Below are 122,729 nucleotides of genomic sequence, written 5' to 3' on the forward strand. Positions count from 1 at the left end.
AAGTTAAGTTTAAGTTTGTTTAAGTAAAATAAGTTAAAAGACAATGATAAGAAAGTGTAGACATTATAACTAGCTAAATTATAAGGAAAAATGTATTAAATTGGATTTAATACACCGAATAAAGTTAGTGATAAAATAAGCAAACTAATAAAATGAATAAATAATGATATCTGTAAAGGGAAAAACACAGTGATATTTGAAGTACTGTACTAGAATAAGACATTAAGTCATCTGTAGTATTCAGAAATAATGTCTGTACTATATAGAGTAGGCTTTGATAGGAGAAATTAAGTGATGTGACAAATGAATTATTAATTGGAAAGGGGATTAGCTCTACCTCGGAAAAATAGTAAATAAAAGGTGTATAATACATGGGAGTATTTAGGAAAAATAAATAAATAGTGGCATGAAAACAAAAGGACTGTTTCTCCATAGCATAGAGAGATGAGGGATTTTTTTTTAAAGCCAGGGAGTCACTGAAAGAAGCGCACATTAGTTCTACCGAATTCGGATTGAATATGAAAAAACTGGATAATGGGGGACGTCATTACCTGGTAACATTCTATCATCAGAAAATACATTACGATAAAAGACAAATGTGGTTCCACTCGTCCTCGCAGACGTGCGGGTGATTAGCAGAACTATTGACAATATCTAAGAACCAATAAGAAAATAGCTCCCTGTTTTGGATATGGTTATAGCGGGTATGGGGAAAATTAGTGTAAGGTGACACTAGAACTTAGTGAAATAGCAGGAAATGCCGCTATACAAGAATTTGTATCCTTGTCAAAATAACAAACAACTAATTGGTTTGAGGTTAGTAGGTATGGAATTTTCACTTGGCGGTGTATAGTCTCTGATTGATCAATGAGTGGTTCATAGAGATTACAGTTTATATGTGATGAAAAAAGTATTAGATCATGTTTTTACCTAACTTCTAGTAGAGTACCGATGGAATTTTAATTGTTAGACATTCTATACAGCCATTCTCTGGAACGGTTAAGACGCTTATAGAATAAAATCTATGTATAAGTAATACTATTGTTTTGCTGATTAAAAGGTAACATTGTGAATATTAACGATACTTACACTTTCTTTTCCAGAAAGAATAAGAAAAAAAAAGGGTTTTAATCTTCTCTGGTCAAAATGTCATTGGAGACTGCATTACTGTGGAAAGCAGTTAGTTAAAGTCAGCCGCTTTAAAAATAAAAATATCTGGATAAGGCTAAAAATGGAGTTCTGGATAAGTGAGTCCAGTCCCTTTGTGTTATTGGCCTATGGTTCACTAGTAAGTACACCATATACTGGGAATGAATATGCATTAGTAGATTTATTGAAAGGGTATTTCCCAATTCAGTTTCAAATTGGGTATGCAGAAGGATGGAAATGTTTTTTGAAAAATGTATTTAAGTTGTTTCTAAAGAAAGGGGAGTGGAAACATTTGAATGGTGTCAAAATGCCCTGAATCCTAAGAATTTCCTGTGAAAGACTGATCACCTTCACTAGAAATTGTTGGAACAGGTGGGATTTAATTATAAAATAATTAAGAAACACCAGACTCTATTCAAAGTGTATAATTACTTAGAAAAAATATCAGTTCCCTGGGGTTATGGTCTTTGAGTAAATACACAAATGTGCTTTGTTCATTCTGCATATAAAAAGTGATGAAAGTTACTCCAAAGTGTTTATTGGAGTGTGGGTCTCTGTGAGGGTTATGTTGATAGATACATCATCTGTAATTCATCTGAGAGATCACCAGTAGAATAAGGGAGTTATCATGGAAGGTGACGTCACATTGCTTTAAGGCATGGGAGAGAATATCACCACAAGTGGGTGTGGAGCTCAAACCCACCCTAACCGACTGAATAGTGAGGGACAACTGTGTCTGATGACCTGTGAACTGTATCTAAAAATAGACATGCTGAAATTATATTTGTTGGGAGAATAATGACTTAGAGGAATTGGGGTACTGACCTTTTATTACCAGGCCACTCATGAGAGAAAAACTGAGACAAAAGGGATATTGGGAAAATAGATAATACTGGTAATAAAAGTGTTTAGTATAAATGTTAATTATTAAAGGGATGATGTGTATTGAATAGATAAGGTCAAATTTGAGTTAAAGTAAACACTAAGGACTGTTATCCTGAATATTGGGTTGGAAAATGTATTTAAAAAAGAACTGTTTAGTTATTTAGATATAGAACTGTTTAAATTTAATAGGCCTAGGGAAGCTCTGGAAACTAATCCTGAGACAAGGAGGTTGACAAAACTTACAGAATATTAGATTAAAGGTTTTTGTTTCTTTTGTTTTATAATGTCATTGGAATTGTAATGATAAAAATGTAATAATATAATTGAATAAAAAGGTAGTCTGTTGTGCGATGATACCCAATGATGAAGAAGAAAGAGACCAACAATAACATTGGCATAGAATGAAACGGATGGACGTTTTCCCCAGGTTTAATTACATTACAAATAGTGGTAATATTGCAAATGTGCAATTATTATTAAAAAAAATATTATTATTTTTTTTTTTTTCACGTTTGGTCAATTTATTTTTGTTTTGAGGAACATAAGGTTGTGTATATGTTCCTGAGGAGGGACTGATACTGATATAAATGATATATAAATTGATTTAAGAATGTTTTAAGTATGTATCAAACAATGGCCGTTATGGGTTAGAGAAACTATGTATAAAAATAGAGATAATTCACAGAAAAGGAAAGACAGCTGGCTGTGTAAAATATAGGGACAATTCTAAAGTAAATAGAACAATTCACATACCTAAAGATATGGTAAAAAGAATAAGTGGTGGCATTTTGAACACTAGAGCAAAAGTTTAAGAAACTTATGACTTAGTTTTGTTAGGATTGGATATTATGCATAACACATAACATTGTCAATACTGTTATGCTTTGTCTGTTGTTTTCCAAGTCTTATGTTTAGGAAACAAGAAGGAGAGGGGTTCGCCAGCTTCAGCTGGAATGTCAGTTTGTTGTGTGATGAGTGATGGAAGTAAGAGGATGTATGGTGCAATCATAGAACAGAGGCCATAAGTCTCTAAGTATGAATGCCTCACAGAAAGAAGGCAGAAACCTGAACCAGGACGAGAGGTTCCGCGTCTGATGATCCAAGGGGACCAGAAGGACCTCTCCCAGTGACACCAGGAGATCTAGTCCATGTTCGAGTGTTTCGGAGGAAGTGGGATCAACCGAGGAGAGAAGGACCCTATGAGGTGGCCAAAGCAACAAGAACGGCCGTCCAAGTGAAAGGAAGCCAGACGTGGTACCATCTGAACCACTGCACCTGAGTCCCAACAGAGAGAAGGACACAACCATATAGAGATGAGGACACAGAGGATGCTGATTCACCAGGGAGGAGCCAAGAAAACAGCAAATCAAGTGAAAGCCAAAATGTGAGATAGTGGAGATAGTTTCTTTGGACAATCTTGCAAACAATATGGCCACAACTATGAAAAGGTAAGCTTGTTCTTACATAGTTGAAATGTTTGTATGGATTGCTTCAGAGATCCTGTCTCAGCGAGAGGGGCGCCATGTAAGTCTCTCTTTCAAATTTCCTAAAAAGAAACCAGTAAATACTAAAGAACTTTTGAATTCAATGAATTTGCATGTATGTGTGATTTGGGGAATTGTATTAAATATAAATGTATGCGCATGTATAGAGACTGAGTGAATAGGCGCTGTAAACTTTTGCTTGTGTTGGGTGTTTAGCGGAGCATGCGCTCGTTCTGATCAGACCGTTCGAAGGTGTAGCTTAAATGATGTGGTTGTTTGCGCCATCTGGCTGAGATGGCTGGCTATAATGTGGGACAGCCCATACGGTCAAAACAGATAATGTAGGTAGAAAATCCTGTGATACCTCTTCAATAAAATTAGTAGAAGGAATGCTTGGACAGGTTACTTATGAATAACGGCTCTAAAAATAATAGAGAACTGCATGAATAAGTAGTTAGGAAGCCACGATACCGCCCTTTAAAAAAGGAACATTTTTGAAGGGGTCTGCTTGGGTGGGATATTCACGGCAGGAGAATCTGTGGGTGAATATTTAGTAAATAAATATTTCATGGCTACCGCCCCAGAACGGGGGACTGAACGGATGAATATTTAGAAGGCAGGAAGAACGTTGGCCCGATTGTGCGGCGTTCAACTGCAAGCGAAATCCTACGAATAAGAAACGCTCCGTCTAGCTAAACGGGGGTTTGTAATTCAGTAGGTCACGCCACGATATTGCTCTAATATAAAATAGAGATCAGTACGGGGTGGGTGAATATGATATGAAGACAGGCTGATCCGATTAGACAGTAGTCTCGTCATATTGTAGAAATCCTAGCAGTCTAGGCTTATGTAGGAGGAAGTGAATTAAGTCAATAAAGAAAGACTGTAGGTCGTTTTTAGGTAAAAACGAAGGGTATGCGTGAATAAATTAATGAGCAGATTAGGAAAATAGTGTGTGTGTGTGTGTGTCTGTGACCAACTGCTGGTAGGAAGAGGAATGCGCAAGCCTCTCTGACAGTTAACTGAGTGTAATTTGAGAAGGAGAGTGCATTTAACTCTCACAGGGAAGAGGAGCAAAATCGAAAAAGATTGGGCAAAATAAGTTATAAATAACGATACAAATTGACGTGATAATGTGTTAAAAGACCATTGTAAAAATACAATAGGTGTTAAAGAGGTATTAAACTGAGGCCCGAATAGTATATAAACGTAAAGAAAGTTTAAAATAAACTGAAATTATACTATGAGGTTAAAATAAATCTAGGCTGTTTAGAATGACAAAAATACACAAGAAACACCATAACATAAGTCTAGAACTCATATTGAAGATATCACGAAGCAGTGTAAATTGTAGGAAAACAGCAAGAGATCAGTTACTCTGTACCCACAGAGACTGCAGTCTAAAAATAGCCTGAAGGACAGAGAGGGGTGTAAAAAATACTGAGGCTTGTTTAAGTTAAGTTTAAGTTTGTTTAAGTAAAATAAGTTAAAAGACAATGATAAGAAAGTGTAGACATTATAACTAGCTAAATTATAAGGAAAAATGTATTAAATTTGATTTAATACACCGAATAAAGTTAGTGATAAAATAAGCAAACTAATAAAATGAATAAATAATGATATCTGTAAAGGGAAAAACACAGTGATATTTGAAGTACTGTACTAGAATAAGACATTAAGTCATCTGTAGTATTCAGAAATAATGTCTGTACTATATAGAGTAGGCTTTGATAGGATAAATTAAGTGATGTGACAAATGAATTATTAATTGGAAAGGGGATTAGCTCTACCTCGGAAAAATAGTAAATAAAAGGTGTATAATACATGGGAGTATTTAGGAAAAATAAATAAATAGTGGCATGAAAACAAAAGGACTGTTTCTCCATAGCATAGAGAGATGAGGGATTTTTTTTTAAAGCCAGGGAGTCACTGAAAGAAGCGCACATTAGTTCTACCGAATTCGGATTGAATATGAAAAAACTGGATAATGGGGGACGTCATTACCTGGTAACATTCTATCATCAGAAAATACATTACGATAAAAGACAAATGTGGTTCCACTCGTCCTCGCAGACGTGCGGGTGATTAGCAGAACTATTGACAATATCTAAGAACCAATAAGAAAATAGCTCCCTGTTTTGGATATGGTTATAGCGGGTATGGGGAAAATTAGTGTAAGGTGACACTAGAACTTAGTGAAATAGCAGGAAATGCCGCTATACAAGAATTTGTATCCTTGTCAAAATAACAAACAACTAATTGGTTTGAGGTTAGTAGGTATGGAATTTTCACTTGGCGGTGTATAGTCTCTGATTGATCAATGAGTGGTTCATAGAGATTACAGTTTATATGTGATGAAAAAAGTATTAGATCATGTTTTTACCTAACTTCTAGTAGAGTACCGATGGAATTTTAATTGTTAGACATTCTATACAGCCATTCTCTGGAACGGTTAAGACGCTTATAGAATAAAATCTATGTATAAGTAATACTATTGTTTTGCTGATTAAAAGGTAACATTGTGAATATTAACGATACTTACACTTTCTTTTCCAGAAAGAATAAGAAAAAAAAAGGGTTTTAATCTTCTCTGGTCAAAATGTCATTGGAGACTGCATTACTGTGGAAAGCAGTTAGTTAAAGTCAGCCGCTTTAAAAATAAAAATATCTGGATAAGGCTAAAAATGGAGTTCTGGATAAGTGAGTCCAGTCCCTTTGTGTTATTGGCCTATGGTTCACTAGTAAGTACACCATATACTGGGAATGAATATGCATTAGTAGATTTATTGAAAGGGTATTTCCCAATTCAGTTTCAAATTGGGTATGCAGAAGGATGGAAATGTTTTTTGAAAAATGTATTTAAGTTGTTTCTAAAGAAAGGGGAGTGGAAACATTTGAATGGTGTCAAAATGCCCTGAATCCTAAGAATTTCCTGTGAAAGACTGATCACCTTCACTAGAAATTGTTGGAACAGGTGGGATTTAATTATAAAATAATTAAGAAACACCAGACTCTATTCAAAGTGTATAATTACTTAGAAAAAATATCAGTTCCCTGGGGTTATGGTCTTTGAGTAAATACACAAATGTGCTTTGTTCATTCTGCATATAAAAAGTGATGAAAGTTACTCCAAAGGGTTTATTGGAGTGTGGGTCTCTGTGAGGGTTATGTTGATAGATACATCATCTGTAATTTATCTGAGAGATCACCAGTAGAATAAGGGAGTTATCATGGAAGGTGACGTCACATTGCTTTAAGGCATGGGAGAGAATATCACCACAAGTGGGTGTGGAGCTCAAACCCACCCTAACCGACTGAATAGTGAGGGACAACTGTGTCTGATGACCTGTGAACTGTATCTAAAAATAGACATGCTGAAATTATATTTGTTGGGAGAATAATGACTTAGAGGAATTGGGGTACTGACCTTTTATTACCAGGCCACTCATGAGAGAAAAACTGAGACAAAAGGGCTATTGGGAAAATAGATAATACTGGTAATAAAAGTGTTTAGTATAAATGTTAATTATTAAAGGGATGATGTGTATTGAATAGATAAGGTCAAATTTGAGTTAAAGTAAACACTAAGGACTGTTATCCTGAATATTGGGTTGGAAAATGTATTTAAAAAAGAACTGTTTAGTTATTTAGATATAGAACTGTTTAAATTTAATAGGCCTAGGGAAGCTCTGGAAACTAATCCTGAGACAAGGAGGTTGACAAAACTTACAGAATATTAGATTAAAGGTTTTTGTTTCTTTTGTTTTATAATGTCATTGGAATTGTAATGATAAAAATGTAATAATATAATTGAATAAAAAGGTAGTCTGTTGTGCGATGATACCCAATGATGAAGAAGAAAGAGACCAACAATAACATTGGCATAGAATGAAACGGATGGACGTTTTCCCCAGGTTTAATTACATTACAAATAGTGGTAATATTGCAAATGTGCAATTATTATTAAAAAAAATATTATTATTATTATTTTTTTCTCGTTTGGTCAATTTATTTTTGTTTTGAGGAACATAAGGTTGTGTATATGTTCCTGAGGAGGGACTGATACTGATATAAATGATATATAAATTGATTTAAGAATGTTTTAAGTATGTATCAAACAATGGCTGTTATGGGTTAGAGAAACTATGTATAAAAATAGAGATAATTCACAGAAAAGGAAAGACAGCTGGCTGTGTAAAATATAGGGACAATTCTAAAGTAAATAGAACAATTCACATACCTAAAGATATGGTAAAAAGAATAAGTGGTGGCATTTTGAACACTAGAGCAAAAGTTTAAGAAACTTATGACTTAGTTTTGTTAGGATTGGATATTAATCCAACTGGAAGACACTTGACTGATTACATGTTATTTTACAGCAGTTGCTGTAGGGACCATCATTTGACTATCATTATGAATATTTCTGTGGCAGGAGGCCAGGTATTGAGGCAGAATGTTTACATAGGGCTGTTATTAAAAATTAAGATTTAGTGATCTTGCTATAAGAAGAAGGTCTGTTGTCAGGAAATAACCCATGTGTTAGTGTGTATGTCCTCAGGAAAAAACAGCCAGAAATGGAAGGGCTTGGGCTGTATTCTGGAGACTGAGTGTACATCAAGATACACCAGGCTGGTGGTATACTTCTTACAACACTGCAGTGGTAAAGATCTTCATGTCTCTCTTTGGTGGGTGCATAAGTCTCACGAGAAGTGAGGTCCAGCTGAATAATGGGTGAGCTTGAAAACACCATGACAGAGGACGTGGAACAGAGAGAGAGAGAGAGACTAGATTCCACTATAGACATACTGGGTTGAGTTTGGGGGCTACTTGTTTCATTTTTTAATGCATCATGTGAAAAAGAATAGATGATAGGATATTATACTCTAAACAAACATGTAAAAGGAATTGATGTGAAAGCATATACAGTGTTGAATTACGTCAAGAAGAGATAATGTTGATTAAGGTTATGCACATGATTATCAGTTGAAATGGAGCAGATGGGAAACTAAGTAAAAAATGACATGATTTGGGAACACCTCTCAGAACCTGGGGCCAAAAGGGGAAGACTGGGTGGAAGCATGAGGAAGCTTTTTAGGGCTTTTATTTTTGTGGAGTCCAGCAGAAAAGTATCCTGGAGGCATAGAGTCAGGTGAAGAGAGAGTGGGAATTGTCATGGTCTCAGATTTCAGTTTTCATGAATATATTTATGCATAACACATAACATTGTCAATACTGTTATGCTTTGTCTGTTGTTTTCCAAGTCTTATGTTTAGGAAACAAGAAGGAGAGGGGTTCGCCAGCTTCAGCTGGAATGTCAGTTTGTTGTGTGATGAGTGATGGAAGTAAGAGGATGTATGGTGCAATCATAGAACAGAGGCCATAAGTCTCTAAGTATGAATGCCTCACAGAAAGAAGGCAGAAACCTGAACCAGGACGAGAGGTTCCGCGTCTGATGATCCAAGGGGACCAGAAGGACCTCTCCCAGTGACACCAGGAGATCTAGTCCATGTTCGAGTGTTTCGGAGGAAGTGGGATCAACCGAGGAGAGAAGGACCCTATGAGGTGGCCAAAGCAACAAGAACGGCCGTCCAAGTGAAAGGAAGCCAGACGTGGTACCATCTGAACCACTGCACCTGAGTCCCAACAGAGAGAAGGACACAACCATATAGAGATGAGGACACAGAAGATGCTGATTCACCAGGGAGGAGCCAAGAAAACAGCAAATCAAGTGAAAGCCAAAATGTGACAGGTGCACCGACTAATGCACCCAGAAGAGGAGGAGAGGCCTCACAAGGAACAGAATGAGAACATCTCTTCCCTAAAATTGAAACCCTTCCAGATGGAAGCTAAGTCCAGCCTGAGGAGGGAGCCTCAGGTGAAGAAAGAGGAGGAAAAGTCCCGCAAGCTGAAGAAAATGGGGATTTCCCCACAATTGACTTTTCAACTCTTGAATGGTCTCCTTTACAGACAATTGAAGTTAGAACAACAAAAGAATAATGACATTGACATAACAGAAGTAACAGTGAATGCTAGTATAGAAACAACAGACTCACGCACAATCAAGACGTATGGTGGAAGCAGGAAGAGAAGAAAGGAATCAGCCGAACAATCCAAAAAGACTGACACGGTTAGAATCTCTGTTCCACCTCAAAACAGAAGCAGGAGAACTGAAGTCTATCTCAATCATAAGGATCAAACCCTTACCGGAGATGGCACTCTGTGGATGGACACATCACCAAACAAAGGGACAAGTCGTTTGGGATCCGAAAGGATGTGACCTGACATTAATCAAAGAAAAAGACGAGAGGGTGCTCATCATGAATCAGATTGAACCAGTTGAAGGTGAAGAATTAATAGTTGAAATAACAAGAACAACAGTGACCGAAGGGAGTAGCACCACGGTCATTAAGATTGATCCTACCCCTGCACCTGAACAGGAAGAACCTGTGACAACAACAAGGGTGGCGGCTGCTGTGACGACCACAGTAGCTACCACTAAGATGACATCGACCTCCCTTACCAAGCAGACCACCGTACCCACAAAGCAACCTGAGACATCAGAGTCAGGAGAATTTTTTACTGACATTTGGAACTTTCTGATAAACTCTAATGATCTACCTCAAGATAAGAACATTGTAAAAGCGACAGAATTAGATATATCAGAATCAGAACCACTCAAGGACACCACACGAGAAGAAGTAGTGAAGAAGGAGTGATACGAATGGGCTAAGTATATGGCAAACAAACACAAAATGGACAATTGTATTTTGTGTAGAAAATCAACTTTGTCTGATCGTTTAATAGTCTCTGAACCAGCATCATTTAAAAACTGTGTAAGTTGGAAAAATGACCATTGTACCAATAGAAAGTATTCTATTCCCTTGTGTGACATAGAATGTAGGATTGCTCTGGGTAAGCACTAGGGGTAAAACTATGTTGAATGAGACCATGCTGGGAGACAATGATTGTGCTGCCTATAATATTAGAACTGAATCAAATGGACCTCAATTAGACAGAAGTACTGTGGTTAAAGGAAAATATGAATGTTTTTACAGACACCACACCGAAGGAATGGATGTAGGAAACACCACTGTAGAATGTGATACTATTTGGGTGCTAGAGACTACGGGAGTTCGTAGAACTAATGATAAAGGGTTGATAATGAATAGAGAAGGGTTGTGTGGTAAAATAACTCAGGTTGCGCCATCTCTTACTATGTTGAAAAATCAAGACAGAGGTATTGCTGATTGTTCTTTCCACACATCCAGAAACTAACTGTTGAATGTATTGTCTGATGGATGGATTGGTCTTTGTGCCTTAGTTAGAGCAATTAAATAGGTTACTATTATTAAATCACCCCATGATGACTATGTTAAACCTAGAGTTAAAAGGGCTTATGAGAAGGATCCTGAGGTATACCTTAATGCAATTGGACTGCTTAGAGGTGTACCTAGGGATTACAAGGCCAGAGATGAGGTTAAATCAGGATTTGAATCTATATTCTTGTGGATAACACCAAATAAGAACTTAGAGTGGATTAATTATATATACTACAACCAACAGAGATTCATTAACTATACTGACTCGGATCTAACGGCATTGGGGGAACAGGTACAGGCTACCAGTAAAATGACTTGGCAAAATAGACAGGCTCTCAATTGGCTCTTAGCGGAGAAGGGTGGAGTTTGTGTCATGTTTGGGGATGACTGTTGCACCTTTATTCCCAATATTGTTATGGCCAAACTCAAAGGATTACGAGCAGAAGTAAAGGCTAATGCTGGTTTAGACTCTCATGTATGCGATTGGTTGGACCTAGCGTTAGGAAAGTGGGGAGCCATGTTTGCTAGGATGGCCATCATGTTGGGAGGAGGGTTATTGGCTCTGGGTATTGCATTTTGTTGTGTTATACCCCTGGTAAAGTCAATTGTGGTTCAGACAACAGTTAAACAGATGTCTGTAAGGAGAGATGACCCTCCTGTGGTGATTGATCCTGTACCGGGTAGCCCAGGCAAGTATACTAATAAGTATGGAAAGCCTTGTAATGCGGTTGGAGGACCTCTTGACTGCCCCTTTGGTAACCCTAACTGTCTCTATGAAGTGATTGGGGGAGGGTGGTCATGCGTGTCACGATTTTCATAAGGATGGTTTCCATGTATATGTTCAATTACCCAGTTCAGATGAATGTTTACTTATACATGTCCACAAAAAGTGTCATTTGCGTCACAATTGCAAGTGGTGTACAAAAATTCATGAGGATGGTCATAACCATCACCCAGAACCTTTTTTCTGTGCCAAGTGTTAAAGAGGAGATTGTCTTATTTGTAAGGACGAGGACTGTGCTCCTAGATAATGGGGTTTTAGCATTTTTATTTTGCCTTTTGCCTTTGTGTTCTTTGTATGTTTCTTTGAATTTTTAGATATATATATTGATGAATATATATGTTTTCTTTTAATGAAAGATAGTTATGCCTTCTAAAAAACTAGGTTAATTTCAAAAACATGTTAGGTAACAGAGGGTATTCCGGTTACAAGTGTCTATGGACCATGTCCTTGATCTTCTAAACAAAGGTTGGTATCATTGATATCACTTTATTAGAGAGGTGTCTGCGAGGGAGGATCATGTTGAAATGCTTAAATTTAGAATGATGTTATGTCAATTTTCTTTTGTAACTGCATGTAGGTCTCTGATTTTCTCATATTCATTTATTATTATACTCATTGTATTATTTTTAATTTTTTTAATTTTTAATTTTCACATAACTGAGATAACCTCAGGCAAGGCTAAGTACCTACACGCTCATGCTTCATCAAATATGTAATATTTTATCTTTCTAATTTTTATACCAAATTAGATCTTTTACTCTTATGAAAACTAGAGATGTTTGGTCTAGTTAGGTTTTCATTAATGTTTCTAATTGGATATTTTACTCCTATTTTAGTATTAATCATTTGGAGATGTTTGGTCCAGTTGGTTTATATGTTTTACTCTGTTTTTGTATTTTCTTGTCCATCATAGATATTCTCATTTACTATCCCAAAGTCATATTTGTATAAATTATGTGGCTAATTAGCCCCAGAGGAGGGATTTGTAGGAGTAAATGTGATGTATAGGACAGCACATAGATGTATAAGATAGCTGAACATTAAGAATAGACTACAGGAAGACAGGGAGACACATAGGCGCCTAAGACAATTGGACACACTAAGGATAGGGGAGAACAGAACAAAGAGTAGATTGACACAGTAATGAAAGGGAGAGACACATGGTCTGCTGACCTGACACACTAATGATAAAAAGACCCATAGTCAGCTCCTTCTAAAAAGAAGGCTTATAGGATAGAATCTGCTGATTCCAATAAAGGCAGAACAAAGAGTACATTGACACATTAATGAAAGGAAGAGACACAGAATCTGCTGACACACTAAGATAGAGGGTCCGGCCACCATTATAAACTAATTGAAAGCAGATATGGGCGTTATTGGGCGTGAACAAGTAGGAAGCTTGAACTAAAAGATAATGGTGGTGAATGACTTAAGAAAAGAAACTTCATTTGCATAAGGGATGGACATAATACTATGTGTGTATAAATAGAAGAGCTAGGGCTCTGGGAAAGTGTGTGTTCCGCGGGCCATTCCGGCTTTTGATATACTTTGTATTAAAAGCCTAATTGATTTCACAAGTTCTTGTCAGCGTTATATTTGAACCGATTGTCTACGACACTACACATATCGTCTTCGAATATAGAATAGTCTGGGGTAGGGGGGGGCAGGGGCCTTCAACCTTTTCTCGGCCAGGGACCCCCACCCAGGCAAACGGACAACCCAGGGACCCCCATCATATGTGAACAAAAAACATTTTGTGTCTTGTCTTATCATCAGGTGAATGTAAGCATTTCACTGTAAGGTCTACTACGCCTGTTGTATTCGGCGCATTTGACAAATTTAATTTTATTTGATAATGGGAAGAAGAAGTAGCTTAATCAACATTTTAAAATATATAGATTCAGTTGATGGTTTTTCATTATTTTGACATCCCCACATTATAATTGGAAGAGGAAGTGTAAACTCTAACATAGCCTATTAGCTAGAAAAATTACTCCAAACACATTTTCACTAATAGCATCTTTTAGCTGGTTAAACAAAGGTTTGCCACATGTATGTAATTCAAAATGTGTTTATTCTGTTGTTGCTAGCGATATCCATAAAAACATTGAAATAAAAAAAACGTTTTTATTTTTGCCGGACCCCAGGATGAATACCCCTGGTCTAAAGAATCAAGCCTTAAATATTATAATAAATCATATTAACATGTAAGGATGAGTTCTGTTGCTATGACTTTGCAATGGCTGTGGAAAAACTGGCTAAAATAATATACATCAATGCTCAGATATTGCATGAATATTGCCTTCCACTCACACCTTAAAGGCCTAGTGCAGTCAAAACTGTGATTTTTGTCTTTTATATATATTTCCACACTATGAGGTTGGAATAATATTGTGAAACTGTGAAAACTATGATAATGTCCTTCTAGTGTAAGAGCTCTTTTAAAAGACCGCCTGAAATGTCAGCTTGTTTTGGTGGGATGGAGTTTTGGTCTGACTGGTGACATCACCAGGTGGTAAATTAATTAATAAACCAATCAAATCATCATAGAACCAATTTTAATTAAGACCAAAATTGTCATACGTGAACAGAATAACAAACAAAAAGACATGGTATATTTTTTAGATGACAACCTTTATAATGAAAGGTAGCAGCTAAGTATGATCATTTTCTTTCTTCAATGTCTCTTCCTCATTATGAAAGTAGAATGTACAGTATATTATCATTACTTGTTTTTCTACTAGCAGAGCAGGAGAAGAGTAAAAGGGTGCAATGTCCACACCTATAGAAGAGAACTTCAGTAGCGGCCTCCAGGAGACATGATAGGGGGCCTCATGCCCATGGTTGGCGGGGAGAGTGGGCTAAGTTGTTCCAAAGTTTTAGTTGAGCCACCCCTTTTTTCTGGGAAACCATGTGGAAAATTAGTCATGTGACCATATATTTAGGAAGAGGTCATCATTTCACGGTGTCTGTGAAGGAAGAAACCACATGGAAAAAGTGGTAAGCAAGTTAGGTGCCATTTGGCCAGGGGCAAGTTGAGCCAATGCCTCAACATAACCCATACAAATGATGAAACATGTTGTTAGTAATATGAATAATATTTTTGTAATTTGTTATACATATGAACTCAAGATGCAAGTGCATTTTTCAAAGGTGGTGGTAATGTTTCATACAGTACAGAAATTTGTAGATGTTTAACATCTTACCCCAAGGCGGCTCAATGCTCAATTTATCCTTACCTCGGATAACTTGTGCAAAGAGACCACTTTTTTTTGGACAAGCTATGTTTTCTAAACTGTAATGTTTACATGAATTCTGATTATGTCCAGGGATACTCAACATCCTGAAATATACAGTACCAGTCAAAAGTTTGGACACTCCTACTCATTGAAAGGTTTTTCTTTATTTTTACTATTTTCTATATTGTAAAATAATAGTGAAGACATCAAAACTATGAAATAACACATATGGAATCATGTAGTAACCAAAAAAGTGTTAAACAAATCAAAATATATTTTATATTTGAGATTCTGCAAAGTAGCCACCCTTTACCTTGATGACAGCTTTGCACACTCTTGGGATTCTCTCAACCAGCTTCATGAGGAATGCTTTTCCAACAGTCTTGAAGGAGTTCCCACATATGCTGAGCACTTGTTGGCTGGTTTTCCTTCACTCCGCAGTCCAACTCATCCCAAACCATCTCAATTGGGTTGAGGTCAGGTAATTGGGGAGGCCAGGTCATCTGATGCAGCAAACCATCACTCTCCTTCTTGGTCAAATAGCCCTTACACAGCCTGGAGGTGTGTTTGGGTCATTGTCCTGTTGAAAAACAAATTATAGTCTCACTAAGCGCAAACCAGATGGATGGCGTATCGCTGCACAATGATGGTTGTGCTGGTTAAGTGTGCCTTGAATTCTAAATAAATCACAGACAGTGTCACCAGCAAAGCACCATCACACCTCCTCTTCCATGCTTCATGGTGGGAACCACACATGCGGAGATCATCCATTCACCTACTCTGCGTCTCACAAAGACATGGTGGTTGGAACCAAAAGTCTGAAATTTGGACTCATCAGATCAAAGGACAGATTTCTACCGGTCTAATGTCTATTACCTGTGTTTCTTGGTCCAAGCAAGTCTCTTCTTATTATTGATGTCCTTTAGTAGAGGTTTCTTTGCAGAAATTTGACCATGAAGGCCTGATTCACGCAGCCTCCTCTGACAGTTGATGTTGAGATGTGTCTGTTATTTGAACTCTGTGAAGCATTTATTTGGGCTGCAATCTGAGGTACAGCTAACTCTAATGAACTTATCCTATCCTATATCCTTATCCTATCTAATGAACTTATCCTTATCCTTATCCAATGTTATCATAATGGTAAAACATATATTTAAAGTCATCAAGCTGCCATATTAGTTGATTTAGAATGGGAATATGTGCCCAATCACATTTAAATCAAATCAAATCAAAGTTTATTTGTCACGTGCGCTGAATACAACAGGTGTAGTAGACCTTACAGTGAAATGCTTACTTACAGGCTCTAACCAATAGTGCAAAAAAGGTATTAGGTGAACAATAGGTAGGTAAAGAAATAAAACAACAGTAAAAAGACAGGCTATATACAGTAGCGAGGCTATAAAAGTAGTGAGGCTACATACAGACACCGGTTAGTCAGGCTGATTGAGGTAGTATGTACATGTAGATATGATTAAAGTGACTATGCATATATGATGAACAGAGAGTAGCAGTAGCGTAAAATAGGGGTTGGTTACGTTGAGGGATAGGTTGTTATTCTGGCACCACCTGGCCAGGTCTCTGACTTCCTCCCTATAGGCTGTCTCGTCGTTGTCAGTGATCAGGCCTACCACTGTTGTGTCGTCTGCAAACTTAATGAACAGGGAGTACAGGAGGGGACTGAGCACGCACCCCTGGGGAGCTCCAGTGTTGAGGATCAACGTGGCAGATGTGTTGCTACCTACCCTCACCACCTGGGGGCGGCCCGCCAGGAAGTCCAGGATCCAGTTGCAGAGGGAGGTGTTTGGACATTTATAGAAAAAATTATTTCATTTTTTCCAAAATTCCATGTCCAAAGCCACCATATTTCTAGATTGACCCATGTACAATATGTACAACATTCCTTGGATAAAATGAATGCCTGATGGGAAATCTCAATCGAAAATTGTTATTAGTCAATTAGTCAACCCTATGCTCAGGGTTTGGGGTGCCTCTTCCCTCTGTAGATCTTTCTCTTTCAGTTGTTGAATGAAATGAACTAAGTCTTCACCAGGTATGTGGGGTGTACTGGGCCCTATTCTGTGGTGTGATGCTTTCTCCTCATAGATTACTTTGTTGGTTTTCTCACTGAACTTTGGAATAGTAACACTGTACAGTTGGTCTTTCACCACTCTTGCCTTTGGGACAACGTTAAATTCAATGATCCAGTTTCCTCCACTGCTCCCCTTGTCAATTACCTCAAACTTATGATTCCTTATGCATTTCCTGGCATCAGAATGGTGGTTTAAATCCTTGAAGCAGTTTTCAATGTAGTCCAATGCATCCACAAAGTCACTTTGGTTTTCAACTGGTATTCCGATAATTTCGTCATGCTTGTAGATGCCTTTAATCTTATCCATGACCCCAAAGTGTATTGTGCCATTGGTTCGCATGTTCATGCACCCACAAGCAAATCTGATTACCTCACTTGTGACTTTGACTCTAAGCTTCAGTGGTTCTAATTTGTGGGCAATTTCCAGTGACTTGTATTCATGGCATGGAACAATCATGTTTTCAATTCCAGTCTCTGGTGGAAGCACTCTGTGCTCTCTTGACATATCGGAAGTCTTTGTCATGTTCATCAAATGCACGGAAGTTACTTAGAGAAGAAGATGCACCATCTGTTGATTGTTCATTTTCACTTGTTTCACTGATCCTCTCAACTTTGTGTTCTGACTCTTGTGTGGATGCAGCACTGGATTCAACATTTCTGGTATCTCTCTGTGTGCTACTGCCTGCTTTTAGTTTCTGTGGTCTTGGCTTCAATAGAGCATTACGATTAGATAGCAGAAGTTCAATTTGGCCACCTTTCATTTAAATTCTGTCACGCAGATATTCTCTTTGCAGCTTCATTAGTGCAGGTCCTGTTACCTCCTCTTCGTACAGTTCAGAATGTACTTATCTTTTACTCCAATGGATTTTAACCAGGAGCTCACATGGGATTCTGTCCATTTGCCACATGGCAATTTGTTTCCCCTCTGTAAAAAAATAATACTCCCCATGTAAGACTTCATGACATATCAATATTTGCACCAAGGTTGGTATTCTGCCCTTGAGTTGCGTTCCCATGCAAAACTAGACAGATAGCTAACAACTAAGTTTTCAATAAAACTCCCAAGGCGTGACTTTTCTTGAATGAATATGTTGAAAACGTTTATGTTGTAAAACTGCAAAATACAGAAAAGAATATACTTTAGTATTCAATTCACACCGACATACTGTAGCTGTACATTATACATTTGAAGTAGCATGAATACAAAGCACGTGCTAAGGTACCATGCATCTGGCATGATGCCAAACCATATAGCTAATTGTTACTCATATGGTAATTGGCTAACACCTTTCATTACTCTAATAATGTACAACCATCTATGTAGAATAACAAAGCATATTACACTAGAAACAGTAACAAAACGACAGTATTGTATATTTTACAATTCGTTTGCATGACGCACGAACAAAGTAATACAGCTAACGGCATACATGACAGGCATTGCAATTTGTGTGAGTAAATGCAACCAACCAACATTGATATGTGAGCAACTCTATCAATAACAAGATTATCATCGTTAGCTAAATGCTTGAATCGAACTTACAAACAAATATTTTCCAAGGCTGAAGCGTGACAAGATATAACTACTGTAAAGGGTTGCGTCAATCAAATCTGGTATCAGGATAAAATGAGAGTCACCGAATATATTTTAAGTATTTTTATTTAACACAAGCGATAAATGGCCAGTACACCCCACATACCTGGTGAAGACTTAGTTCATTTCATTCAACAACTGAAAGAGAAAGATCTACAGAGGGAAGAGGCAGAGTCTTCTACCAGTCAAACCGCTGCAGACACTAGAGACGATCTTGGGAGAAAATGGTAAATTCTCTTGACCTGTGGAAAAAAGGACATGGATTACACCTTGTCATTCATCATTGTGACAAATAAGTTTCAAGAAGAACATCTGGAGACTATCAACTTCTTGGTGCACATGAAAATCGTCTGTGTTTTTGACTTTGATCCGGACTCCAAAACATCTGGACTTTGTGGACAATATCGTGAGCACCATGCTGCTAACCTCCATTTTTTGCATGACTTTGCTATTGATCCTGGTCTAAGCACCACTGACTTCAAGAAGAGCTTACAGCTATTTGATAGGACAAGCTGGATATTCTGCAATGTGCGGAATGATTACCTTGGTGGAGAAGATCCTTGTGATGAAAAAACCTGGATCAGAACAAAGAAAAAATTACTGAAAAGGACTGTCTCTGTCATCTGCAATGAAATCCTTCCTAAAGGTTCATTTGTGGTGCTTTTCTTGCTCATGTCTCAGGTCGACCAGCCACTTGTTGATACATTTCATGAATTCTATGCAGAAATGAATGGCCATGAGGAGAAGAGAACTACAGCAAGTGGTCAAGTCTCGCTCAAGCATCTTGTGATTTGGAATCACTGGAACAAATCAGTATTGTTGGCATGCCAATGAGTCATGTAGATGCTACAATTCAAAGCATTCAGCTTTCCAATAAATAACTGACTCGACGCTTACCTGTGTTCTACAAAGGTGTTTGCTTCCTGAAGCCAATAGTTGAAGACACAATGCTTTCTCTGGACATAGTCAGTGCTGACCAGTGTGAAGAAACAAACTTGAATGTAATGGGCAATGACCAAGTTAGTAACATTGAGAAATATTTCTATCAAGGAAGGAAAATCAGCTGGATGCACTTGTGGCTTGCAGAAAAAGTGAAGTTTGAAGAGGTCATTCAAAGAGATGCATACAAAGAAACAACCAAGGTTTTAGAGGGTGTTTTACATGGTGATACAACAAAAAGGTAAATTCAGTGTCAACATATGTCACCAACCTGGCAGTGGTGGAAGCACAGTCGCACATCAGATCCTCTGGAACTATAGAACCAAACTCCGGTGTGCAGTGGATAAGTAATCATACCTAATTCAAACTGTTTGTCAGCATTTAGTACGCCTGCGAGAATATGAAGAGAAAGACAAAAACAGTTGTCTCCCGGTGCTCTTGCTGCTGGATGACTGTAATGCAGAGTATGTAGATGAGCTCAGACGAGAATTAGGTCATGCAATTGCAACCATGAAGATCACTGCTTCGGCCTTATGTTTCATCCTTCTTATCTGCAAAAGATGCCACAACCCAGAAAAGATGACCAGAAATTCCCAGACAGTATCAGTGACAAACAATCTGTCTAAACAGGAGAAGATTCTATTCAAAAAGAAACGCCAAGAACTGATGTCTGAACCTATTGAGTCCATTCGAGCTTTTGTACTCATGAGTGAGAGATTTCAGAAGAGTTACATTGAGGGCTTTGTGAAGAACCTACTGGAGGATATTGACCACTCATCTCTCACCACTCGCCTTATCCGATTTGTCGCCTTGCTGAACTGTCATGTTCAGAATTCCTACATATCTGTGTCACACTGTGAGGCCTCCCTGGGCTTTGGCATCCAAATAGATCGGTTCCGTTACCATACATTTGTGAATTCTCTAAGTGAACAAGCCAGACTTGTTTTCATACAACTGAGAGAAAGTACAACACACATCTCATCCATTAAAATGCACCCTGTCGTAGCAAGGGAAATTCTGGAACAGCTGTCTGCCATTCAGCCTCAAAGCTCCATCGCAAAGGATCTTCTCCTTGACAAGGTTCTGGTGGATTATAGGTTCGGCAGGAATGAATTTCTGAAGTTCCTCCGAGATCTGCTCATCAGACACAACAAAATATGCAGAGGAGATCCTGATGACAGTTCGTTCTCTCCTTTGATTGAGCATGTCTGTAGAGAGAAGCCGGATGGCCTTCAAAAAGCAACTGAACTTTTAGAAGCAGCATATACCTGCTTTGGAAAGTTTGCATGTTTTGCCCAGCAGCTGGCATGACTGCTATATACGAACAAAAGTTTAATTGAGGCCCAGCGTTGGGCAGAGGAAGCAAAAGCGCGCTGTCTACATGATACTTTCATCCTTGACACGGAGGGGCAGGTATACAAAAAGTGGTTTTTATGAACAACATGATGCTCTGGGGAAAGCAGAGAAACCACCTGAAGAGGTATGTGAAATCATTGGTACAGCTCTGAAAGGAATTGCTGCCTTTCATACCTCGGAAAAAGCTCCCAAATCATAGATAGTCAGTCTGAACAGCTCCTACTTTGGGGAAGTAGATGTTGGATGTCGGCTCCTTCAGCTCATATCCTCAGTGAATGTTTTTTCTACAAAAGATGGAAAATCTGAGCTTATGAGATACTTACTGACTGACTATATACCAGAAGCAGTTAGTAAACCCTGGAAGAAGTTTCATGGCCAGTTAAAAGGAATGCAAAAGAGTATTGAAAATTCTCGAGTGCATTTCTGAAGACCTTTCGCACTGACATAAGTGAGGAAGAAGAGGAACTTGACACACGAGAACCTGAATAGGTAAACAATCCAAGGAATTGGCTTACAAGGAAAAGCGCTGTGTACGCTGGCTTTTTCTGTAATGTTGTTTCGCATGTAGACAGTCCAATGCCTGACTGCGCTGAAGATGTAATGGTCACTCCGTTCAAAAAACAAAAGAAAATGTATGAGTTAGGAGGTGGGAATGTCACAACCATTCTCTCCCTGCTCTCGGATCACAAGACTGGGAGATGTGGCAAGAAGCTAGAGGAAATAATTGGCATGTATCCAGATAACCCCAAAATGAAAGAACTTGACCAGACAGACCTGGTCAACTACTTTTTCTCTCAGATAGCTCTTGCTTGTGCTATACCAGGTTCTCCAAAGCTGGTTGCGCTTACGAAACTTCAAGATCTCAGCATGAGATTTTACAGGGAAGGCAGCAAGTCAGCAAGTGCCTTCTTTTTGCTTTCAACCTTATTCTGTCCAGAGGACAATGAACCTAGCTCTGCAAAAAAAAAAAAAGTCTTCATGTCAGCCATTGAGGACCTTCAAAGACAACGTCGGCTAAAAATGAAACCAAAAAAGAGCAGAACAGTGACTCACTTCTTTCTTGGAAAGGCAAGGGGTCTGAACAGGATTGTTCATAGCAGTGCTATTGAAAAGCACATTAAGGGAAATCTCAAGGAGAGAAGGCTCAAGTGGCTCGGTGGGGAGGTGTGGAAAACCCCAGAGGTTGTCCAAAATGCTGAACCGTGTTGAAGGAAGGACAGAAAACAAGTATCTCTTTGTTCAAGGGAAGCATTATCAGAGTCCCCCCCTTGTATTCTGCCTCGTCACCAAATGCAATTTGAGAACTTGACAAGAAATACAAGGAGCAAAATGTAAATACAATGGGAACCCTGGAACACAAACAGGGGATAGATGGGCCTGTTAGAATAAGCTGCATTATGTAAATAGTGAATAAAGTTGTATGTATAATGATGATTCCGTAAATAAATACCTTTTTAATGTCTTCTTGGCCATATACATATATAAATGATGTCTTAAGAGCCAGTATTCAATGCATAATACCCATATGTATTGTAATTGAGGTTAGTCAAATAAAAACAATATAATTTGTTAAAAGCCTGTCCAGGTGAAGTATTTTTGTTACCAGTGCAAAGGACTTGTTGATCCTAAAACCTACTAATTTAGTCAAAAGCAGTATGTTTGGTTCGCACACCTAATATAATTCTTAATAAACTAAAAGTAAAAGATATTTTATGTAAAAGACACTGCAGATTGACAAAATGGACGCACCATCTTTGATAAAATCGGATTTGTCCCAACAAAATCTCCATTTGTCATAAAGTACTATACAGTAGGCTTTGTTTGGCTTAACAAATAACAAATATTGTGGCTAATAATGAGTGCCAATAACTTAAAAACAACAGTGAAAACAAAGGCTCAGGGGTAATTAAATCAATAATCCACTGTACAGTACTGCAGCATCTTCTTGTTGCTATTTGACTAACACAACCACAAAAGTATACTTAAGAAAATATCATGCTAGCTAACATTTGTAAGGCTGCGTTTACACAGGCCTGTGTAGCCAAACTAGGTATGGAATTTAAATGATGTATAATTACCGTAAAACTTCAATGAATAGCCTGGGCATTTATTTGTTTCAATCACTGACCACAACCAAAGCTTAGTAGAGAATGGCTTCTATTTGAACTAGGCATCTATTTTCTTCCTAACCTTTTTCCTCCCCCAACCTTGCAGTCTCGCCCTCTTCTGATCCACCTCAGACAAACGTTGAAGTTCGACCCTTTGACTTCGCCATTCTCTCGCTCGATTTGTATCAATTCCAAAATGCCTGGCTGTTGCCTCGCCCACATGTTTTGATCTGTGAATTTGATATCCTGTTTTCTTTTTGGTGGCGCTATGTTTAGCAACAATGACAGAATAAAGAAACAATTATAATAATATTCACATGACCGTGGGAATATCAGAGCTGTGTACATGGTAACCTTGAAACAATTCATTTAGACCTAGTGTTTATTTGAAACAGGTTTTTATTTTCTGAAATGTGTGCCGATGCCCGGATTTGAGACTCTGTGTTTAATTGAAGTTTTACGGTAAGTGAAAGTCAGAAATTGTTACACATGTGAAACAGCTGGCTTCTTCTTACCAGAAGCAACTGGTTCTACTGCACAACCATATTAAAATCCCCAAGGCCTTAGATTGATATTGTAGTGGCTAAATTGTCCACTATAATTGTCGCAATACAATTTCCATTCTAATCGTTTAGCCACAATGAAGAGTGGTGAAATGTTAGTATTGACACATACAAATCCAATCTCCAGAGTTTGATTCAAGTTGAAAAAGAATAATACATTTATTTGTCGCTCTTCTGGATACAAAAATGTATACAATTTTACCAAAAATGATTCTGATTATTAAATTAAAGAAACAAACAGCATGGTAAATATGGTCTGGTATGGTCAAAAGACTGTGCTGCCATTCCAGTCACTCCCAGTAGGCCTTGGAGCATGTCTGCCTTTCAACTGTATTCTCCATTGGCCTTTAGAGGGGGAACACACACTTGACAGGGAATTAATGGCAAACACACATACAACAGAAATGCATCATGAATTGGAAACATGCAAATATACAATATGACCTATTTGGCTCCTACAGATATAATAAAGATTAAAACATAAATAGAGTAATATTTGTAAGCAAGAGTGGGTAGATATCCGCTGCACTGGACTGAAAAGTAAAGTTTCGTCAGCTTTAGCTTGAAATAAATAATGACAATTGTCAGGCCATACACAGGTTATATCAATAGCACCACACTGACCAGACTTCAGCTAGTACTTATCATGGATGTGTTTACCAGTCATTTTTCATTCATTGTATTAAGCCTGTGCTTACCCATTGGATGTGAACAGACACTGAAGTCTTTCACTCCCTGCTAATGCTGTCTTTCACTCCCTGCTAATGCTGCAGAGGGAGTAGTGGCTCCTTTGATGTCTCCTTGATAACAGCTTCGTCATGAAGCTAATCAAACCATGTTATAAACTTTAGCTGAAAAACAACAATATCCCCTAGTGTAAAATGGAGGGGAGAAATGTTCAGGGAAGAGTCTGCACTCAGGGAGGAGCTATGGCGCTTGAAGCTATAGTGAATTTCTGCAGTCTTGTACAGGTGCGTCTTAACCTGACAGCCCTTAACTGGTGGCATTCCTGGCATCATCCGGGGCGTCCCTGGTCCTGGAGGCATCATCAGGGGCGTCCCTGGTCCTGGAGGCATCATCAGGGGCGTCCCTGGTCCTGGAGGCATCATCAGGGGCGTCCCTGGTCCTGGAGGCATCATCAGGGGCGTCCCTGGTCCTGGAGGCATCATCAGGGGCGTCCCTGGTCCTGGAGGCATCATCAGGGGCGACTCTGGTCCTGGAGGCATCATCAGGGGCGTCCCTGGTCCTGGAGGCATCATCAGGGGCGTCCCTGGTCCTGGAGGCATCATCAGGGGCATCCCTGGTCCTGGAGGCATCATCAGGGGCATCCCTGGTCCTGGAGGCATCATCAGGGGCATCCCTGGTCCTGGAGGCATCATCAGGGGCATCCCTGGTCCTAGAGGCATCATCAGGGGCATCCCTGGTCCTAGAGGCATCATCCCACCTATGGGCGTCATACTAAAGACCAAATGGAGAGAAAACACATAATCACAAGAGTTCATAGTAAAATGACTATTACATGACTGTTTATTAGACCTAAAGAACATCCAAATAAACTTACCAGGTGCTGTATTGAGCAAACAAATGTAGTCAAACAATCAGCAATTATCAGTCATTGTCTCTGTATAAGCTTTATAAATACTTAAGTAATTCATCTAGATAAATCCTAGTAATAACCCCAGTGTCAGCTCTGGAGGCATCCCCAGTGCTGTGGGAAAAGGGGGCATCCCTGGCTGGGTCATGGGGGGAATGTAGCCTGCAGCCTGGGGCTGGGCAGCTGGCGTCAGGAAGGACGATCCGGGCTCCTTGTCCTCCTCATACTCATCAGAGTTATCCTGGTTGTTCAGCTTCATCTTCTGACTCTCTGTCAACTAACAAACAACTAACTAAAAGGCACAATCAACCCCTTAGACTGGTCAAGAAAAATATCATGATCGTTGACAGAAAATGTGGTGCATAAGGTAGAAGAATTAATCATTCGGGTTCATGTTAATGGTTAGTTAATAGTCCCTCGCAACTGTATGCAAGTGTCATGACGTGGCCCTTTCTGGGTGTAGATCATGGCTTCCCCCTCTCTCACTCTCTCCTACACCCAGGTTCTGTTATCTCAGATCGTAAATTCCTGGCGGATACTCTCTTCCCGTTTTCATGCAGAGAGAGAGACCACAGAGTGAACAAAGGATTTCACGTGGCCGAACTCCTAAATCCCCAAAATGGGAAAATTAAACTAACTATATGTCCACTTGTGAAAATGTGGGAAGGGTCCATGGACACTTAAGGGACAGTTATGTTGAGTGTGTTTCATTTGGTGACCTCACAAAGGACAGCAAACACACATAACTATATCTCTGAATGTGTACATTTCTCAATTATGGTGTTTGCATCTAATTATTGTATAAAATGAATGAGTAAAGATGAAACTATTTGTGAAATGATGTGATGTTAACCTTTAATTTTGAGAGAATTGTATTCCCTGTAAAGTTTAACTAGTCAGTGGCACAGACATGATCAGGTGTCATGGAACTGCCTTTTCTATTGTTACGAATAAAACCCTCTCCTGAGGAAATCCTTTTCAGACCACGCATACTTCGGTGTAAGCTGAGGTGGCACAGGTTTGAGTACCAAAACTAGAAAACTATACCACGTGGAGCATTGGCTACACGGCTGGAAATGGTTAAACTCAGACTATCGATCCCTACAGAATAAGAGCAAATCTTAGATACTAATTACTAGTCTGCAGCTAGAAATTATGTAAACCTGGGTTGCGAATACCAACAACCGCCGAAACATCTACTCTAAGAACAATGGACGCCTGACGTATCCATTACAACAGACACTATCAGGAGCCGCTGATAGAGCAACCACCATGAGTAACCAGAGACTCTGATGAACTGACTCTTCCGCAGACGGACCGACGATTCCAACAGAGAAGACAACAACTACATAATGGCGTAAATATATTGATTGCAGTTATTCCCGAATGAGCGAGCATTCATGTGCAAAGGATTAGCATTTCAATTAATATAATTATCCAATGTGTGTAGTGATCCATTTTGTCTTTCCCGCTCTTTCTCAGTCCACACCCCCTTCCCTTTGTCCACCAAGCCATCATATCAGTTTAGCCCACTAGGGGATCTTCCCTAGCATTGTTAGTAACCAATATCTACTGTTTGTTTGTTTATGCATTTCTGTGATTATTTAGTTAGTAAATAAATGATTAAGCCAATTGGTGTATGAATGACTTATAGTAAAGGCTGAGTTCGTGCAGATAACCAACAATTTACGACGCCAGATGAGACTGACGTGAGGTAAAGAATAATTCATTAATAGAAGACTAATTGATCAGATATTAAAATATCTGAAGCGTTATATTCAGAAAATTATAACTTAATCATCTGAAGATTTTCCGTGGTGCCCCAACTTCCTACTTAATTAAATGTACATGATTTGTTTAATCACGTAATAATAATTACAGATCATTTATTTGATAAAATAACAGTCTTCACCTTTAATGATGCCAAAGACACAACAAGCATTCCAGCTGCTGTCATCATACCTGCTTGCGGATGAGAATGATCGTGTCACAATTATTAAAAACCATTAATCATACCTTGTGTTTTCTGTTTAAGCACTCTTCTTTATGTCTCCTTCCAGGTATTGCATTTGGGATCCCATCAATGGTTTCTTTGTCTATGTAAAACGCTGGATGTACGCAGCACTGTGGGATACTGCATTTAATGAGCATTGGATATACTGAATATAATACAGTGTATTCGCTACTTCCTGTCACGGCCGTCTGAAGAAGAGGGAGTGGACCAAAGCGCAGCGTGGTAAGTGTTCATGCTTTCTTTATTAAAACTGAACACTGAGACAAAATAACCAAAAATAGAACAACACGAAACAGTTCTGTCTGGTGCAGACACAAAACAGAAAACAACTACCCACAAAAACCATGTGGGGAAAAAGCTACCTAAGTATGGTTCTCAATCAGAGACAACGATAGACAGCTGCCTCTGATTGAGAACCACAAAGAAATACAAAACATAGAAAATGAACATAGAATGCCCACCCAAATCACACCCTGACCAAACCAAAATAGAGACATAAAAAGCTCTCTACGGTCAGGGCGTGACACTTCCAGTTAGGTTGTAACGAAAGCATGCCTACAATTACAAAAGTGAAAACACTGCATATCTTTCTGAAAGCAAAATCAGACACTTCAACAAACTAGTGCTGTGACCCCATTTCCTTACCTGCATACAGTGGATGGTCAATCCCGGCCCCGTGTACAGTTTATTGTGACATGTGACTTTTTAAGTATTTGACCTTCTGGTGCTGAATGACAATTTTTTGTATCGTCTAAATCTCTGCAGCAGGTACCTGGTCGTCACTAGCTTCCACATCCACAAAGTCAAAATTATGGTTAAACCCTGCCCATTTGTAAAATGTATATTATTTTATTTGTATTTAACGACAGACTCAATGGCCTTGGTTTCTCAAACAGAGGGCCTGTTGTCCGGACCTCTGGCAGTATCTATAGGGGTGCCACAGGGTTCAATTCTCGGGCCAACTCTTTTCTCTGATGATGTTGCTCTTGCTGCTGGTGATTCTCTGATCCACCTTTATGCAGACAACACCATTCTGTATACATCTGGCCCTTCTTTGGATACTGTGTTAACAAACCTCCAAACGAGCTTCAATGCCATACAACACTCCTTCCGTGGCTTCCAACTGCTTTTAAATGCTAGTAAAACTAAATGCATGCTCTTCAACCGATCGCTGCCCACACCTGCCCGTCTGTCTAGTATCACTACTCTGGACGGTTCTGACTTAGAATATGTGGACAACTACAAATACCTAGGTGTCTGGTTAGACTGTAAACTCTCCTTCCAGACTCACATTAAGCATCTCCAATCCAAAATGAAATCTAGAATCGGCTTCCTATTTCGCAACTAAGCCTCCTTCACTCATGCTGCCAAACATACCCTCGTAAAACTGACTATCCTACCGATCCTTGACTTTGGCGATGTCATTTACAAAATAGCCTCCAACACTCTACTCAGCAAACGGGATGTAGTCTATCACAGTGCCATCCGTTGTGTCACCAAAGCCCCACATACTACCCACTACTGCGACCTGTATGCTCTCGTTGGCTGGCCCTCGCTACATATTCGTCGCCAAACCCACTGGCTCCAGGTCATCTATAAGTCTTTGCTAGGTAAAGCCCCGCCTTTTCTCAGCTCACTGGTCACCATAGCAGCACCCACCCGTAGCACGCACTCCAGCAGGTATATTTCACTAGTCATCCCCAAAGCCAACACTTGCTTTGGCCGCCTTTCATTCCAGTTCTCTGCTGCCAATGACTGGAACGAATTGCAAAAATCACTAAAGCTGGAGACTTATATCTCCCTCTCTAACTTTAAGCATCAGCTGTCAGAGCAGCTTACCCATCACTGTACCTGTACACAGCCAATCTGTAAATAGCACACCCAACTTCCTAATTCCCATATTGTTATTTATCTTCTTGCTTTTTTGCACCCCAGTATCTCCAATTGCACATCATCATCTGCACATCTATCACTCCAGTGTTAATGCTAAATTGTAATTATTTCACCTCTTTGGCCTATTTATTGCTTCCCTAATCTTACTACATTTGCACACACCGTACATATTTTTTCTATTGTATTATTGACTGTACGTTTGTTTATGTGTAACTCTGTGTTGTTGTTTTAGTCGCACTGCTTTGCTTTATCTTGGCCATGTCGCAGTTGTAAATGAGAACTTGTTCTCAATTGGCATACCTGGTTAAAAGGAAGGTGAATTTCTTTTTTTTAACTAGGCAAGTCAGTTAAGAACAAATTCTTATTTACAATTACGGCCTACCCCTAACCCGGATGATGCTGGGCCAATTGTGCGCCACCCTATGGGACTCCCAATCACAGCCGGTTGTGATACACCCTGGAATCAAACCAGGGTCTGTAGGGACGCCTCTAGCACTGAGATGCAGTGCCTTAGACCACTGCGCCACTCTGGAGTATTTTACACCTAACCCCAACTTTAATCCTAACCTTAACCACACAGATAACCTTATGTCTAACATTAAATTAAGACCAAAAAGCATGTTTTGCTTACATACATTTTTACTATATAGCCAATTTTGACTTTGTGGCCGTGGAATCTAGATATAAAACAGTCCATTGGTCATCGGATAGTAAACCGTCAAAAGACAGGTAAACAGTGACCACTAGGGGCTGTTCAGGCTAATGAACATCAATATCCCAAAAGTTATTATGCCATTGTTTGTATATTCAGAAACATTAACTTAATTTTACCCTTTGATACATGGCTATAAGTGTGCAACGACCTCTGATAATGTGGGCATAATTTAGCTATTTTAATAACTGATGTGATCATTTTATTTCATGGACCAAATCATGTCATAGCAAGTTTTACACGGACCTTAAACAACGACGGATTCATGGAATTACACTCCGCATGCGTGAGTCAGATCGTGGATCTTTAGAAATAATGATAGACTCGTCTCTTCAGTAAAGGAAGTTGTTAGTCTATTCACATGCGTAGTATTGTTATTATTTCTTATCCAGTTCAACCTGCATCCTAAATAACTGAACGTCATTTCTCGGTATCTGTCATTTGTTGATAGATGCGAAGGAATCATGTTTACCTCGCAAACTTCCATGCAAACGTCCTCCTTCCAAGATTCAATTGACGTGGAAGAAAAGGATACGGATTATGATAACGAAGAGATGGGATATAATCAGAAAATACAGTTGAACTGTTACTATACCATTTATCTCTACCAAGGCACCAGGTAATCTTCTCCATCTGAATGTTCTGTTTGAGTCTATCTAACTTTACATCAAGCAATTTGTTTTGACAGTACACAATGACCTAAACTAGGGCATTATCTGGTATGCAAATATATGCAGATGACGTGTAATGTTTACTTGCCTTAGCTACTAGGCTATAGAGAATCTATGGACCTCGGTCCCTCACCCTTCTCCATAGGGATGAATGGAAATGCATTGCCAATCACACCAATGTCTGACTTTGTTGATATTATTAGACTCATTGGAGGTTGCAGGTTTTCACAATGTACAGTATTCATGCTCTGACAATCTGTATACATACACTGTAATTAGTGGAGGCTGGTGGGAGGAACTATAGGAGGATGGGCTCATTGTAATGGCTGGAATGGAACACATGAAACATGAAACATATGGAAACAACATGTTGGACCCTGTTCCATTTATTCCATTCCAGCCATTACAATGAGCCCATCCTCCTATAGCTCAACCCACCAGCCTCCGCTGACTGTGATAACGTCATCAAGCTAGTCCAGCTGCATATTGAGGCCAATTTCTCTGTCACTGTGTAACCACTTTCTCCCAAATTCACTTGTTCTCTGTGGGCATCAACTGTGGATCATGCTGCTGACTTACTGTACTGTCAGTTCAGACTTGCTGTTCTGTTCTCCACTAACTAACCACCAAGTCATGAGTATAGTAACTACCTACAGTACCTGTCTAGATCTGAGGCAACTGCAGAGGGCAACGTGGCATGGAGCCAGAGAAGAACAGATTCCACAGCCAGTACCAGTCAGGAAGACTTTAGGTAACCAAGGTCTCCCCGTGACCCGTCCGTTTCTCTAGTGCTTTTATTTCTGTGGCTTTCAGTGTTGTCCTTCTCTGTCGTATCCATGGGCCTGCTGCTGGAAACCTATCAACCTGGAATCAACACTGTTTCTTTCCTGTCATGATGTCATCAGTGTGCTTCCGGCTATCTGGGATATGGAGTCACAAAGCCTAGTACCTATCTACCTCCTTCTGTACACACTGTTCACCCTACTTCTTTTGGGATGTCGTCTTTCTGTGACGTCAAGTTGTTTCAGCCTCAGATTCTATAATGAGGATGATATAGTTCTGTGATATGATATTGTTATGTTATTAAAACGTGATATTTCAGTGTCACATCATGCATCTTACATAGTGACCATAAGGAAAGAGAAGTGGGAAGGAAGGATTTAAATGGGCTCTGTGACTCACATGGAAACTGGAAGATTCTGTTTCACTATATCTGTATCCAGCCTTCATGTTGTGTTGATGTGGCTTTTGTTCATCGGCTTCCTTCTTCATCTCCTCTTTGGCTGTCCACTTTCTCATCAGATCTGATTGGTCGCCTGTCACTCTGTTTCCATGGTAACTGACTCTTGCCCCACCAACAGCCTCACCCTAGTGGACAGCAGCCTGCCGGTAGAGGCGGAGCCTGAGCTACGATGCTACATCTCCCGGAGGCTGAGCAAAGGAGCCCTGCTGGGGGGCATGGGAAACATTGCCGCCGTGGAGCTCAGGTGACCTTAACTAACTTAAACTAAGGGCCTCATTCCAAACCAACCCATCTCTCCTTTCCTTAAGAACTTCTTGAACCTAATTTCAAACCAATCCAGCTTTAATATCCTTAGGAACCTGTTGAGCCCATCTCACAGATCTGATTGGATTGCTTAGGTATAGTATCAGCAATATAGTAACTATATACAGGCCTGTGTATATAGGCCTGTGTGTCTCTGGCTCTATCTAGCTAAGCAAGGTCTTGATTTGGAATCAGACCTAAGTATTCTCTCCTTATGTATACATCTGAAGCAATGTGGCATCAATTAGCCTGCACACTTCTAAAGTAGTGTAAACCCAGTGTTTTACATTCATAATAAATATGTGTTTGTTGTCCCATCCCAGTGTCCCAGAGGCGGCGGTGGGCTGTTACTGCTGTCTCCTGGAGCAGGAGAGATCCCCAGAGCAGCCCGACGCAGACGGCAATGGCTATGTAATCTGCCTCATGGGGGGCTCTGAGAAAGGCCTCAACCTATATCCTTCGCAGGCTAATGCAGCTCTTTCTGAATCATAATAATGTAGAGTCAGTCTAGACTTGTATTGTGTAGATGGGTACTGAAACTCATAAACCATTCATCATTAAACCATAAACCATTTCCTTAATCGACTGTACGTTTAGACTTGAACTGGACAAGTACGTGCAAGGCCTGCAGAGCAGTCTACAGACTCCTGAGGTAAGCAGGAAGTGGAATCACCAAAATAATATAATTGTACTGGATTCTATCATCTCTTGGACATGGCTACTTTGTAATAAACACATTTCTATCTGAAGGGGACTCATCTAGGTTGTGTTCAAGAGGGAAACGGGGAGGTACTACCTGACGTTGTCAAATAACACAGATTTTTCTTCTCCATTGTGAAATGTTTTGCTATCAGTGTGACCTACTTAACACCATCCTAGATAGATAAATATAAAATGACTACACAGATAGGTAGTCCCATGCCCCTGTGTAGGGTTATAACAGTGTTATCTCTCTCTCTGTCCTCCGTGTGTGTGTGTGTGTGTGTGTGTGTGTGTGTGTGTGTGTGTGTGTGTGTGTGTATGTATATATATATATATATATATATATATATATATATATATATATATATAGCTGGTGAACCTAGAGACTGAGATCAGGCCCTACCTGAGTATGTGGTACGAGGAGTCGGTAATGCACATCCACAGAGTGGTACAGATGGTCCAGGGGAGCATCAGCTTCCTGCTACATGCTGTGAGTCACCTTTGACCCATCATTTTGACTGTTACCATAGTGATTAATTCCCCCTGTACCAGTGATTTCCCCTCATTCTTTCAATACATTTACTTCCCCTCCATGCTTCACTATGTCATTTTTTTGCTTGTCCATATACACACTCACTTTACTTACTTGGGCTGTGTCCACTAGCTAAAGCTATAATTGAGTCTTTACTGACTAGTAGCCATCTTGCTTGACAAAACAAATGGGAAGTGGAAACATAAAAATGCAAAATGAGATATTCTCAGCATATTGTATTGTCACAAAACATCTTCACATTTGTTGGCGTCAGTCACGCAATTGCATAGTTCAAAACGCATCATTTTCTTTGATGGCCATCAATGTTGCCACTGTATAGCTTAAAGCAGAAACAAAGTTCCAAGAATAGTTTTGACTGGTTGTCATTGTCGGATAATGCTTTAAAAAAATCTGTAACGCTGATCAGGCCCATGTCATTGTAGAATAAAGTTTTGTTTAATATACAGTGCTGATCAGGCTCATGTCATTGTAGAATAAAGTTTTGTTTAAAATGCAGCACTGATCAGGCTCATGTCATTGTAGAATAAAGTTTTGTTTAATATACAGTGCTGATCAGACCCATGTCATTGTAGAATAAAGTTTTGTTTAATATACAGTGCTGATCAGGCTCATGTCATTGTAGAATAAAGTTTTGTTTAATATACAGTGCTGATCAGGCTCATGTCATTGTAGAATAAAGTTTTGTTTAAAATGCAGCACTGATCAGGCTCATGTCATTGTAGAATAAAGTTTTGTTTAATATACAGTGCTGATCAGGCTCATGTCATTGTAGAATAAAGTTTTGTTTAATATACAGTGCTGATCAGGCTCATGTCATTGTAGAATAAAGTTTTGTTTAAAATGCAGCACTGATCAGGCTCATGTCATTGTAGAATAAAGTTTTGTTTAATATACAGTGCTGATCAGGCTCATGTCATTGTAGAATAAAGTTTTGTTTAAAATGCAGCACTGATCAGGCTCATGTCATTGTAGAATAAAGTTTTGTTTAATATACAGTGCTGATCAGGCTCATGTCATTGTAGAATAAAGTTTTGTTTAAAATGCAGCACTGATCAGGCTCATGTCATTGTAGAATAAAGTTTTGTTTAAAATGCAGCACTGATCAGGCCCATGTCATTGTTTTGAAGGCTCTGAGTCACATACACGTGGAGGTCACCAATGCAGATGACAGGACCAAGGCTGATGTTGCTAGGTGAGTTACTTTAAAGGTCCAGTCCAGTCCAAATTGGGGTTTCGGTCAAATTCTGTTTAATAAATGAGTATCACTTCTGAAAATAATCTGAAAACACGTAGTCTTTATTCCTGTGGTTAAACTACATATAAGAATATACAGTATGTGCTGTGAATATGAATGAATATGGTTCATGTGTGTGTAGGTTCATTAAGGCAGCAGGTCTGCAGGGCCTGGTCCAGGAAGACACTACCACAGCCTCTCTGTATAAGGCCTCAGAGGCTCTTACTGACCTGGTCATAGACTGCTCCACCAGCCCTCCTACACTCTCCAACACAGGTATGTGTGACTGCTCTAACCTGTGGACATATACACACACACGGGTCTGTGTGACTGCTCTAACCTGTGGACATATACACACACACAGGTCTGTGTGACTGCTCTAACCTGTGGATATATACACACACACAGGTCTGTGTGACTGCTCTAACTTGTGGACATATACACACACACAGGTCTGTGTGACTGCTCTAACCTATGGACATATACACACACACAGGTCTGTGTGACTGCTCTAACCTGTGGATATATACACACACACAGGTCTGTGTGACTGCTCTAACTTGTGGATATATACACACACACAGGTCTGTGTGACTGCTCTAACCTGTGGACATATACACACACACAGGTCTGTGTGACTGCTCTAACCTGTGGATATATACACACACACAGGTCTGTGTGACTGCTCTAACTTGTGGATATATACACACACACAGGTCTGTGTGACTGCTCTAACCTGTGGACATATACACACACACAGGTCTGTGTGACTGCTCTAACCTGTGGATATATACACACACACAGGTCTGTGTGACTGCTCTAACTTGTGGATATATACACACACACAGGTCTGTGTGACTGCTCTAACCTGTGGACATATATACACACACAGGTCTGTGTGACTGCTCTAACCTGTGGACATATATACACACACACAGGTCTGTGTGACTGCTCTAACCTGTGGACATATATACACACACAGGTCTGTGTGACTGCTCTAACCTGTGGATATATACACACACACAGGTCTGTGTGACTGCTCTAACCTGTGGACATATACACACACACAGGTCTGTGTGACTGCTCTAACCTGTGGACATATATACACACACAGATCTGTGTGACTGCTCTAACCTGTGGACATATATACACACAGAGGTCTGTGTGACTGCTCTAACCTGTGGACATATATACACACAGAGGTCTGTGTGACTGCTCTAACCTGTGGACATATATACACACACACAGGTCTGTGTGACTGCTCTAACCTGTGGACATATACACACACACAGGTCTGTGTGACTGCTCTAACCTGTGGATATACACACACAGACACAGGTCTGTGTGACTGCTCTAACCTATGGATATACACACACACAGGTCTGTGTGACTGCTCTAACCTGTGGACATATACACACACACAGGTCTGTGTGACTGCTCTAACCTGTGGACATATACACAGGTCTGTGACTGCTCTAACCTGTGGACATATACACACACACAGGTCTGTGTGACTGCTCTAACCTGTGGACATATACACACACACAGGTCTGTGTGACTGCTCTAACCTGTGGACATATACACACACACAGGTCTGTGTGACTGCTCTAACCTGTGGACATATACACACACAGAGGTCTGTGTGACTGCTCTAACCTGTGGACATATATACACACACACAGGTCTGTGTGACTGCTCTAACCTGTGGACATATACACACACACACAGGTCTGTGTGACTGCTCTAACCTGTGGACATATACACACACACACAGGTCTGTGTGACTGCTCTAACCTGTGGACATATATACACACACACAGGTCTGTGTGACTGCTCTAACCTGTGGACATATACACACACACAGGTCTGTGTGACTGCTCTAACCTGTGGACATATACACACACACACAGGTCTGTGTGACTGCTCTAACCTGTGGACATATATACACACACAGGTCTGTGTGACTGCTCTAACCTGTGGACATATATACACACAGAGGTCTGTGTGACTGCTCTAACCTGTGGACATATACACACACACAGGTCTATTGGAACGACTCTAACAAACAGACACTCTCCCACAGTCACAAATACAGATCTGTGTTACAGCTGTAGCCACACCACTCTACAAAACAGGTCTCTGTACAGTGCATTCAGAAAGTATTCAGACCCCTTGACTTTTTCCACATTTTGTTACCTTATTCAAAAATGTATTAAATCGTTTTTTTCTCTCTCATCAACCTACACACAATACCTCATAATGACAAAGCAAAAACTTTTTTTAGAAATTTCTACAAATCTATAAAGCTGAAATATTACATTTACATAAGTATTCAGAACCTTTACTCAGTACTTTGTTGAAGCACCTTTGGCAGCGATTACAGCCTTGAGTCTTCTTGGGTATGACGCTACAAGCTTGGCACACCTATATTTGGGGAGTTTCTCCCATTCTTCTCTGCAGATCCTCTCAAGCTCTGTCAGGTTGGATGGGGTGCGTCGCTGCACAGCTATTTTTAGGTCTCTCCAGAGAATTTCAATCTGGTTCAAGTCCGGTCTCTGGCTGGGCCACTCAAGGACATTCAGAGACTTGTCCTGAAGCCACTCCTGCGTTGTCTTGGCTGTGTGCTTAGGGTCGTTGTCCTGTTGGAAGGTGAACCTTCGTCCCAGTCTGAGGTCCTGAGCGCTCTGGAGCAGGTTTTCATCAAGGATCTCTCTGTACTTTGCTCCGTTCATCTTTGCCTCGATGCTGACTAGTCTCCCAGTCCCTGCCACTGAAAAACATCCCCACAGCATGATGCTGCCACCACCATGCTTCCCCGTACGGATGGTGCCAGGTTTCCTCCAGACGTGATGCTTGGCATTCAGGCCAAAGAGTTCAATCTTGGTTTCATCAGACCAGAGAATCTAGTTTCTCATGGTCTGAGTCTTTAGGTGCCTTTTGGCAAACTCCAAGCGGGCTGTCATGTGCCTTTTACTGAGGAGTGGCTTTTCCGTCTGGCCACTCTACCGTAAAGGCCTGATTGGTGGAGTGCTGCAGAGATGGTTGTCCTTCCGGAAGGTTCTCCCATTTCCACAGAGGAACTCTAGAGATCTGTCATCAGGTTCTTGGTCACCTACCTGACCAAGGCTCTTCTCCCGCTCAGTTTGGCCGGGTGGCCAGCTATAGGAAGAGTCTTGGTGGTTCCAAACTTCCTCCATTTAAGAATGATGGAGGCCACTGTATTCTTGGAGACCTTCAATGCTGCAGACATTTTTTGGTACCCTTCCCTAGATCTGTCCCTCGACACAATCCAGTCTCTGAGCTCTACAGACAATTCCTTCGACCTCATGGCTTGGTTTTTGCTCTGACATGCACTGTCAACTGTGGGACCTTATATAGACAGGTGTGTGCCTTTCCAAATCATGTCCAATCAATTGAATTTACCGCAGGTGGACTCTAATCAAGATGTAGTAACATCTCAAGGATGATCAATGGAAACAGCGATGCACCTGAGCTCAATTTCGAGTCTCATAGCAAAGGATCTGAATACTTATGTAAATAAGGTATTTCTGTTTTTTATTTTTAATACATTTGCAAAAATGTACAAAAACCTGTTTTCACTTCGTCATTATGGGATATTGTGTGTAGATTGCTGAGGTAAAATAATTTTTGAATCCATTTTAGAATAAGGCTGTAACGTGGCAAAAAGTCAAGGGGTCTGAAAACTTTCCGAAGGCACTGTACATGTACACACAGACATAGAATCACCAATACATTTTCCATGAATGATCGTCACAGACTACACACTGGCTAATCACTCCGTCATCCCTCTCACACCTTTTTCCACAGTCAGTAACCGTTTCTGTGACGACTGGATCCAGGCATTCCTGAACGCAGCAGAGCGCTGTAACCCTTTCCTCCTCAGACAGATCCTGGAGAACTTCAAACTCAAGGTGGGCAAACGCACAGCACACAGACAAGTGGATCACTTTAAAACATTATATAAATACTTTATGTCCAGGCCATGTTTAAAATGGCTTACTGTTTTGTCATCCATGCTCTTTCTCTCTCCCCCCTCTCTCCTCCTCCGCCCCCTCTCTCCCCAGGCCATCCAGGACATGAACAGTCTGAAGCGGTTCATCCGCCAGGCTGAGTCGAGTCACTACGCTCTGTTCCGCTGCTGCCAGTTCCTGCAGGGCTGTGGGAATGGGGACGTGCTGCTCCAGAACGCCCACGCCGAGCACCGGGGCCTCCCTGAGGCCTGCAGCATCATCCGCGTGCTGGACGAGTTCCTCAGCGAACAGCAGGCCCAGGGATGAGGGACACTGACACACCGCAGCCACCAGGGCGACGATAGTTAAACTCCAATTGACAGTGACACCTCGAGGGCGGCGATAGTTCAACAATAACCCACCCAGTCTCAACACCATGGCCTGTATTTATAAATTATCCTATATAAGTCAGAACTCCTATTCTGAGATGTGGATTTGTGAATACAGGCCCAGACCTGTGTGAAATAGGTGTGCGCTTGATTTGAGTTGGCCACTTTTGGGTCCATTTCTTTTGTTAAATTGTTGTACCAGACTAACTCAATCAAGCACAGCACAAGGATGTTGAAGTATTTGACCCAGGTCTCCTCACACTGGAACTCTTCCATGCTAGATGTCAGTGTGTATCTGTTTTTGGCACTTTTCCTTTAGCGTTGGTGTTTTACAGGCGTCACTGTCTTCCATTTGCGGTGTGATTGAATAGCATTTACTCAGAAGAAACAGACCAAGTATGTTGTATCTGGATCAGAATTAACTCTAAAAACAAAAATATCCAAAGTCATGTTAACACTTGTTTTCTTTGCTGGTATTAAAACACACAGTACTATAAACGAATGGAAACACTATCAGTATGTTATAACCCATATTATAAATCTCAACATCGGAATCATTTGTTTCGCTTGTCTTACATCATGTCCAAATGTTGTATTTCTTTTAAATGATTAGTTTGCTTGCCTTTTGTCTGCATGCTATCTACATACTACAGTACAATCCTGCTTTTCTGCATAGTGGAACAATGCACAAATCACTTTAATCAGCTTTTGTTACTTACTCGATTTCACCAGTAAAAAAATAGCTACACTGATATTCCCATGTAGCTCAGTTGGTAGTGCACGACACTTGCAACGCCAGGGTCGTGGGTTCGATTCCCACGGGGGACCAGTACGTAAATGTATGCACTCTACTGTAAGTCACTCTGGATAAGAGCTTCTGCTAAATTCATGCACTGCTTGTTTTTGTATTTCTGTTGCTGACTGCAGTCTTCGTCTTATCTAAAGATACTCCTTAATGTGGTTAATCCTTACATTCCTTAGTAGGGAATATTAGTGTTGTAGTGGCCAACGTGTTGTATATCTACTTCACAGTAGATATGCTGTTGAGGGGAGGACGGCTCATCATAATAATAGCCAGAACGGAGTGAATGGAATAGCATCAAATGGAAACCATGTGTTTGATGTATTTGATACCATTCCACCCTTTCCTCTCCAGCCATTACCATGAGCCAGTCCTCCCAAATTAAGGTGCCACCAACCTCCTGTGATCTACTGTCACTGTATGTTAAGTTACAAAAATGACCTTCACTACTCTTCACCAGCCCTATTGTAATGGTAGTATGTTCAAGGCTAAATAACCCACATGGTTTATTGTGCCTGTATGACAGCAACTACGTAGGTTCTATTTTCCTATCAATGTGTCTACGTCTCTAAAAGTATATCATGGTGAAAATGAAGCAATATTGTCTGTGAAGGTGTGTCCTTTAAACTGTGAACCAAGTGACATGTTAGTCTGTGAGCTATTGTAGTGGACAATGGTGACTGATCATACAACCTTTTAACTGTGCATTTAAATATCCTGTACAATTTAATGTCTATTAATGTGGTGTCTATCATGTTGATCTGTGGTTTGACTTGTATAAATAGTCATGTGAATCCTCTGTGTGGACTGAATCATGAATATGTGATCTGATTTCTGACCATATGAAACAATAGGGTCCCAGTTTACCTATGTAATTATGGCCCTGCCTACACCTAACGATTTTTTCTTTTTTTTAAATCATATGAGCAAAAAATATTCCACTTTATATAGCCAGACAAAATTAAACGAGCCTATTTATATAATGAATATGAATTTGGACGGGCAGAAATGATTAAATATTAAAGCATTAGACCTCACTAAATAAAGGCTTCAATCGTACAACAACTATACTCAAATCCGAACTGGTTCTCTAGTACAGTGGTTCCCAAACTTTTTATAGTCCCGTACCTCTTCACACATTCAACCTCCAGCTGCGTACCCCCTCTAGCACCAGGGTCAGCAGACTTTTTTGCCATCATTGTAAGCCTGCCACACACACACACTATACAATACATTTATTCGTGGGAAGTGACAAGTAACTCTTATAGGACCAGGGAACAAATAATAATCAAGAATTTTGCTCTTTATTTAGCCATCTTACATATAAAACCTTATTTGTTCATCGAAAATTGTGAATAACTCACCACAGGTTAATGAGAAGGGTGTGCTTAAAAGGATGCACATAACTCTGCAATGTTGGGTTGTATTGGAGAGAGTCACAGTCTTAAATCATTTTCCACACACAGTCTGTGCCTGTATTTAGTTTTCATGCTAGTGAGGGTCGAGAATCCACTCACACAGGTACGTGGTTGAAAAGGTCATCAGTGTCTTAACAGCATGATTTGCCAAGGCAGGATACTCTGAGCGCAGCCCAGTCCAGAAATCTGGCAGTGGCTTCTGATTAAATTACATTTTCCCAGAACCGCTTATTGCAATTTTGATGAGGCTCTCTTGTTCAGATATCGGTGAGTGGACTGGAGGCCGGGCAATGAATAGGATAACGAATCCAGTTGTTTGTGTCATCCGTTTCGGGAAAGTACCTGCGTAATTGCGCACCCAACTCACTCAGGTGCTTCGCTATATCACATTTGACATTGTCCGTAAGCTTGTTCATTTGCACACAAAAAAATCATACAATGATGGAAAGACCTGTGTGTTGTCCTTGTTAATGAAGACAGAGAAGAGCTCCAGCTTCTTAATTATAGCCTCACACATTGATTATAGTTGTGGAGAGTCCCTGTAATCCTAGATTCAGATCATTCAGGCGTGAAAAAAACATCACATCATGCGGTCAGACAAGTGAAAATGGTCAGTAAAGAAAACTTTAAGCTCGTCTCTCAATTCAAAAATACGTGTCAATACTTTGCCCATTGATATCCAGCAGACTTCTTTCTGTATGTTGTAAAAGCGTTACATGGTCTCTGCCCATATCATTGCATAGTGCAGAAAATACACGAGAGTTCAGGGGCCTTGCTTTAACAAAGTTAACCAGTTTCATTGTAGTGTCCAAGACGTCTTTCAAGCTGTCAGGCATTCCCTTGGCAGCAAGAGCCTCTCGGTGGATGCTGCAGTGTACCCAAGTGGCATCGGGAGCACCTGCTTGCACATGCGTTACCACTCCACTATGTCTCCCTGTCATGGCTTTTGCACCATCAGTACAGATACCAACACATCTTGACCACCAAAGTCCATTTGATGTCACAAAGCTGTCCAATAGTTTAAACATATCCTCTCCTGTTGTCATGGTTTCCAGTGGTTTGCAGAAGAGGATGTCTTCCTTAATTGACCCCCCATAAACGTAACAGACATATACCAGGAGCTGTGCCAGGCCTGCCACGTCTGTTGACTCATCCAGCTGTAATGCATATAATTCACTGGCTTGTATGCAAAGCAGTAATTGTTTCAAAACATCTCCTGCCATGTCACTGATGCGTCATGAAACAGTGTTGTTTGATGAAGACATTGTATGTATAGTTCTTCCACCCAGCATTGTCCCATTAAGTCCTCCACAATAGTATGGGGCTTGCCTGTCCTAGCCACTCGGTAGCTCACCATATAAGACACTTCTAGCCCCTTCTTATTAATGGTATCTGTTGTTTTTATACATGTCTTACTACTCGAAAGTCGTCTAAATTCTCAGACAAAAAACTCCTGTGGCTTATTTTTCAAATTGGCATGTTTTGTTTCTAAATGTCTGTGCAAGGGTGAAGGTTTCCTCGAGTTGTGAGATAGTACTTTTGCACATATAACACACTGTGGCTGAGGAAAGGCACTACTCCCAATATAAGTGAACCCCAAAACAATGTAGTTCTCATCATATTTGCGCCTCTTCGATGATCCAACGTCCCTGTCTGTTGTTCAGTGCTTTCCCGGGTAAGGGGGCAGTAGCTCTTCGGCTGCATCAGATTCTCAATTGTCAGTGTCCATGCTAGCTGGGCTAACAACAAATGTAGAATTACTGATGCTAGCATTGGATGTGCTCGTGGAAGCAGAACAACTTGTGTCGTCGACAGGTGCAGGTGTAGTACTGCTGGTAGTAACTGGTGGTATGTGTCTCCATGGACGCGGGCCTTACTAAATGGACTGTTTGGAAATGTGAATAATTTATTTTTATTTTTATTGTAATTATAATAAACAAAATGTTTTACAAAATTATGTGAATCACATTTTTATTTGGCGTACCCCCAACGGCATTGCGCATAGTACCCCAGTCTGAGAATACCTGCTCTAGTAGATTAGTAAGAGTGAATCACCCCGTGTTCAAGAATGGCCTTTTTACCTTCATTCAGATTACCACCTCTCACTTTCGGTTATTTGAAAATGAAATCATCTCCAAAATATCACTATTTTTAAAACAAGCAGTAGAAAGCTGGTTGCAATTTCAGTTTAATCCACCAGAAAAGACCGAACAAATATTAGAAAAAATATTATGGTTGAAATCAAATATACTAATTGATTTTTTTTTAAAAGACAGTATAATCTTTGTAAATTATATCAGAAATAGGACTGGTGGAGTTATTTCATACATGCAGTTAACAAAAATATATGGAATTGTCTGCTCTACCCAAAATTACAACCAACTGATTGCAGCATTACCACAAAAATGGAGGAGGCAAGTGGAAAGGGGAGAAGGTAAGGAACTTGTCTGTCGGCCTTGCATTAAATAACAACATTTTTCTAAAGAAAATTGTGATAAATAACAAAGTATACCAGTTTCATTTAAGGACCAAAAAACGACGCCGGAGTTTTTCCATTTAAAATATTATATAACATTCTTGCAACCAATAGAATGTTATATATATGGGGCTACAACCATCCCAGCTCTGTAGATTTTGCTGCAAAGAGACAGAATAATTGGATCATTTGTTTTGGTACTGTCCATATGTAGCTTGTTTTTGGTCGCAGGTTCAGAAATGGCAGAAAAATTGCCAAATTTACTTGGAGCCAACTCTGCAAATAGCTCTGCTGGGTGATTTGAAAAGTCATAGTCAATCGATCAATAATATAATAATAATCTTAGCAAAGGTGTTTTTCTTTCATTTACAATCTGTAGAAACTATGAGAATAGAAAGGTTCAGAACTTTTGTGAAACATCACAGCACAGTTGAAAAATATATGGCAGCCAGAAATGTATTGTATTACTACATTATTGATTGTATGTTTGTTTATTCCATGCGTAACTCTGTGTTGTTGTATGTGTCGAACTGCTTTGCTTTATCTTGGCCAGGTCACAGTTGTAAATGAGAACTTGTTCTCAACTAGCCTACCTGGTTAAATAAAGGTGAAATAAAAAAATCTAAATTGGATGGTCTTCAGAGATAGATGGGAGGGGTTGAGGGTAGCTGAAGGCTGGGACTAAAAACAAACAGAAGATAACTAATGTAAAATATATTTTCCATTAAATGTATGTAGTATGTATAACCTGGAAGTGGAAGCCTAAGTATTGTTGTGTTAGGGGAAAATAATAAAGAAGCAAAATATATTTAAAATATATATATATTTAAAATAATATATACTGTATATATTTACAAAAAAAATACATGGGGGATTGGAAATGATGCAGACAATTACATTGATAGAAGCCACAATGTATTAAAGCTGATCTACCTCCTAAAAAAGAAGGATAGGGTCTGCCTGAATACTATAGTACCTCTCTCCTCACATTATATACTAAGTGGAACACTTTGACAGTATAAAGTTGGTTATTTAATATGGTATTTCCTTGACAGTAGATTGTATTAAAAGAGAAGTCAATAGAATAGAATATCATGACAAATGAGATTTTTTTCATAAAATGTAAACATATTTAAATCTCGAACAGAATGCGTCAAGCTTTATAGAACAATTTGAATGAGGAAAACTCATTCAGTCTATATTATCCAGAGTCTATACTATATACCAGTCCTAAGAGCCATGATGAGCCAGCCCATAGGGCTCCACAGAGCCAGTAGAAGCACCTGTTATCCAGCCCACCGTCCCTCCATCCAGACTGGCCATCATGTCATCCAGGAGGCCTCTGTCCTCCACCAGTATCTCACCTCCAGGGTAAGGCTCTGCTATGAAAGTGAGAGATAAAGATGCGTGTGTTTTTGTTAATACTGATGATGAGTCTGGTTAGGATTTGCATGGGGTAGATAGGGGGGAAATAGTGTCTACTTTGCTTCTGGTTCTACACATTCCTTTAAATAAAAGTATACCATTCTCAGGATATGTTAGGGCTCTATTCAATCCGTATCGCGGAAGTTCAGCCTTACAGCGTGATTTACATTTAAAGGCAATGTTTCTTTCTTAGCGGAGACTGCATTCACGGTAAACTCTGCATATGTTGGCTCAACTAAGGCACTGCATCTCAGTGCAAGAGGCATCACTGAAGTCCCTGGTTTGAATCCAGGCTGCATCACATCTGGCCGTGATTGGGAGTCCCATAGGGCGGTGCACAATTGGCCAAGCGTCATCCGGGTTTGGCCGGGGTAGGCCGTCATTGTAAATAAGAATTTGTTCTTAACTGACTTGCCTAGTTAAATAAAGGATAAATAAAAATGACCTTTACCTTTACATCGTGCTATTCAAGGATATAGATTGAAAGGGCCCTTACATTTGTGTGTCTATAAAATTAGCAGCAAACAGAAATGTATGAAAAGGGAATTAGAACTAGAACACTGCTGTCACACTCACCAAGTGTGTGTTCAGACATTCTCCTCATTAGGGAACTGGGGACGTCATAGATGCTCTCTGTCATCTCGCTATAATCTGAGATAGAACATGAAAATAAACCCAAATACACTTTAATTTGTGGGTAAACAAATTAAAAATATTGAATTAATTTCAAATCCAATACATTGAAAAATAATCATTTTCATAATCTCACCTTGGCGGTCACTTGCCCTCTTATTGGACAGTGGGAAGTCATAGAGGTCCTCTCCATCAGTCAAGTCTTCATCTGATTGGTTGATGTGATACTCAGCTACAGAGGAAATAGCAGGTAGGTTTTTGGTCATTTATCAAACACAGACCATTAACATAAGTCATTATCATGTAATATGATATCTACTGGTATTTTGTATCATATACAGTGGTCTCCATAATGGAAGAATTTAGGACATTTATGATTGATAATTTATTGATTTATGACATATAATGACACACTGATGTGACCATGAGGGTAGTACTCACAGTTCCGGGGGGCTGGTAGAAAGTCATACTGATCCTCTTCCTCCTTACACTCTTCCTCCTCTTCTTCATCTCTCTCCTCCTCACATCTCCTTCTAAATCTATGGACACTGTCCTCATCCTCCTCTCCATCTGAAATTACAGTGAAAAGATGTTGCCATATTTCAGAGCTGAAGATACAGCTTGGCTCCCCACCTCACCACCAAAGCATTAAATGCCACAACGTGCCAATTTCCTCTTTCCACTAGACAACCAAACCGTTGTTCCCCTCCAACTGCTTGGCACAGCAAATGTGAATGAAAAAACAAACATATTTCCACACTTAAGTTTTGCTGAGTTTACAGAGGATTTAGCACCCCATTGATGCTCTACTTACAATGTGAGATGGTGTTCTGGCATATGGCTTCCTCACTACTGAGCTCGTCAGTGAGGGAGAGAGAGAGGGTAGCCCTGTGCCCCAGATTTTGGTCAGGGGTGAGGGGGCCAGAGAGGCAGTGGGTACTCCTGTCCCCCTGGTCTAGGTCTTGGTCAGGGGTGGAGGGGTTGAGGGGTGCAGAGAGGGGTCGATGAACCCCCAGTGGTTCCGCCATGCTGTCACATTCTGAGCTGTTATAGGTGCTGAAGCAACCTCTGACCTTCAGGTCATCAGACCTCAAATCCTGCTGTCTGGAGACAAAACAGATGGACAGGCAACACTCAAATGGACAGAAATAAAACTAATGTTTCCCACTATATTTTATTAAACCAAAATTTTGGCAGATAATGCCTTCCAAGGCACTCAAATGCTCACCAGGAATACATAAAGCATTATCTTAGACAGCTGTTGCTTAGGCTCTGTCTGCCACTGGAGGCTGCTGAGGGGAGGACGGCTCATAATAATGGCTGGAACGGCGCTCATGGAATGGCATCAAACACATAGAAACCATGTGTTTGATACCATTCCACTCTGGCCATTACCACGAGCCCGTCCTCCACAATGAAGGTGGTACCAACCTCCTGTGCTGTCTGCATAGCCAATCCTCCCATATCTATATAGTAGTTTCAGGCTTCAAATACACCTGCACAGATTTCATCTATTCTAGCACTGTGATTGTTACAAACAGTTATTTTTTAAGGTTTAACTTACGATGCTCATAGGTTATTTAGCCTAATTTGAATAAACTTTTTGGAAGTCGTTCTAGATATGAGCTCCTGATAACTTACTACAGTGTAATGTAATGACAAACAGTGCAGTAGTGTTTCAATAATCCTGAGCTTTCTGTTACCGTATGCTGCCTGGGTCTGTGCCCCCTGGGCCTGAGAGATGCATGGCCCTCCACAGCTGGCCAATCCACTCCCTCCTCAGATCACCTGTCTCTGCAGCCTTACAGACACATGGTCAGGGGGTAGCAGTGATGAATTTAGGACATTGTTACAGTCTGAGTTAAAAAGATCATCCTAAATTGTTAGAGGAAGTGTTAAATTACTTTAAGCAATCCAAGTACTGTAGAACACAGCTGGGTAGCAGTTAGCCTTGTGGTTAAGAACGTTGGGTTAATAACCAAAAGGTCTCTGGTTCTATTCCCCAAGCCGACTAGGTGCAAAACCTAGGTGCGAAGCACCTAACCCTAATTGCTCTGGATAAGAGTGTCTGCTAAATGACAAAAATGTAAACAGCTGATAAAAGATTTTAATACAGTTGAATTGATCTTTCTGAACAATAGACAGCTTCTTCACCTGCTACTTTCATTTGGGGAATTCCCATTAGTCAGTATGAAGTGACAGTAACAGACCACATCCTGAAACCACATGTTAAACCTACACAGGCATCGGCGCCCACACGGTTCTGTAGTGACACTAGTAACAGACCACATCCTGAAACAACAGGGCAGCCTGCACAGCCCACACCACACGGTTCTGTACACCTGAAGTGGGAGTAGAGCTGTCTGTGTGACTCACCAGTACTTTCCTCTTCCCATTCTTCATGGTGATTTCAAACACGTAGTGCTTCCGCTTCTCCCTCTGGATCTCACGCACAGACTGGACCTGACCCAACAACAACACTTCTATTTCAGACAAAGTGCTATACATACTTGTAAATAGTATACTATTAAGCAGCTGTAACTAGGGCATATGGAATAGTGGGTAATGCTCATTGAACACAAGGAAAAGTATAATAAAGTCCAGGGCAATTGTTCCAGTCTGTCTGGCTAGAAGGAGCATGAAGGCTTTCCGACCAAATGAAATAAAAGCAGTTTGACTTACAGTGTAGATGTAGTACAGGCCTCTTAGGTGTGACTGTGGGGGACAGAGAAGATCATAAGACTATTACTACTTTGAACAGTGTAAATAACATTCAACTTCCCCTGAAAACATTGAAGGACTTCTCACAGCTGAGCAATACTCACAGCACTCCCATGTTTCTTAGTGTAGAAGAATAATGTTGTGTTTTGGAGCCTGAACCAATAGGTTGACCACTTCATTTTCTAAAAGAGAACAAAGACTCAGTGTCCCTCCAGATAGTGAAGACCTGATTCTGGATACAAACCATGACTGACTGGCAATAACAAAGTAAAACACAGTAGTATGGAATATATTGGCATAAATAGAAAGCAGTTTACAAAAATATTGGAAAAGCGGACACTTGTAAGAATTCAACAAATCAAATCAAATAAAATGTTATTGGTCACATACACATGGTTAGCAGATGTTAATTTGAGTGTAGCGAAATGCTTGTGCTTCTAGTTCCGACAGTGCAGTAATATCTAACAAGTAATCTAACAATTCCCCAACAACTACCAAGTAAACTGAGTCCAGTAATTGAGCTGTTAATGTGACAAGTTTTTCTACATATTTGAGAGCTTTGTCTTACCATTGTATCTTTCCTTTTCTTCAAGAAGCCCTCGAAAAGCAGCTGTTGCCTGTCCGTTGACATCGTTTCAGAAGTTAACACTTATACTAAATCCTGTTATTAGTTCTTGTTCAGTATCACTAGTCGACGGGTGACTTCCCCCTTTCACTGAGAACTGGGATATCACTGGCTCCATCACCTGCCCACTTCTCCATTCTGACCCACAAAATGCTTGTTTGTCCCTTGTTTGCAGTCACTCGGTATAGAAACGTATGGGATATTAAGGTCCAGTTGACGTTGCCTATGTGTGTTGAACTATACGCGCCTGCCTAGCCATTATATGTACCCACATTTTAGGTGTTTGTCCACTGAGAATTTTGAGCTCAATGAAGAGTACATTATTCTTCAAAGGATTCAATGTTAGTAAAAGCAGGCTACACTTTAAGTGACATGTTGTACAATGAAAATGTAAGTATGGTGGATTTGAAGAAATCAGATGACTTCAACATTACACACTGTTCTGACACACTGCTAAAAGACAGGGAATAGTTTGAGGGGGGATGATGTGTATGTTATATGAATGGATCAAATCATATTAATATTACACACTGTTCTGACACACTGCTAAAAGACAGGGAACAGTTTGGGGGGATGATGTGTATGTTATATGAATGGATCTAATCATATTGCAGACACCTGTTTCAGATCACACAGTTCTTTATTGTAAATGTTGGAAAAGTCAATGATGAGAATAAACAGTTCCGTCCATGGTTCAAGCAGGGAGTCAGAGGTGCACTGCATGGCTGTTAATAACATAGTGTAATCTGTAGGCATAATAGTTGAACATAAAAATAGAATCATAATATGAAAGGAAAAAAGCTATTTTAATAACAGGAAGAAGAAGAAAAAAGTTGAGGAAAAAGCAGATAGTCATGATAATGTTGTAGTCTTGTCTTTCAGAGTAAGTGAATGATGGATGTCATTATTAACAGCTTTGATAATACTAGATATACAAAAACACATGGAAAATGAATGCATTATCCTCTTGAAGTGTGTCTGTTTTGTGCAATGCTGAACAAACCATTCCAAACAGATAAACCAAAGAAAACAGGTTAATAAATTAATAGCAATTGAAACGCGTGCACGAAACCCATGACCTTTTCAACGTTAAAAATGGCTTTGACTTTGCAGCTATTCCTGTAGGCTCACTTTATTCACTGGCAAGCTTTGTTCACGCCGTAATCTGGTTGGGTATTTCTCTAAGTACCCGAGCAAATATATATATGTTTATATATACACACACATCTATAAACAAATATTTTCAGTCCCTTTTGTAGTGAGTTGTATGCGGCTGCCTTCTTTGCTTTCTCGGGCTCTGGGGGTCAAACCAGCTAGCTATAATACTGACCTGAGAAAAAAGGCCGGGTTCTACACAGATTTAAAAACAACCAGCAACTACTACTGTCTGACCTGGAGAAGAAAAAACCCCAAGACTAGACCAGATCAGACGATACCAGAATGCCTGCAGTAGATTGATTAGATGGTGTTCAATATACACAATGTGAGTTTGTGGTGACATTTCCCCCCCAAAGAAAACCCCCAAGAAAAACAAAACACAGTTTGCAAAAGATGACTCGCTTTTTTCTCTGTTTCAAATATATAAAATCAATCTCTGGTTTGTTCCCTCTCCGGTAGGGTGGATGTGGTTTCTCTGGTTTGTTCCCTCTCCGGTAGGGTGGATGTGGTTTCTCTGGTTTGTTCCCTCTCCGGTAGGGTGGATGTGGTTTCTCTGGTTTGTTCCCTCTCCGGTAGGGTGGATGTGGTTTCTCTGGTTTGTTCCCTCTCCGGTAGGGTGGATGTGGTTTCTCTGGTTTGTTCCCTCTCCGGTAGGGTGGATGTGGTTTCTCTGGTTTGTTCCCTCTCCGGTAGGGTGGATGTGGGATCAGGGCTGGTTCAGATGGGCTGGAAGTTCTGTTTCATTCAGTAGTTGTCTCTTTTTGGGGGAAGGGGGGCAGAGGATTGTGGGATGTTGGAGGTCATGTTTTCTTTCAGGGAGGGGGTGAGGGGTCAAAGGGGAGAGACTAGGCGGTGGGGGGCGGGTCAAGGGTCATCTCATGCATCCTGTGTCTATCTTGATCATCGTTGTTTGAGGATAGCTCTGTACATAGCGAAGCCCAGGACTGCAAACACGGTTGCCCCCACGCTTGCCCTTAGCCAAAACGTAGAGCTCTTCAGGTCTGCCTGAGCCATGTGCCTGAGAAGAGGGGGGAGGGGAGAAAGAAAGAGAGTGGGGGGATAAAGAAATGAATAAAACAATACAGCCTCGTTTCCAAATCACATGAGGACATGTTGACAAATGACAAACCAAAGTCATGTTCTCTGAGCTTCTTTAACAAATCTCTACAAAAACAGAGGTACAGTCAAACTGTACGATAGTACCAATGTTGTAGTACCAATAAAACCTCTTTACATGATATACTGTCTTCTGAAAATGAGTTAGTCTGTGATAGCCTGGTTAAACCAGACTGAACGCTGCGCTCACCATTGTTTCACGTCCCTAGAATGGGGAGTTCAGTGTTCAGGCTAGTTTAACCAGGTCCGTGATGGGAGCAGTACCACATACACTAACATGTGAGTGGCTGTTACTGGAACATTAGATTTGTTTGGTCAATCTGACAATAACTACTATATATTGGGTGAAAGCCAAAAGGCCAGGAAAGTAAAGGTGGGGCTATGGACAGAAAGCATGAGGGATGGGGAGGAGGTTCTGCTAGGGAAACAGAAACGAGAGAAAAGCCCTACGCCCGGGTCACATTCAATAGGTACACGAGGTGGAAATGAACAAGCATTTTGACTGTACTGATTGAATATAGTGCCTCAGTTTCTAGGTCCACTGAGCACAAGCCTGGCTATAACATACAGTACTAACAGTATGAAACAACAACATGGAGGGAAGACAGGAGGCTGAGAGGGGAGGGAAAGGAGAGGGGAGGGGGAGAAGGAGAGCAGGAGGAGAGGGGAGAAGGAGAGCAGGAGGAGAAGGAGAGAAGGAGAGCAGTTGGAGAAGGAGAGGGGAGAAGGAGAGGGGAGAAGGAGAGAAGGAGAGCAGGAGGAGAGGGGAGAAGGAGAGGGGAGAAGAAGGAGAGAAGGAGAGCAGGAGGAGAGGGGAGAAGGAGGAGAGGGGAGAAGGAGAGCAGGAGGAGAGGGGAGAAGGAGAGCAGGAGGAGAGGGGAGAAGGAGAGCAGGAGGAGAGGGGAGAAGGAGAGCAGGAGGAGAGGGGAGAAGAAGAGCAGGAGGAGAGGGGAGAAGAAGAGCAGGAGGAGAGGGGAGAAGGAGAGGCTCTAGAAGTGAGAGGAATTTCTGAAGTGCAGAGGTTAGCAGAAAGCTCTAACTTATAAATTGCCAAACAGACAATCTCGTGTTCACACTCACATTCTCTCTCTCTCTCTCTCTCTCTCACACACACATTCTCTCACACACACACACACACATTCTCTCTCACACACACACACATTCTCTCTCACACACACACACACACACATTCATTCTCTCTCTCACACACATATTCTCTCTCACACACATATTCATTCTCTCTCACACACACATTCATTCTCTCTCACACACATTCATTCTCTCTCACACACATATTCTCTCTCACACACATATTCTCTCTCACACACACATATTCTCTCACACACACATATTCTCTCTCTCACACACCTATTCTCTCTCTCACACACCTATTCTCTCTCTCACACACCTATTCTCTCTCTCACACACCTATTCTCTCTCTCACACACCTATTCTCTCTCTCACACACCTATTCTCTCTCTCACACACACACACACACTCTCTCACACACACACTCTCTCTCTCACACACTCTCTCTCTCACACACACTCTCTCTCACACACACTCTCTCTCACATACACACACACACACACACACTCTCTCTCTCACACACACACAGCTCAACAACCCATTAATCTTCACAGTGATATCTGACAGACTCCCACAGCAGCAGAAACCATAACCCATTCAAGCAGGTTTAGCAGGAAGAGTCCATTACGGTAGATAGACAACTACCATCCTGCTTAACCATGACATGTACCTCAGAGGAAGAGCAATACCTTCCTCCCACCAGCATACTGCCCAACAAAGCTTCTTCAGCAAGCAGCCATACACAAACCAGACCAACCAGCTATTTGTAGGACTAAGACATCGACCGGTACCTTCAAAAGTAATGATAGATGCCCATTAAAAAGGTAGTTAGTGAGTTCCATCAGGTACACTGGAAAACAGATCAAAGGCTGTTGTTTATTAAAGGTTGAGGCCAAAGTACGTGGATGTGTAGCCCGATGTCTGTAGCCTTCATTATAATCTCTTCATATAATAACGGAGGCTACAGCAATCTCCTCCCCCAACAGTGCTTGCCGTTGCCACATCAACATCCACCATACCTGCATCTACCCAGCCAGTGACAAACAGCTGTCCCTTAGCCCCCAGTTTGTCAGATGCTGTGTTTTACCTGGCCTGGGGCCCATAGGACTAGACAGATGACTCCATGCTGTGTTTTACCTGGCCTGGGGCCCATAGGACTAGACAGATGACTCCATGCTGTGTTTTACCTGGCCTGGGTCCCATAGGACTGGACAGAAGACTCCATGCTATGTTTTACCTGGCCTGGGGCCCATAGGACTAGACAGAAGACTCCATGCTGTGTTTTACCTGGCCTGGGTCAAATAGGACTGGACAGAAGCCTCCATGCTATGTTTTACCTGGCCTGGGGCCCATAGGACTGGACAGAAGACTCCATGCTGTGTTTTACCTGACCTGGGGCCCATAGGACTGGACAGAAGACTCCATGCTGTGTTTTACCTGGCCTGGGGCCCATAGGACTGGACAGAAGACTCCATGCTGTGTTTTACCTGACCTGGGGCCCATAGGACTGGACAGAAGACTCCATGCTGTGTTTTACCTGGCCTGGGGCCCATAGGACTGGACAGAAGACTCCATGCTGTGTTTTACCTGACCTGGGGCCCATAGGACTGGACAGAAGACTCCATGCTGTGTTTTACCTGGCCTGGGGCCCATAGGACTGGACAGAAGACTCCATGCTGTGTTTTACCTGACCTGGGGCCCATAGGACTAGACAGAAGACTCCATGCTGTGTTTTACCTGGCCTGGGGCTCATAGGACTGGACAGAAGACTCCATGAAGATAGACTCCTCTACATTATTGACGGCGTGAACCTGCTGGATCAGACTGCACTCCTCGTCAGCCAACAGATATGCGCCCACATCATGTAACCTTGTACACACACACACACACACGTGCACACAGTAGGGCAGTTCAACGCCAACCCCACACACACCGGGACATGACACCACAGCAGAACGCACCCCACACCTTGCAGCCTCTTGGTCACACACACCACACCTCGCAGCTAAAACATCTTGTCCAATGCGATGGCTGAGTTGGCAACATGTCAGCCAAATAAAAGAAAGGCTTCAATCTTAAGACTGATGGAGATACAGGGTTAGAAAATACTTTATATTCAGGTTGCTCTCCGAATTTGTTGAAATAGGCTACTTTGAGTCATTACATTATATATTTATTTTATATATGGGGTAAATCAAAAACAGCGAAGATTCAAACCAATTAGGTGTTAAATACTACAGTATCTCAGCTAGACAATGTGGGTGTGACCGCCTTCAATAACTTCTGTATTAGTGGCATGCCATTTCTGGTGTGTTAATTCTCCCAAGGTTAAACAGGCATTGACAAAGGAGTTACCATGTAACACAATAGTGTTATAACAGGCATGCCTGGGACCCCAGAAGCCATTGTAAACTTAGTAGGAACCATTGTAACCCTCCCAAACCATACCAATACATACAGTAACCTACACTGTCACACAACACACCCTCTATTGTACAAGCATATACAAGCACAATGAAATGTCAACCCTGCAATGGTGAGCCACCACGAGCCATCCAAACCCTGCACATCATAAACCACACACACACACACACACTCAAACCACAAGCACTAGCCTAGTTCCCATACTTCCCAATGCTCAAAACAGACTGCTGATTTGAGTGGAGCCTATGCATAGCCATCCATAGGGGGGCGGTGGCGAGCTGAAGACCAAGGCAAGCCTATTGGAAGATGAGACAGACAGCGTCTAGACCAGGCCTGGGCAACTCCAGTCCCCGGGGTCTGATTGGTGGCACACTTTGACCTCAGTCCCAGCTAACACACCTGACTCCAATAATCACATAAACATGATCTTCAGTTTTGAATGCTATTAGTTTAAATCAGCTGTGTTTGCTAGGGATGGGGGAAAGTGTGACACCAGTCAGGCCCCCTAGGACTGGAATTGCCCAGGCCTGGTCGAGACAGACAGACAGCGTCGAGACAGACAGACAGCGTCGAGACAGACAGACAGACAGAGACAGACAGACAGCGTGGAGACAGACGGTGCATGCAACTAACAAGAAGTAAACACATGCAACAGGAACAAAAAGAGGGGCAGCCAGAAACATGTGTATGAACACCTATAGGATGAAAACAAGAAAACACCACAACGGAAACACAATGAAATGGGATCCATACAGTGCAAAATCACTTTGTAACCAATGGAAGAAAAACATTTGTCATACAAATTAAAATGTATTTTTAGTAAAAAATAAAGTTTAAACCACAAGAGAAGCAGGATTGTAGATAAGATAGTCTAATAAAGTGTGTAGATGAATGGTGAATTAGGTTGTGATAACACTCGGGCTGCAGTATGAGCCACGTTTGAGAGTGAACTTAGGGCCTAACATAGGACCTTATATAGGCTAACTGTATCTTGTGGGTGTAAACTTACAATGTGAGAATCACTCCACAACCAATCAAACCTCCAAACTGAAATCATCATAGAAATCAAACCGTGCACATCTCTGGCGGTGGAAACAGTTCAATGTCAAAGAAAACTAAAAAAGATAGACATTTAGAAAATGCAATTTGAAACAAATATCAACATCTACTTCGTGAAGAGGAGAATAACCAGCCAGTCAACCCAAGCTGACTTCTATGAGGCTTTCAGTTTCACCAACAGCTTCAGTGGGGCGAAATGTAACCAAAACAGAAAGATCTGCAAGGTGACGTTTCTCCCTCACTCACTATGCAAATTAGTCTTTAGTACAGATTTACAGTTTGCATATCCACTTAACATGATAGAAACACCATTCTTAAGCGAAAGGGCCATGTTGGCTTCAACATCCACTTGTACGCTCAACTCTCGAAAGATGAACGACTTGCCAAGCAACTTCGACACTTTTTATATCTTAAAAATCCATGCATTAGTTACTTGATGATAGACTGCACCGTGTTGGTATAGGAGGGTAATCTACCCACAACCCATCACCAACTAGACACGTTAACAGACTGCACACATGCATCTTCAGGTCAGACTGGCTCAAACGGAAAGCAACACAACCACACGGTGGGGTCGACCACACCACACGGTTACCTCCCTGGCTAGCACCACAGGTGTTAGATGATGGTGCAGTGTGGCAGATAATTGGGTAAAGCGCTGTGTCACGGTGGTGAGAGCAGAGTGGGAGTGCTGTGTGAGGCTGTAGCAGAGATGAGGAAGACACCATCACAATCACATTACAACTAGGCCACCTTACAGCAGACCTCTAGTATTACGTTACCTTACAGCAGACCTCTAGTATTACGTTACCTTACAGCAGACCTCTAGTATTACGTTACCTTACAGCAGACCTCTAGTATTACGTTACCTTACAGCAGACCTCTAGTATTATGTTACCTTACAGCAGACCTCTAGTATTACGTTACCTTACAGCAGACCTCTAGTATTATGTTACCTTAGCCCAGGGGTTCCCAAACCTTTTCACTCGGGGCCCCTTCCAACATCATGTCTATTTCTATGGGCACAAGCACTGTTCATGACACAAACTGTTCACACCTCTCTTGTTGGTGGAGAGAATTTTGCAAGTTTAAAGCTTATTTCCTGCAATTCCAAAAAATGTGTCAGTGTTCAAAGAACATTGTGCCGTTTTAAAGCACATTTTCTTGCAATTCTATACATTTTGCCATGTCTAATGTGTATTTTTGTGATATTTGAGTGGCATTTTTTTTTTTAAACAATATCTATGGGCAAAAAACCCCTCAATAAAAACACATCTGACATGGGCTAGTTGATCTGGATATTTCTGACAAGTTATAAATAGCTCTAAGTTATGCAATGACTAACATGACAAGAGGAACTGACGACGCACTACCCAATATTTAAAATGTACCTTGTGCATTCTACTATTACAACTTTGAAGAGTGAGTTTAAAGCCGGACTGAGTTCCTTTATTTTTGGATCACTACCTTAGCCTACAGTGTTTCCCCAGTATTTATTTAGCAGCGGCGTACCGCCACTAAACTGTTGCCGCGGTGCACCACCACTGCTAAGCTGTTCCCGCCACACAAAAACAAATATATTTATATATATACATATTTACATACACACACACACACAGTTGAAGTCGGAAGTTTACATACACTTAGGTTGGAGTCATTAAAACTCGTTTTTCATCCACTCCACAGATTCCTATAGTTTGAGCAAGTCGGTTAGGACACAAGTAATTTCCCCAACAATTGTTTACAGACCGATTATTTCACTGTATCACAATTCCAGTGGGTCAGAAGTTTACATGCACTAAGTTGACTGTGCCTTTAAACAGCTTGGAAAATTCCAGAAAATGATGTCATGGCTTTAGAAGCTTCTGATAGGCTAATTGACATAATTTGAGTCAATTGGAGGTGTACCTGTGGATGTATTTCAAGGCCTACCTTCAAACTCAGTGCCTCTTTGCTTGACATCATGGGAAAATCAAAAGAAATCAGCCAAGACCTCAGAAAAAAATTGTAGACCTCCACAAGTCTGGTTCATCCTTGGGAGCAATTTCCAAAAGCCTGAAGGTACCACGTTCATCTGTACAAACAATAGTACGCCAGTATAAACACCATGGGACCACGTAGCCGTCATACCGCTCAGGAAGGAAACGCGTTCTGTCTCCTAGAGATGAACATACTTTGGTGCGAAAAACGCAAATCAATCCAAGAACAGCAAAGGACCTTGTGAAGACGCTGGAGGAAACAGGTACAAAAGTATCTATATCCACAGTAAAACAAGTCCTATATCGACATAACCTGAAAGGCTGCTCAGCAAGGAAGAAGCCACTGCTCCAAAACCGCCATAAAAAGCCAGACTACGGTTTGCAACTGCACATGGGGACAAAGATCGTACTTTTTGGAGAAATGTCCTCTGGTCTGATGAAACAAAAATAGAACTGTTTGGCTATAATGACCATCGTTATGTTTGGAGGAAAAAGGGGGAGGCTTGCTAGCCGAAGAACACCATCCCAACCGTGAAGCACGAGGGTGGCAGCATCATGTTGTGGAGATGCTTTGCTGCAGGAGGGACTGGTGCCCTTCGCAAAATAGATGGCATCATGAGGCAGGAAAATGATGTGGATATATTGAAGCAACATCTCAAGACATCAGTCTGGAAGTTAAAGCTTGGTCGCAAATGGGTCTTCCAAATGACCCCAAGCATACTTCCAAAGTTGTGGCAAAATGGTTTAAGGACAACAAAGTCAAGGTATTGGAGTGGCCATCACAAAGCCCTGACCTCAATCCCATAGAAAATTTGTGGGCAGAACTGAAAAAGCGTGTGCGAGCAAGGAGGCCTACAAACCTGACTCAGTTACACCAGCTCGGTGAAGAGGAATGGGCAAAATTCACCCAACCTATTGTGGGAAGCTTGTGGAAGGCAATGCTAATGCTTGTGGAAGGCAAAGGTAACGCTACCAAATACTAATTGAGTGTATGTAAACTTCTGACCTACTGGGAATGTGATGAAAGAAATAAAAGCTGAAATAAATCACTCTACTAATATTCTGACATTTCAAATAAAGTGGTGATCCTAACTAACCTAAGACAGGGAATTTTTACTAGGATTAAATGTCAGGAATTGTGAAAAACGAAATGTATTAAACTCAGTGCACCCCCTTCCACGACCTTTGACACCAGTGAAAAAAATAAACAAATCGAGGGGAAACACTGGCTGCATTGGACTGAGCTCACTTGTTGTAAGAGAGATAGGGACAGAGAGATAGGGACAGAGAGATAGGGACAGAAGCAGCTTGGACAATCCACTTGATTGAGTTAAAAGCAAATAAGGAGAGCAAATAAATGGAGTCTTGAAACCTTCTTGTCAACTCTATAGCCGATATGAGTACTTGGAATACAGTCTTATAAACCCACCCATACAATCATATGAAATTCAATGGAGATGTACAAATCAGGCCCAGAGATCGAAATAAGATCTCAGAATTTCAACTTTTTTCCAGTTTTCCGTTGTGGATATGCAGTGTAAACCTGACTATGAGGAAGCATTGAGGGAGAAGAGGAGAAAAACCTTCACCCAGGTTAGAAAGCTAGGGTCCCCCCTCCCGCCTCATAGGGGCATCGGAGAGAGAGAGAGAGGGGACAGGCTGTTAAACACTACAGTATTTACAGTATGGACCTGTTCAGAACAACACTGTAGAATTTGGCCTTTATATTTGTCAGTAGCTGGGACCGGAGGATGTTCTGACAGATGCAGAAGGTGCACCTGTTGCAGGTACACATGCAGCGGAGCTTGGCGTGGCTGAGGAGACACAATCACAACACACGCACGCACATACAAACACACAAAAGACCAAGTCAGATCCACATTCGTACACATTTCCATGGAAACATCACCGTGGGATGGCAGAACCCTGAAAGACAGACCCTGTTCTAGCACCAGATGGGGGGGGGGGGGGGCTTGGACTTTGGCTGACTGAGTTATGATACAATAACTCCATCATTAACAAAGGCAAAGAAGATTGGTTATTACTTTACTAAGTACAGTAATACAGAGAAAGTGGTAAGAACTAAGTACTGAGCATTATGAAAGTTACATATCTTGAGGAACATTCTTCACATACATGGCATTTTTAAGTATGTCTAATTTTGGCCTCTTCCTCAACATCAAAACAAAAGGAGACAAATGTCCTCTGTAATAACATACAGGAGGAGACAAATGTCCTCTGTAATAACATACAGGAGGAGACAAATGTCCTCTGTAATAACATACAGGAGGAGACAAATGTCCTCTGTAATAACATACAGGAGGAGACAAATGTCCTCTGTAATAACATACAGGAGGAGACAAATGTCCTCTGTAATAACATACAGGAGGAGACAAATGTCCTCTGTAATAATATACAGGAGACAAATGTCCTCTTTAATAACATACACCTTTCATTAAGTGGTAATACCACAATCATCCTTAGGTAAAAGAGTGGAAAAGCCACAGAGAATGAAGGAAATAGTGGCAAAGTGATGAGAAAATTCAGGGTAATTCAATAAAAACAGCTAACCCGTCTCAGAATCTCCAGATTGACCATTAAAAATACATGGAACTAAACCATTAAAATCTTCCCTGTTGGCCTGGGTTATATAGCATGAGTCACTCTGACCTACAATCTGCAGCCGGAGCCGGTACTGAAACAGTCCATACCAAATACCCAATGACTGCAGAATAATAGTAGTGCCCTATCTACATAAAGAACTCTGTTCACTATCAAGAGATGTCTGAAACAGGTGAAGTACTGTAGTGTATAGAGCAGAACCTGCTGATTATTTCTGTCAAAAGATTTCCATCCTAGAGTCCTGTCATTTGAAGAGCTAGGGCCTGGATTCTTAGCTATAGGCCTCTATGCCTTGGGAAAGCCAATGCTTTTAACATGAGATAACTGGAGTTCTTCCTCGTAAAGCTGAGATTTAAGGCTCAATTAAATAGACATTAATCTAAACCAATGGCTAATCTCTTAAATGAAGTACAAGACTAACTCTACCTCTCAGAGAATGAATGGCTAAGACTGTCAACTAGTCAATAACACACATTCAGTACAGCTGACTGGGGAGACTTCCTTCAAGGCCAAAGGATTTTCAGTGGATGACCTTCGTTTTGGGACTTCAAATGGCCTAGTCATTATCTTACAGTTCAACTTACCGTACCACAACACATTGACAGTGGCCAACGGTAAGGAAGTGAAATAAAACAGCACCTAAAATATCTCCCCCTGTCAGGAAGAAGCAGCTTAATGTAGGACTAGAGAGACATGGAGGACAATGGGGGGCTGGGGTCACCCCTGCCCATATACAGGGGATCAATAGAAAGCCAGGGGTGTCTGGAGACATCATACAGGACTTAACGAGGTCACAGAGGGCTGCCTGGAGGAAAAGACAACGGGGTGACGGAAGTCAGAGGATGGGATTAGGACCACTATGGTCTTTGAGGGGACTATACTCACGGGTACATGGCCATGGTGGTGAGTTTGGTGTAGAGGTCTTTGTTGGGGGCGTCCACTGTGTTGCAGGTCCAGGGTTGGGGCGGGTGCAGCTTGTTCTTGCGGCAGAAGTCCAGCGGGGTCAGGCTGTAGTGCTGGCGCGCCTCGTGCAGGTCCGACTTGGAGGCGATCATCATGCACGGCGTCTTGCTGTCCATGAAGTATTGCTGTCATAGGTCAAAAGGTTCACGTTCAGAGGTTAGTTATAAGAACAAGACGAGATAAGGATTGTTGAGATCATAACATTTTGGTAAACAGTTGCAGAAGGTGAAAAGCTGAAAGCTGAGAAGTCCCTCTATTCCAGTGTAGTGACTCAAGGACCAGGGCCCATATTCACAAAGCGGCTCAAGCGGAGTGCTGATCTAGGATCAGTTTTGCCTTTTAGATCATAACGAATAGGATTATATGGACAGGGGGAGACCTGATCTAAGATCAGTCATCCTACTATAGACATGTGGCCCAGGACTAAACTAAGGACTGATGGATTTGATACAGTTTGTCAGTTACAGTGAGGGAAAAAAGTATTTGATCCCCTGCTGATTTTGTACGTTTGCCCACTGACAAAGAAATGATCAGTCTATAATTTTAATGGAAGGTTTATTTGAACAGTGAGAGACAGAATATCAACAAAAAAATCCAGAAAAACGCATGTCAAAAATGTTATGAATTGATTTGCATTTTAATGAGGGAAATAAGTATTTGACCCCTCTGCAAAACATGACTTAGTACTTGGTGGCAAAACCCTTGTTGGCAATCACAGAGGTCAGACGTTTCTTGTAGGTGGCCACCAGCTTTGCACACATCTCAGGAGGGATTTTGTTCCACTCCTCTTTGCAGATCTTCTTCAAGTCATTAAGGTTTCGAGGCTGACGTTTGGCAACTCGAACCTTCAGCTCCCTCCACAGATTTTCTATGGGATTAAGGTCTGGAGACTGGCTAGGCCACTCCTGGACCTTAATGTGCTTCTTCTTGAGCCACTCCTTTGTTGCCTTGGCCGTGTGTTTTGGGTCATTGTCATGCTGGAATACCCATCCACGACCCATTTTCAATACCCTGGCTGAGGGAAGGAGGTTTTCACCCAAGATTTGACGGTACATGGCCCCGTCCATCGTCCCTTTGATGCGGTGAAGTTGTCCTGTCCCCTTAGCAGAAAAACACCCCCAAAGCATAATGTTTCCACCTCCATGTTTGACAGTGGGGATGGTTTCTTGGGGTCATAGGCAGCATTCCTCCTCCTCCAAACATGGCAAGTTGAGTTGATGCCAAAGAACTCCATTTTGGTCTCATCTGACCACAACACGTTCACCCAGTTGTCCTCTGAATCATTCAGATGTTCATTGGCAAACTTCAGACGGGCATGTATATGTGCTTTCTTGAGCAGGGGGACCTTGCGGGCGCTGCAGGATTTCAGTCCTTCACGGCGTAGTGTGTTACCAATTGTTTTCTTGGTGACTATGGTCCCAGCTGCCTTGAGATCATTGACAAGATCCTCCTGTGTAGTTCTGGGCTGATTCCTCACCGTTCTCATGATCATTGCAACTCCACGAGGTGAGATCTTGCATGGAGCCCCAGGCTGAGGGAGATTGACAGTTCTTTTGTGTTTCTTCCATTTGCGAATAATCGCAGAAACTGTTGTCACCTTCTCACCAAGCTGCTTGGCGATGGTCTTGTAGCCCATTCCAGCCTTGTGTAGGTCTACAATCCTGTCCCTGACATCCTTGGAGAGCTCTTTGGTCTTGGCCATGGTGGAGAGTTTGGAATCTGATTGATTGATTGCTTCTGTGGACAGGTATCTTTTATACAGGTAAGAAACTGAGATTAGGAGCACTCCCTTTAAGAGTGTGCTCCTAATCTCAGTTCGTTACCTGTATGAAAGACACCTGGGAGCCAGAAATCTTTCTGATTGAGAAGGGGTCAAATACTTATTTCCCTCATTAAAATGCAAATCAATTTATAACATTTTTGACATGCGTTTTTCTGGATTTTTTTGTTGTTATTCTGTCTCTCACTGTTCAAATAAACCTACCATTAAAATTATAGACTGATCATTTCTTTGTCAGTGGGCAAACGTACAAAATCAGCAGGGGATCAAATACTTTTTTCCTTCACTGTAGGTACAGTACACACCTTGTAGACCTTGGCACAGTACTCAAAGGAGCGCGGGTTGTTGACATCATACACCAGACAGACCACGTCACACGCCAGGTCCTCCTCTGAGAGGAAGTCAAAGTCTGGCATCACCTCATGAAGCTACAGGGAGGCAAAAGAGGAGAGAAGAGAAGAGTGAAGCGGGGAGAAGAGGAGAGAGGGGTGAAGAGGGGAGAGGGAAGAAGGGGGAAATAGCTAAGACCGTTCAATGTCAAAGTTTCAGCAGAAAGGCCTCTCTCAGGACCAGTCTTGTTCTATAGTATGGAACTCGACAGGTGATTAACATTCATTGAGTAGCACTGAACATATTAGTTTCCAAAACATATGAGGGGAAAACACTCATAATTTACTGCTAGACAGCTGGACACACATAAAACACAGTATTATAGATTATACAACTGGGCAGAAAGCATGACACGGGGAGAGAGATGCACAGCCTCACCAGTAAGTACTTCTCCTGGCCGTAGACATACGTGGTGTTGATGGAGTAAAACGATTTATGGTCTTCTTTGATCTTCCGCTGTTTCTGTTAAGTAACGCAGAAACACACATTCACCACTCCAAACTGATACAACAGTACCTTTTATTCCTCACTGCTAAATAGTTAAGTTTGTATAATAATAATACTACTAATAATAATAATAATAATAGATAGTTTGCTATGTCTTAAGAGTTAGTAACACAGTAACAGACCCGTGTCACCCTGGCTACTTAAGAGTATCTATGAAACAGAACTGTGTGCTTAGCAGGTAGCAGTGTGCCTTCGATGGAAAAGCCAGGATCATGTTCATTAGGCACCAAAATGAGGAAAAAAACTGAATGAAACAGGGAGGGACTACCTGAATTTGTCCAATAAGAAAAAAAACATATTTGTTGCATTGCAAAACATTTTGCTGGGGTGTGCCATAACGAATACACCCCAGTTGATCGGTAGCTCCAGGGACTCACCAGCAGGTTGCGACCCAGGAAGGCCTGCAGGAAGCTGGTCTTGCCACTCCCCCTGGCTCCCAGAATGTTGCAGCGGAACACGCTGCGCTGCGTCTGCTTCTTCTGCAGGTCGATGCGCTTGTTACGGGTCACTGAGGGAGGAGAGACGGGTCAGGAACAAGGACACGAGATATACAGATGCATGTGCGCACACACACACACACACACAACTCTAGTGACTGTAGATTCAGAGTAACTCACCACTAATTAGGTTTCAAATGTGCAAACAGAGAGACCACAATAATTAACACCAATACATGACAAGCATATAAACCTAGTCACGCACGCTCACATTACCTGTGATGGCTGCTGCCTGGGACTCCTGCTCACAGATGATTGAGTAGCCAAGGTAGCCCAGGTACTCCAAGCAGCGCTGCACATCCAGGTACGTCGTTAACCTGGCCAATCAGACAATTGAAAGCCTGTTAGTGTGTGTGTGTCTGTGGGGGGCTTTGGTACACATCTACAGTAGCATATGAAAGTGAAGAAATTTGAGTTTCAGCAAAGCGCTGTATAACTGCATTACCAAATCATTCAAGTTAGACAGAGGTAACAGGTAGTGGAGTCCAGGTATACTGGCCTAACTCACGTCCACTGTGACAGGTAACCCTGGTAGGTGATCCAGCCCTGGTCGTTGGTACACACTGTGTTGTTGACGTCGGGACCCCAGGGCATGTAGGGAAACACTTTGAACAGGTCCTTTACTTCCTCTGGAGACAAGGCACAGTCTCTGTCCTGAAAAACACACACACACACACACACACACACACACACACACACACACACACACACACACACACACACACACGAGTTAGGACCACTGTTCTAAAAATATGCTAGCTTTGTGTAGAGTTGCAACATTCCGGTAACTTTCCCAAAAGCCGGTTGGAGGATTCCCTTCCTGCTTATTCCCTCCTGATTCCGGGAAACTACCAACTGGGACTTTGGGAAAACCTGTGAATGTTTGTCTGTGAGGCAGAAGGTAAGACAACAGTAGGAGGAGTTATGTCATCCTAGACTTACTTTGTCGTGCTTGTCAAAGACACTCTGGAGGAAGAGGTACGCGTTGTGGTTGAGCTCGGTGGTGCAGTCAGCAGGTATTTTTAGCCTGGCACGGACAAGAGAACATTCCGGATTAATCTCATTAAAAGTGCTATGGCTAAACTGGCATTGTTCAAAAGGCTCACCCTGGGAAAGACCTAGTGCTACTTGCAAGTCATAAGTAGTGTAAGATGCACCCACAGACAGCTTGATGGATCAGTAGGTTTCATCAACGTTAACATCTTTGACACCGTGTAAAGAAAGTGAGAGCCTGCAGAGCAGATGTCCTTTATCTGCTATTGACTGAAACTGAATTGGGCTCAGAGAGTCATTGTTATGCTCGTCCAGCCTTACATAAAACAGGTGTATATTTCCCTCTTTCTGCCCAGAGGTAAGAGTTGCCCATACGTACGGCAGGGTTGTGTTCTGTAGGCGCGAAATGGAAGAAAGCGCTCAAACACAGAGTGAAAGTTATTACTATCTACACCTGTCCAGAACAGGTCGTTTTTGTTTTCCGCTGTAAAGCGTTTTACTACGATGTGCCCTAATGTACACGACGCTGGTCCAGGGGGGTTCAAGTGTCCACTCACAGGGGGAACAGGTATTCCTGGTGAAGCTCCAAGTCGTCGTCGTACCCGAACCTCCGCAGCACCGTCCAGGTGGTCTCGTGACGCCCCCTCTGGATAAAAAGCGTGTGCAGGAACAAGAACCCTAGTGGCCAATCAGGACGAAGAATGGACACACGTCAGAGATACACCCAGACACAACGTTAGAGATGGACACAGTACACTGGTAAAGGGTTATTAAATATGTTATTCATGCATGACCTTTAGTGAAGGTTACAGAAGAGAGTACAAGGGAGAGTGGGCAGAGAATAGAGAGATTTAATGAGAGATGGAAAGAGAGATTGAATGAGGGAGATGGAGAGAGATTGAATGAGAGTGATGGAGAAAGAATAGGAGAGAGATGGAGAGAGAATAGGAGAGATTGAATGAGAGAGATGAATAGAGAGATTGAATGAGAAATATGGATAGAGAATAGATAGATATTGAATGAGAGAGAATAGAGCAAGTGAATGAAAGAAGGGAAGGCCTACAGTGTGGTTAGTCTCACCTTTGAGCGTGAGTCCGTTGTCCTTGACTCCGTCCGTCATGTTCTTCCTCACCACGTTCTTGACATCCTCTAAGGCCTGGGGCGCCAGGGGCATGTTGAAACACGTCCTCTACCAGACACACAACACACCATGTGTCACCCACACAGAACTACTATACCCACACAGAACTACTATACCCACACAGAACTACTATACCCACACAGAACTACTATACCCACACAGAACTACTATACCCACACAGAACTACTATACCCACACAGAACTACTATACCCACACAGAACTCGAGTGAAGAATGAAAGCCTACACACGGCACAATGCTGCATCCAAGTGCTTCAACAATAAATCACTCAACACACATCCCCTAAACACAACTGAACATACGCCTGGTGAGACCAAAATGGGCAAGAACCAGTCTATTCCAACATATCTGACACAGCTACTAATGTAACGTGGCTTGGGATATTTGAAATCATAAGCAGATATGTATAAAGCTTTGCACAATTTACTAGGACAGAAGATGCTCTGAAAGGGTTTCTAAATCAACCACCTATCTGCAGGCTACCAGTGAACCCACTAACAACATATCCCTCCCTGTCTCTTCCACTCAAGTTCAAATAAACTGCCATTGGAAAACAAAGTAAATCAGGTTATTTCACTTCAGCCAGATCAAGCACACAAGCCTGCAGCTACAGCCAAGAAAGGTTTTCCCACAAGGTTTATTTTCCCACAGTGAGGCTCCAACCTGGAAGAAGTTGAGTTCTTTGTCGTTGAGGATGCCATCGTTGTCCAGGTCCGACACTTTGAAGATGCGAGTTAGAGACTTGATACAAGACGGCTTCATCTGAAAAAACACAAAGTATACATTTGAAATATGTAAAATATGATATTTTTGGAGAGCTAAAAAGTAGATGTTGCCTGTGTACCCATGGTAGCGCTAGGAAACTTTTTGATTGCGTAACCTGACCAGGAAAAGTATTTCCTGATCAGACTACATAGTTAGGGTAGCTAGGGACCTAGAGTTTTCCCTCTGCCCTCCTCACCTCCTTCTCCTCTGGGCAGTACAGGGGTCCTGTAGGGTGGAGCACGGCCTTCTGGGCATAGTAGAACAGCTCTGAGATGTTCTTCAGGTTTTTGGCAGAGCACTGAGAAACACAAAGATACAGTAACCTCAAAACCAGCTAGAACAATACACTGACAAACACATAGATACAGTAACCTCAAAACCAGCTAGAACAATACACTGACAAACACAAAGATACAGTAACCTCAAAACCAGCTAGAACAATACACTGACAAACACAAAGATACAGTAACCTCAAAACCAGCTAGAACAATACACTGACAAACACAGATACAGTAACCTCAAAACCAGCTAGAACAATACACTGACAAACACAAAGATACAGTAACCTCAAAACCAGCTAGAACAATACACTGACAAACACAAAGATACAGTAACCTCAAAACCAGCTAGAACAATACACTGACAAACACAAAGATACAGTAACCTCAAAACCAGCTAGAACAATACACTGACAAACACAAAGATACAGTAACCTCAAAACCAGGTGGAACAATACACAGAGAAAAAGACCCCTGCTGTGGTAGGCGTCACTGCAGTCCCTGGTTCGAATCCAGGCTGCATCACATCCGGCCGTGATTGGGATTCCCACTTGTGGACAATTGGCCCAGCGTCATCCGGGTTTGGCCGGGGTCGGCCGTCATTGTAAATATTAATTTGTTCTGAACTGACTTGCCTAGTTAAATAAAGGTTACATTTACAAAGCTAAAACCAATTGTGTTACAGAGCATTATGGGTACTGTAGGACATCAGTGTTGAAATGTTGAAATAAAGGGTTAAGCCGGCATTTCATTGTACGGTGTAAACCATGTGTATGACAAACCTGACTAACCTGACTTCTTTAACTACTTGGTTATACACATCAAATGGTTCTCAATCAGCTTGAGTTGTTGCATTTACGTGCATTGCAGATTTATGGTGCTTCAGTGAAAAAACACTCAAGCTGCAAGACCAACCTCTTAGTGGTCTAAATGAGGTCATGGAAAGCAGAACGTCATCTCTCAATGTGAAACTAGGGTCCAGAAACAGCCAGGCTATAAACACTAGTGGCGTTGCCATGACAAGGGGCTAATTCCACACAGGGGGGAAGAGAGTGTACAGATGTTAAATATGTAGAGACGGAACAGTGTTGCATCACGTACAAGTACCCATGAACCTTGTGCAGTACAACTGCATAACGGATCCTGACCAGGTTGTCACTTTAACACATCTGACTGTGTGTGTGTGTGTGTGTGTTCCAACACGTCGTCCCCTCCACCTCTACTACTTTTATCCTGTAACTAATCTAGCCAGAGAGGACATGTGACTGGGCTGTCACATGAGACCAATGGAAGAGTAATGTAGCCAACCACTTTCCTCCATGATAGAAGTGCGTCTCAGCACACAGTGCACACACTCAGTAGAACGACACAGAGGGGTCATGTTCATTAGACACAAAATAAAATAAAAAAACGGACTGAAAAAGGCTAATTTACTATGTGGACTTGGCTAATAAACGCTTATTTTTATTTTACGTTGCAAAATGTTTTATGTTGTGTGCCATAATGAATACTGCCAGGGTCTCTGCAGCAGAAAGACAGACTAATATACCAGCCATCAGATAACATTCTAACTGGAATCAGGAGTTAGCTGAAACATTAGGAGTCTCCCAGCCCAGGGCCAGCAGACAACCTACATCACAAGGTCAATGCATCAATTAGATGTTTTACGCCGTTTTCAGCTGTTTGGATTTCAGAACCGGGATAGAATATGAAACCATTGTTGATCAAAGTTCTACAGGCCTGAATTCAATTAATCAGATGATCAGAGAGCCTTTAAATACATTTCTAGTGCTTTTATACCATTTTGATTGAGCCTCAACTCAAGTGTAACACAACTTTCATTAGCCTAGCTATATGGTCATTCTCAATGTACTCTTGCTAGGCACTCGTCAGTTTAGCCCCAAAATGGCAGCGATAAACAGAGTCACCAGTCAGTGTTCTCTTACCTCCACGCAGGTCTCAATGTCAGAGTACTGGTTCATGATGGGCAGGATGGTCTCCATACTGCTGTGTTCTACCAGGTCTGACTTATTCCCCACCAGGATCAGTGGTACCCTGCAACAACATCTTATATAATATATGCCATAAAAAAAAAATCTGTATGGGTTGCCCCAGCGGGAATCGAACCGACAACCCTTGGCATTGTAAGCTCAAATCTCTACCAACTGAACCACACAGGACCACATCATAACAACATCATTATGACATCTTTACAACCTCATTATAATAACATTACAACTTCAGACCAGTATCTTATTTTGGCTGAGAAAAACAGCCATTCATTCAAAAGGAAGGTGAATGTCATTGTCATTACCATTGGAGGAGGCACAGTTAGGGCTCTGAGAAAATAATCATGAGAATTCATTGTCTGAGAAAGTCTCAAAAAGGAATATTTTGTCCTCAGGGGTTCTAGACTCCAATAGATTGTCAGTGTCACCTAACAGAACAAACCTTCAAGCTACAGTATGTTATACTAAACTCTAACAGTAATCCAGGCATCCTTGACACCGGATCCTATTAAATAAATCCAGGCTCAATTCAAGACAACGTTATCTGGCTGTCTGCCGGAACACACAAAGCAGAATAAAATATAAGGTCCTTTAAAACCTACTGTATGTAAAATATAGTGTTCTATATGGAAAATAAACATGTGATTCTAGGTGACAACATGAGGCTAAAAACATTAGGACTGTTTTCCTCAGGAAATATAGTCCACTTCATGTTCTGTTTCCTTGCCACGATACCTCAGGGTATCACGATACTGGTATTGTGACAACCCTAAAATCAATGTTGTCTGGCTGTCTGCCGCCATACAAACTGACTTTCAACATACTGTATAATGGTACATTAAATCAACAACAGGAGACAGAGGGGGCTGCAATTCAACTTACAGCTAAGAGGTGACAACAATGTCCATGACCTTCTGCTTCCCATATGGAAAACTGATCCATCGTATCAGTCTTTTTTTATTTGACCCCTTTTTCCTCGCCAATTTTATCTTGTCTCATCGCTGCAACTCCCATACGGACTCGGAAGAGGCGAAGGTCGAGAGCCGTGCGTTCTCCAAAACACAACCCAACCAAGCCGCACTGCTTCTTGACACAACGCCCACTTAACCCGGAAGCCAGTCACACCAATCGTGTCAGCGTGCACTGCGCCCAGCCCGCCACAGGAGTCGCTAGAGCGGACATCCCTGCCGGCCAAATCCTCCCCTAACCCGGACGACGCTGGGCAGATTGTGCCCCGCCCCATGGGTCTCCCGGTCGCGGCTGGCTGCGACAGAGCCTGGACTCGAACCAGGATCTCTAGTGGCACAGCGATGCAGTGCCTTAGACCACTGCACCGCTCGGCAAGCCGTATCACACGGTCTTTCATTATATAGCCATTATTCATTCAGTAACCTTTCCTCCATTATCACATTGATATGGAGTAGGTTACACAAACAGGTACAAGGTAGTGTACTTTCCCTTGTCTATGACATAACTGGTCCATATAGCAGGCTGGTCTTATAATGAATGACATGTAATTGAAATGACTTGACACCTGTTTCAATCTACTAAGTGAAATGTGGCAAAGCTGTCAAACACTACACCACCACTTCAGGTGTTGGAGCAGTCTTTTCCACATCCACTGGGGATTTAGTAGCAGACTGTATACCCCCACTGTCCCTGAACAAGGGGAGGCACACACACATGCAGACACCACATGCACACTGCACACACACCTGCTATCCTTGTCCGTCCTGTCGTTTATGAGGGGAATCCAATGGCTTGTCACCTAGGAGAGAGAAAACACATATCAAACCCTGTTACAGCTGCAAGGCCAAGACTCAGGCCTGCCCTGCGCACTCTTTAATTCAATATGGCCGACATGGTGAACAGAGTTAACAACGGGCAGGCAGTGGGCTGTTACTAAATCAAGACATCTGAATGTCAGTTATTCGTCAGAGAGAATGCTTGGTTTATAAACTGACCTTCTCAATGGACTTCTTGTTGTTGACTGAGTAAACTATGCAAATAACATTTGCCTGTAAAAAAGAGAGACAATGTTATTCTACCTTGGTGGGGATAGATGTTTACTTTATGGGGATAATACAGGGTTAAAATGGTATTCTACCAACCTTCGATATTTCTTGATACAACTGCTCGTCTGACTGTTCTGCTTCTACAGACACAAGACAACATCAAAAGACAGTATGATATTGTCTTGTCAATCTGACACGTCTCCTACTCCACTGTCGTAAGTACGGTCAGTAGAACACAGTTTCCAGTCATAACATGCATAGACTGAATCCCTGGTCTGAAAAATAACAGTCTGTCTGTAGGGGCAGTCTAGTAACACTGAACAGTGTTCAATATTAAACATTCAGTGTTGATTGATGTTCAGGCTGTATGGTCTGTGGTGTTACCTGAGTAGTCCACTATGTGTGTGGGGACTCTCTCTGGCGTTACGTCTGCTGGGATGGTGATCTCCTCCGCTCGAAGGGGAACGTCGTCAGGGAACTCCTCGCTGACCAATGACATGATCAGAGACGTCTTCCCCACTTTGGCTGTGGAGACGAGAAGACAAGTGTGTGAGTCAGACAGAAGCATCAGTGTGTGATTGCAATCAGGATAGCCTGATTCCAGATCGGTTTGTGCTGTCTTGCCAACTCCTATGGTCATGTGACAGTGACAATGACCATAAGAGTTGGCGAGACGGCACAAACAGATCTGGAACCAGGCTACAATGAGGAGATACTCCCTGTGATGGAGATCATCTCACACAGGGAGACATCATTAATTGAGCTTTAGTGTCACCGCTCAACATTGTACCATACAATGTGCAGGTTTCAAGTTAATGTCACGTGCACAAGTACAGTGCCATGCCGTTCTTGCCAGTTCTAACCCCAACAATGCAGTAATCAATATCAACGTAGAACTAAAAATAACAAGGTAGAGCACAAACATGAGTTATAGAAATAAGAACAAGATGAAGTAAGTATGCTATATACATGGTCCGTTCCAATAGCATATTTACAATGTGCAGAGATACTGATAGAGGTATATATGTATAGGGGTAATGTGACTAAGCATCAGGAGATATGATAAAAAGAGTAGCATATATGATGAATGTCTGTGAGTGCATAGAGTCAGTATAAATGTGTGTGTATGCTGTGTGTGTGAGAAAATGAAGCTTTTGTGTGTGTGTGTGTGTGTGTGTGTTTAGAGTCCTGTGAGAGCGCATAGACAAAGTCAACGCCGATAGTCCATGAGGCCATTTTGTTAGCTATTTAGCAGTCTTATGGCTTAGGGAAAAAAGCCCTTCAGGAGCCTGTTGGTGTCAGACTTGATGCACAGGTACCGCTTGCCTTGCGAAAGTAGAGAGAACAGTCTATGGCTTGGGTGGTTGGAGTCTTCAACGATTTTCCGGGCCTTCCTTTGACACAGCCTGATATAAAGGTCCTGAATGACAGTGATGTACTGGCCTGTCCACACCACCCTCTGTAGCGCCATGCGATCGAGGGCGGTACTGTTGCCATACCAAGCAGTGATGCAGCCAGTCAAGATGCTCTCGATGGTGCAGCTGTAGAACTTTGAGGCTTTGAAGGCCAATGTCAAACCTTCCCAGCCTCCTGAGGGGGAAGAAGTCGCGCCTTCTTCATGACAGTGCACGTGTGTGTCAGCCATTTTAAGTTCTGAGTGATTTGCACACTGAAGAACTTGCCGCTTGCGACCAGCTCCACTGCAGCCCCAGGGATGTGGATGGGGGAGTGCTCGCCCCCTCCCCCGTTTCCTGTAGTCCAAGATCAGCTCCTTGGTCTTACTGACGTTGAGGGAGAGGTTGTTGCTCCGGAACCACACTGTCATGTCACTGACATCCTCCCTGTAGGCTGTCTTATCGTCGCTGGTGATCAGGTCTACCACCGTTGTGCCGTCAGCAAACTTGATGGTGTTGGAGTCATGCGCGGAGTACAGGACGGAACTAAGCGCACACACCCCTGTGGGGACCCCGTGTTGAGGATCAGCGTGGCAGAGGTGATGTTGCCTACCCTCATCACCTAGGAGTGGCCCGTCAGGAAGTCCAGGATCCAGTTGCAGAGGGAAGTGTTCAGTCCCAGGGTCCTAAGCTTGGTGACGAGTTTGGAGGGGACAATGGTGTTGAACGCTGAGCTGTTGTCAATGAACAGCATTCTCACATAGGTATTCCTCTTATCTAGGTGGGTGAGGGCAGTGTAGAATGCAATTGAGATTGTGTCGGCTACAGATCTGCATACATTACAGACTGTTAGACTGATGTGTTAAGTGACTGAAGTGTGAAGATAAGAGCAGCTGGCAAGAATGAACAGGTACTAGTTAAGTGTTGGAGTGTCTTATTAAATTCCATGACTTGATTGAATCCTGGCTGTGCACTTGATTGATAGTGCACAGCCAGGGGACAGAGGGCTGCAGATACTAACAGAGAGTTGCAGTTCTGATACGTTTTAACATGCATCCTTTTTTCCTACCATAACCATTGATCTAACACCAATTGAGGGGTTTTATCAAGCCGGGTTCAATTTGCCTGCAATAGCTTTCACCCATATTATGTTGAGTCAGATCAGTGAATGGGCTCCTGCTTCAAGGGCGGTAGGACAATTCATCGGGTTCAAGAACAGGGGCAGCCTCTGCAGGTGTGTGGAAAGGACTTGTATCCATGGACACTTGAGCTGTGTTTACAGTCTGGCTGCCCAATTCTGGTCCTTTTACACTACTACTTGGTCTTTTGACCAATCAGATCAGCTCCTTTTCCAGTAATTGGGAAAAAGATCAGTAGTGGGCTGTCTGTGTAAATGCATCCTTGGTTGCTGAGTGATATCACCAACGTTAGCATACACACGTATGGTTTTGGCTGCCCTCTCAAGGGACCTGTCAGCAACGCCAAAGAGAATGTGTCTATGAGAATGTGTCAATGTAGGTCAGCCAGCCAGTTGCATCTGATAAATAGATGTGAGTGAAGAACACAGGGCAGAAAGGACAACCAGCGTGTTGTCACAAGTTCCTTTAAAGGTCTCAATTCTATCACATCCTACCCACGTTACTACAAAATGTGATCATTGACAATAGTCGCTCTCAAAACAAATGTAAATGGCATACCTTAAAAATTGATGCATTGTGGATATGGGAGAAGATGAATGTAAATGAAATAGGGCCCGAATTTGCAAAGCGCACTAGATGTGGCTATGGGAGAAGTGTATTGTGGAGGCCAAAAGCTGCAAAGTGGCCAAATAAAATACACAGAACTGAGCAGAACCTGATTTCTACTGGTTCCATTGAATAAAATGTCAAGCTGACACAGTGTGCACGAGGACAGATCCATAGTGCAAAGCGCATGCAGGGTTGAGTGAGTGTTCTATTGATACGATCCTAACCTACATTACTAGCTAAATACTGTGGCTAGAAGTTACACCAAACATAGTTTAAATAACTATAGCTACTGTGTGCGTATTACTAAGTGAACAAACCAACAGTCTTTATTAACTAACCAATCACATTTGACTGCGGCATTTGCTAGTTAGCTAGGTATTTTGTTGGCTAAACGTCTTCACAATGTCACATTGAATCAGTTCGATGCGATGGTATTCTTCGTTGTGCGGTCATTCAAAACACAACCTAGTTGTACATTCGTATATACAGTGTATTTTGATTAATTGAATGTATTCGCGGAGTTAAGCTAGCTAGCTAATTACTGTGTAGGCATCAAGCGCCAGCTATATTTAATGAATCAGCCACTTACGTTCCCCAACGAGTAATATCCTCACGTCCTTCCTCATATTTGCAACTGTTTTTTTATTCACAAATCAATAAAGTCTTTGTTCTTTCATAAATATCTATTATTTGATGGCGCCTATAGCAGTTTATCTAATGCCAGGCCTGCGCAGTTTAGACTGCGCTGTCAAACTGTGTTCGGCGCCTCTTTCTTTGTAGGACAAAACGGACGGAGGAATTTCTCCGTTAATTCGTTATCTTTTCTCTCGCTTCTTGTACAATTGAAGTTCCACGCTTAACAGCGATGCACATTCTTGTAAATGACATAATTGTTTAAAACGCTATATTCCTTTATTTTCTGTACTTTCATGACATTATGCACGAAATATTTCAGACGCACACCTCCTCCAGCTGACCTCCAATACCCGGCAACTACGGCAAGCAGTAGCAGACAAACACTGTCGAAACATAATAGACAACGCATCTGCTACCCTCTAGCGCTCATGTGGTGACATTGGCTTGGAATTCAAATGTAGTGGCGTGATTTGATTGTATTGTGAAATGATAGGGGAGGCAGGGATTCAATTGCTCTTAACTCAGAAGACGCTGCGGGCTCGAATTGAGGGTGTATGTGAGGGTATGTATGGCATACCCTTTGTTAAAGAAAAGGGCTAAAACATACCCTTCTAATACATACTGTTATTATATATTATCACAGTTTTTATTAGTAATCACAGTTGGTATTAGATATTATTTCAGTTGATATTAAGCTCATCTGCGTGCACGTTGTCCTCACCAGGGTCTTGACCTGACTGCAGTTGGGCGTCATAACCGACTTCAGTGGGAAAATGATCACCTTCGATGGCCACTGGAGAAGTGTGCTCTTCATGGATGAATCCCGGCAGACAACATGTATGGCATCTTGTGGGCTAGCGGATTGCTGATGTCAACGTTGTGAATAGAGTGCCCCATGGTGGCGGTGGGGTTATGATTTGGGCAGGCATAAGCTACGGACAATGAACACAATTACATTTTATCGACTGCATAGAGACTCCGTGACGAGATCCTGGCCCATTGTCGTGCCATTCATCCGCCGCCATCACCTTAAGTTTCAGCATGATAATGGACGGCCTCATGTCGCAAGAATCTGTACACAATTACTGGAATCAAAAAAAAACTTCTTCCATGGCCTGCATACTCTCCAACCATGTCACTAATTGAGCATGTTTGGGATTGCTCTGGATCGACAGCGTGTTCCAGTTCCCGCCAGTATTCAGCAACTTCGCACAGCTATTGAAAAGCAGTGGGACAACATTCCACATGCCACAATCAACAGCCTGATCAACTTGCGAATGGGATGTGTCGCGCTGCATGAGGCAAATGGTGGTCACACCAGATACTAACTGGTTTTCTGTATCTGTGACCAATAGATGCATATTTGTATTCCCAGTTGTGAAATCCATAGATTAGGTCTGAATTAATTTATTTCAACAGACTGATTTCCTTATTGAAACTGTAAAATCTTTGAAATTGTTGCATGTTGCGCTTATATTTTTGTTCAGTGTAGATGATAGTCTTCAGAGTGGGTTTTGCAGCCAATGTTGGTGGAATCTCTCTCTCGAAAGTCAACTCTTCCCTCAGCTCTCTCTCGAAAGTCAACTCTTCCCTCAGCTCTCTCTCGAAAGTCAACTCTTCCCTCGGATGTTGGCTTCAGCTGAAACAAGACAAGCCAGAAAAGCGTATATTAGTTTATTCACCATATGGTGTATGAATATATACTATGTACAGTACGTGCATAGTGTGTGTTTATGTGTGTGTGTGTGTGTGTGTGAGATAGGGGGTTGGTGGCACCTTCATTTGGGAGGACGGGCTCGTGGTATAGGCTGGAGCGGAATCAGTGGCATGGTATCAAACACATGGTTTCTATGTGTTTGATGCCATTCCATCCGCTCCGTTCTGCCCATTATTATGAGCCGTCCTCCCCTCAGGAGTCTCCTGTGGTGTGAATACTGGTGACACGGCTCTTACTGGTGTAGTCCTGGGGCTGCATGGGTTTAGAGATGACCTGTCTGAGGGCCTCCACCCACTCTCTCTGCTCCCTCTCCTGCTCACACATGAAGACAAACTGGCGGTCCGGCGTCTCCACTGTGACTCCACACCTCCACCTGTTGCCTCTGGTCCTTTTGGGAATGCACTCACTCACTGAGTAACCATTGGTCTCTGTGCCGATGAACACAACTCCCAGCTCCTCAGCATCCTGTAGTAAACAGACACACACAACATGTTGATAGTGTAGAGATTAGGATTCGAGTGATACACACAGGTACACAGCGAACACACACACACACACAGCCTTTTGAGATGATGAGGAGGTGGATTCCTTTCTTACCAGCTGGCTTTTGAAGTAAAGGAGCTTCCTGTCTTGGGAGTCCAAGATGAACCATCTCTTTTTGAACGTCTCCTTTTGCTTCCCAACAAATACACTTTAATGTCACTGTGTTCATAATGCGATTACATTGTAACAACCAGGTCACTTTATGTTTCTTCTATCCAATGTCATTATTTAGTATGATAATCACAAAGTAACTACCTACCATAGGACCTGTCTTCTCCATGTATCCTTCTTTGAGGTAGTTTCTGGTAATTCTAGTCCTCAACTGTCAGAATACACATAATGAAGAGGAATACAGAAGAAGCATTTGTAAGCATCAATTCATTTATTGCTAATTGCAACAATAGTTATTGATTGCTACGGTTGCTGAATATGTCCTTAGGCACTAGGAACCACTGTCTGTTCTTCAGGAAATATTTACATCTAAATATACTGGTATTCTGCAACATAAAACCAAGCCAATAGTTACTGGAAATACTATCTTGTGACACCCTCTCAAAGCTGAAACGTGTTGAACTTCCTCTAATGCATTGATTCATAGAAGTATGTCTTAACAACACCCTATAGTTTCACGTTTTATTAGTCGTATGTACAGGATACACATGGTGTACACCGTCCAATGAAATGCTTACTTGCAAGTTCTTTCTCGACAATGCAACAACAATAAGAAAATCTAAGAATAACAACATAAAGTAAATGGCTCAGTAGAATATAATAGACATTTTATCATAAGTATAATACAGGAATTTATAGTATGTTTCCACCCTAAAGTGAATGGTCTACAGGGGACAATAAAAATACCAAATTCATGTGGGGGAGACATTGGTAGCCTCTGATTTAATGGAAATAGATACTGTGCCGGTACAAACATGGTTGAAAAGAAGGGCATATACCAGAGAGAACTTTACTGAAATATAGTCTAACAAACACTTACTTCTTTATCACTTCCTGTGGGGTATGCTGTTTTCAGGTAGGCAAAACGAGCAGCTCGAATGGCATTGAACCAGTTGACAATCTCCTGAGCAGGGAAGACTAGTAAGCTTTACACACTGATATACAGCATAATCTGCTACAGGAGGATGCCATAAAAACTATCTCCAACCAACTGTGAATACAAGCAGATCAACAGAGATCTCAGACAAAAAATACTAACAAAAGCTTGTTTTCCAAATTGTAAATATTTTAGCATGGCTTCTTGCTCACTTATCCACTTCCTCGTGTTTTGGATGAGGCCATGTGGCGGCAAACGTCTTTCTCTTATCTCACCTGGTAGTACCAGGAGATCAGTTTGTGATTTATCCAACTCCTCTGTAGTTTTCACTTTCATAACAAACATATGGCAAAGGAGTTGTATAAAGCACACAGTGACAGATCTTTGATCACCAGGCTATACAAAAGCTACTCTTCTATAATAAAGAGAGAAATACAGAGAGAAATGCCCACCTCTCCACTTTCGTGGTAGACAAAAATACTTCTGGTGTGGCTGTCTTCCTGGTAGGTAATCTGCAGACCATGGGCGTGACCAATTTTCTCAGGTTGAAAGGTCACATTCACATCTTTGATGGAGATGAGCGCTTTGGGCCCTTTGGACAGCTGAGGGCGCAGAGTGATGATGCGTACAATGCAAGCCCAGTGAAAGCTCAACAATGTGGCTTAACTATTTGTAAGCCTGACTTGAGAGAAAACTGAACATATGTCATAGTCAAATGATGTTAAGATGATTCACAAGTGAACCCCTGTAAATATTAGCAGAGCTATGGCACTGAACTCTTTTCACCTTTCAGTAGTCACACTTTCAAAGTATGTGACCATAAACAATTTAGAAATTTGGCCGTGCAGCAAAGCTACCCAGCATGTCAATGACCTCACACTTACATCCTCCTTGTTGTAGTAAGCCAGGGTGAATTCCTTCTCAGACAGAACAAACTTCCTTCTCTGAAACTGTCCCTTCCCCTTCTTCCACAGCATCCCTTCATAGAAACCTGGAATGGACCGAAAGAAGTGTACTCTGTTACGTTTCCGTAACTCATCAATACATGTGGGTATGACGCTCATGTCTCTGTGTGTGGTTTTCACTCAAGTGAACGATGCTCTGCTGTAGGTCTACAGAAGTGTCAGTGTGACAAGAACAGGTTTTTCTTGTCAGTGTACAATGAACAAACTACATTGACCCTGCAAAATGCCTCACTGTGGACAATATTTCCATTTCAATGTATATCATTTAGCAAACGCTTTTATCCAAAGCGATCTACAATCATGCGCGCATACATTTGTCATGTATAGGTGGCCCTGGGAATTAAACCTACTATCCTGGCGTTTCAAGAGCCATGCTCTAACAACTGAGCTACAGAGGACCACAATTAAAATACAGAAATATAGAAGAAATGGCAGAGGTTCTATGTGTTATAACATGTCATTTGAACGTCCACAGACAAGCAGTAAAGCCAGTTCACCTGTCGTGTAGGCCAGTGGAGGATACTTTGTCTCGCCGGTAAATTCCATCCTCTCATATTTTGCTCTTATCCACTGCTCCCTTAAGACGCTGGGGGTAAAAAGAATGAGATGTTCTACAGTTTCACAGGCTTATCGGATCATTGAGTCCACAGTTTCTCCTGCATTGTTTTAGAAAGGGTGAATAGAAACCCTAAGTATTGTCCATTGCATTTATTTTTCTTAAACCTTCAAAAGACAAATAATTTTTCATTGGGAAGGAGAGACAACAATTGACTGACTGGTTAAATGATTTATAATTCCACTGTCATAAGTTCCACTTCTTTATTTTTTTTAACAATACAATCTTTTCCTTCCCTTTCCTACATTGGTGCGCAAAGTCAGCATCCTTCAACTTCCCTAAATGATGCCATTCGAGTGCCCGGTGCCAAGAGCACTTGTCAGTGAAGTAGTGAAATGACCTGGGATGGCAACACTTACGCACAGTCTTCTTGCTGGGGCCGGTAGTAGAATGCCGGGACTGCTTTCTCATAGATGGCTCTGCCTGTGGCATTTCCATTGGTTTTCATGAACTTTGTTCACAAACAAACACCCCAAAAGAAGGAAATTGACAGAGGACATAAATACATTGTATTGATTAAGATTGCAAAGTGGTCCTCCAAGATGAGAACCTGGAGTGTAATTGTCATATAGTGGTCACAAAACCTGGTCTTGAAGAGATACTGGTTGTGAAGGCTTTTATTCCACCCCAGCACAAAGTTAATGATCATTTTTGATGGATTGATCTGGTTAGTGTTGGGCTGGAACGAGACACCTGAACACCCTGTAAGATCTCCAGAACCAGGGTTGGTGTTGACCACTGCTGTAAGAGATCCATTCAGTACCTTCACTAGCTCGTCATCCCAGAAGTCGAGCCGTATGGATTTGACGCGGCTGATGTTGGACAGGTTGCGGTGCATTCCAGAGCAGTTCAGACACACAAATAAACCCAGCTTATAGGACGCCCAGTCAGGATCTATACAGTGTATGCAGAGGACGGGAGGATCACCAGAAAGAGACAAGGCTCAAGATCACTCAAAACTCATGGAAAAACAGATCAAAGAATGAATGACCATCTCTGTGTGGTGTCACTCAGCACTGAAAATCACTGATATCTATCAAAATAGTCAATGGTGACCAGGCCGGTCCTGGCTATGTGGTCACCCTAGGCAAGACAAAAATATTGCTGCCCCTGCAAAACTAGAAATAGTACCAGTAAGCAAACTGACGTTGAAAAGACGTATTTTCCAGACGTTGAAGTTAAATTCATTTTTGGTTCTGAATGAAAGTTAAAAACATGTATTTTCCGGACGTTTGAAATCAGGTTCATTTTCCGTTCTGAATTAAAGTTGAAAAGACATAATTTATAGATATCTATGTTTGGGCCAAAATCAATGCTTATCCAGGCCGGATCAAAAACCAACGTCCGTGGAAATCAAGGCCAGGCTGGACTGCACCAAAAAACAACTGCTGGTCCGTGCTTACTGGGGTGTCGCCTACCCTGTCCACCTACCCTGTCCACCTGCCCTGTCCACCTGCCCTGTCCACCTACCCTGTCCACCTGCCCTGTCCACCTACCCTGTCCACCTGCCCTGTCCACCTACCCTGTTCACCTGCAACGTCATTTTATGAATGCCCATCCATGTGTTAGGCCCACCGTTTGTAAAACAGGCTGTTGCATTTGCTTTATTAGTCCTGATTCCTGTGACTAATCAATTTGGCTATTTAAGCTCTAAATATCAGCTACCTAACTTTATCAGGAGTTATCCTGAGCCTATTTGCAATGTGTTTACACCACAGGAGGATGGTGGCACCTTAATTGGGAAGGATGGGTTCGTGGTAACGGTTGGAGCGAAATAGGTGGAATGGTATCAAATACAACAAAACACATGTCCTCCCCTCAGCAGCCTCCACTGGTTTACACAGCAGGAAATGCATAAGTATTTTATTTTTCACTATGATCAGCTCATCAAAAACAAACTTGAAACCACTGATCATGACAATTTAGCCCCTATGGTGAAACTCCTGGACAGCAGTTGTAGCCTGATTATCCGTTCCATATCATCCATTTTACTGTGACCTGTCCTGTTTATAGGATATTGTAATGAGCCTGTAAGGCCACCGAAACTCACATGTAGTTTGTTGACTAACATAAACATTCTAGGACGATTATTTCCCATGAAATAATCAAGTTGTCATTTATTTTAATATAAACAGTGCACCCCAGCACTAACCAGAAACATACAAGCGCCTCTCGAAAAACTCTCACTCAGCATGCCTTGCGTCATCATCACATACAGCAACTAATTTGCATAACATAGGCTGAGAGACGCTCGAATGTGTACGCACATTACAACGGTGTGTTCATAAATGAACTTTGGAGTGCCTGAGTGCGCTCTGTGGGTGTGTTCGTAAATACACTCTGGAGTGCCCGTAAATTCAAAGCATTGTCAGATTGTCTGTTCATAAATTCAGAGTGTTTCGCTCCCGGAGCGCAGTGGCGGAGGAGTAGGGTTGATCCGAGCGTTCTGACCTCACAACTCAAGCTAACTTGGCTAGCTATCCACTTCCAGACAAATGAGAGAACACCTCACTCTGTAAGGCTGTTTTCATGTTATCTAGAGCGTTGGTGACTAACTGTGCTGCTGGCAACAATTTAATAACTTGTTTTTGCCGACGTTGACTGACACCTGTCATGTTCAACGTGTGTTGCGCGTTGGTAAATTCATGTTACTCTGCGCTCTGGCACAAAGACGAGAGTGTTCTGAAATGGGAGTAGATCGCCAGAGTGAATTTACGAACGCACCCAATATGTTGTTGGTTAACATGTCAGCACATTTTTTTATTTGATTGGGCGTCATTTAGTTAGGCTATTTGATCGGAGAAACCTGCATGATGTCTCACTACATTGTCATACCTTTTATCTCCAGCCTGTGGGCTACAGAAAAGGCCACATACCATTTCTACCATATAGGCTACTATATCTGCTACATGATTTATGTTAGATCGTTTTTTTGGACGGAAAGTTGGTGGAGTATGGCAGCGATGCGTCTCTCCAACAGCACCCCAGAAAGGCGCGCTGGGAATAGACAAGCTAAATATTTTGCGCCCCTGCCTTTAACAAAGTGGACACTGCTTATCACAGAGCGGCATCAGCGCTCACCTAAAAAAGCCATATGACGCTGGTTGAGAGAAATTGACATTGTTTTGAGGAATAATTACGTGAGGTTGTATGTGTTGTTAGAGGTGCGTCTTGGTCAGTTTAGCTCAGAAAATGACACTCTCTTCAATCTGCCGCCATAGGCGGTCGCCTAATGAGCGGGCAAGCCTTGTAGGTAGAAGTTATTGTTGAGTAGTGAGAAAGCAATGTCTACATGACACACACAAGCATTTACCCTACACATGACTATTTAACACACCACACACATACAAGTCAGAACATGGGCTGTTTTAATTCATGTGAACAAATAGTACACTCATTGGCAACTTCATCCCTAGCTCATTTCTTGAAGTGACTAGGATTTAAATGGAACTACATTGTCACTCACCCGGCGCGCCACAGTCTGCGCATTGATTGTTTTCTGGCAGTTTCCCCAATTCCAGCAAAATCGTTTTGTTTCGGTCCTTGTTTGCCATTATTTTGCGAATATAAATCTGTATCGATTTTGGTTAAATATGAGTGGTGTAATTAGCCGTTTACGTAACGAAATACAAATGTTGACGTTTCTGTGAGTTTGGACGAAAACTGGAACGTGTGTACCAGTACGGTATGTAGGATCATGACGAACATAAAATGCTTGTGATTTTTATTTTGTAACCTCCCACTACAGATATGCAAACATGACGCGTATGGTTTTGTTCGATACGCTGCGTCTGCGGCTTGTTTTTTATTTCCAAGTTTTATTACATTAAATTTACCAAAATATGTAAACAATAGAAAAATATTTCATAATCATTTCTGTTACATTAGATTGTGTTGTGATCAATCTAACCCGACTTGATTCATGTTTATATATCTAAAAAGACACCCTACCCAATGATTTATATATACACACTGACAGAAGCCGCTGTTTTGAAGCAACCCCGCCTCCATCTTAGCATCGTTATACTTTTTTTGGGGGAAGCTATAAAAATGTATTTACCCATGTTTACATTTGTTTTTGCCATGTTCATTCTATTACAGACACCTTAATACAAACGTTTAAATTATATTATGTAAGCTAAATATTAAAGAAAAATAATAATAATTTGTCCTTAAAGTATAACTTTTAGAAAGTACTGTAGTACTTTAGTTACAACCATTTTTTTTATTTTTTTTAAACGTAATTTTGCCCATGAAATACTGTAGAATTTAATTCATTCCTAAGGACTGCTTTTCTGAGGAGTGCCAATATGGCCGATTTGTGGCTTCGAAGCCTCTCATTGGCCAATACAAAGCATCCACAATCCAGAGTTTATATACACATCACTGATCCTACCCTGCAATTAGATAATGAAGCTATTGTAATTCATGAGAGAATAACACTTTGGACTGGTAAAGTGTGTGAGATTTATATTATATGAACAGTAAAAAAGTGATATGAAGTGCTTGAACATTGTGTTGTTTGACAACAAAAACACAGCCTTTTAAACTGACAATTTCTACAAGTATTTCTACAAGTATGTTAATCAAATCTTACAAATGACCTCAACATACATTTCAATTTATTAGTTCATGAAACACTTTGCGAAATGCACAGCAGAATACAAAAACAGGCACATCTCCGTAAAAGCCACAACTATAAAACGTACTGATACACATTTACACTAAAACACACTCCCGTTTTTATATTACTGTACAAATGCGTATTGAACAGGTGAATATTGTTTCAGCACTCTTCAAAGGGATCCATGATGAACCTCACTCCAGGTCCCAAGAGGGAATTGATCCGCAGATTTCTGGTCATTGACTTTAGTAGCAATTGAGGGGTCGTATTTAAGGCACACCGTAGCAAAACATTTTGCAATGGGATAAGAAAAAAACTAGCCTTTTAATTCAACAAGCTCAGGTAGTCAGTCCCTCCTTGTGTCAGATTTCTTCCATTCGGTACCTAATGAATATGACCCAAGTTAGGATCACATTAACCCAGCTAATGATTGCTTTCATACTGTCATCAAGCCTCAAAATGGGCGACCTGAATGTCCTTAAACCCCCTATTTGAGAAACACCAGTGCACTTCTCTCTAGTTCAAGGGAAGTCCTCTGCTAGGTATTGTAGCGTGTTCTTGGGAAGGCCCAGGTGAATGGCATCCAGGTAGTGGAGGAACCTAAGGTGGGGGGAGAAAGACAAATCTCAAACTTTAGTCAAATTGTTTAGATAAGTGACAGGCATACTGTAGCACGTTCCTAGATGGCCTTTAGTGCAGCACACAGGGTTACTAGAATACATTACCAACTATAAGTCACTCTGGATAAGAGCGTCTGCTAAATGACTAAAATGTGATGTAAATTCGTATACAGTTGAAGTCGGAAGTTTACATACACCTTACCCAAATACATTTAAACTCAGTTTCACAACTCCTGACATTTAATCCTCGTAAAAAGTCCCTGTCTTAGGTCAGTTAGGGTCACCACTTTATTTTAAGAATGTGAAATGTCAGAATAATAGAGTGATTAATTTCAGCTTTTATTTCTTTCATCACATTCCCAGTAGGTCAGAAGTTTACATACACTCAATTAGTATTTGGTAGCATTACCTTTAAATCGTTTAACTTGGGTCAAACGTTTTGGGTAGCCTTCCACAAGCTTCCCACAAAAAGTTGGGTGGATTTTGGCCCATTCCTCCTGACAGAGCTGGTGTAACTGAGTCAGGTTTGTAAGCCTCCTTGCTCACACACGCTTTTTCAGTTCTGCCCACACATTTTCTATAGGATTGAGGTCAGGGCTTTGTGATGGCCACTCCAATGTCTTTAAGCCGTTTTGCCACAACTTTGGAAGTATGCTTGGGGTCATTGTCCATTTGGAAGACCCATTTGCGACCAAGCTTTAACTTCCAGACTTATGTCTTGAGATGTTGCTTCAATATATCCACATACTTTTCCTGCCTCATGATGCCATCTATTTTGTGAAGGGCACCAGTCTCTCCTGCAGCAAAGCACCCCCACAACATGATGCTGCCACCCTCATGCTTCACGGTTGGGATGGTGTTCTTCGGCTTGCAAGCGTTCCCCTTTTTCCTCCAAACATAACGATGGTCATTATGGCCAAAAAAGTTATATTTTTGTTTCATCAGACCAGAGGACATACCAAAAAGTACAATCTTTGTCCCCATGTGCAGTTGCAAGCCGTAGTCTGGCTTTTCTATGGCGGTTTTGGAGCAGTGACTTTTTCCTTGCTGAGCGGTCTTTCAGGTTATGTTGATATAGGACTAGTTTTACTGTGGATATAGATACTTTTGTACCTGTTTCCTTCAGCATCTTCACAAGGTCCTTTGCTGTTGTTCTGGGATTGATTTGCACTTTTCGCACCTAAGTACATTCATCTCTAGGAGATGAAGCGGTACCTGAGCGATATGATGGCTGCGTGGTCCCATGGTGTTTATACTTGCGTACTATTGTTTGTACAGATGAACGTGGTACCTTGAGGCATTTGGAAATTGCTCCCAAGGATGAACCAGACTTGGAGGTCTCCAATTTTTTTTCTGGAGTCTTGGCTGTTTTCTTTTGATTTTCCCATGATGTCAAGAGGCACTGAGTTTGAAGGTAGGCCTTGAAATACATCCACAGGAAAACCTCCAATTGACTCAAATGATGTCAATTAGCCTATCAGAAGCTTCTAAAGCCATGACACAATTTTCAGGAATTTTCCAAGCTGTTTAAAGGCACAGTCAACTTAGCGTATGTAAACTTCTGACCCACTGGAATTGTGATACAGTGAATTATAAGTGAAATAATCTGTCTGTAAACAATTGTTGGAAAAATTACTTGTGTCATGCACAAAGTAGATGTCCTAACTGACTTGCCAAAACTATAGTTTGTAAACAAGACATTTGTGGAGTGGTTGAAAAACAAGTTTTATTGACTCCAACCTAAGTGTATGTAAACTTCAACTGTATATTTATCCTATACACAACCTCACACCCCAGACTTTTATAGACACGAGCTACAGAGAAAGCCATTCTGGGGGTGATTAGAAATGCACTAACCCACATCCTATCTATAGACTAACATTTAACTTAATTTGTTTTATTACTTTATTTAGCTAGACAAGTCCGTAAAGAACAAATTCTTATTTACAATGGCGGCCTACCCCGACCAAACCCGGATGATGCTGGGCCAATTGTGCGCCGCCCTATGGGACTCCCAATCACAGCCGGATGTGATACGGCCTGGGTTTGAACCAGGGACTGTAGTGACGCCTCTTCCACTGAGATGCAGTGCCTTAGACCGCTGCGCCACTCGGGAGCCCCAAACAGACATCCTTCTACCCATTTCTACCCTCAGCTTAAACTACACGTAAGAGGTGCCACCGGGTACAATAGCAAACCCAAAACACACAACCTTTCTTGTTGAGACTACATCTGTCCATCTATCATCCATCTCAAACTAAATGATTACAGTATTGTGTCAATTATCTGGATAAATTATTTTGAAGTGTGCGAGAGCAGCTGGAGTTGTTCTCAGGAATCTAGATCTAATGGGAAAGCTTCCAATTCTTTGAGTGCGCATGAAGAAAAGTGACCTCACTGACCTGTGGGTTTCTATGGAATAAACAAACAACTAGATTAAAATAACTACTGTCATTCTGAAACATACCTCAGACCCACAGCCTAGGGTATGAAACAGAAGTGAGGATGGAAACATGCATCAAGGGTGGCAGGTAGCCTAGCGGTTAGGAGCGATGGGCCAGTAACCGAAAGGTCACTGGTTCAAATCCCCAAGCTGACTAGGTGAAAAATCTGTCGATGTGTTTGAGCAAGGCACTTAGCCCTAATTGCTCCAGGGTCACCGTCAATAATGGCTGATACCTGGCTCCGACCCCACTCTCAGGGGTGTCTCAGGGGTGGGATAAACAAATATCCAATTCACACATGTGCTTGTACATGTGTGAAATAGGACAAATGTAAGGACCCATTTGATTTGAATTATTAAAACTGATAGCTTCCCTATTCCATTATATTAAGAGTGAGAGCATGACATAACCATTTGAAGGCTTAACTCAAATACCATATACTCTCTGTCCAGCACTATCAAAATGATATACCCTTACATTATGCCTGAATAATAAAAAAGCAGTGTACAAAACATTAGGAACACCTGCTCTTTCCATGACAGACTAGGTGAATCCAGGTGAAAGCTATGATCCCTTATTGATGTCACCTGTTAAATCCAATTCAAATCAGTGTAAATGAATGGGGGGAGACAGGTTAAAATAGTATTTTTAAGCCTTGAGACATGGATTGTGTAACATGCCATTCAGAGGGTGAATGGGCAAGACAAATGTAAGTGCCTTTGACCGGGGTATGGTAGTAGGTGCCAGGTGCACCAGTTTGTGTCAAGAACTGCAACCCTGCTGGGTTTTTCACGCTCAACAGTTTCCCATGTGTATTAAGAATGGTCCACCACCCAACGGACATCCAACTTGACACAATAAATAGAGGCTGTTCTGAGAGCAAAAGGGGGTGCAATTTAATAGTGCCAACCCCTTGACATTTTCCACATTTTGTTACGTTACAGCCTTATTCTAAAATTGATTAAACCTTTCGGTTACTGGCCCCACACTCTAACCACTAGGCTACCATCTCTGCAGCAGTCCACCAATTAGGCCTTTATGGTATAGTGGCCAGACTGAAGCCACTCCTCAGTAAAAGGCACATGACAGCCTGCTATGAGTTTGCCAAAACATCCTAAATGACTCTCAGACCATGAGACAAGATTCTCTGGTCTGATGAAACCAAGATTGAACTCTTTGTTCTGAATGCCAAGTGTCACATCTGGAGGAAACCTGGCACCATCCCTACGGTGAAGCATGGTGGCAGCAGCATCATGCTGTGGGGATGTTTTTCACCGGTAGGGACTGGGAGACTAGTCAGGATCAAGGCAAAGATGAACGAAGCAAAGTACAGAGAGATCCTTGATGAAAACCTGCTCCAGAGTGCTCAGGACCTCAGACTGGGGCAAAGGTTCACCTTTCAACAGGGCAACAACCCTAAGCACAAAGCCAAGACAATGCAAGAGTGGCTTCGGGACAAGTCTCTGAGTGTCCTTGAGTGGCCCAGCCAGAGCCCAGGCTTGAACCCGATCGAACATCTCTGGAGAGACCTGGAAATAGCTGTGCAGCAACGCTCCCCATCCAACCTGACAGAGCTTGAGGATCTGCAGAGAATGGGAGAAAATCCCCAAATACAGGTGTGCCAAGCGTCATACCCAAGAAGACTTGAGGCTGTAATCGCTGCCAAAAGGTTCTTCAACAAAGTACTGAGTAAAGGGTTTGAATACTTATGTAAAGGTTTATTTATTTGTATAAATTTGTTAACATTTTTGCTCTATCATTATGGGGTATTGTGTGTATATTGATGAGGAGAAAATATTTTTTCATACATTTTAGAAAAAGGCTGTAACCTAACAAAATGTGGGAAAAGTCAAGGGGTCTGAATACTTTCCCAAAGGCATTATATATATATATATCAAGGATTTAATAGTATTGGTTAGGCTGTCTTGTACACAGTATACAGACAAAAACTAAAGAGTACGTAATTATCAATCTATACAGAATAGAGAGCAGCTTAGTCTCTAGGTATCAATCTATACTGAATGGAGAGCAGCTTAGTCTCTAGGTATCAATCTATACTGAATGGAGAGCAGCTTAGTCTCTAGGTATCAATCTATACTGGATGGAGAGCAGCTTGGTCTCTAGGTATCAATCTATACTGAATGGAGAGCAGCTTAGTCTCTAGGTATCAATCTATACAGAATGGAGAGCAGCTTGGTCTCTAGGTATCAATCTATACTGGATGGAGAGCAGCTTGGTCTCTAGGTATCAATCTATACAGAATGGAGAGCAGCTTGGTCTCTAGGTATCAATCTATACAGAATGGAGAGCAGCTTGGTCTCTAGGTATCAATCTATACAGAATGGAGAGCAGCTTGGTCTTTAGATATCTGTCTCATTCTGTATAGATTGATTTGGGGTGGTTCAGAGCTGGGTGTCCCCCTAAAACCCTGTTTAACTCTAATCCTGATTTCCACATCCATAACCCTGACCTCTCACCTGCGTTTAACCTTGAACTGCTCCTTGAGCGTCTCTGATCGGCATATGGTCCGTAGGAAGGGAAGGAAGTCCAGGGCTGCAGCAGGTCTGTTACCCAGTGTCCCTGCCACTCGGCTGGGTAGAATGTCCATCACCTCCCTCCTCCTCTGGAGAACCCTGGAGGAACAACAGCAGCAAACAGGATAGGTTAGATTCCTTAAAATGCATTTAGTGACGACTTCTGATGTAAAAGGGGCTTAATACATAAATGTGTTCAATTTATTACCAAATTAAACTTTTCTTTGAGATGTTGAATACTAAAATTATACTCACTGATTAAATAAGTTATTAATACATGAATACAATATTTTACATATAAATTATAAATTCATAATACTTTTCATAGTAAGCAATACCCTGCCAACTGATCATTAGAAGCCATACAGTGAAGGACAAACAGACAAGACGACTCACTTTGGTTCACAGGGGCTGTCCTGGGTGAGTCTGAAGCCCTGTCTGTGCGGGGCCACAGGGAGTGTGAGCTCGTTCACAGCCTCCTTCCCCAGTTCCCCCTCTAGACCCTGAGCTTTACCCCACGCCTCCTCCACCCCGGCCCTGCACCTCTGGAAGCTCAGAGCCTCCACAGCAGCCTGGATCTCCCCCGCTCTCTCCCCCTCCACCCAGCTCCCTCCATGGCACTCCTCCCTGGGCTCATCATTCATCCCGTCTTTAGTCTCGGCTCTCAGGCCGAACGCTCTGTGTGCGTGTCTGGCGCCACCTACAGGTGAGGTGTGGAGGCAAAGGGAGGAGTCCAGGAGGGACATGTGGTCGAGGAACTCTGCCAGGGAGCCCAGGCAGTGGGACACAGGCTCACTCTTCATCCTCTGCTCCGGGGTAAGCGGCACCCTCATCCTCACCGGGGCAGGGGCCTTCTCCTTTACCTCTTCCTCTCTAGCCTTCACAGATTCTAATTCAACCTTGTTGCTGGTAGAATCGTTCTGACTGTCCTCCCCTTCCATCTGTGTCTGAGGGGGGTTGGGAGGTGGTTTAGTGTGGAGGGAGAGGAAGGCGTCGTCGGAATCAGAGTCTGAGTGAAAGGGGTCCAGGTCCTCCCGGGTACCCAGCTGCTTCTTCTTCTTCTTCATTCTAGAGGATACCTTCACCGGGCTCCCGTCTGTCTCTGACCCCTCTGCCACCTGCTGGAGCCTGGAGTGGGGCAGTGGATCAACCTCAGTCTGAGGTGGTAGATCAATCTCTGGCTTTATACTATTCATACTAGTGGCTACTTCCTGTGGATCAGCGCTGGACTCTTCCTGTGTCCGGTTGCTCACTTCCTGTGGCCGCCTGTGGGTTGTGACAGTGAGGTGTGTGGTGGGTAGGGGAAGCAGGGCCTCCATGTTGGAGTAGAGCAGGTCCATTCCTCTCCTCTTGCTTGTGGTCAGCAGCTCCCAGCAACCTGGCTCCACTGTGGACTGGCTCTGAGGAGACAATAGATGGGGGTTAATCTTCAATACTTCCACACTAACTTACAGATAATAAAGTGACTCTGAGAAGGTGGTTTGACATAGGGATTGTAATTATGAGAGATCATACCACAAGAGACCGGTCTTGAGTGTCCTCTTAAGACAACAAGGAGGAAAGAGATGGACTTTTGACAACCAACCTTGAACAGATCCTGCATGTCCCTCTCTGGCTCCATGTTCAGCAGCCCCAGCATGCTCTCTGTGCAGCCTGTGTCACAGGGGGGCAGGGGTCCTGCTGGGGTCACCCCCTCACTCACCACAGAGCCACCTGCAGTTTCCTCTGTCTTTGGCTGGAGATGTGTCGCTGAATATGCAACATAAAAACAACATTTATCACCATCAGTATTAATTGGCAGCGTTGTTTATACAGAAATTCAGTGAACATTACGCTGTCCTCACGTATGGGGACTGAGTCTGGGAGAGGACGGGATAGCTTCCGCCCCCCTGTGGAGCGGCTCCAGAACTGCAGGTGTAGAAGGCTCTGGCGGATGTCACAACCGTTCAGCTGGAGCAGAGAGGAGATGTCGCGGGCGTCCGTACGCATGTTCTCAACCAGGCACAGCAGCTGCAGGTAGCTCCCCACATTCACCTGTATAGGAGAAAGAGAGGTGTTACAACCACACACACTCATGCACCTGTATGAAGGAGTTACACACTAACATACGCAAACGACAATACGAGTTTCCTATTATAAAATGAACATTCTTCCTGTGCAACTAGAAAGCATGCTTAAAATATACCTTCAACGTTACTTGAGTACATGACAACAACAAAACATCCAGCAAAAAAAATAAAATAGGTTTGTAGTTTATTGGTTTTCTTACCACTGAGGGGGTTTTGAAATGGATCTCCTCAAAGTAGCCATCAAACATGGTACTGAAGGTGGGATCTAGAAGAGAGAAACAGGTTCAACTCACAGTGCAAGTCACCTTCTGGTCTGTGCTATTCATTTGACACAGTATACAAACATACAACCATGAACCACAACTTAGTCTTCCCACCATGAAATGTGGATTGCTCCCACACTCACCACTGGTGGTGAGGATCACCGGTCTCTTGGTGGTGGTCATGAACGTTTTGATGGCAGCCAGGAACCCAGAGTCATCATCAAAGACGACATCCACCTCCTCAAAGAGAATGAGTGACGTGGCTGTCTTCTTGCTCTGCTCTTCACTGGAGGAGGAGGAGTCCTTGGTGTTGGCTGCTGCTGCTGGTCCGTTCTGAGGCTCTTCAGTCTTACTGGAACTCTCCTTGGCTTTACTGGTCTTCTTGGGAACAGCTGGAAGAGAATAACACTGATATTTAGTTCTGACGTGTGTATGCAGACTAGACTAGGGTTTATCCAAAATAGTAACTGAAGGGAATAAAGCGTCCCTGCTGTGTTTAATTTAGGGGCCTAGACTGTTTAACACCTGACTGACAGAAACCTCAAGCTAGGTAGGAAGAAGGACAAGGAATTCATTCTAACCGGTTGGTTGCTTCTGGTCTTGGCTGGCACTGGCAGGTTCCTTGTTGGTGGGACCAGGTCGGCCCATTTTGAAGAAGTTGGCCAGGGAGGTGGGGGCCAGGCCTCCCCTCTTGGCTCCACGGGGGGACTGGGGGGGCTTCCTGGGGGAGGACACCACCCTTCGAGGAGAGTACACTTTCCCTGGGAGATGGACAGCAGAATCATCACCTGTCAACCTGGATCTTTAGAAATCCTACTTAATACACTATGGGTCACATAACTCAAGAAACTGGCAGCAGGTAGCATAGCGGTTAAGACGGTTGGGCCAGTAACCGAAAGGTCGCTGGTTTGAATCCCAAGCTGACTAGGTGAACAATCTGTCTATGAATCCTTGAGCAAGGTATTTAATTCGAATTGCTCCTGCACTTATTGCTCTTGTAAGTCGCTCTGGATAAGAGCGTCTGCTAAATGACTAACATGTAAGTGTAAAATGAAACTGGCATGTAACCTGAAGATACCATAGATTTAGGCCAATGAGAGATGGTGCTCAGGTTTGTTACCCGTTTATCTCTTACAGATTTTTATCAGTGTCAAACTATCTACTTTCTATCAAAGCAGTCCTAAGAGATGATTTTGTTCAAAGAAACACTGGGCTGCAAGAAGAAAAAGGCAAACTTCTTCTAAACTTACGTGGTGAGGATCCAGGCCTGGTGGTGGAGCTACTGAAGTAGCACGGCTTATGGGCGTTGACCCCCTGGATGTCCACCTGGTGGGACTGGGTGGCCTCCCTCAGCTGGGACAGGATCTGACGGCCGCTCCGCTGGGACGACGCATTCACCTCAAACACCTGGAGAAGGATGACACAGATTAGACTTCCTGCCTTCAAAGTAGCATACATAGCTAATATTACACAGACAGTTAAGACAGAGATGTTAAAAGATCTGAGGGCACCCAGCAGAATCCCACCCTGCATCCCTCTACTGGCTTGCCTTTAAAGCCAAGCAGGGTTGGTCCTGGTCGGTCCCTGGATGGGAAACCAGATGCTGCTGGAAGTGGTGTCGGAAGACCAGTAGGAACCACTCTTTCCTTTGCCTAGTTAAATGAATGAATGAATGAATGAAGCGCAGCTCAGAGTAAATATTTATTGCATTTTCCTTTTTCAAATGGGCGGTAATTTAGAATGCATAAGATTCTGTATTTACGATAGATTAGCTGCCTACGGCCCGATAGAGACATCGCTTCTCCCTTTGTTCTTCAGTCTTCCCGCTCTTTCACTCAAACCCAGCCCACTTTCTTTTGGGTAACCAGCTGTCATATCTGTTCCATCCGCTAGGGACGTTTTCCTTTATTACGTAATTTGTAATCAAGGTATGATTCATTCTGTGTATATGTAATTCTGTGTGATTAGTTAGGTATTTAGTAAATAAATAATTAAACCCAATTTTGTATTGCTGATTCAACTTGTTAGCCAGGGTTCGTGAAGATAACCAAGAATTTACAACTTTCAGATGAGACTGAAATAAGGTGACGATTAATATTGCTATTGATGTAAAATATTACTAGGTCTTTAAGAGTTTATTCGGAAGACAACTGCTCTATAAATATTATTTTGTGGTGCCCCGACTTTCTAGTTAATTACATTTACATGATTAGCTCAATCAGGTAATATTAATTAGAGAGAAAGGATTTTATAGAATAGCATGTCATATCACTTAATCCGGCATAGCAAAGACACGACACTTCCAAGGCAGTCATAGTCAATGAACTAATCACTGATCATAATCTTGATGTGATTGGCCTGACTGAAACATGTCGCAAGCATGATGAATTTACTGTGTTAAATGAGGCCTCTCCTCCTGGTTACACTAGTGACCATATCCCCCACACATCCCGCAAAGGCGGAGGTGTTGCTACTCAATCACTTTTTATTGTTACTGTTAACAGGCCTCCTGGGCCGTATACAGTGTTCCTCACTGAGGCCCTATCGGACCTTGTAGTCATGGCAGATAATATTCTAATTGTGGGTGACTTTAATTGTCCTGAGTCTGCACAGAACTGCCAGGACCTAGGATCAAATGGAGACACTCAAGTTGTTTAATCCTGTGTTTCCTGACACATTCATGAAAATAGTCATGGCCTCTAAACCCTCAAGCTGCATACTGGACCCTATTCCAACTAAACTACATAAATCAAATCAATGCGCCAAATACAACAGGTGTAGACCTTACAGTGAAATGCTTACTTACAAGCCCCTAACCAACAATGCAGTTTAAAAAATACAAATAAGAATAAGAAATAAAAGGAACAAATAATTAAAGAGCAGCAGAAAAATAACAATAGCGAGACTATATACAAGGGGTACCGGTAAAGAGTCAATGTGCAGGGGCACCGGTTAGTTGAGGTAATATGTACATGTAGGTAGAGTTATTAAAGTGACTATGCATAGATAATAACAGAGAGTAGCAGCGGTGTAAAAGAGGGGGTGGGGGGGTGGGCAGCCATTTGATTAGATGTTCAGGAGTCTTATGGCTTGGGGGTAGAAGCTGTTGAGAAGCCTCTTGAACCTATACTTGGTGCTCCGATACCGCTTGCCATGTGGTAGCAGAGAGAACAGTCTATGACTAGGGTGGCTGGAGTCTGACCATTTTTAGGGCCATCCTCTGACATCGCCTGGTATAGGAGGTCATGGATGGCAGGAAGCTTTGCCCCAGTGATGTACTGGGCCGTACGCACTACCCTCTTTAGTGCCTTGCAGTCGGAAGCTGAGCAGTTGCCATACCAGGCAGTGATGCAACCAGTCAAGATGCCCTCGATGGTGCAGAAGTAAAGCGCTACTTCCTGTGCTTGGCCCTCCTATGTTGAACATAATAAATGGCTCACTATCCACCGGATGTGTACCAAACTCACTAAAAGTGGCAGTAAAAAAGCCTCTTGAAAAAGCCAAACCATGACCCAGAAAATGTAAAAAACAAAAATTGGTCTATATCGAATCTCCCATTCTTCTCAAACATTTTTGAAAAAGCTGTTGCACAGCAACTCATTGCCTTCCTGAAGATAAATAGTGTATATGAAATGTATCAGTATGGTCATTTACCACTCGTGAAGATGGTAAATGACCTTTTAAAACAAGGCTCTGCATCGGCCCTCGTGCTCCTAGACCTTAGCGCTGCTTTTGACACCATCGATCACCACATTCTTTTGGAGAGATTGGAAACCCTAATTTGTCTAGGAGCAAAGATCTTATCTTTCGGAAAGATATCAGTTCGTCTCTGTGGATGGTTTGTCCTCTGACAAATCAATTGTAAGTTTCAGTGTTCCCCAAGGTTCTGTTTTAAGACCACTATTGTTTTCTGTATATATATATATATATATATATATATATATATATATATATATATATACACACACATACACACACACAACCTCTTGATGATGTAATTCGGAAACACAACGTCAACTTTCACTGTTATGAGGACGACTCACATAAATTTCAATAAAACATGGTGAAGCCCCAAAATTGCCTACCCTGGAAGCCTGTGTTTCAGACATAAGGAATTGGGTGGCGGCAAATGTTTTACTTTCAAACTCAGACGAAACAGAGACGCTAGTTCTCGGTCCCAAGAAACAAAGATCTGCTGTTGGATAAAACTGAAGGACCTCAGCGTTACTGGGGACCTTGATCTCTTTTGACGAACATATCAATACTATTTCAAGGAAAGATTTTTTCCATCTTCGTAACATTGCAAAAACCAGAAACTTTTTGTCCAAAAATGCAGAAAAGCTAATCCATGTATTTGTCACTTCTAGATTAGACTACTGCAATGCAGTACTCGCCAGCTACCCAGATAAAGCACTAAATAAACTAAACACAGCTGCTAAAATCTTGACTAGAACACCAAATTTGATCATATTCCTCCAGTGCTAGCCTCTCTACACTGGCTTCCTTTTAAGGCAAGGGCTGATTTCAAGGTTTTACTGCTAACCTACAAAGTATTACATGGGCTTGCTCCTACCTATCTCTCAGATTTGGTCCTGCCGTGCATACCTACACGTACGCTACGGTCACAAGACGGAGGCCTCCTTATTGTCCCTAGAATTTCGAAGCAAAGAGCTGGAGGTAGGGCTTTCTCCTATAGAGCTCAATTTTTATGGAATAGTCTGCCTATCCATGTGAGACGCAGACTCGGTTTCGACCTTAAGGTCTTTATTGAAGACTCATCTCTTCAGTGGGACCTAGGATTGAGTGTAGTCTGGCCCAGGAGTGCGAAGGTGAAAGGCAAGGCACCGGACCGACCTTGTTGTCTCTGCCTGGCCAGCTCCCCTCTCTACACTGGGATTCTCTGCCTCTGCCTCAAATTCTCTCTTTCCATCTCTCCCTCCTGGAGGTCCTGAGCCCTAGGATTATGCCTCAGGACTACCTGGCCTGATGACTCCTGGCTGTCCCCAGTCCACCTGGTTGTGCTGCTGCCCCGGGTTCAACTGTTCTGCCTAGGTTCCTGTCTTTCTAGGGAGTTTTTCCTAGCCACCGTGCTTCTACATCTGCATTACTTGCCGTTTGGGGTTTTAGGCTGGGTTTCTGTATAGCCCTTTGTGACATCTTCTGATGTAAAAAGGGCTTTATAAATACATTTGATTGACTGATTCAGAGTGTAAAGTGAGTGCATTCAAATTTTTATGCAGAAACATCTTGATAAAAAAAAGAAAAGGATTTTTAATAGACAACAGTGGGTCACAAAGCATAAAAGGTTGGTGACCGCTGTGTTAGGCAAGTGGAGTGAAGAATGAACAGACCTTAAAGCCGAGTTCCTGGGCGCAGGCGTAGACGGCAGCGGTCTTGCCGACCCCCGTGGGACCAGTGATCAGCAGGGTGTTACACATAAAGTCTTCCCCCTCCTGAGAGTCCCCGTCTTCAGTGTCCCATGAGTCTGTGTGGCCAAGAGGGGAACATCAGGCTGCTTTAGGTTTACTCTGTGGTAACTTTGAAAAATAGTTACTTTTATATAAATGTGTTCGTGCTCAAACAGTCATAGTGCTATCTGAAAATACATGAGCAAAATCTTAGAATAGAGGGCTCAGCCATTTTTCCCAAGGTGACCGTCTCTTACCATTGCTGTTATCCTCCTGTTTCTTTTCCTTCTGTTTCTTCCTCTCTTCCCGGTCAGCTCTGAGCTTCCATTCCCTCAGCCAACTGCAAACGGATTGGTTTATGCAAAATTACATGAAAGATTAATTGAATTAATGGCATGTAACACACAAGAGCTTTCAATAAAGCTCATAAAGCCATTGATTCATACCTTTTACATACACTAAGTATGTGGACACCCATAAAAAAAGTTGTGGGTTTGGCTATTTCAGCCACACCATTGCAAGTGTATAAAAATCTAGCACACAGCCATGCAAACTTCATAGACAAACATTGGTAGTAGAATGGCCTTATTGGAGAGCTCAGTGACTTTCAACGTGGCAGCATCATAGGATGCCACCTTTCCAACAAGTCAGTTTGTCAAATTTCTGCCCTGCTAGAGCTGCCCCGGTCAACTCTAAGTGCTGTTATTGTAAAGTGTAAATGTCTAGGGGCAACAACGGCTCAGCCGCAAAGTGGTAGGCCACACAAGCTCACAGAATGGGACCGCGAGTGCTGAAGTGTGTCATGACTGTCCTGATCAGGTCAGGTTACAGGAGACTACAACCCTACAGATTATCTCTCACCCCTAACAGAGGAGGAGAGATCTAGGGGTATGAAGATGTGGGGGTTTTATGACCCCTCAAGCCCATGGTAAATCTTAGGCAACAGACAAATTTCCTTTGTCCTCTCACTATGGAAAACCAGCCTCAGAACATTAAACATGCAATAAATGAACTTTGGAACAATGGTTTCCGTCAGCCACAATGGTGGTAATGACGATAGATGGAATATGAAAATTAATGTCATTTTTGTTTTGTTATTAAAGGTTAAAGGATGACGTTATTACGAAAACATTGTAACTTTAAGAGTTTTCTTAGTATATGCTTGATGTTTATACATTGTATGTTGTGTGGTAAATGTCCAAATCAAAGAGAATGTTTTGGTAAAGATTAAATGTGATGTTGTCTAAAATTGGATTTGAGTCAAATCTAGACCTTGCCTTTTAACTTGGTACGCCCAGAGAATTGCCCTAAATGCGGTTACGCCCATTTCTGACCCGAGGGTATAAGACATGTGAGTTAAGAATTAACATATCAGACTAAGTGACCCGAGCTGCAGCAAGGTCTGAGTAGTCAACGAACCCAAAACGCAACACGAGGTTGAAGACAAAGGAACCTTATTCTATCCATGCTACGAAGGAGTAGCTACGTCTAAGCGGGTGAATTCATGCCGGACCACTCGACCTCCACTCCCCATCGAATCGTATCTACACGGTTTCATTCCTACACTGTGAGCCCTGAGCTACAGGGCTGGCTGTCCTCAGAAGAACCCTTTCAGACGAGGAATCAGACCACTAAGCAAAAAGGACACTGACATCGTGAGGACAACCAGAGAGTTGCATCAGAGAAGCGCGTCATTGAGAAGCCTAAACGGTCCACGCGGAGAATCCACGGAGACCTTCAACATGTAATTACATCATTATATTCTGACCCATAAGAGCGGCAGTTCGGGGCAAGGTTAGGGTTAAAATAAGCATAGCTGACAAATGCACCCAAATGTATGTTTCTCTCGTGTACTTTCTCTCTCTTTGAAATCCCCAATTTGGGTAACACGCGTCATAGTGTGTTGGCCCGTTATACTAAGTTCTAATCAATAGCCTAGACTGTATATGTGTATCTTTTATTATCATTTTAGCTTTCTAGTAAATAAATAATCAACTAAAATTGGTGTGGTACGAACTCATTGGTAGGACCCGGGTTTGTGCAGATTCCCGGATTATGCAACGTTCAGAATGAGACTGTAGAGGAAATTGATTAATTAGTGACTGTTGTAAAATCGATATTCTGATATTCTTTGAGTTCATTTGGGAAATAGAAACTCAAAACTAATTTTCCCATGGTGCCCCAGGTTAATGAGTTAATAATTGCTTGATTCATTTAATCACGCAATTATAAACCTTTAATCATTCGATGGGCAGCAGTCATCACATTAATTAATACAACGTCACGACAAGTGCATAAAAATCGTCTGTCCTCGGTTGCAACACTCACTACCGAGTTCTAAACTGCCTCTGGAAGCAACGTCAGCAGAAGAACTGTTCGTCGGGAGCTTCATGAAATTGGTTTCCATGGCCATGCAGCCACACACTCACAAGCCTAAGATCACCATGCACAATGCCAACGCTACCTGCCCGAATGCATAGTGCAAACTGTCAAGTTTGGTAGAGGAGGAATAAATGGTCTGGGGCTGTTTTCATGGTTTGGGCTAGGCCCCTTAGTTCCAGTGAAGGGAAATCTTAACAGCATACAATGACATTCTAGACAATTCTGTGCTTCCAACTTTGTGGCAACAGTTTGGGGAAAGCCTTTCCCTGTTTCAGCATGCCCCGTGCACAAAGCAAGGTCCACACAGAAATGTTTTGTTGAGATCGGTGTGGAAGAACTTGAGTGGCCTGCACAGAGCCCTGACTTCAACAACATCAAACACCTTTGGGAGGAATTGAAATGCCGACTGCATATTAATGCCCATGATTTTGGAACGAGATGTTTGAGCAGGTGTCCACATACTTTTGGCAATGTACTGTATATCTGTAATACCCGTGTAGAGCCAGCAGGGTGCCTAGTACACCTAGATACTGAGCTATTCAGTTGAGTCATTCAGTAGATACACCACAATCCCTTACCTGTGCAGCCTCCTCACTGAGGCAGTGTTGCCTATGATGTCATTGGAGTGCTGTGGTTGGTACTTCTCTGTCCACAACACATCCTCTTTTACGGAGTCTGGTGGAATAAAAAAAAGCAGTTACTAAAGACTATTCAAAAATGTATTTTGTAATGTTATGAAAAAGGAGCAGATTTAAGAATCTAACTGAAAGGCCATGTTTCAGCTACCACAGATACGGCAAGATAAGAGGTTTTACAGAGAACTACATTTCTTATTTGCCCTCTTACCATCTTTGACAGAGTTGCTAGCCAGTGGCGAGTGCTCCAGGAGTAGCACCGGGTCCTTTAGGGAGGGGAGTGGTGTTTTCATCTCCTCGTTCTCCTGTTGCTTGCGCCTCCTCCCTCGCCCTCCCCTCCTGGGTGGCTCAGGTTCAGGGGAGATGGTGTCCCCGTCGATCACAATGATCTTCTCCTCCGACCTCCTGGACCTCTGCTTCTTGGCCACCTTTCCCACGGCCACCTTTCCCTCTTCCACTCTCTTCCTCTTTCCCCCCACAGGCTCTGTCGATGCTGGGGCACTGCTGGCGAGTTTGGTACTGGGGTCTGCCTCTGAAGCTGTGCATTCCTGGAGGTGGTCCGTCCGCCTCTTCAGGAAGCGTGTGAGAAACCGCTGGACGGGGAAAGGAGGATTGGATGCACTGATCTCCCCCATTAGGAGCTTACGAATGGGCTCAGAGAAATCTTCTCGCCAGCCAGACCCCTGTTCAGAACAAATGATTCCGTTATCTAAAGTTGACTAACAAACAAAACTACACCAGTAAATATTACCAGTGAAATATGAAATGTGTAAAATAATATTACAACATACCCTTTCAGTGTGGGCTCTGGAGGCTGGCTCAGTCTTACAGCAAGTGGAACTATCGTGGGATGGAAGCTGGTTTGATGGTAGACATCGAAGCTCCTTCAGGAAGTGTAAGCGAGGAGAAACAGGCCATGGTAGACTCCAGAGAGGACACTCTGTCAAAGGGCCAAGAAAAACATAATTAGATGGAGAACACAGAGGGAACACTTGAACAGGAAGTGCGCAGAAAAGGCTAAGGTTTCCAGTTCAAATCCCAGTTATGGCACACAAATTATTTAATAAAAACCTCAGTGCAGTGCACACTTATTATCTATCAGTTGCTTAAGACTTACATTCGTAAAAATGGCCATTCAAAAAATCTAAACATCAGTGTGTGGCACCCTTTATGCTTTATACAACTAACAAGAACACTTGGACGGAAGGGACAGAGCTAGCAAGGAGAAAAAACACACCCTGTGACGTCTGCAGCACGTGCACTACAGGCTGGAAGGAGGAGCAGGAGACTGCGTAGGCCTCATTGGTGGCAACGGTTTTGGCTATCTGCTTCTTGAAGGACTCTGGGAAGCCACTCTTCAGGAACTCTCTGCGGGCTCGGAACTGTTCACCATCCTGAGAGTTCTCTGAACCATCACGGCTATAAGGGGTAAGAGGCACAATATGGGTGTAAGGTCAAAGGTCTTGTTGAGGTCTGCAAAAAGTTTGAATATAGACCAAACTGTGTTATCGATAATAAGCTGCAGGTCTGTAATAAGCTTACCTGCAATCATCAAAGATGGATATGACTGATGTCCTCGGTGCTTTTTTCCCAAGGAACATGGCAGCCACTTTGGAAGGTAAAAAAATACATAAAACATTCATGTTAGTGTCCTTCTATACATACATATACCAAACATAAATCAAATCATAATCATACAGCAATTGGTGCTCAGCCCGTATAAGACAAGATTTCATCAAGTATGTGTGCACAAAATACAAATTACATTTAACAAATGTATTGCTTTAAACAATAAAATGCTTAATTAACAATCATAACAAAGTACGGCTTTCACCTTGTCACGCTACACAAATAATACACTTCCCCTTCTCCTACAGGCTTTGAAAATAAATTGTAATGTCAAAAATTCCCTTTCTAAAAAATAACTACAGCCTGTGTATATCCTGTAGCCAGAACACTTCAGGGTGAGCAAATTATAGATTTCTATAATGATTTCTATAATCATGTTACGACTTATGTCAACAACAGTGATAAAGTACCTGCTGGATTATTGTCCTCCTTGCTGGCAGGTGCTTTTTTCCCCAATACATCATTTAGACTGCGTTTCTGAGCTTTGCCCTTCTCCTTGGCAGTCGGAGCAGAGCCATCCTGGCTATCCTCCACACAAACCACTGAGTCCTGCACAAACAGTGGTTCGCAAAAATAAAGGGTTAGCGGGTTATCTATGAAACAAAGCCTTTCTGTACTTGTGCTTCGTCTCAGTTGGAGAAATGGACAGGAAACAAGACAGTCAGGTGGATTGAAAAGTACATGCATCATCTCTAATATGACAATTGTTATCAATGGAGCATGAATTGTACAGTACAACTACACACTGAGCGAGAGTAGAACATTTTCTCCCAAGTAAGGAAAAACCTACAATCTTTAACTGAAATGTCATTAGGACTGTAGTGTACCTGGTCTTCACTGTAGCTCTTCTTGACCGAGACCTGGCTCCGGGAGGAGCGTCGTAAAGACCTCTGACCCTCCTTATCCGCCGCTGCCTTTTTACTCTGCTGTATCTCCCGGGCTTTCTCCACCAACTTCTTTGCCTTTTTTCTCTTTTTGGATGAATTGGATTCCTGATCAAGAGGATTCAAATGGGGTTAAGAAGGAAAACTACAAGTGAAAGGAAAGTGTGTGCTGAATTATAGCTGCTAATTCAAAACATCAGTTTCATATTCCAACTGAGAAAAACAGAGGCTATAATTACCTTAGTAGCTAGGGGACTCAGGATTTCAAAATCACTTCCACCCTCAGACTTTGATGCAGAGCTTTGGAAGACGACTCTAGTAAATTTCATCCTGAAGGTTCAAGGTAACAATAAAATGATAATAGTTTATGCCAAGGTAGTCGAAACAGCAAAAACAAATGAAATGCCCAAAATGTAAATTTTCAAACATATACAATGCAAACTAGATATTACAAAGTCAGCATGAAGCTAAAGCACTACTGTCTGTAGTAATGTATCGTCCTGCCTTTAAAACAATGTCCAGACTAGGGACAGGCCTCCATTGTGGACGAGTCAATCTTTGTCCAAACCTATTGCCTCTCTGTTACTGACCAACAGGATGCACAAGCGAGACAATTAAAAACTATGCTTAAAGACATCTTGGCCATCCCTCACCTGATGGGACTTCCTGTCTTGTCTGGTGGACAGACCATCTGTGCTCTGAACACCCTGTGTCTGGACTTGTCTGACTTCGGGGTGGACATCTGGACCGGGCAGTCCTCGGTGACTGCTGCAACATCTTTCACCCTTTCTTTTTTTGTTTTCCTCACTGGGGTTACTGGATCAACAACAGGTGTCTGCCTGCAAGGGGCTTCTCTGGTGGACCTCCTGACTGTTGTTGATGTGGAGGTGGTGGGTTCTGCTTCAGGTTTAGCCTCAGTGTTGGACTTCCCTTTGGGTTTAGAATCAGTCTCCACAGCGTCAGTCTCCATGGGAACATGGTCTTCTTGTGCCGCAGGTGAGGGAACTGACTCCTGCTCCAAGGCCTTCTTCCTCCCTCGTCTCTGCGGTTTCTTCTTAGCTGCATTTTTACCTGGCTGCTCCTCTGTTGGGGCAGCAGAGTGGTTCTCCTCCTCAGCGGCCTCCTCCCCAGCCTCCCCCAAGGCCTTGTCCACAGGCTGCTTCCCAGGACCCTTGCCGGGCTTGGCTGGCTGCTTGAAAGCACTCATGAACTGCTTTCGCTCAGTCTGGCTGCACTTGGGAGTGGATGATTCAGACTCAACGACACTGAGCTCCAGGTCCTCCTCCTGCAGGACCACGTTGGACTTCCTTTTTGGGGCATGCAGCAGCTCCGGTCTAGACTGGGGACGAGAAGAGGAAGCGGTCTTCACCACTACAGGTGCTAGGCTCCCCTCTTTTTCCCTGGAGAAGATGGAGGCCATCTTTTTCTCTGCAACCAGGACTGGCTCGTGGCCGGGGGAAATGGTGTGCACCTCAGCTTGGATGGTGAGGGTTCGAGGAGATATCTGCAGGGGACAAAGCTCATTGGCTTTGGGTACATCCAACGTGTCTTCTGGCTCCGGGTAGACTCCGCTTTTCTCCCCCACTTTCTCCTCTCCCTGGCCCCGAGTCTGCAGGAAGTCCTCAAAGGAGATGGTGACGGTGCTCCCGTTCAACTGAGACGCCTCACCCACGTTCACCTCTAAGCTTGCATCACACAAAGAGAGCTCAGCCTCCTGGACCTCGGGCACATATTCCCCCGTTTCCTTATCCTCCTGCTGCTTGGCTTTAGCCTTACTGACAGTCACCTTGTCCTTTCTAGGAATTTTAGGAGAACCGTCGCAACTTTCCTTTTTCTTTGCAGGAGCCCTTTTTTTAGAGTCCACCTTGGGATGATTGTCTTTTTGAGCCTTCTCAGGACATGCCGCGCCAGGGTCAATCTTACCACAGGTGTCTCCAGCCATGCCAGCATCAGCACTGAACTGGGCCAGCAGGGTAGCTGTGTCACTACCCAGGAAGCCACAGCTGCTGCTCACTACGTTGCCCTCTGACCCCTCACTGTCTCCTGGCCCCTCTAAGACCACACACTCCTCCGTCTCAGTGGAACCTGCATCAGCATCAGTCTCCTGTAACTGCCGGGCAACTTTGCTGGGCTTCCTGCCCTGTTTCTGAGGGGGCTTGGCTGGCAGCCTCACAGGGCTGTCTAGGCAGGCTGGTGATTCAGAGGGCTGGGGCCCCAGGCGGTTCTCCTTAGTCTGCTCTGGGGTACTACCTTTCTCTCTAACTGGTGTGGTCTTCCGGCTGAAGTAATCCATGATGTTGTTGGACCTGGGTGGGGAGAATGGTTTCTCCATGGGCTTGGGCACAGGGGAAAAGTAGTTTGTGATCATCTTGACAGGAGGAGCATGGGCATCTTTGCATGATCTCTTGCATGGCTGTAAAACAAGGTGAGATGATTACGCTCTCAATTATTAAAACTATGCAATGAAAAAAACAAATCCAATGCGTTGACACAGGCTAGTGTAGACAGATGGAATTTGTTTGCACATACCTGAGTTTCAAAATCTTCAATGACAGATGCCATAGCAACGACACCAGCCATAATTTCACTGACCTAAAATAATTAAATGGTTTTAGTTGCAGTGACTAACTAGTTGGTGCATTCTGGTTCAGTTAAGTAATTAGGTAACTTACCTACTAACTAGTAGTAGTCAGTTAACCTGAAAAGCAGCAACTGTAGATAGATAGCTAGTTAAGGGACAGATCAATGGTGAATGTGGTAGTCAGCGAAAACAAAAGAACACAACTTACCAGCTCTTCTCCTTGATCCCTCTAGAAGACACAACCTCTAAGCTACGCGAACTGTCATTGTGTGGCAAAGTTGATAGCTTGATAACTAACTGTCTGTCTAGGGAAATAAATATCTTAAAATAATATCTATCTATCTAGCTATATCCGACTATTGTTGGATGGCATGGCTAACGTTAGTTGGGAAATAGTCGGCTAGCAAGCTGCCCAAAACGCGTAACTAAACTATAACGAAGTTTTAACATGTAACTGCAAAGTAAATTCTAGATATTAAAGACGAATTAAAGACACATATAAGCAATAATTCCGTATATAGGGTACACTGGTAGTTTGGTTTCAGTCTTCCAAAAATCCCGCCTGACTCGTCTAGCCCAAAGGGCGCCAAATTGCCTTTCGCTTCAGCGTCACCAACTCCACCACTCACAGTGGCAGAACATGTACACGTCACGAACAGTTGTTGATGTTTTGACTGCAAGACTCCACCCCACGTGATATTGTAAATAATTAGCAGTTCTGTTTCTAAACAAATACAGCAAAAGCAGATAAAAGATCAACCCACTGCTGTCTAGTTTTGAAATAAATGAGAGTGAAGTAGATGTTATTCGTTGCTTGTATTAGTGATGATCCATCAAGGTTTGCTAATAAATGTACTGCACAGGTGGAAATTATGACAGCTACTACAAATGCATACTCTGATCAGTGCACAGACCATAAACCGTATAGGCACAGACAGTCCCTGTCATTGGAAGATGTGGAGGTTATTTTGACTGCCTTTGACAAAAGTTATTTTCAAAATTGTCCGAAACGTTGGGGGTTGAAATTCATATTTTGTAATAAAGTGTCTTCAGATAATGTTAATATAACTTTATGTTTTTACATTATTTGTAGAAAAGTCATCTAAACCTTGTTCCCGCTCTCAGTGCTCCATCTCCGGTTGCTTTCCCCTCCCGGAATATTTGATCGTCTGACTTCCCGCTCCTGCGCAGTCTGACCTGGCCTAAACACCACTTTAACTTTCGTATTTTCTTCTATCTCCCCTCCGCAAACATGTCGGAGTACAGCTCGGTACCGGCACCCGGGGCTGGAGCTCCTCTCGGCGGACATCTAGCTATCGGTAACGGTGGTGGAATAAAAAAAGATGCCTTTGCAGACGCGGTACAACGGGCCCGGCAGGTGAGACAGAAGCGGGAGGCATTGTAGCAATGCGCGTGAGCGCCACTGGGAAGGGGTGAAGAAAATGTGACTATTGCCTTGTTTCGTGGTTGTTAGCTTGCAAAGCTGGCTGACTATGTTTGGCGAGCAATCAATACGGTTGCCAGTTATGATTATTATAGCTACCTAGTTAACGTTATAAGTCAAGTGAATTTGAAGACCCAGTTGACGTGCCACTGCAGAAATACCGTTATGATGTTGTTACCAATGCATGCAAGTTGAGTTAGCCGTCTCCCAATGTTGTTGTGCTGTTGAGAGCTGGCTGCTTCTGCTGCATGCAAAGACAAAGTCCTGATGACAGACAAGCGGGCTCCGAGCCCTCAGCGTGTCTGTGTTTTTGAGTGCATTCCCAACAAAGTATATATCCTTGACATCATTTGATTGACATCATTCAGCTCACAAACAATTAGCATCTCATGTAATATTCTCATCATGTCATGATATGCTCTTTGAATATCTGTTATGTGTTCAAGTGACTTCAACTTTTGTGCATCAGATTGCTGCCAAGATTGGTGAATGTGCAGGGGTAGCCCCTATGAACAACATCAATGCACCAGACGTCTTTCCCTTCACAGCACAGAAACGACAGCTGGAGGACCCAGGTACACACACACACACACACACTACTGGGGACTGTGAAAGGGCCACTGCCAATGTGAACGTCTGATAACTGGAGTGTGTGCACACAGATTATTGTGAGATCAGATTCAACCTTTGTTTACTTGTTTTTTTTCTTCCCACAGATCAACCTGAGAGCAAGAAAATGGCTCCACAGAGTGACGTGGACTCAGCCACAGCTCTCTGTAAGTTGCTCTTCCTCATGTCTCCTACTACCTACTAAACCTGCTCCATGTCTTACATGAATGTCAACTGTCTCCCCTGGTCTGTCTGTACTGTCCTCTCCCCTGGTCTGTCTGTACTGTCCTCTCCCCTGGTCGGTGTCTGTACTGTCCGGCCCCTCTCCCCTGGTCGGTGTCTGTACTGTCCGGCCCCTCTCCCCTGGTCTGTGTCAGTACAGTTTCACCACTCTTCCCTGGTCGGTGTCTGTACTGTCCGGCCCCTCTCCCCTGGTCGGTGTCTGTACTGTCCGGCCCCTCTCCCCTGGTCTGTGTCAGTACAGTTTCACCACTCTTCCCTGGTCGGTGTCTGTACTGTCCGGCCCCTCTTCCCTGGTCTGTGTCAGTACTGTTTCACCACTCTTCCCTGTTCTGTGTCAGTACTGTTTCACCACTCTTCCCTGGTCGGTGTCTGTACTGTCCGGCCCCTCTTCCCTGGTCTGTGTCAGTACTGTTTCACCACTCTTCCCTGGTCTGTGTCTGTACTGTCCGGCCCCTCCTCCCTGGTCTGTGTCAGTACTGTTTCACCACTCTCCCCTGGTCGGTGTCTGTACTGTCTGGCCCCTTTCCCCTGGTCTGTGTCAGTACTGTTTCACCACTCTTCCCTGGTCGGTGTCTGTACTGTCCTGCCCCTCTCCCCTGGTCTGTCACTGTGAGCATCACCTGTGTTTGTCTTGTCCTCATTTTGCAGTGTGTCAGTAATCTGAGCCCTGTCCTCTCTCTATATATCTCTCTTTCTTTCTCTCTTTCCTTTTACAGCTATCGGAGCCCAACTGGCAGCACTGGCCCAGCAGAGGCAAGTCATTAGCATCATTTTATCCATAACAATCCAAGTAGGTCTCTAAAATGAAGTGAAATAGTATTGGGGATTGGAATTAGTTCTTCAGCAGAAGATTAATGGTGACAATATGTTGACGATTTGGATAACGAACTGTTGTGCTTTGCTTCTCTCTCCCACAGTGCCAGGCTCACAACCACCTCAGAGGAGTACAGTGTTCCTGATGGAATGGTGGGACTCAGTAAGTGCACTTTCTCCAAATGCCACTTTATATAATGTTTACATACCCTACATTACTCATCTCATATGTATATACTGTACTCTATACCATCTACTGCATCTTGCCTATGCCGTTCGGCCATCGCTCATTGATATATTTTTATGTACATATTCTTATTCATTCCTTTACACTTGTGTGTGTGTATAAGGTAGTTGTTGTGAAATTGTTAGATTAGATTACTTGTTAGATATTACTGCATGGTCGGAACTAGAAGCACAAGCATTTAGCTACATTCGCATTAATATCTGCTAACCATGTGTATGTGACAAATACATTTGATTTGGATTTGTTTTTTCGTGTTCATGTGTTGAATTTGAACATTACTGGACACATCATGAACATCATAATCAATAAAAATTACAACTCTCCTCTCTTCCTCTCCTCCAGTCATTGGCCGGGGCGGAGAACAGATCAACAAGATCCAGCAGGAATCAGGCTGCAAGGTTCAGATAGCCCCAGGTGAGGGACTGTGGAAAGTGTGGCCTTTATAGTCAATGGTTAGGAGCAGAGCTATAGTTGAACTCTTCATCTGTTTTTATGGTTGTGTGTGTGCGCGTGTGTGTGTTATTGACTGTTGGTTCTTTTCAGACAGTGGAGGTTTACCAGAGAGGAGTGTCTCTCTCACAGGGTCCCCAGACTCCGTACAGTAAGTGAGATCCTACTAGCTAATTGTGATATTTTTGTATTGTTATCACAAGATGCTGTTCACCTCTAGCCACTGAATTTACACAGCTCTATCTTTATGTATGGCATATCTCTGTAGTTCCACTATTAATGTGTGCTATTGCACTCATCAGTTGAGTTGACCCACCCCCCTCTCTCTTCCACTCTGACTAGGAAAGCCAAGATTTTATTGGATGAGATTGTGTCTCGGGGGAGGGGCACGCCCCCCTCATCCTTCCACGAGGCGACCAATGGACAGAGTGGCTCAGGGCAGGAGATGATGATTCCCGCAGGCAAGGCTGGCCTCATCATCGGCAAGGGAGGGGAGACCATCAAACAGCTACAGGTATATACAGACAGTCAGTCGGCCTCACCAGTAGCCAGAGAAGTGTTCCACAACACATTGAGGCGTGTGTTTTGAGATGTTGACAGTTTCATCGCAAACAGGCTGATGTGTGCAGTCATGCAAATTACTTTTTTGGTTGTTAAATCTACAGAGCAAGCATGAAAGAAATATAAGCAGGAAACTCTCGTATCTCATTACACAAGTATTTCATGGACCATGTGAGTGTTGTGAATCGTTGCCATCAGTAGGTTGAGCAGAGCTGACCATGCTGTCTGTCTGCGGCGTTGACAGGAGCGAGCAGGAGTGAAGATGATCCTGATTCAGGACGCGTCTCAGGGACCCAACATGGACAAGCCCCTGCGCATCATCGGGGAGCCATACAAAGTGGAGGTAACACAAGGCCTTGCTACAATCTGCATCCCATATTGAATTGGCATGCTGTACTGCAGCTCTGCAGATGGGGGATTTGGTAGCAACTTTTGATGTGCTAATAGCTGTTCTCCCTAAGGAGACTTATTCAAATTCAAACAACTTTATTATCTGTCCTGTGGGTCTGCTCAGCAAGCCATGGAGTTGGTGCAGGAGATACTGAGGGAGAGGGATCAGCCTGGCTTCGGAGACAGGAACGAGTACGGCTCCCGCATGGGGGGAGGTGGAAGAGCCATGGACGTAAGTGAGAGGGATCTGTGTGTGTGTGTGTGTGGAGAGGGACTCACATTCCCCATCACAGGTCTGATGTTTTATTCGTAAGAGAGTGAGCACCTTCCTTTAGCTATCAATCTAATCTATTTGGCACTGTCTAACCTGCTCTCTGATTGGCTAGGTTCCAGTGCCGCGACACTCTGTCGGGGTGGTGATTGGTCGCAACGGGGAGATGATCAAGAAGATTCAGAACGACGCAGGAGTTAGGATACAGTTTAAACCAGGTATATAACGTTTCATAGTCATGTCATATGAACTACTGCTACTCAACTCATTTACACAGTTTAACCACAAGTTCTGTGGTGTCTACTAACAAGCTCTACATTCTGTATGTGGTGTTGCACAAGACTCAGAGGAAATGTCCTGTCTTTGTAGATGATGGCACAGGTCCAGATAAGATGGCCCACATCATGGGCCCACCAGACTGCTGTGACAATGCTGCCCAGATCATCCAGGAGCTACTGCAGAGCATCAGGGTCAGAGAGGAGGGAGGACAGGAGGTACATACCTCACACACGCACGTAGAGTATCTGAAAAACAGCCACTGCTCACACGCTAGCTTGGAACTGTTTACATACAAGTGTATTGGAGCTGCCATGATGCCGTGCCTTGTGGAACATACAACACTCAACGCATTTAGTGAACCACTGGAACATTGTAAACAAATGGACTCCATAACCTAGACAAATGATAGTCCTAGTGTTAGAGCATTCCCACAATTCCCCATACAGTACATTACTGTTATTAGGAGGTAAATATCCTCATCTTAAACAAACTCTGACTTTCTGACGTCCAGGACCAGAACTTAAATATAAATTGTATTAAGACCCTCTTTCTCTCGCTCTCTCTTCCACCCTCCTTCCTTCTCAGGGTCCTCCCGGGCCTCCAGGCATGTCCCCGAGTGGTGGCGGCAGGGGCCGCAGCCGAGGGGGCCAGGGAAGCTGGGGTCCCCCTGGTTGTGGAGGAGGGGAGATGACTTTCTCCATTCCGGCCCACAAGTGTGGCCTGGTGATCGGACGGGGCGGGGAGAACATCAAGGCCATCAACCAGCAGACTGGGGCCTTTGTGGAGATCTCCCGCCAGCTGCCCCCCAACGGGGACCCTAACTTCAAGCTCTTTGTCATTCGAGGCTCTCCGCAGCAGATAGATCACGCCAAGCAGCTCATCGAGGACAAGATCGAGGTATGCAGGGTTCCTGCTCAGGGTAAGGAGGAAAGGGCGGAGGATGGATGGATGGGTTTGTGGTGTTGGAAAACTCATTTGGGGAAATGGACATGATTGCTTCAAAGCACAATCAATGGAGTCAAACTGGCGATTTAATTTGCTTTCAGTCTTTTCACCATAGATGTGAACATAATGTCCATGCATCTAACTGGTTGTGCTTTCCAGGGTCCCCTCTGTCCTGTTTGTCCAGGTCCTGGTGGACCAGGCCCCATGGGTCCCTATAATCCTGATCCCTATAACCCAGGACCCCCAGGAGCCCCTGGACCACAGTGAGTGGAGACTGGAAATGTAGTCATCACAAACTCTGGCTTTTACAAGCCTCTACTGGCTAAAATGTTACATTACAACGATACAATCATTGATTGGACCAATGGAAGTATACTGAGTAGTAACTGGGTTTTCTCTATCCCCCCCAAGTGGAGGTCTTCATGGCTACCCCCCACAGGGCTGGGGCAACACCTACCAGCAGTGGCAGCCCCAAGCACCCCACGACCCCAGTGAGTGACCTGCAACATTGACCTTTCAGACCCTCACTGTGGACAGGAAATGGTTACATTGGAACTATAACTTTCAATGGCCTCCCAATGTTTTCTCTCGCTGTAATCACTTATTTGAAAAGACTGAGAAAGGGAAAGCAATATGGAGTCAACTCCACCCAGCCTACCAGTGGTCTCTTTTGGGCTTTCCTACCATATAGTTTTATCTCCTTGTCATTTCAAAACAGTGGTTACAACAGAGAGCAGGCTTTAGTTAGCCTGGTCCCAGATATGTTTCTGCTGTCTTGCCAACTCCATTGTCTGGTGTCACAATGTCCATAGGAGTACAGCACAAACTGGGGCCAGGCTAGCTTTTAGTGGTACATAACCGTGCAACTATTATCAAAATCATCTGTGATGGGAGAATGTCTTTCTGTGTTGGCTATTGATAATAACTCACCCTATCTCTCTCTGCCCCCTGGTTTCTAAGCACAGGCAGGTAGCAGGGCACGCTCAGCCCTATGAGGACCTCACCTCCAACTGCCATCTTTTTTAGGCAAGGCAGCCGGTGCCGCGGACCCTAACGCAGCCTGGGCAGCCTATTATGGCCAGTACTACCAGGGAGGGCAGCCAGGGGGAGCAGGGCCCGGCCAGCCCCCCACCAACCCCACCGCTGGTGGCCCAGCACCTGGAGACCAGCCCCAGGCCAGCCAGACCCCTGGGGGCCAGCCTGACTACACCAAGGCCTGGGAGGAGTACTACAAGAAGATGGGTGTTGGTGAGACCACTGGTCTACTATAGTTACTAGAATAACACCACAGGAGGAAAGACGGCAGTTGTTTCCCTCTTAGAATAGGAAAGATGGGCACTGTCTAATTTTGTCATTTTAGACAGTGTCTATCTTTCTCATTTAATTTTGTATCGAGGCGTATAGCTGTCTACTGTTGTGGGCTGTTGACTACGCTTGACTTTAGATTACTTTCAAGGTCTAAAATCATCTGACAAACTTTAATTTTGAAGTGAACCAGCGCTGTAAGAACATGAATCTTTCATGTTAACCTTGTCGATCATAGCATATCTCTTCTTCATCCATAAGACCCCCTCTCCTCTGCTCCCCCAGCCCAGGCAGGAGGCTCTGCAGCAGGGCCAGGAGCAGCAGGTGCCCCAGCAGCCCCAGGTGGAGGCCAGCAGGACTACAGTGCAGCCTGGGCAGAGTACTACAGGCAGCAGTCTGCTTACTACGGCCAAACAGGACAGGCCCCAGGACAGCCTGCCACCCCTCAGCAAGGCCAGCAGGTAAAGTTACACTCTGTGTGTACTGTGAGAGTACTCAGATGTGTATGTCTAACAAGTTGTGTTTTGTATATTGCCTAGGTGTGTGCGTTCTGTCCTGAGGTGTACTGTCCTGGGTTGCAGTCTGTTTTTGTCATCCAGGCTGAAGATGTTACTGGTTGTTGTGGTTCTGACTCGGTACTCTTACTCTGTTCTGTCTCTCCAGACACAGTGAGCGGCTCGGCTGAGACTCATAAAGAGCGAGAATAAAGAAAGGCTACTACCACTTAACCCGACCAGTCAACAGAATCCGGCCATTTTTTTTGAATTTTATTATATCTATATTTTTTGTTCTGAAGGGATTGTGCTGGCAGTCCTTTCCCTGTCCCTCCCCTTTCCCCATCCACCAACTCACCACTTGTTTAAATAAATATGCGAAGAGAAACTATTGCTTTGCTTGTGAGCTGAATAATGGGATGGATTTCTAGTTGTCTTTCATTTTGGTTCCCTGAAATCTTCCCTTGTTTTTTCCGTCATCTGTCAATAAAAACATGAACTTGGAAGATTTGAACTCTGAACCATGAAAGCCAGATTTACTTCCGGAAATGCTCATCACTCACCCAATGAAATCGCACTTTCCCCTTTTTTTATTTTATTTACCACAGCCAAACTGTCTATTCAAGTGACTTACTTCTAGTCCTACACTACTAATACTGCATTTACTGAAATTAACATTTATTTATAAAGATTACAATTAATTACATGAATGGTAAAATGATTAAGAGTGGGAGGTTTTGCTTTTCATTGCTTGGTAGTTTGATTTCTCCTTCATTTGGAACATTCCCATCACCTAAGTTGCTTGGTCTTCATACATTTTGAGCTTTGGTTTTGATTTTATGTTCTGTGAATTATATTTTTTGTTTTCCGTGTGTGTGTGTGTGACTGTACAGTGTTTAGAATGTGTCCCCACAAGTGATGATAAACGTGCGTGTCTGTATGAATGTGGTTGCACAGCGGAAGACTTCAGTGATTGTGGAACGCTAGTTAACATAGCCACGGGTATATCTACAGTGTGAAGTTACCTACTGCAAACATCACATAACACTAGTCTGTTTAACTCAACCTGTTGCACGGGAGACGAACGGTGTTAGAAGTTTTAGTTTCCTTGATCTGTGACACGGTCTTCTACATTGTACGTTTTTGTTTTTTATTTTTCAATTGTTTTGAATAAAGTTCCAATAAGAGATGTCCTGACCTCCCACCAGTTAGATCACCTTCTGATGGGATGTCCTGACCTCCCACCAGTTAGATCACCTTCTGATGGGATGTCCTGACCTCCCGCCAGTTAGATCACCTTCTGATGGGATGTCTGACCTCCCGCCAGTTAGATCACCTTCTGATGGGATGTCCTGACCTCCCACCAGTTAGATCACCTTCTGATGGGATGTCCTGACCTCCCACCAGTTAGATCACCTTCTGATGGTCTGTCCTGACCTCCCACCAGTTAGGTCAACTTCTGATGGGATGTCCTGACCTCCCGCCAGTTAGGTCACCTTCTGATGGGATGTCCTGACCTCCCGCCAGTTAGATCACCTTCTGATGGGATGTCCTGACCTCCCGCCAGTTAGATCACCTTCTGATGGGATGTCCTGACCTCCCGCCAGTTAGATCACCTTCTGATGGGATGTCCTGACCTCCCGCCAGTTAGATCACCTTCTGATGGGATGTCCTGACCTCCCGCCAGTTAGATCACCTTCTGATGGGATGTCCTGACCTCCCGCCAGTTAGATCACCTTCTGATGGGATGTCCTGACCTCCCGCCAGTTAGATCACCTTCTGATGGGATGTCCTGACCTCCCGCCAGTTAGATCACCTTCTGATGGGATGTCCTGACCTCCCGCCAGTTAGATCACCTTCTGATGGGATGTCCTGACCTCCCGCCAGTTAGATCACCTTCTGATGGGATGTCCTGACCTCCCGCCAGTTAGATCACCTTCTGATGGGATGTCCTGACCTCCCGCCAGTTAGGTCACCTTCTGATGGGATGTCCTGACCTCCCGCCAGTTAGATCACCTTCTGATGGGATGTCCTGACCTCCCGCCAGTTAGATCACCTTCTGATGGGATGTCCTGACCTCCCGCCAGTTAGATCACCTTCTGATGGGATGTCCTGACCTCCCGTTTCCCTGAAATACCGGTTGGAGGATTCCCAGAATCAGGAGGGAATAAGCAGGAAATCCAGAATCCTCCAACCCGAATTTCTGGAAAACCAGGGAATTTATTGAAAGTTCCTGGAATTTTGCAACCCCTAACTATGGTCCCTGGTCAGGGAAAAACTCCTATTCAGAGTGAGTTTTAAGGTTGCACTGGAATAAGCTATGGTTGAAGTCATGAGTAAGATGGCAATTTATGGTTGTTAAGGTTAACCTCAGGGTCATGTTCATAAGGGACTAACAGACTGGAACAGGGAGGGACTACCTGGACTTGTCCAATAAGTGCAAATTTTCTTTTGCAAAACGTTTTGGTACGGTGTGCCCAAATGAACATGGCCCAGACATGTTGAATCACTAACTCTTGAGGAAGAATGGCAGCTTGGGCACTGTATTGGAGTCTGCATTTTGCAGGGCACAGTGTTGATATTGTGAATAAAATGACCACCAGCAGCAATATTCTGTTGAATTAAAAGGGTGAAAAGTCAACATATTTTTAAACTTGTGTGTCCAGTTTTGTTTCTGTTAGTGTGTTCCATAATGCTTTATCAAGGAGCAAGACTAGTGTTTGGGCTCCCGAGTGTCGCAGCGGTCTAATCAAATCAAAGTTTATTTGTCACATGCGCCGAATACAACAGGAGTAGAACTTACAATGAAATGCCTACTTACAGGCTCTAACCAACAGTGCAAAAAAGGTATTAGGTGAACAATAAGTAAGTAAAGAAATACAAAAACAGTAAAAAGACAGTGAAAAATAACAGTAGCGAAGCTACATACAGGCACCGGTTAGTCGGGTTGATTGAGGTAGTATGTACATGTAGATATGGTTAAAGTGACTGCATATATGATGAACAGAGAGTAGCAGTAGCGTAAAAGGGGGTGGCAGGACACAATGCAGATAGCCCGGTTAGCCAATGTGCGGGGGCACTGGTTGGTCGGGCCAATTGAGGTAGTATGTACATGAATGTATAGTTAAAGTGACTATGTATATATGATAAACAGAGTAGCAGCAGCGTAAAAGCGTGGTTGGGGGGGGCACACAATGCAAATAGTCTGGGTAGCCATTTGATTACCTGTTCAGGAGTCATATGGCTTGGGGGTAAAAACTGTTGAGAAGCCTTTTTGTCCTAGACTTGGCACTCCGGTACCGCTTGCCACGGGGTAGTAGAGAGAACAGTCTATGACTGGGGTGGCTGGGGTCTTTGACAATTTTTAGGGCCTTCCTCAGACACCGCCTGGTGTAGAGGTCCTGGATGGCAGGCAGCTTAGCCCCAGTGATGAACTGGGCCGTACGCACTACCCTCTGTAGTGCCTTGCGGTCGGAGGCCGAGAAATTACCGTACCAGGCAGTGATGCAACCAGTCAGGATGCTCTCGATGTTGCCGCTGTAGAACCTTTTGAGGATCTGAGGACCCGTGCCAAATCTTTTTAGTTTCCTGAGGGGGAATAGGATTTGTCGTGCCCTCTTCATGATTGTCTTAGTGTGTTTGGACCATTCTAGTTTGTTGATGTGGACACCAAGGAACTTGAAGCTCTCAACCTGCTCCACTGCAGCCCCGTCGATGAGAATGGGGGCGTACTCAGTCCTCCTTTTCCTGTAGCCCACAATCATCTCTTTAGTCTTGGTTACGTTGAGGGATAGGTTGTTATTCTGGCACCATCCGGCCAGGTCTCTGATCTCCTCCCTATAGGCTGTTCCGTCGTTGTCGGTGATCAGGCCTACCACTGTTGTGTCGTCTGCAAACTTAATGATGGTGTTGGAGTCGTGCCTGGCCATGCAGTCGTGGGTAAACAGGGAGTATAGGAGGGGACTGAGTACGCACCCCTGGGGGGCTCCAGTGTTGAGGATCAGCATGGCAGATGTGTTGCTACCTACCCTCACCACCTGGGGGGGGCCCGTCTGAAAGTCCAGGATCCAGTTGCAGAGGGAGGTGTTTAGTCCCAGGATCCTTAGCTTAGTGATGAGCTTTGAGGGTACTATGGTGTTAAACGCTGAGCTGTAGTCAATGAATAGCATTCTCACATAGGTGTTCCTTTTGTCCAGGTGGGAAAGGGCAGTGTGGAGTGCAATAGAGATTGCATCATCTGTGGATCTGTTTGGGCGGTATGCAAATTGGGGTGGGTCTAGGGTTTCTGGGAATATGGTGTTGATGTGAGCCATTACCAGCCTTTCAAAGCACTTCATGGCTACGGACGTGAGTGCTACGGGTTTGTAGTCATTTAGGCAGGTTGCCTTCGTGTTCTTGGGCACAGGGACTATGGTGGTCTGCTTGAAACATGTTGGTATTACAGACTCAATCAGGGACATGTTGAAAATGTCAGGGAAGACACCTGCCAGTTGGTCTGTGCAAGAGGCGTCACTACAGTACCTGGTTCGATTCCAGGCTGTATAACATCCGGCCGTGATTGGGAGTTCCATAGGACAGCGCACAATTGGCCCAGTGTCGTCCGGGTTTGGCTGGAGTAGGCCGTCATTGTAAATAAGAATTTGTTCTTAACTGACTTGCCTAGTTAAATTACTATCCCATTCCCACCACTAGGGGTGACTAGAGAGCTGCCTCGTGTAGCCTCACCTTTTTACTTATTTTTATTTAACTAGGCAAGTCAGTTAAGAACAAATTCTTATTTACTTCCAGAGTTCTAGGTTAATTAGTGCCTGTTTGGCTATGCGAGAGCAGCGAGACTACCTTAACTGTAGTGTGTCAGCATGTAGACAACAACACATTAACTAAATGTCTATCAAAGAGTAAGTAAACCACTTAAAGCCTTCCAATGTGCTTTCACCACAGTCTATTACAATGTAGGTTAAGACCCCACCGTGACTTGACCACAGTCTGTTTTCAGGAAAATGTATTTACTGTGGTCCTTCGTTTGTGTGTGGTGTGTGTGTTAGTATTACAGTTTCTCAATTCCTGTCACACCGAAAGAGGACAGGAAGCTGAACATGAGCTCTTATGTCAGTAAGAATTTCACTGTAAGGTCTACACGTGTTGTATTCGGTGCATGTGAAAAATGCAATTTGATTTGATTCTGAGCAGTGCTTGCCACAAAGACTATGTGACAGACCAGGGGTCTATTTACTAGGAACCAAACGGAAGCAAACAGGACGAAATGGGGAGGGACCTACATAAATTTGTCCAATAGAAACATTTATTTTCTGAAACAGTTTGCACTAATGAATACACCACAGCCACTGTGATGGAAAGTACAGTCTTTGTACATCACAATGTAGAATACCCACATCCTGCTCCAACGGAAACGAGTCTGTACATTTCAGAGGAGGAAAACAAAGGCAAGGGTGTGACAACTTAAAAAATTCTTAATTTATTTTATATCTTTGAAATTAAAAACATTTGAAGTGCATTCTACAACCTCCCAAAGGCACAGTCATACGTGTATTTGACCAGATTCATAAAACACTGCCACACAATACCATTTTTGTTTTTAGAAGTAAGAAACTGAACTCTATAAAAATGACAAACATTTTTGTCTGGAAAAGAATGGCCATGGTATAGGGAGATCCGCAGGACATGGGAGGATATATCATCAGTTGTGGTAGCAGCAGACGCCCCAGAGGGTTAAACATGCTGGTTTAGAGGTCCACGCTGCGTGCTCAAGATATGCATTGCTGCCTTTGAAAACATTCTTGTGACACTTAAATGCAATGAAATGTTCATACAATACATGTTCAACAACCGAACTGATAGTGGTGGACAATGTTCTATGAAAATGGCTTCAACAAAAAATCAACAGCAGAAAGACATTAGCAGGAAGGAAACGAGTGAGACAGAATGAGAAATGTAGAGGAAGTTAAGGTGACTGATTCCCCTGTCTCGTTTCACATCGAGCCTGACCCCAGATCTGTTTGTGCTGTCATTCCAACTTCTATAAGACAGCACAAACAGATCTGGGACCATGCTAAACCCATACAACAATGGCACCGAATGTAAGGGTCTTCCTCAGAATACCTTACACCTGTGCGCTGCGATTCCATCAGACACAGATATACAGTTCTGTACATGAGAGATCTACAGGGATCTTGAAGTGGAGACTGTCTGTGATAAATAGGCAGAACTGTGATATTCTAGCCTGGTACCCGATCAGTTTGTGCTGTCCCGCCAACTTATAAGGTCATTGTCAAACCAGGAGTTGGCAAGATAGTACAAACATATTTGGGACCAGGCTACTGACATCTCACCATATAAAAGGACAGTCATTGACTGTGACTGTGCAAAAGAAGCAGGACCCTTGGCCTGTGTATGTATGGAGAGCTCACATGAGGAGAACTGAAATCAAACATGCACACTCACACTCAATAACAACTCTCAGTAAATACACATACACACAAAATATACTTAGTGTGTGACAGATTGACACCACATCACCAGACAAAGAAAGGTTCACTTTGTGACAATGAAAAGGAAATAGAGTGACACACATATATATAATTATATTATCGCATTTTAACTCAGTCCAGCACAGTCCTTCTTGGAATATGTAAACAAACAAAGTAGTTATTTGAAATCAGAAATGTTTGGCACAGAAATGAAAAAGACAAAACAAACATAAAAAATAAGACTGGCGCCAATGACGTGGTGGACAACAAGAGGCCACAAAGGTCTCAACAGAAACCAATAAAACAGATGGCAATGAAGCACTTGAAAACACAAACAGGAATATATATTGAACTGATCCCTCTTTACGGAACTGCACATTCAGCAGCAGAGGCAGATGGACACTGCAGCTGAGAGAAATTAATGGGCTACTTTTCCACATCCTATGGGGTTGACATGGAAACACCTTTAAACCAGGGTTTTATATTTTGTGTGCGTGTGTGAGTGGTTGTGACAGGAACCCCAAAACCATGCCACTCTTTTTTCAGGAAAGGAACTAATCAAATTAAAAAGAACCAATAAAAACATTCACCCAAAATGATTTTGAATGCCTTTGAACATATCCACCAAATATACAGTCAACACTTCTTCTGAAGCACAGACTCAACAATCGTACAACCAGACACACGTTACAAGACACACACACGATCACAAAAATCACGCATGTTCATTCACACCCCTAAAAATACAGCACAGCAGTAGGACCCCAGCACGCACGCACCCGCACGCACGCACGCACGCACGCACGCACGCAACGCACGCAACGCACGCAACGCACGCACGCACGCACGCACGCACGCACGCACGCACGCACGCACGCACGCACGCACGCACACACACACACACACACAACACACACACACACACACACCACGGGCATCAAAAACACACACACACCCCACGGGCATCAAAAACACACACACACAACAACTCTCTTTACAGTCTGTCTGCTGTCACCCACACGCCCCATCTCCTTCTGACTGGCTCTTGGGCTTTGATTGACATGAGAGTGACAGCTAAATGGACAATCTAGAACTGCAGAATCGTAAGCAGCCATTTCCTCTTCCATCCTCTTCCTCCCTCCGTTCCTCCCTATACAGAAGGGTTGGGTAAGGGAGAACAAACTGTTAACCGTCACATCTTCAGGACCACCGTGGTACAGCAGACAGTTGTTGGAGGGTAGTTTAGGTTGGCATGTACATTGCGCTGCCCTGTTGTCAGCCAGTGACACCAATACAGAGAAACATGGCAGGTCCTTGTTCAATACACAGATCCATCCAAGTGACAACAAACACTTTCTCTTCACTTCATGGGTCGGGCGGATGTGTGTGTGTAAGTTCACCCTGTGTCCTTTGTCCAGCAATGCCGGACCGGTGATTGTGTGCACATCCATGCATGTGTGGTATCTGTGCTTACAGCAGCCTTGTGCCATACAGACCTTATTGGGACTGTGTCTGTGTGTGTCTGTGTGTGTCAGTGAGTGTCAGTGTGTGTCTGTGTGTGTGTGCACTGATGGGTCAGCATCTATGTGTAGAGACTGCAGCAATTTTCATTGAGTGTATGAACATTGTGTGTGTGTGTGTGTGTGTACAGTATCTACACTCAAATGTGTGTATGTGTGTAGAAACTGTACATTAGAGGTTGACACGGGAACAGGTCTGTCAGGAATGGGAAGTTCTAGAGTCATGTTCGGGACAGC

General features: G+C 42.8%; 5 protein-coding genes across 7 annotated transcripts; 2 read left to right on the plus strand and 3 right to left on the minus strand.

The window, feature by feature from the left end:
* The first annotated feature begins 30,125 nt into the window (after positions 1–30,125).
* Positions 30,126–40,480, plus strand: LOC120043827 (protein Njmu-R1-like). Its single transcript, XM_038988422.1, has 10 exons — positions 30,126–30,341; positions 31,061–31,144; positions 31,755–31,880; positions 32,263–32,391; positions 32,531–32,591; positions 33,012–33,131; positions 34,322–34,386; positions 34,571–34,704; positions 38,257–38,360; positions 38,514–40,480. The coding sequence occupies exons 1-10, from the start codon at positions 30,187–30,189 to the stop codon at positions 38,724–38,726; spliced, it is 1,191 nt and encodes a 396-aa protein (XP_038844350.1). The 5' UTR covers positions 30,126–30,186; the 3' UTR covers positions 38,727–40,480.
* Positions 40,481–50,479: 9,999 nt separating this feature from the next.
* On the minus strand, positions 50,480–76,532 carry LOC120043828 (mitochondrial Rho GTPase 1-A). 2 transcript variants are annotated; one of them, XM_038988423.1, is made up of 19 exons: positions 75,425–76,532; positions 72,078–72,218; positions 71,790–71,833; positions 71,643–71,696; positions 71,394–71,446; positions 69,616–69,724; positions 67,588–67,689; positions 67,290–67,388; positions 66,546–66,654; positions 66,023–66,143; positions 65,415–65,499; positions 64,981–65,126; positions 64,689–64,789; positions 64,353–64,483; positions 63,847–63,930; positions 63,384–63,506; positions 61,221–61,423; positions 59,405–59,527; positions 50,480–51,064 (listed from the first exon to the last, which is right to left on the minus strand). In XM_038988423.1, the coding sequence occupies exons 1-19, from the start codon at positions 75,459–75,461 to the stop codon at positions 50,947–50,949; spliced, it is 1,983 nt and encodes a 660-aa protein (XP_038844351.1). In that variant the 5' UTR covers positions 75,462–76,532; the 3' UTR covers positions 50,480–50,946. The 2 variants fall into 2 exon arrangements, with proteins under 2 accessions (XP_038844351.1, XP_038844352.1); XM_038988424.1 differs by lacking the exon at positions 59,405–59,527 and having other exon boundaries at positions 75,425–76,002.
* A 365-nt stretch (positions 76,533–76,897) lies between these two features.
* Positions 76,898–84,044, minus strand: LOC120044728 (arf-GAP with dual PH domain-containing protein 2-like). Its single transcript, XM_038989407.1, has 11 exons — positions 83,827–84,044; positions 81,124–81,254; positions 80,720–80,811; positions 80,242–80,330; positions 79,664–79,770; positions 79,232–79,381; positions 78,723–78,806; positions 77,991–78,053; positions 77,786–77,863; positions 77,425–77,653; positions 76,898–77,110 (listed from the first exon to the last, which is right to left on the minus strand). Exons 1-11 carry the CDS (start codon positions 83,912–83,914, stop codon positions 77,082–77,084), a joined length of 1,140 nt encoding a protein of 379 aa, XP_038845335.1. The 5' UTR covers positions 83,915–84,044; the 3' UTR covers positions 76,898–77,081.
* A 718-nt stretch (positions 84,045–84,762) lies between these two features.
* LOC120043830 (ATPase family AAA domain-containing protein 5-like) lies at positions 84,763–107,320 on the minus strand. The gene is made up of 22 exons (XM_038988425.1): positions 106,525–107,320; positions 106,382–106,444; positions 104,506–106,265; positions 104,092–104,182; positions 103,796–103,960; positions 103,379–103,517; positions 102,882–102,948; positions 102,577–102,758; positions 102,131–102,279; positions 101,551–102,022; positions 101,283–101,379; positions 98,580–98,662; positions 98,266–98,399; positions 94,165–94,321; positions 93,496–93,675; positions 93,058–93,306; positions 92,852–92,916; positions 92,427–92,616; positions 92,168–92,331; positions 90,979–91,982; positions 90,526–90,681; positions 84,763–85,584 (listed from the first exon to the last, which is right to left on the minus strand). The coding sequence occupies exons 2-22, from the start codon at positions 106,430–106,432 to the stop codon at positions 85,506–85,508; spliced, it is 5,634 nt and encodes a 1,877-aa protein (XP_038844353.1). The 5' UTR covers positions 106,433–106,444; positions 106,525–107,320; the 3' UTR covers positions 84,763–85,505.
* A 285-nt stretch (positions 107,321–107,605) lies between these two features.
* On the plus strand, positions 107,606–117,129 carry LOC120043831 (far upstream element-binding protein 2-like). Of its 2 annotated transcripts, XM_038988426.1 has the most exons (18): positions 107,606–107,811; positions 108,347–108,452; positions 108,594–108,653; positions 109,446–109,482; positions 109,647–109,705; positions 110,132–110,203; positions 110,333–110,390; positions 110,582–110,753; positions 111,045–111,143; positions 111,315–111,422; positions 111,577–111,679; positions 111,831–111,955; positions 112,326–112,637; positions 112,845–112,948; positions 113,097–113,176; positions 113,712–113,933; positions 114,276–114,451; positions 114,654–117,129. In XM_038988426.1, the coding sequence occupies exons 1-18, from the start codon at positions 107,686–107,688 to the stop codon at positions 114,660–114,662; spliced, it is 2,028 nt and encodes a 675-aa protein (XP_038844354.1). In that variant the 5' UTR covers positions 107,606–107,685; the 3' UTR covers positions 114,663–117,129. The 2 variants fall into 2 exon arrangements, with proteins under 2 accessions (XP_038844354.1, XP_038844355.1); XM_038988427.1 differs by lacking the exons at positions 114,276–114,451; positions 114,654–117,129 and having other exon boundaries at positions 113,651–113,735.
* The last annotated feature ends 5,600 nt before the right edge of the window (positions 117,130–122,729 follow it).

Source organism: Salvelinus namaycush, chromosome 3 (assembly GCF_016432855.1).
Source record: "Salvelinus namaycush isolate Seneca chromosome 3, SaNama_1.0, whole genome shotgun sequence".
NCBI classification, from domain to species: Eukaryota; Metazoa; Chordata; class Actinopteri; order Salmoniformes; family Salmonidae; genus Salvelinus; species Salvelinus namaycush.

Coding starts and splice junctions, on each gene's coding strand:
- LOC120043827 (XM_038988422.1), top strand. CDS start 30,187: ATGTTTACCTCGCAAACTTCCATGCAAACGTCCTCCTTCCAAGATTCA. Junction 30,342..31,060: donor TATCTCTACCAAGGCACCAG/GTAATCTTCTCC, acceptor GTACCTGTCTAG/ATCTGAGGCAACTGCAGAGG. Junction 34,705..38,256: donor TCCTACACTCTCCAACACAG/GTATGTGTGACT, acceptor CTTTTTCCACAG/TCAGTAACCGTTTCTGTGAC.
- LOC120043828 (XM_038988423.1), bottom strand. CDS start 75,461: ATGAGGAAGGACGTGAGGATATTACTCGTTGGGGAAC. Junction 72,219..75,424: donor GATATTACTCGTTGGGGAAC/GTAAGTGGCTGA, acceptor TCGTCTCCACAG/CCAAAGTGGGGAAGACGTCT. Junction 67,690..69,615: donor ACATTGAGACCTGCGTGGAG/GTAAGAGAACAC, acceptor TGTGTTTCTCAG/TGCTCTGCCAAAAACCTGAA.
- LOC120044728 (XM_038989407.1), bottom strand. CDS start 83,914: ATGGCAAACAAGGACCGAAACAAAACGATTTTGCTGGAATTGGGGAAA. Junction 80,331..80,719: donor CCCCAGCAAGAAGACTGTGC/GTAAGTGTTGCC, acceptor TTTTACCCCCAG/CGTCTTAAGGGAGCAGTGGA. Junction 78,054..78,722: donor CCACAGGAAGTGATAAAGAA/GTAAGTGTTTGT, acceptor GTATTCTGACAG/TTGAGGACTAGAATTACCAG.
- LOC120043830 (XM_038988425.1), bottom strand. CDS start 106,432: ATGGCTGGTGTCGTTGCTATGGCATCTGTCATTGAAGATTTTGAAACT. Junction 93,307..93,495: donor AGACCAGAAGCAACCAACCG/GTTAGAATGAAT, acceptor ATTCTCTTCCAG/CTGTTCCCAAGAAGACCAGT. Junction 92,617..92,851: donor ATTTCAAAACCCCCTCAGTG/GTAAGAAAACCA, acceptor TCTCCTATACAG/GTGAATGTGGGGAGCTACCT.
- LOC120043831 (XM_038988426.1), top strand. CDS start 107,686: ATGTCGGAGTACAGCTCGGTACCGGCACCCGGGGCTGGAGCTCCTCTC. Junction 107,812..108,346: donor CGGTACAACGGGCCCGGCAG/GTGAGACAGAAG, acceptor TTTGTGCATCAG/ATTGCTGCCAAGATTGGTGA. Junction 108,453..108,593: donor ACGACAGCTGGAGGACCCAG/GTACACACACAC, acceptor TTCTTCCCACAG/ATCAACCTGAGAGCAAGAAA.